The 141,066-nt window shown below is 57.4% G+C and overlaps 2 protein-coding genes and 1 long non-coding RNA gene across 9 annotated transcripts in view; 1 reads left to right on the top strand and 2 right to left on the bottom strand.

Annotated features, from left to right (window-relative positions):
• Nucleotides 1-28,471: 28,471 nt before the first annotated feature.
• Nucleotides 28,472-105,876, bottom strand: KCNK9 (potassium two pore domain channel subfamily K member 9). Of its 2 annotated transcripts, none has more exons than XM_082720696.1 (2): nucleotides 105,111-105,876; nucleotides 28,472-33,286 (listed from the first exon to the last, which is right to left on the bottom strand). In XM_082720696.1, the coding sequence occupies exons 1-2, from the start codon at nucleotides 105,787-105,789 to the stop codon at nucleotides 32,445-32,447; spliced, it is 1,521 nt and encodes a 506-aa protein (XP_082576822.1). In that variant the 5' UTR covers nucleotides 105,790-105,876; the 3' UTR covers nucleotides 28,472-32,444. The 2 variants fall into 2 exon arrangements, with proteins under 2 accessions (XP_082576822.1, XP_082576823.1); XM_082720697.1 differs by lacking the exon at nucleotides 105,111-105,876 and adding an exon at nucleotides 85,175-85,590.
• On the top strand, nucleotides 105,249-113,151 carry LOC309859681. 5 transcript variants are annotated; one of them, XR_014308808.1, is made up of 3 exons: nucleotides 105,249-105,339; nucleotides 108,641-109,091; nucleotides 109,569-113,151. It is a non-coding gene; the product is annotated as an uncharacterized lncRNA (long non-coding RNA). The 5 variants fall into 5 exon arrangements; XR_014308809.1 differs by having other exon boundaries at nucleotides 108,641-109,957; nucleotides 111,478-113,151; XR_014308810.1 differs by having other exon boundaries at nucleotides 108,641-109,957; nucleotides 111,456-113,151.
• A 21,361-nt stretch (nucleotides 113,152-134,512) lies between these two features.
• The window catches only part of TRAPPC9 (trafficking protein particle complex subunit 9), a 491,769-nt gene continuing 485,215 nt past the window's right edge, over nucleotides 134,513-141,066 (bottom strand). For both annotated transcript variants that reach the window (XM_082720692.1, XM_082720693.1), the window contains 2 exons: nucleotides 135,883-136,103; nucleotides 134,513-135,280 (listed from right to left, as the gene is read on the bottom strand). In XM_082720692.1, coding sequence (XP_082576818.1) covers nucleotides 135,113-135,280; nucleotides 135,883-136,103 — 389 coding nt within the window. In that variant the 3' untranslated portion in view covers nucleotides 134,513-135,112. The remainder of the gene's footprint in view (nucleotides 135,281-135,882; nucleotides 136,104-141,066) is intronic.

Here is a 141,066-nt window from a genome sequence, read left to right as displayed (position 1 = left end):
AACATGGGGGCTTAAGTGGGTAGGAGAAGAATCAATGAAACAAGATGGGATTGGGAGGGAGACAAACCATAAGTGACTCTTAATCTCACAAAACAAACTGAGGGTTGCTGGGGGGAGGGGGTTTGGGAGAAGGGGGTGGGATTATGGACATTGGGGAGGGTATGTGCTTTGGTGAGTGCTGTGAAGTGTGTAAACCTGGTGATTCACAGACCTGTACCCCTGGGGATAAAAATATATGTTTATAAAGAATAAAAAATTAAAAAAAAAAAGATTCACTTTGAGTAAAAGTGGGGAGACACTAAGGAAAAATGTTTGCCTTGGTGGAAAATGGAAGGCTGTACTACAGCGCTCTCTCTGAGTTGGATTCTGACTTCATGGGATCTGTTTGACAGCTCTAAGTGGCCAACTGATAAAATCACAAAGTAATTCCTGCTGTGAAATGCAAACGAACCCCCACCCTCCCCTAAAAAATGCCACTTCCACAACCTGTGCCTGTTCATTGTAATATTTCTGATCTATAAATGGGTGTGTTCTTTGAATTCTTCTGGAACTGGTCATAACCCCCCCCCCCCATTTTTCTCATTATTAAAATATTTAATGTTTCATCCTTACATCTGTATGAGTGTCAGGACCTCCATTTTCCGGAAATTGTACTGACACCGTTGTCCTGTCCTGACTTGTGTACTTGGGAAGTCTCCCCTAGGATGAAGGCTGCATTTCAGTTCGGGTTGGGGAGGACTACCTGGTCTGGGACTGTTGCTGGTGAAATGGGCTCCCACCTGGAGGAGCACACTTGAGGCCTCCTAGAGCACACTGTATATGAAAACGAGCTCTGTCTGGGTTAAAGATATAAATGCACAAATGTGAAAATGCAGAGATTTAAGCATAACAGTAATAATGAATAATGAATGTGCTAGGAGAACATTTAGGAAAAGTTCTAATAAGGGTGGTGTGCTGGAGATCTTCCAAAGCAGGACAGGAAAGTGAGCCACCTGCCTACTAAGGATGCTTACTTTCTACTTTCCCATGGGTTACAGAAGACTCTTGCTCATGGGTATTAAAAGGACGAACATTCCCCCAGGCTACTACTTTTGTTTTAACTTTCAAATGCTTATTGTTACTCAAAATTTTTAACTCTTGAGTCAAATTGTTCTTACCATACAGGTTCTGGGTTTCCTGTCTTGCTAGGGAAGGTCTCTACCATAGTAAATGATTGTTTTCCCTATCCATACATAGACAGAGCTCTCTCTATAGCTAATGAACAGAAAGACCGAAGCACGCATGGAGACTTTTTCTAGGGCTTACGGGCGGCTTAATTCTCTCTTGGGTTCTGTTTATCCTCAATAAGCAAGCACTAGGTGTTCATTGTAGAAAAACTGCAAAAGAAATCTAAGAATTTTAAATGCCTTATTTCTAGAAGGTTGCATAAGAAACCAGCTGAACTGACTGCCTTTGTGGCTGGAGCCTGGGTTGGTGGGGGAACAGGCGTGGAAGGAAAACTTCTCCCTGAATTCTCTTTTGTAGCTTTTTGAATGTTGGATCATGTGAATGAATTGTTCATGGAAGGAATTACATGTGATTCGTCCTGTCCCAAGAGCAGGCCCCTCCCCCCCAGTGTGTTAGGCACCCAAGTTGCCTGCTCCTGTCTCCCCCAGCAGCAGCCCCATACTACCAGGTCCCTAACACAGCCCACCCCACAGCATTGCAAGCAAGTCTGTGTGGCTCGTGTGCCCAGGAATGTGGGCGTCAAAGGCTTCTATGCAAACAATGATTCATGGAACACTACATCAAAAAATAATGACATACTGTATGATGACTAGTATAATAAAAAATTAAAAATATATTTAATTAAAAAAGTAAAAAAAAAAAAAAGCGGGGCATGGGCTTTGGCATCAGCCTGACCTCACTCTGAATCTGTGCCCTAGGTCCTTAGCAGAAGGCACCATGAGAGATTGTGGACTCTGAGAAACAATCTGAGGGTTTTGGAGGGGAGGGGGGTGGGGGATGGGTTAGCTTGGTGGTGGGTATTACCCACGGATTGCATGGAGCACTGGGTGTGGTGCATAAACAATGAATTCTGGAACACTGAAAAAATTTTTAAAAATAAATAAAAAACTAAAAAAAGAAGAAGAAGAAGAATTAAATTGCTTACCCTCTTTGCATGGTTTTCTCCTCTCCAGAGCGCAGGCAGTTCCAGACTCAGAAGCTTGTGGAGGTTAAGATGTACGTAGATGCTCGGTAAATTATAGCTGTATGTAGACCCATTGCTCAGGAATCTTCCAGACATGGTGTCACAGTTTCGAAGTATTGACATTGTAGAACATTATGAGGGGGAGGGGTGGAAGAGACTGTGCTGTGCATTGCAGGAGGCACCGCGGCATCCCTGATCTCTTCCCACTAGATGCCAGTTAGCAGCCCCCTATCTCCTACCCTGGGAGCTACGCCCACCAAAAATGGTCAGATATCTCAACGGGGCTTCTCCGTCTCCCTTTTCTCCTCTCCCCTGCTTTTCTCCCTCTCTCAATCCCTCTCTCTCTCAAATCTTTTTTTTTTTTTTAATCCCCCAAGGGATGGCTGGGGGTACTCATGGACAATCCATCCCAGAAAGAGCCAGAGTAGACACTCCACCCCAGGAAGACTGAGCTCCCTGGGGATAGGGAGCACTGAGCATCCAAGTACCCTTAAGGCCTCCTACAGTGAGTGGAAGAGACTACTGGGGTCAGTGACTGGCCGAGCATGGTCTGTGCTCAGTGGGCATAAGACCTGCTACCATGTCTCAACTCAAGAGAAGCTGTGGATGATACCATGTAGACCATACATTCAAGTACAACCTGTCAGAGCAGAAGAAAGTCCCATGTCTCTCCAGGGGCTGTCTTCTGACTTTGGAATTTTCCAGGAGCCCTGGACAGGGCAGGGGTGGAGGGAGGTTTACTCTGGCAAGGGGTCTAGCAGAAAGGGAGCTGCAGGATGCATTCCATCCTCAGCATCTTACTGAAAATCCATCCCAGCTTTTGTCTTTCTGATGCCCAAGTTGGTCTGGGTTTCTGCCAAACCACGTGGGAGTAAGGGTGATATTTATTATTGTGGAGACAGTGCATGGTAAGACACAGAAAAAGGTCCTTACACACAGGACATTTGCCATTGGAGAAGAATAGAGGGACCACGGATCCCTTGAGGCCTTCTCCAACCCAGGCCCCGCTTCATTGCCTTTGCAGGTCTATAAAAATACCTTTTTTCGGCTATTATTTCCAGGACCTCCATGAATGCTCTCTTGAACTTGGGATTGGTTTGCCTGAGAGGAACGACCACCAGCGTAAACGAGGATCATCAGTCAGGCGGTACCCCTCACCCCCCGCTAACCTCGCCCTCCTTGAATGGTCCTTAAGCCTTTGCCCTGTGCTGTCCCAGTCCCGACAGAGTGAACATGCAGGGCTTTGGGAAGCCTTACCCACACCCCCCAACCCTCCCCTGAGGCATAGTCAGGGAAGGAGGATTGAGGCTGTCTCCTGAGCCATGGAGATGCCGCCCTGGCTCTCCCTTCAAGGAGGAACTTGAGAGCCAGCTACAAAGAGTGTTGTTCCCCAGCAGCCCCCAGGTGTCAGTGCTTTTAGGATCCATTTCTCTTTTGGTCTGAGGCTGCACTCTTCCCAGGCAGCCAGCAGCCCATGACTAAGCAAGGGAGGTACTATGGCCTGGTTGTGTCTGTCCAACACTGATTCTCCAATAGCCATCTTTGTCCCAAGTCTCCTTCCTGAGTGAACCAACACTTGATCAGATCTACTCATGATCTTAAGGTTTTCCTTATCCAAACCTGCTTCCTTGTCCCCAAAATAAACCTGTCCCCCAAATACACCTCCTGAAATCCTATTTTTGTCTCATGGTCCGTTTCCTGCAGGTCTTTGCCAAACCGTCCCTCAGCCCACGGCATCTTGGATTCATCTGAGGAAGATGCTGTCCCTGCAGGCCCAGTGCCCCAGCCTGGACACAGAGGGGCTGGTCTTGCTGAGCTCTAGGCTTTGAGTTTGGTCATCCCTGGGCCTGGCCCCACCAGGAGACCTTACTCAGAAAGCTTTACTCACCATGTGCTGACAAAATACCACTGACTTCCATACTCCAAGATGACTTTGGCACTCAGCACAAACCACGCCTGCTGTTTTCTTTCTGCCACATTTTTAAGGTCCCTTGCATGTCTTAGCCCTTCCTCTACATATCTCTGTGGTCTTGATTCCCATCAGCTTTTATCAGTATGGATTTGTGAGAGACTCAGAGTGCCCCAATATTCATCTCCCCACGTGGACAAAGAAGGAGTAAAAATAAGATCTTCTGAGGCCTAGAGAAGAGACGGGACAAGGACAAGTCACACAGCCGGCTGTGGGAGGAAGACAAGGCAGTAGATGTGTGTTCTGAGGATCTTTCACCTGAGACCTTCTGTCCCTCCTAAAGATGGTGTATTACACAGAAAATCTGATTTCTTTCTTCCATAATTCTCCAGTAAAACTGCAAAAAAAGGTACTTTTTTAAGCTCTAAATTCAGACAAACAGGAGGAGGAGTGGACAACCACGAGTCTCCGGAAGCAGCCAGGATGGTAGTACTTCCTTCTGTAAGGAGGCTGGATGCTACTGGACAGTGGGCAAAGCCAGGAACCAGCCAGATGCACACCACAGAATCCACAGAAGACTCTGAGATCAGTGGCATCAGGTACATCTAGAGGTGGAGGTGGAAATAGGGGCTCAAATATGGAGGATTCAGTGACTGCTATTTAGAAGCAGCGCTGGAAAACCTCTCTGGCCCCTTATGGCCTCCCTCCCCTCTCCCTGGCAGAAGACAGGAGGTTTATTTGCTGGAGCGAGTGAGTCAAACAGAATCTCTAGCCTAGAGGACACCTGAACACATAGGGACAGAAGTACTGTTAGAAAACCAGGGCATGAGTGGTCTTATGCACATGGAATGCAAGCTGTTTCTGCCCATTTCCCTTCTCTGCTCCCAAGTACCAGCAGCCTAACCTTCAACCCCAGACAGGAGCTGGGAGAGTACACTCTAGGAGCTCTGACCAGCCTCAGGGATCCCTCAATAAAGGGGCCCTGCTAGATCTGCCCACACTGAAGGTCACAGTCAACATCCCACCCTGTGCTTAGAGATCCCAGCAGCTCATCATTCTCAGCTCTTAAACATTAGCAGACAACCAGAGGCTACCAGAAATCTGAGGGCAACTCTAACAAAAAGCAGAGGCCAAAACAAATAAGCCAGAAAAAGACAACATTGAAATCACTGAGCCAAAGGAGGAAGAAATAAGGGGAAAATTAATATTTTCAAAGATACTGTATTCATGACATGAAACAAGATGCTATTTTTTAAGGAAAAATGTTAGAAAGCAAAGATAAACTTTTGGAATTTGAAAAAATTCAGACATGGACGATCTCCATGTCTGGAGCTTTAAGATGGTTTTCAAGGAAATTTCCAGGAAATAAGCAAAGAACAAAAGAGATGCATAATAGATGAGTTACTCAAACTGTAAAAGACCATCCCAGAAAATAGAAAATGTGAACAACAAGAGTCCCAGAAAGGGAAGCCAGGAAAAAAAAATATTTTAAATAAGTTTTTAAAAATGTTTTCCCAGAAATGAAGGACATGCTTTCTAGACGTACAGGGTTTTCCAAGTCCCCTGCACACACCTATCCCTACACATCATCGTGAGACTATAGAACAACAGATAAAGCAGAAATTATACATTTCAAGAGGAAAACAAACCCACATACACAGAATTCAATGCTAAAACTTCTTTAGAATTCCTAATAGCAACATTGAAGAGAGCAACAACTTTAAGAATTCCAGGAAAATAATTTCCAAATCAAAATTCTATTTCTATTCAACATATGAATCAAAATATGGTAAAGTCAAGACTGTTTTATACAGAGAATGAGGTCTCCAAAAACTTACCTCCCATGGAACAATTTTGCAGAAAGCTTCCACAGGATCTGCTCCAACAAAGCAATGGAGCACATAGTGGAAGTGGGATCAAGGACACCAGCCGTGACACATGTTAAACAAAGCTGAAGATCCAAATGACTACTGTGTCCCAAGCAGTCTGGATTGGATAAGGATGAGTCAGACAAAATCTCGAGCACAGTCCTTACAGGAGACCTACTTCCACTGTTAGGAAGATCCTGGGCTCGTTTTGTCTGAAAATATTTTTATTCTATATTGTCCCATAAGATTGTTAGTCTTGCTGGGTATAACTTTCTAAGTTGTATATAATTTTCCTTCAAAATCTTATAAAATACAGAGCAAGGATAGTTTAAATGTTATGGACACTCTTATGCAAATATTTGCAGACTCCTTCTTTCTAAACTAAAGCTATGGACAGGCTAACCCAGTGCTCTTCATTCTTAAAGTATTTGTGTCAACAGCTTTATTATAAAAACTTTATTGAAGGTTTTCTCATTAACTGAGGCGAATATTGTGGTCTCTAGTTTCAATGCTGTCTTAATTAAGATACAATCAAAGAAACCTAGGGCTTATAATGATCTATTTCTACCACAAGCAAACACTTAAGCTCTACAACAATTATTTTTGGTATGGTTTTTTGCAAACAAACACATTAACAGATTGGTGTCTATAAAGACATCTGAACTCCTGAAGATGTCAGGTACCCGAACAATGCTCGATGGATTCCTGACTGTCTACAGACTCAAAGTTTCTCTCCATTATTATATAGTCCCTGAACTGAAGATCTAAAACTCCCTACTGTCTTTCTGCCTCTCGACTGTTCTGCAGCCTTCTGTTATTGAGGATTATTTAAGCTTCCTGTGCTCCAGATTGGGGATGATTAAGAGTTCCCGCTTCGTCGAGTGGTGACAATTAAAGCAGATAATGTATATAAAGCACTTGGAACAGACCCGACACCTAGTTAGTGCCACAGACATTTTTGCTGTGCAGGTTCAGGGATGGATGATGGAAGAGCAAGAGAAACTGGTTTTCCATAAAGGGTGATTCCCCAAATACCTATTTTCTCTTCCAACAGGAAGTCTGACTTGGTTCATTTATTTATCCATTTAAATCCACAAACATTTGTGCAGTGCCCACTGTGTTTTGGGCACTGTAAGGCTAAGCACAGAGACCTAGAGATGACAACTAGTCCTAGATTCTGCTCTTGGAGGATGGGGCATGTTGACCACTTATTTGGCTAATATCTTCTTACAAACATTCGTAAGTGCTATGAAAGAGAAGATCAGGGCATAACAGTACAAGAGGAAAACAGAATTTACACTGAGGGAGTGGGAGGGTTTGATTGAGGAAGCCCTGTGAGAGCTGAAGGATGGGTAGGGGGTGTCCAGAAGGGTGAATTCCATGTGGACCAAAGAGCAGGGTCCAGGTCCCATATCAGGAGCACACCAGGTGTCTAGGAGATGCCAAGAGAAGATGATGGCTGGAGAGCAGAGAACTAGGAGGAGCATACTGGAAGCTGGGCCAGACCTTACAGGGTTCACAGCAGGGGATTCGGATAATGGACTTCCTCTGCCAAAAACCTATTCACAGCTTCTCATTGGCTGAGGATAACAGTATCTTGGCAGTGGGGCATTCCATCAGCCAGAGAAGTATGCCCTCCATCTGACTCAAGGAGCTTCGATTTCATTCAGAGCAGACCATGATCACTCATCTCACAAATTCAGGAGAGCCAGTGATAGGTGAGACCAGAGTTTGACAGTCACCTCAAAGTCCACTTTTGGCCCCAGGGACTGAGCCCCTGGGAGAGGTTTACCCATGTGACCTTGTCCTCATGGCTGTGGTTCTACTAGAGGCATGGGGAGGAGGACAGGCACAGGGTGGGCCCTGGCCCTACTCCGTGCGCTGATTTGGTTCCGTGCCATCTACCCAGCTCATGAGGGACGCCTGGTACAGAGTGATACTCGAGGGGTTGTTTGTTGAGCCAGTGAAAGCAGGCACCAGATTTATTGTCAGGGCGGTGAAGGATGTCTAGGCAAAGGGAACAGTGTGTGCAAAGGCAGGACCATAGCCCCAATCCCTGCCTGGCCTCACTGATTAAATATAGGCTTTTGCTCACTCTTTCCTGCCAGGACTTGAAGAGGAGATGGCTTGTGAGTTGACATTGTCATTATTAACAATTAAGCATGCCTGGGGAAATACAAACCCTACTGGGAGGTACAGAGGAGGAACGTTTATCTATTTTAATTATTATTAAACACTCAGTAATTGTACTGGGCCCTAGGGGTGCAATCTGCCAGGCAATTAGACCCAGCCAGGCCTTCTGAGGGAGTCACTGGGGGCAGTGACGTTTCCAGGCTGCAAGTTCCCCAAAGTGAGGCAGGGGAAAGGGCCTGCCTCACTTCCTGCAGGGACAAGAGGCCCCCAGGCAAGAGGGTAAAGTTGCCCTCTCCTCGTCTGTGGAGTCTGGACCTGGTGACATATTTGGGCATCGTCTAGGGTGGGGAGGCCACTGAGGACCCCACCTGGCAAACCTAGGTGACATCACTCTGAGGTACCCCAGGAGCATAACTGCTGAGGCCTGGGGAGTGCCCAGAGGAGGGGCAGCCAGTGTAAAAACTAGGAAAGTGGCAGTCAAACTGGGATGACTGTTGCACTCCACTGTCTCGCACAACCTCAAGCGGGGCCAGACCTGACAATCCTCTCAAAGGCTCACAGCCTTCTACAGAGGCTGGAGAGGTCTCTGGTTTCCCACTACCTGCTCTCTGTCCCCTGATCCCACACATTTTGTCTTTCTGGGTGGGCTCCTGCCCACTTGGCCCCAACTCCTTCTGTCCATGGGGGCTCTAGCAGGAAACAGACTGAACAGTTGAATGGTTGCCCTGGACAGAGTCCAACGAAGGAACCGTTAATGGAGGTGGAGCAGGAAGGGATGGTGAGGCATGCACGGTCTGACTATGTGGCATCTTTTCCATTCTGGGGCCTGGGAGGGAGAGAAGAGGGGGAAGGGTGCTGCTGGAGACCAGACCCAGACGGACCACCACCATTCCATGGCCAGGCAGGACGTGGTCAAGGGAATGAATGGTATGAGTGAACGCATCAATGAGAGCACTTCTTCCCTCGCATCACCTGGACCTCCCCCTCTCCCACCCGTCCCACTGTCCTCGACGGAGAGCCTCCAGCCGATCACCTGGTTATAAAATAACATTTCCCCTGACTTCTGGACCCTGCAGGTTCCTGGAAGGCATGGAGTTCGGGAACTTGACGCGCTCTGGTCCTTAGCAGGTGACTTCTGATCTTCATGCGCCAGACGGGGTCACGGTGGGGATCGGAGGGGCTGAGCAGGTGCCTGGTACCTGGGGAGCCTTCCACAAGGACTGAGGTGGTCGCATGCCTGTCCTTATTGTTGGTATGGGGAGGAAATGAAAGTCTCCCATACACCACGTAGCAAGCTCCAAAAACCCCACTAGCCCCCTTCTACGGAGGAGCCACCTGCAGTGGTGTGTGTGTGTGTGTGTACCTGCTTACAGTCCCCAGTTACTCAGATAAACCTAACCCAGGTGTTGCTGGGAAGGGACTTTGCAGGTGTGATGAAAGACCATAATCAGGTGACTTCCCCAAGGAGGAAGTGGCACCACCCACGGGGCCGTGGACGGTGGCTTCCGCCTGTGATTGAGAGTCCCAGGCTGGAGGTTTTCCCTCTGGATTCTAGACTTGCTGAGCCGCAGTTGTGATCCCACAACTGTGTAAACCGACTCCTTGAAATGCATCTCTTCATGCAAATCCTCCTGGTTCTGCTCTGGTTGAGCATCAGAGCCTTTGAGAGGTCGAAGGACTCACCTGGGGCTCTCTGGGCAGGAGGCAGAGACCCTGGATTGAGACCCAGGACCACCTGCCCCCAGGCCCTATGCTTCCTATTTAACTGGGAAAGGTTGCAAGGCCAGGGATGAATGAGCCCTGGTTATGGCCCCTGTGTACCCCAGGGACTTCATACTTAGCTCCCCCATCACACCCAGCGCTGCAACGAATACTGTGCAGGCAGTGAACATTCATGTCAAGAATGAGAGGAGGAGCCACTCTGGCAAGACGGGGTTGGAAGGGAGAGCCCTGCAACCCCGGGGGAGAAGCCCAGGCCCTGTGCCCACTCAGAGAATCCCTCTGGGAAAATGCCCTCCCCCCACCTGCTCACACATTCTACAAGATGCCACCCACTCCCCTTCAGAAGCCATCTATTCCTGGTGCTGCACTGGGGCATTGCCATGGCAACAGGACAACGCAGGAGGCCGGGCAAGCAGGCTTGTTTCTCTGATGGTTCTGTGGGGACCTCATGGTAGGCAGAGCGGCTGTGCCAGTCAGTGCCATCTGCTCTGAGCTGGGACTCCAAGGCCTCCCTCTCTTCTCTCCCCTCCCTCCTCACTGGGCTCTGCCTCAACCCAGGCCTGGGACCCTCGGACCCCAAGACCCTGGCAGAGGGGGGTAGAAGCCCAGCCAGCAGAGAAGGGCTCTTCTCCACCGGCTGACAGAAGCAGAAACACAAGTCCACCCCAGCTCTGAAGCCAGGAGTGGAATGGCCCCACCGGTGCTGGGTGCAAAAATCCACCGGGTGCCCCTAAGCCACCTGCTGGGTGGACAGTGCTTCTTAGGGGAGAGGTCAGAGGCAAAGGCTGACCTCGCAGTTAGCAGACAGACAGCTAGACCTCTGGGGAGGGTGTGCAGGGCTCTCGTGCCTCTTCAGGGTAATGTGTGTCCCCTGTGTCTGCTGTCCTTACCCCCTCCCTCGGGACTCTCTAGCTGGCCCGGATGGCTCCTGTCCTCCCTGAAGTCTTCATTCAAGTTCACCCTTTCAGTGAGATCAGCCCTGAGTGCCACTTGCACAGGGTGCCACCTCCTGCTGGGCTCCAGGTCCCCTCACTCTGGCCCTCCCCTCCTCCGTTCCATGACCACACCTTCCAACGACGGCGTCATGACTCTGCGGATCATTATTTCTCATCTAGAGGCAGACAGAAGCTCCTTGAAGGCGTTTTTGTAGCTGAGACACACTTACAGCTCCCAGGCACTTGGAGTGCCTGCCTGGCATTGCAATAGGCTCCGGGTAGCTATTTCTTGAATGAATTAAATGAAAAAAAAATATGGCTCAAAACTGAGCTCACCTTACTACTCAATAAATACATGGTTTCATGTGTGAGGGACTAAGCCTGTGCTAAGCATACCTGCAGAATAGAATCGACCTTTAACGAATAATGTGATGTATCTGGGATTGAACACTTAGTTTGCACTAGTCTCTGATGTAGCTCTTCTCTGTGTGACTCTTGGCATGATCTATTTTAACTTATCTGGTATACAAAACCATGAAGGCTTCCATATATGGTTGTACCTGTTGAGCACTGCACAGCAAGCCGGACCAAGGTGGTGCATGGGAATGGGAAGAAGGCTGACCCTCACCCAGCTGGGCTTCTAGGGCCAGAGACTGTATCCATGCAAAAAGAAGGGTGACTTTGTCTTTAATGAAGGGGCCATCTGCTCATCAGATCCTCTGCCCACAGGGCCGCATCTCGGTTTAACAGACATGCTACGCCAGCCAGGGAAACGTTATTTCCATTTGCAGGTGACTACTGATGTGACCATTGGGAACCCCCAAGTCCTCCCCACCTGCTCTGCCGCCCCCTCCCCCACTCCCAGGCTCTTCGCCTCCGTCACACCAGAGGCTGGATGTCACTTTGCAGGAGACGTGTCCCCATGACCTGGACAGAGGGTCACACGTTAGGAACGAAATCTTGGAGGAGGGAAGAAGGGCGCAGGAAGGAGGCGGGCACCAAGAGGAAAACCTGAAGACGGGGTGAACGTGATTATTAACGGGAATAAGGGGGCCCTGGAAATGAAGGGTGAACAGCGCACAGAGGAGGCGGGCGACGGTGGTAATCCCTGCAAATCTGGAACGTGTTTTTCCTGGGGCAGAAATGTTCTCTGCCAGAGGCCACTCTGGCGACCCCCGTGGGCACCACAGTGCCAGCCACGGATGGGTAAGCACAAACCAAGTGTGGCCCGTCCGATGCTCTCTCCTAGAAGTGGAATGCAGATCCAGAGACTGGGAATAATTCCAGGAAGTTCCCCAGAGTGAGGGACCAGGTACCTGGGGTAGCTTGGGAGGCCGGGGGTCGCACTCATGGCACGGGACAGACCCAGGGGCTGTGGGTTCGATTTGCGTTGTACTTCTGTGTATGACATAAGACGGGTGCGTTTTTCGGTAATGCCGGCCATGCTTCAAGAACACTTAAATCAAAAAAAAAGAATCTTAGCTGTGTTTCTAGCAGAGGTTGAGTTGCTGTTGGATGGCCTGTGTCAGTCCGTCGGGTGTTTATCACAGGACACCAAAGCCTGGGGGGATTACCAGCCATACAAGTTTATTTTCATGCTTCCAGAGGCTGGAAGTCCAAGATCAAGAGCCCAATCCCCAGTTCACAGACAGCTGTCTTCTCACTAGTCCTCACACAACAGAACAGGCAAGACCTTTACAAAGTCACCTCAAGTTCATGCATGAGGGCTCCTCCCTCATGGCCTAATCACCTCCCAATGGCCTCGCCTCCTGATACCATCGCACAGGGGCTGGGTTTGAACATACAAATTTGGGGGAGACACATTGCACCCAGAGCAAACCATTAAAGATGCATGGACACAAGAGTTCCGCCTAGAGGGAGGGCCGTCCTCACTTATGAAGGGTGCCAGTTCCCGGGAAGCTTCCAGTGGGAAACCTGGCATCAGAAGTACCCAACACCGTGCATGCCAACAGGACCCATGAGGGCTCCCGTCCTAAGCGATTGCTTTCCTTTCCTAGAAAACCCAAGTTAGCTCTCCCAAGACCCTTGCTGGGGCAGAGCTGTGTGTCCAGCTCTCACAATGAGATGATCTGCTGATACTCCGGCCACTGAGGCTGAGTTGTCGGAGTGCAGCGGTTAGGGTCTACTGCGAGAGAGACCACATACTCACACCAGATGACTCCTTACTGGCCAAATCCAAATGGAAGTCACAGGTTTGTTTCCATGGACACAGAACAGCGTGAATAGAGGTGGAGACAGCTCTGGAGAGACAGCCTGAAGCCCCCCGGCTCAGCGTCTGACTTGCGATGCTAGAGCCTGCGTCACAGTGTCCTGCTGTCACGGCTTATTGAAAACCGATGACCTCATCAGCCAGGAGAAAGGGCAGGGGTGTGGCTGGCCTCAGGCCTGACTCAATTCAGGACTTAGACGCTCAGGCTTTGCAAGCTGAGCCCGGATGCTGGCGTCGTGCTCTGAGCCTCCCTGCCTCCAGAGGCCACGCGCCACAGCTGGGCAGGTCCCACTCTTCCCCACCAGCTCCTGTTTAGTAGGCAGAAAGGAGGGCTCTGACTGGCTGCTCCGGGTCACGTGTTTGTTCCTGGAGCAAGGACCCTGGTGGGCAGGGGACGGGGTGCTCTCTAACAGGCGCAGGGACGCCTGGGTGGCTCAGTTGGTCTCTCTCTCTCTCTCTCTAACAGGCGCAGCCGGGGTGATGAGCCAGACCTTGGCTGGGGGACAAGGTCTGTTTCCAGGGCGGGGATTTAGCCTGTTGCTGAGCACGGCTGTCCCACCCATGGGTTCCGGAACTTGAGAAGCCCACTGTGAGACTGACCTGAGCCGAACCGTGTTGACCTGACCTCCACAAGCCCTACTCAGTGGCAGACCCTGTGACGTTTTGCATCCTCTGGAATTAGTGTCAGCTTAGAGCCAAGGGCCAGGAATCCCCCCAAAGTCTGATAATCCCCGCTCCTGCAGTCACCCTGGTAAATGGCCCTACGTCCCTTCAGGGAAGGCTGGGAGGAAGATTAATAGTATCAGCTTTTGGCAGTGTGGCTCGATCTTTCCTCAAGGGGATCTGGCCTCCCTTTCCTTCAGCGGTTCTGCGTCACTAACCTGGCTCACGTCCGGACTATTACCGAAATAAGGGGCCAAAGGGGGCACCTGGCCAGTGAACGCTCCAGAAGCCACTCTGCACGGCAGACAGACAGCACCCAGCAGACAGACGGCCCAGGGAACGTGTCTGGAATGCGCACAGCCGAGCCGAGCTCAGACACGGAGAGCGGTGTCTCAGAACAGTGCCCAGCACACGGCTAGCGCTTCTTACGAGCATTTCGTACATTATCTCAGTGGGCATCTCGGTGCACAGGGAGCTGTAAAGAATTCCTCAAAAGAGCCCAGGTCTACACACTAGGAACCTGCAGCGTGGTGGGGGTAAGCAGCCTTTCCCCCGACACTGGGCATGGCGCAGGGAGGCCGACCCTGTCCCACCGGGGGTTCCCCCTGCAGGCGGGAGGGAAGGAGGGAAGCCTGCCCTCGGGGCTCTTTGGGTTTATCCATGCCTTTCTGGGTCTGGCCAGGGCTGAGTGGCCAGGGGCTGCCGGGACCATGGACTTGAGCTCCTTGGGCAGCACAACTACCAAGTGGATAGACCTTGAACTCAGCCGTGGGACTGTCCAGGCGTCCCTGAACCCGGGCCCCTGGGGCTGCCTTCTCTCCTCGGATGAATGACTCAGGTTCTCTGCTTCTCCACCAACACGGTCTGGATTTTCATCCAGAGCCAGGGTACCCTAGTCGCCTTCTGCTCCTGCTAGTGGTGGAAGGAAGTGGCTTCTCGACTTCTTCCTTTTCGGAGAGTCGCCAGCCCCTGAGGTAGCCCCTCCCAGCTGGAAGGCGGTGCTGGACGTGCCCAGGGGAACGCGTACAAAAAAGAAATGAGTCTCTGGAATGAGGATGGGCCTGGAGCGGGCGGCGCCTGACCCGGACCTGTAGAACCCAGAGTGGGAGTTTATTGCCTGCACCTGCACCTGTACCCCACCCCACCCTCCCGCCAAGGAACTGTGGGCCACTCACTAATTCAATGAATTTTTCTTCCAAACACAACCACGTGGAACCAGTGTCCTGAAAGACTTGGACCCGTGGGGAGAGTTGTGGGACCAGCTGTGACGACAACCCAGCGTCTTCATGATGAAAATGTATTTTTCCCCAGATCATGTCTCCCGTTGGCCACCCGGGAACTCTGTGTCCCACCTCCTCACCTCAGGAACCACACTCTTGAGACCTCTCTTGAGACCTGTCAGCAGAGCAGAAGGAAAGAAAGTTCTGGAAGTTCTCACACTGACAGTTAATGGTCCAGCCCTGAAGTGATCTGTGTCCCTTCCCAGTGCGTTGGCCAGAGCTGGTTCCAGGAATCCACTCACCCAGGGGCCCTGGAGGAGCGCCCACCCCCAATGTGAGCCTGGAGGGCAGGGGTCTGGAAGGAGTGTGTGCACGTACGTGTGGGGCCCGGATGCACATGAGCAGGTGTGCTGGGGGCAGGGTGTTCCTCAGACAGAGGTGCTCCGGAGTTGCTGGGGCACCAGGGTTCAAAAGTTCCTCCAGGACCACAAAGTGGGAGAAGTTGGGGCATGCTGGGCTGCAAATCTGGGAAAGGGACATAAAACCTAGCAAGGCGCATAAACTTTTGGGGGGGACGGATGGGGGAACAATGCTACAGAGCGAACATTCTGTGCAACACTTTGAGAAATGAAAAGCACTTAACAGATGATGAGGTGGAGCCCAGTGGGTTTTAGGGCAAGACGTGGGTGTGACACTCTAACGACGGATATGTGTCATCACATTTGTCCAAACCCATACAGTGTCCACCAATGAGAGCGAGTCTGCCATGAACTATGGGCTCCAGGCATTAATTGACGTTTCCAGGTAAACTCATTCCCTGTCATGAATGGCCCCCTGGGGGGGTGGTGCTTGTGGATACAGGAAAGGCTTGGGGAGGGGGTGTAAGCACATGCAGGACCTCTCCCTAACTTCCTCTCCATTTTGCTGAGAACCTCAAGCTTTTCTTAAAAAAAAAAAAATTTTTTTTTAAAGATGACACATGAAGAAATGTTCATCACTAGCCATCAGGGAGATTCAAATTAAAATCACATTGAGATAACACCTTACACCAGTCAGAATGGGCAAAATTAGCAAGACAGGAAACAACGTGTGTTGGAAAGGATGTGGAGAAAGGGGAGCCCTCTTACACTGTTGGTGGGAATGCAAGCTGGTGCAGCCTCGTTGGAGAACAGTGTGGAGATTCCTTAAGAAATGAAAAATAGAGCTTCCCTATGACCCTGCAATTACACTGCTGGGTATTTACCCCAAAGATACAGATGTAGTGAAAAGAAGGGCCATCTGTACCCCAAAGTCCATAGCAGCAATGGCCATGGTCACCACACTGTGGAGAGAGCCAAAATGCCCTTCAAGGGACAAATGGATAAGGAAGACGTGGTCCATATACACTATGGGGTATTATGCCTCCATCAGAAAGGATGAATACCCAACTTTTGTATCCATGGACAGGACTGGAGGAGATTATGCTGAGTGAAATAAGTCAAGCAGAGAGAGTCAATTACACGTGGTTTCTCTTACTTGTGTAGCATAAGGAATAACATGGAGGACATGGGGAGATGGAGAGGAGAAGGGAGTTGGGGAAAATTAGGAGTGGGAGATGAACCATGAGAGAGTGTGGACTCTGAGAAACAAACTGAGGGTTTTGCAGGGGAGTGGGGTGGGGGGTTGGGTAAGCCTGGTGGTGGGTATTAAGGAGGACACGTATTGCATGGAGCACTGGGTGTGGTGCGTGAACAATGAATTTTGGATCACTGAAAAAATAAAATTAATTTTTTTAAAAAGAATGACAAATATTAAGAAGGGAAGGATACAAGTGAGAAAGTATTGGAGCCCCCCCCCAAATAGAAAAAGCCCTTAGCACACAAGAGTCATTGCTCGAGTTTATTAAGTGGTGACTACTATGTTCTTAGTTAATAGTGTCTCCCTGTCCGCGTGCAGGTAAGGAAAGTATCCAAGGCCATGGAGATATTAAATGAAAGAGCTGACTTATCCAGGCTGCTTGAAGGAATTATTAATCATCATAAAATAAAGTTCCTGTTTCTACTCATTCTGGAGGACACAGAGGCGTCCACAGAGGCCACTCAATCTGAAACCCAGCCCCTGCACACAGGAACATCTACCCTGTGGCTTTTGATTATGGGATTTTTCATTTGTGGCAAGAGAGAAAAAACCTTCAGAATGTCCTGTTCTTTATGCTGTGGGCGCTGCCCCAGTCAGGAGTCACAGGACCTCTTTGTCACCTTGTTCTCCACCCCCCTGGAGTATAACTGCTTTTCCTTCGGGGTCCTCTTCAGAGACCCCCAAAGTGAATATTCTGTATATCTATATTTAACATCAGGCGATCATAAATGTGCCCTATAACTTGGTGAAAATCTAACAGTGTGATACAGTAATGAACAGAAAAATACATGAACTTAAGTATCATTTAAGTGGTCGTTATTTTTGTTAACAAATGCACCATGATAATTATAATGAGTGCTGATGAACAGAGTCCCTGAGTAGGCTCCAAGGTCCCTGGCACCTGTGAGAGCTACACCTGGATTGGAGCAAAGCCAGCGGCAAAATACCCTACTCCTGAGTGGCTGGGACCAAAGCAGGGGACACCTGAAGTGGGAGCTGGAACCCCAGTGTTGTCACTGCACCTCAAGTCCAAGCAGGGATGTAAAAGAGTCCTCCACTTCTTAACCACGACTCAAGAAACCTTCCTCAGCTGCCACTGCCCTGGGCATCCCTCTGAGCTGTGAAGGGATCGGCTGAAAGAGTAAAGATGGGAAAGGGGCCCTGCCCCTATTACAAACTGTCTTCAGGACACTGGCACGCACATGCATGTACATTGCACACACACACACACACGCACACACACATGCACACACACCCATCTCAGGAAGCACTAACCACCTCATTCACTGAGGGTAGGAAATGCCTCCCAGAGAGCTTTGCCCTGGGCCATGGGCTAAGAGGCCTGCCCTGGGTCCCCAGTCCATGCACTTGGAGCCACATGATCCCCACTACGAAGTCCTCTGATGGTTCCTTCCCTAGGCTGTCCCTCTGTGCACAGGCTGTCTCATGACCTACGATGGTCCCCATACCTGAGCCTCTGTTTGGATGTCTAAGCCGCTCCAGGTCATCCCTGGCCATGAGCTTGTCCTTCAGGAGGAGTGGAAGGAGAGAGGAAGGATGCGAGGGTTCGGGGGTTCGCCTGGCCCTGTGGAACATGGGTGGGGGCTCAGGTTCTGACCTTACTCAGGTGTTCTGCAAGTACTTCAGAGCAGATCCAGACGCTGTCCTAGGTGCTGAAGCACATCAGTGACTATCCCTGCCGGCTGGGCATTTTTAGTACGTGGGCTTACAGGGAAGGGATATATAGCAAACGTGCAAAATATGTACTGGAAGACGGCAGGTGGTGAGATGGCTGTGGGAAGAAAGCAAGCTGGAGCGCGGGGCCAGAAGAGGCATAACGGAGCAGAGAACAGAGGGGAGGTGAAGGGCGGAGGACGGGAGGATGACACGGTAATCCAGGTGCCACCTAGCACTGTGGACCAGGACTTTGGTGGTGGTGAGAAGGAGCCAGCTTCTGGACCAATGCTGAAGGAAGAGCCAGCAGGATTTTCTAGGGGATTGGACTTAGGGGGTGGGGGGGAAGAGGAGGGAAGGATAAGTGCAGAGTTCTTTGGCCTGAAGAGCCAGAAGGATGCAGTCGACCTACAGGAACATCACCAGAGAAGCAGGGACCTGAGAGGTCAGGAGGGGGCGGTCAGGAGCTCCTCTTTGCACACCTCCTGTCTGAGATGCTTCCTGAAATCTGCATGGCCACCGGAATGGGCGAGCAGGAATGCAGGCTGGGGTGTTTTACGACCGCTGTTGGATGGGAGGGAAGTAGGGACAAAGGAAGCAGGAAGAAGCCCCAGCAAACCATTTTCCTGTCCGAAACCACCCGTGTGCCAGCAGCTGCTTGGGTCCGCACTCAGTGGAGGCTTCAAACTGAGCCCCTGGGGGGGTGGGTAAGCTCCCCATCTCTAAAATGTCGGAGACACGTACAGCAGAACCGTCTGACAGGGGCTGCATCCCATCTTCTCAAGAGCCCTGTGAAAGCAGGATGTGGAGACCAGACATGAGCAAGTAGTCTGTGTGGGTACAGGATTTGGGAAAATTGCCCCCTGGCCCCTGCCCCACCTCCAGGGTGAAGGTTGCTGTGTCTGACCCTTACCTCTAACTGCTGGGTTCTGGCATTTCTTGGCCCTTGTTGGGGTAGAAGGTGTGGGTGGTGCAGAGAAAGGGAAAGAAAGCACCAGGTGAGGGTCAGGGGAGGCTAGTCTGGGTCGGGCTGGACTAGCAATCTCTCCAAACTGTCTCAAGAAGGATAAAATTCCTCCAAGCCATGAATACCTTCATCCCCTGCACTATTGAGAGAAGCTTGAACCTGCCTGACCACTGTCTGGCCCTGGCTCCCCCACCCCGACATTTTACACAGGAGATCCCTGAGGGTTTATCAACGGGGGTCTTTGCTGGCCCCCCAGCTCAATGATTTTCATTATTAAACAGGTGGGGTACCAAGAGGAGAACGATGTTTTGTGACCATGAAAACGCCCTGAAATTCAAATTTCAGTCTCCGTAAATGAAGTTGGATTGGACACGGTCCCGTTCACTCCTGTGTGCACCACCTCAGACCACTTCCCTGCCAGCCGGCGAAGTCGGGTTCTTGCATTAAGTGTAAACTACACACGAGTTGGCTCTTTGCAGAAAGTCTGCTGACCCCGACTTTGAAGACCCAGCTCCTGAAACAAGGTGTTTGGGGGACAGATCGTAGTGGTGTAAGCCACCGAGAACTCAGGTCCTCGCTGGGGTCTGTTTCCTGGATGCACCTCCAGCAAGCCCTGGAGGAAGCAAAACACCTGGGAGGGCAGCTGGGGTCCCGAGGACAAGTCCTTTTCCTACAAGACTGGCAGGAGGCAGCCTGGGTCTAAGGGTTCCCAGGATGTGCTCACCCCCGGAATCTTCTCTGAAATCTGAGAGTTGAGACAGAAGGGAGACCATGGTCTGGGGTCAAGGTGGGGCCCCCATCCCAGGGGCAGCAACACCCCCTGAGGTCGTGCTAAAAGCACAATCTCTCGGGGCCCCATCCCAGACCCCCACGGAGGGTGGGACCTGGCAATCACACAGTGAGTGTGATGCTCAAATCTGAGAGCCAAGCCCCCCACCCCCAGGAAGCTCTGACCCTGGCATTCCAGGTCAAGTTCCACGATGCCCATGACACTGGAACATGTGTGAAGCCAGGAAGCCCCTCACACCCGGGCAGCTGCCGCAGGTTGCCAGAAGCAAATTTTGCCTCCGCTCTAGAGCGAATCCTGGGTACCTGTTACCCGACCATTTTCCCTTCTCCCTTCCACGCTCACCCAGCAGGTGAAAAGGGCAAAGGGATTGTCTTGTGTTTTGAACTCAGGTTCCTCCACCAAAAAAGATCAACAAAAGCAGGCAAATCAGGTCTCTGTTCCATTGAGGTCTTTGTCAGGGCTTTTAGGGAAAAGGCTTCGGAGTGGGGAGGACCACGTGCAAACGGGCTGCCCCATTCAAGCCCTGTCCACCTCGGTCCAGAAAGCCATCAGAAGGTGGCTGATGGGGGGGCGGGGGGAGCTGTGTCAGGGTGCTCTGAACCTTTCTTAGTAAAGGAAGACCAAGACACATTTGCAAACGTGCCATAGAGATTTTAATGAAAAAATTAGAAAAGTGCATTATTTTACAACACTACAGTAAATGATTCTTTTTTTTTTTCTGTAAAGACATTGTAAAATATATACAGGGTTGCCTTAGTGCATTCGTTACAAAAGAAAGATGCAATCCCTTGCATAAATTACATATTTTACACGGGCTGGATGTCTACTTGGACTTGTAAACATTGGTGATACAGTTTTGTTTGTTTGTCATTCTTCAGTAAGCTGTGATAATAAATACCTCTGATTTCATCTGATGGTTGTCTCATTCTGTTAAACTTCAGAACGGCATGCTAAGGCCATTTGTGAAGGTGCCCTCCCCACAGGCGGAGAGGGCCGGAGAAGAGCAACAAAAGGGAAACACAAGAAAAGGAAACAGTAGGCTGCTTTGAATTTGGTACACTGTGGTCCGGTTGGAATCACTGGTTTTTGCCGAATCTGGTATGGCTTCCCAGCACAGGTCCGATGCCTGGACCGCAGGGAGACTTGAGGTCCAATCCCAAACACCCCCCAGGGTAGGAAGGGAGGTTCCAGCTGAGGGGCTTGGAGCCAACCATCCCATCTGCCCGCAATGTGGCCAAGCTTCTGGTGGAAACATCCGATTTCCAACACCCTCCCCTGGGGGCGCTCTGGAGGGCCTCCAACCACATCCGCGCCATCGGAACCAGACCCACGTCCTCTTACCACACAGACATGAAAATGTCCAGCAGTGCCCCCCCCAAATAACCCAGATACCCAGTCAGCGCACACACACACACGCACCCCAAATGAACACACGAGGATCCACATCTCCGTGCCCCCCCCCCATGGAGTGCCCCCCAGGGGGATACACCCATCGTTTCAATGCACGTGAGTGTGGAACTAATTCAAGCTTAACTATTCCGTGTGCGGGGTCACAAATGATGCTTTTTTTCTTGTTAAAGTTTTGAGGTACAAGGGCGCACAGTTGGCTGACATTAAAAATTGTACATCTTAGAGGGAGCATCTGCAATCTCCTGGCCTGCTGGGAACAGACTAGAAATTCTTCCTCCTCGTTAACCAGATCAGTGGTTTAAAACCTACTCCTCCCCCTTGAAGTCTCTGGCTGTCTGTTTAGTTGCAAAGCAGGCTCCCCGCTCTCCCCACCCCCACCCCCCCATCCACATTCACGAGCACAGGAGACAGCCTCGACCCTTCTGGTTGGGGAAAGCCAGTTTTCCTCCTCCAAATTTCCTCAGTTTCCCCTAAGCCAGTACATTATCTGCATTTCACAGGGATTTCTGATAAAGCAGAGAGTGGACCGAGATGACCTCTGGAGGTCGTTCCAGCCCCCAGTGTCCGTCACAGTGCTGTGTGTAGGCTGCATAAGCAAATGCATAATGAGCCTTTGTCGAGAGTGTTATTCTCCAAGGAGCCACGGAATTCTAGAGAAATCTTGGTAACTGGGGTTCTGCTTCCCTGGGTTCCCAACATCACATTTCCCCTTTCATTGGATTTTGATTTTTTCTACCCTAGGCCTAAAATTCCGCTCAAGAATCAAGTGATCGCTGAGGTATGTTCGGATCCCCACACCTGCTCCCCTGGCTCGGCTTCTGGACCTCGGGCACTTGGAGGCACGTGGTAGGTTGGAGGTTAGCCTTCTGAGGCTGGAGACCGTGATGGTTCAGCACAGGCCTCCTGGCCGGGGCTGGCTCCCAGCAGATGCCCCACGTGCTCTGCAAAGAGTAGCAGATCGCACCCCATGGGGGGCCCCAAGGAGCCCCTGGGCCCAACGCGGCTGCAGCTCACACCTAGGAACTGTTCCATCCTCTCAGGTTAAGGAACGGCAAGCCTTTCCACAAGGTTTGTTAGGGGTGGGTGGGGGAGGGGCAGTGGGCTTTGGGTTCCCGGAAGATCTCCCACCCAGACCATCACCAAGCACCTGGTCCACTGGGAGCTGAGAGGGGGGCCGCCAGGGAGAACCCGTCAACAGAGGGGCTGGAGTGAGTGGGTGGAGGCAGGATTCAGCAGGGTGAGGAGGTCTGCAGAGCTGCACCTGGAAAGTGTGCTGGTCCGCACGAGAGGGGAGATGGCCCAGGTCAGGGACCCCTCGTTGGGAGCACGTGGCCCTGCCTTTCCTCCAGACTTGATGCCACTGAAATATCAGCCAAGAGCCTCCCCCGCCCCCCACGGCCTTCATGTCCCCCTGCACCTCTCTGGGGGACGCCTGCTTCTCACCTGGCCATCTCGTCCTTCACAGAAGAGGGTAAGAGGTGACTCGCCCAAGGCCATGTGGCCTGATTCCAAAGGGGAAGGCAGGGCCCCAGGGCCACGTGCTAACCAAGACCCCTGAGGCCGCCCCGCACTCCCGGAGCTGAAGAGCTGGAAAAGGTGAAGCCGGGGCTCAGTTTCTCCGGCCGAGGCCCATGGCTCGATTTCACAAACCCAAGACCCGTTCTCTGGAGGCTCAAGGCTTCCGAGGACCTGATCTGGGACCTCTGGAGGGGCTGCCATTGGGGTCCAGAAGTGACAGGAAAACATGAAGAACGGAAGCCTCCCCAAGCAGAGTTCCCTCACCCATGGGCACGTCTTCCTCGCCCTCCTCCTGCCCCGATTCCTCTCGTGCTGGAACCCACAGTCAGCAGGCAGGGAGGTGACAGGAAGGCCATGTCCGTGTGTCCCATGAAGCTTCAGAAAGAACCTAGGCCGCATCTACAACACTGGGGTTTGCACCTGCAGGTCTTCTGGAACAATCCCCCCCTTCCAGACCCTTCCTTCCTTTGCTTTGGGGAAACACAAAGGCCCAGAGAGAGAGGACATGTCCACCGGGAGGACCTCCTGCAAACCACTCTCCGGTCTACCTCCCAGAGAGGGTGATCCCCCCAGGGGACACGGAGCAGACTACGGAAGGGGTTCAACTGGTGTTCCGCCCTCCCCCACGGCTGGGCTGTGTGCCAGAGACCCTGCGGCTGTTCTGGGAGTCACAGCGGGATTCACGCTGCATCCTGCCTGGGTCCGCCAGCCGGCCCTCCGCAGCAGAGAACTCACGCTGCAGGCCTGGGCCCTTCCCTCTGGGGCTGCTGTGCTAAGAACAGACACCAGAGGCCAAGGTTCTGCATGACTGATAAGAACAATCAAAGACTTGGTCAGAGCCCAGCTCTCCGCTCAGGCTTTCGTCCCTGGTGACCGGCACAGAGCCGGGCTTCTAAAGGAACTGGGAGAGTCAGCAAATACTCTTCCCGAGGGCCGGGAACTTTCTCTGGTCCCGTGAAGCCTCCGCGTTCACCTGGAACGGACCCGCTTCTGCCTCGTCCTGGGGCAGTCCCCCGCGTCCCTTTCTTGGGGTGAGCAGAGGACCCAGCCCTCCCTGAGAGCCTGAGCACTGAGCCTGGAGAAGAAGAGCCAGAAGTGTGCACTCGGGGCCATTTCCCCTTCCAGCGATGTCCCCTAGGTCTGGTAGCTCCACCCCTGCCCAGCGAAGTCAGTGCCGTGAGCCCTGGTGGCTCCGTCCCGGCGGAGCAAATACAGTTGACCTGAGTCAGGTGGGGCCTGCCACGAGGCCTCGTGCTGAGCCAGTGGCTTCTGTGGGTGGGGGACACAGCCTCCCGGGAAGCAAAGAGAACCGTGACGTAAGCGTGGGCTGAGCCTGCAGCACGCTGAGAGCAGAGGTAGATGGAGGGCGGGACCAGGGTTTCAGGCCGATCCCGGGGGGCCTCCCCGTCTCCTCGTAAGTGCGGTGAGCGCTGCGGACACCAGAGCCCAGTCCCCAGGGCCCGGGCTCGCTCTCATTAGAACGCGCACCTTGTGCCACCAGGGAGCCTTGCACAGTCGAGGAAACAAAGCGGAGACGCACCTGCGAGGAGCTGTTGGTTAATTACAGATCCACATCCTGGTCAAGGACGACGACAGCCCTGACCGGGAGAGCGTCCCCTGCCGCAGAGGGTGCTCGGTGAAAACGTCCAGACGCCGGCTGACCGCGGCCCCGCCCTCCGCAGGCTGGAGCTGGTGGCAAACCGAATAAGGCAGACTTGGGGGAGGGGGGGATGATATTTAGGACCTTAGCAAACCCCTTAGTCTAGAAAAAGAAGAAACTCGGGCCCAGAGAAGTGACGTGACTTGCCCTGGGTCACACAGCAGATCCCAAAGGCAAGGTCTGAATCCTGGCTCAGCCCACGTTCTCTAGGCCAGACTTCCTTCCCCGCAGCCGGTGCCCCTCAGCCTCCATTCCCCGGGGGGCTCAAGTCCAAACCAAAGTCCACACTGCATTGCCAGGGGAAGGGGGCTCCGTACCAGGACGCCACTTGCCCACACGTCCCGGCGCGTACCCTAGACACACTGGTAGGGAGAAAGGTCCGAAGAAGAGACCTGAGCCGCCAGCGCTCACCACGATAGCAGACACCCCTGCCTTCTGAAACCCCTACTTGAAGGACCCTGCCCTCAGCACCACAGCCACAAGCAGACAAAGAGCCGTTTGGCGAGTCCCCCCAAAGGCTTAAGTGAAAGGCCAAGCAGACGGTCTCCAGAAATGTTCCCCAAGCAAACTACAGCAAGTGCCCACGAGACTCAGAAAAACAAAACACAGACGTCCACTCCACCTAAACAGCAGGGCATCTGCCACAAGAGGATGCCCAAGCCGGGACATGAGCAGGGACAGGTCCCTCGTGGACGCCAGGTGTGAGAGGAAAGGGCCTTGACATAAAACTCTGTGGGCACCGGGGAGCCAGGGAAGGTTCCTGAGCATGAGAAAGGCTTGAACGACTTAGGATGTGACCAGCTCCAAAGGGCCTGGGCAGTGAGGCTGCCTCCTGCCTGTCCGCTGCGGCTCTGTGGCAGGGTTCCACAGAGCACTGGCTGTCATCTGTGCTCCCAGCATGTCCACACTCGGAGCCTTGGCCCAGGCTCTGCCTCTGCCTACACCAGCCCCGACTTGCTTCTTCAAGGTTCCGCTCAGAGATTTCCAGAAGCTCCTTCCTCCGCAAAGCCCGACCTGAGCTCCCCGGCCGGGCTCCGTCACTGCCTTTCCATTTTCATTTCAGGTCCAACGCCAGGAGCGACCCGTAGGAGCCCAGGAGCTGGCGTGCGAGAGAACCCCTGCATGGCGCCTGGCACGGACCAGGGGCCCAGTCAAGGTCACTCCTGCAGCTCCCACAGCTGCTCCGTGTCGTTTATGTCTCATCTCCACTCCAAAGCTAGGGAAACTGAGGCTCAGACGGGCAAAGTACCACCGCCTGTGAGTGCCGGACCTGAGCAGCTTCTGCCCCAAGGTCTGAGGCAGAAAGGGTCTGCCCTGGCCTCTGCCCCAGGGTCCCAGAGCCATGCTAGGCAGGTGCGCGGCCAAGGCCCGAGGTCCCTGTCACTCAGTGCGTGCGTCCCCCGCTGCTCACTCTCTACTAGCGGTTCTCCCGGGGCACTGACCCGGCTCCTGACATTGGTGTAACAGGGCCCCATCCCTGCTGTAAGGTGAGATGTCCCAAGCGTGCTTCTAGAGACTGAAGGTGTACTGACCACCCGCTCCCGGGAAATGGCCAGCTGCAGGCAGCTGGCAGCCCCTGCCACTCAGGCCGGCAGGTGCCACTGAATGGCCAAGCGCAGGTGACGGACCTTCAGCATGTGGCTGGGCATCGATTTCCAGGGATGGAGCCACTGTCCGCACGGAAGGTAAGATCTGCCTTGAGAACGGGGATGAACGGCCACTTAGGCAAGCGGCAGGAAATCTGATCTTCTTTACGCCCCTCTGTGGGCGCTGCTCAGCCCTGAGAGCTCTCAAGGCCAAGGCCGTCAGACTGGACTTCCCAGGATGTTCTTACGTAGCAGACAGAACAAGGGCGCCCACGGGAGGGGATCCTTGAGTGCAATAGGGGCCTCTGAAGGATGCGTAGGAGGCGCCCCTCCTCGCCACGGTGTCGGAGCACAGCAGGGAGGCCTCCCAGGTAGCAAGAACAGCCCAGGCAAAAGCTCAGAGAACCTCCGTGGCCCTATGTTCTTGATCAAACGAAAGGTTACTGAGCCACAGCAGGTGGACCGCTTTATGTTATCAACACTGAAAAATCCATGCTACAGAGCTTGCCAGTGCAAAGATCTCCAAGACAGAGGTCCCGATTACAGTCCTTAATGGCCGAGAGCTCCACAGCAGCCCGTCCGGCTTTGTGACATTGGTGCTAGGACAGGCTCGGTGATTGTTACTGCCCACCTGAGTGGCTTCTGGGTGCCCAGGGATCCTTTCAAGGATCCCACTGGGTCACACCTGCCAGCCGGCTTTGTGGCCAATGGAAGCCCATCTCTGGGCTGTCCACTTCTGGCCGGACCTCCCCCACAGGCGTTTAGGGTAAAGATCGCTGGCGTTCGCACTGCAGAGAGACCCATGTCAGGGTCAGAAGGAGCAGAGTGGTGTCCGGCTTGGGAAAAAGACCCCGCATCCAGGGACGCGTGGACGCCTCTCTAGACGCTTCCACTGGTTTCTCCAACAGGGGAGAGCAACATTCAATGTGACTTGTTCATCTCCAATGAGAGAGGTAATCACAGAGGTCTTGAGAGAGCCGAGCATATCAAAGGCATTCATCACGGCGACACGACCCAGCCATGTCACCGTCTTCCCAAAATTTCCTAAATAAGGAAAGCAGGAGACAGCAGCAGATCATGGGGCAGCCCCCAGGACAACAGGCCCAGGTTCCTCAGAAGGGCAACATCACGGAAGACAAAAATGGGGAGGAGGAAAAACGCCCTGGATTGGGATCAGCTGGGGCGACCGGACGGGCGGTGTGGGATGTGACCTTCTCTCTCGGGCTCACGAGAAAGCTCTGGGGGACGTTTTGGGGACAGTTGGGAAAATGTGAATGTGGGCTGTATTTTAGATAATAATATTGCACGAAGACTAAATATCCTAGGATACTAGGGGCACTGTCTCCAGGAGAACACTCTTGTTCCCACATCTTTTTTTTTGGAGGGGGGGTGAGCCACCTAAACATTACAGACCCCACTTCCTTCTCCACATATGTCGGGGTTGGGGTAGAAGAGGGTCGAGCGACTGTCCTAAGACACTGCAGGCTGGCGGGTCTGGGCGATGTGCATACCGCGGCCGCGCACACTCTTCTTTCAACTCTTCTTTGATCTGGAATTTTCCAAACAAAGTCGGTGGGAGAATCACATGGAAATAGATTTTCCCCCAAAACAGCACCGTCTACCAAGGTGTGGTCAAGAAAGAGCCACATCAAACAGCCTTACGCCCGGGGTTTGGGGGGCCTGGAATTCATGGGGCCTGGCTCGTGTGAGGGCATTCTGTTCTCAGAGAGGGGACAAGCGGTGGCACCGTCTCCCCAGCACCCTGTCGAACAACATGGTCTCTCGTATTCTTTTTGGTGTCCCAACCTTCCAATGTGCCCACTGACCAGAACCTCCAGGCCAAATGTCTTCATGGGTCACACTCATTCTGTGGGAGGTGGTCTGGGTTCAGGACCAACCGGCCCCATCCCATTGTGTTGCCAGACAGCAACAGAGGCCCGGGGAGGTGGCATGGCTTCTGCGGGCCCAGTGAAGCAGGAAGCGTGGGCTCTGCCCCAGCACCCCCCTTCCTCACCCGGGATGTATCCAGGGTCCCAGACAAGCCATGACGCTGGAAGAAACCGACGTTGGAGCCCCAGCAGCAGGTCCGCACAGGACAGGCCCCCAGTCTGACCCCCTCCCCCCACTTCAGGAGCGAACCCACACGCACAAGAGCGCTTGAGGGAATGTCATCTTATCACACAACCAGAAGGGACACATTCCGGCACAGGCCTCAGGCCTTAAACCTCCGTGGAAGCTAATTAGGCCCGATTGATTTTAGAAACCACAGAAAGAGACGGGGCCACAGACCTCAGGGGCAGGTGGCTCTCTCCTCTGACTGTCTTTTCTCTCCGACCTCCCTCTCCGGCTCCACGCAGAGACCACGCACGCCTCTACCCCGTGCCCTGCCGGGAATCAGAAATCCACGAGGCTTTCAGATCGAGGCGGGGCAGAGAAAAGGGACCTCCTAGATTTCTCTGCAGGCCTCTGAGTTACTGTCCAGACGTTCCCCCACTTAAGGCCCCGTGTGCAGGGAAGAAGTGCTACGCCAAATCCTGCAGTCACTCTCTCCTTCTTAGAGACGGGGCTGGAGCCCCTGCAAAGGCGGGCCTCTCCGGCAGCAGGGTGGGCCCTCTCTGGATTTCTGGACCGCAAATGACCTGCTGAGATCGTGCCCGAGGGCGGGTCAGTGACGTACAGCAGAGGCGTGAGGGTGCTCAGGGAGCCCCGGCGGCCCGTCGTGCTTAAGGGTCTGCTGCCTGGGTTTCAAGACCAGAGCGTTGTGGCTGAAGAAGAGACCTGATCCCAGGTCTGATGCTAAGCAGACATCTCAAAACCTGGACCGTGGGTTCACCTAGGTAAGTAAGAGTCTAACCGTCTCGCCGTACGACAGCCTCTTCCACCGGCGTGGGTGTGGTCAAGAGCCGAGCAGGGAGGTCTCCGGAGGAGCCCAGACCTGCGCCGCGCACGACCCGCCTTCCTCCTGTCTTTGGTGGAGTGCACGGACCGAGACCGCTCCGCTGGAAAGGCATTCAAGCAAGTCCGCAGCTCTTTAAGGACCCAAGAAGCACATTTCCTAGACCCAACCTCTAGAACTGGGCGGCCAGCCAGCGCTCTGCGATTCTGGGGGAACGTGGCCCTGCCTCCGCTCGTCCTGGAGGAAGCGGAAACCTGTCTCCAAACAGCCTCATGTGTCTTCTCCCCCTGGCTGAGCGGGCACTGCCGCCTGGAAGGGTGGGCCGAGAAGCCAGACTTAGGAAAGTCACCTGTGGCGGGAGGGAGGGACAGACTCGGCCCGAGGCGCAGAGGGACCTTTGAGGTATAAGCAACAGCAGTGACCCAGCAGCCGCGAAGACAGCAAGAGGAGAGATGTTCGGGGAGCCCAAGGGGCTGGCCAGCTGGTCTGAGCTGCTGGTTCCCCGTTCCGGGTCCTCAGTTTCCTCCTCTGAAGATGAGGGAGCACGGTGAGGTGCCCCAGACCAAGCAACCTGTTGGCTTTTGAAGATCCTCCTGCTGACTGGGCCGTCGCAGCCGGCCAAGCTCTCCGGATGGAGATGCTCCAGTCCCATTTTTTTCAGGAGGGAAGGTCCCTGGATGCCCCTGACTCGGTCCCCCACAAAAGCATCTCGCTGGTGGACAGGGAGGGCCCCTCAGCCAGAGCCCACCCCAGGCCATCTGAGAACAAGATGCACATTGAAAAGGAAGCAAACCAAGCTGCCCCACTGTGCCCTGAGTACTCCAAGCATGAACAAGGATATTTAACTTCAGAGAAGGGTGGAGGCCAGACCGAGTCCACCTTGCTTCCAATGCTTACGTTGATGGTCATCACTGAACAGAAAAATCTCCATCCTGCATCCCTTAAAGCTACACAGATCAGTCTGGTCTGTGGAAATACAGAAGATGGAATGTTTTCTCCGTTTCCCTGGGAAAGGACGATCTCCCTGCCGCCGGAAGCATTGAAACAGGACAAGACCACTTTAAACAGATATTTTTGTCAAGGAATCGGCTCTGAATGAAGGGCTGACCCCAGAGGCCTGGGGCTTCTGCCCGTGGACAGAGAGAAGCAGGTGCCTGCATCGGGGGGCAGCTTAGACCAGGACTGGCTCTGAGCAAATCTCTCAGCCTCTTGTACCTCACTTGCCCTTACAAATCAAAGGTGATCATACACCCCATTTGAGGACAAACCTTGCAAAGGTTTTCCCGAGCAACCCCACATGGCTTCCCAGCACTCTCCTCCAAAGCATGAGACATTCTGCAAAGATCCACTGCTTTCGTACTTACGACAACCCCGCAAAAAAAAAAAAAAGGAAAGAAAGAAAGAAAAGAAAAATTTCTTCCAAGGGGGGAAAAATGTCCTTCTCTGGACATATTTTAGAGCCTTAAAATGAAAAATATATATACTTAAAAATGAGTGACTCGAGACAACCTTGAAGGTTGAGAATGGCGGTTCGCAGACTCCCCCCGCCCCCCACTTCCACAGGCCCGGGGCCCACACACCTTACAGGGCCCTCCACTTTGGAGGAGTCTGGACGGCTGCGTTTCAGTCCAATGGCCCAAACGCTCATGGCCTGTGGCACTGGTGCCTTTTTCTTTCAGAAATCTTGACAGTCCCTTTCTAGGGAGCAGACCCTCCATTCTGGGAGATTCCCATGGGGGCTCCCACTGCTCCTTCTGGGCCAAAGCCAAAGCCTGTTTCTATCCAAGAGCCATTAATGTTCAGTTTATGAAAAAGGCATGGGAAGACGGGTGGCTTCTAGAAATGGCAGTGGGGGGGGGGTGTGTCAAGGGAAGTGAAAGTCACCTCTGTGAATTTAGTTGCAGATCTTTCCTGATTCCTGTCATCGATGAGGCCCCCGGGGTACCCTACTCTACAGCCTAGCCCTCCCCTAGGAGATTAACAGGCCTTCCCTTGGGGACGATGGGGAGGAATTCATCCACTTCTCAGGAAAACTGTCCCCTGAGACTGGCAAGTTCCCAGCAAGCCAAGACACCGCGCCTTTGCCTCTAAACACTTCCTGAGACCAGCACAGACTTGTCGTCCTTATTTACAAATCAAATGCGATTAGAGACTGTCTTTCCCGAAATACATATATATATATTTTTTTAAACAAGGAATGCCCTGTCAGTTTTTTTTTTAATTAAGAAAATAAGCCACATCCACCTGATACCCATTGTCATCCAAGCATCCCCAAGCATTCCAAACCAGAATTCTCACTTACACGGGTAGATGTCAAACCCCCCACCATGGCCGCCGCCTTCCTATAAACGAGAGGGAAGTAACAGAACATTCTGTGGCTCCAGCAATTTTCCAGTTTCCCCTGACACTCCCAGTTGCATGGTAAATCGTTGGGGCTGCAGGTGACAGAAATGCCTTGAATAAATTAATATTATTACTGGCTTTGGACTGCTCATTGCTAGTTTTGTTGTCTTGCGCGGATAATGCACACCAGTTGAACAAAGTGCATGCTTCTAAAAAATTTTTGAACTGGCAAGCGAAGAGGAGCCCCGTCTTCTTTCCCGCCCGTCCCCTTAAAAAGAAGTTTAATCTAATTTAGAACGTAGCATTTAAAAAATATGGTCATGACACGTCTGGGAGAAAGACCGCTCGTGGAACATGCTTGATTTGGCAGAATGATAAATCAAAAACCCCATGGGTTTGGTTTCCCCGTTTTGTTTGGAAGCCGCTGAAAGCAGGTTAGTAACAGAACTGAGTCACGGAGAAAGAAATCTGTGCATACCTAAACTTTCCGTTTTGTCACACAGAGCGCGCGCACACACGCACACACAGAAAGAAGCACACGGCGTGTGCACGCCCTCACTCACTCGTAGTCCGCGCACACACACACACACCCACAACCACCCACCGCTGGGGGACAGGACGCAGAGGACTTAGGTCGGACGGCACGTGGGTGGGCACTCGCGGGCTGGCAGCCTGGTGTGCAGCTTTGGGCTGGGTATCCTCTCGGCTCTGCCTGGTGGTGTTGGTGTCCCCCCTGTCCTGGGAAAGCCACCCCAGAGACGGGGCAGGCTGCGGAGAAGTGTAAGGCATACTTCGCTGGGAAGGAAGGAAGGTAATCCATGCTTCATGCTCAGACGCGAGTTTCAGAGGAGGACGGGTCTTTCTCTTCCCTTGGGCCAGCTCTGTCTCTCGCGGGGAGGTGGGGGAGCGGGTGGGGGGCAGCGGGGGAGGGGGAGTCCTGGGGGAGCGGGGCGGAACCACGGAGAAGGGCAGGAGAGAAAGTAACACAGAGAATGAGGACAACGGCAAAGGATACTGATAATAAACACGAAGGAACGGACGAGGTGGGCCGGTGGAGCTCGAGGTCAAGTCGGACGAGCGACCGCTTCTGCCTGCGCCGCCCGCCCCGCACCCTAAACGGACTTCCGCCGCCGCATCAGCCTGTGGTTGTCGGTAAAGCTATGTAACCCGGGGGAGATGGAGCTGATGGGGGAGGGGAAGAGGCTGTTTCTCAGTGTGCTTGGCGAGATCTCCTCGATCTTGTAGGAGATGGAGTGGAAGTAGTGGGGCGCGAGCTTGGCGCTGAAGGAGTTGTGCTGCGCGGCCGCGCGGCCGCCGTGGTCCTGCGGCCGGTAGCAGGTGCAGGAGCACACGGACGGCAGGTCCTGCGCGTCGGCCTTGCAGCGGGGCCGGCCGGGCCGCGCGTCCTCGGGGATGTGGATGACCATGCTGTTGCGCGTCCCGGCCAGCGACGCCCTCTCCTCGGCGTCCCGCCGCTCGTCCTCGCTGTTCATGGTCAAGAACCTGAGGACCACCAGGTTGAGGAAGGCCCCGATGACCGTCAGCCCCACCAGGATGTACATAAAGCTAAAGGCCACGTAGAGCGGCTTCTTCTGCAGGGCGCCCTTGGTCTGCAGGGCCACATAGTCCCCGAACCCGATGGTAGTCAGCGTGATGAAGCAGTAGTAGTAGGCGTGGAAGAAGCTCCACTCCTCGCACTGGGAGAAGGCGGCCGCCCCGATGCACAGCGTCCCCATGCAGGAGAAGAAGCCCACGGTCACCATGTTCTCCATGGACACCTCCGTGCTGCGCATGCCGCAGCACCGCTTGATGCGCTTCAGCAGGTAGCGCACAAAGGTGTTCATCCGCTCGCCCAGGCTCTGGAACATGACCAGCGTCAGCGGGATGCCCAGCACGGCGTAGAACATGCAGAAGGCCTTGCCCGCGTCGGTGCCGGGGGCTGCGTGCCCGTAACCTGAGGGGAGGGGGAGAGAAACGGAGAAGGAGTGAGGAGCGCTCCGGGAGGCGCGCGCTGCCATTGGACTTGGCATCTCCGCAGGGACAGCGCTTGGGCATGCGGGTGAGCTGGGAGGGAGGGAGGCTGGGGTGGGAAAGGGGCCGGGTGTTTCCATGGGGATGGCGTCGGGGACTGCCCGTATCCTGGGAAGAGAAGAACAAGGCAGTTTAGGGGTGGGAGGGGTGCTCTGGGGCATTTCATTTGGGGGCAGTTCAGATCAGAGGAGCGACACATTCCTCTCAGAGCAAAACTGAGGTTTTAAAAGGAAAAGCAGCATACTCACTAATAAGCTGCAAAAGTAGTGAGTCCGAGGGAGAAAATTAAATATGTCTACCGCAGATGGACATTACTGTTGCATACTAGGCTCTGTGTGGGGTCCTGGTCCTACAGGGCCTTATTCTGACCTCCTAACAACCCTACAAAGGAGGCATAATGGGTCTGACACCAACAAACTGAGTTAGTTACTTAATACTAGGATAACTTGAGTCCTCCAGAGCTGGGATTTGAACCCAGACTTTTCAAGCACCAAGAATGAGGCTTAGAATCAAGAGGAGTAACTACAGAGTATGTAATATAAACACCATGAGGGCAAAGACTTGTATCTGTTTTGTTCATTGCCGGATCCCCCACACCTGGAATAACATGTAGCTTGTAGATTATTTATTTAATAAATGAAGGAATACAGTTGCACCACTGTGCTTCTTAGGAAAGAGAGAGCAAGTAATCCTCTAAGAACCACACAGGTGTAAGTGCTTTTGAAATTCTTCATGAAACTTCAAAGCACATCACTTCATCAAACCCCTATGTCAACTGTGCAAAGTTGAGTCCGTATTCCTGCCCATTCAGAATGAGGATGGGGTGCTAGAAAGATGCAGTTACCCCCCAGGAATCCTTCAGCTACTTAGTAATAATATCAGAGCGAGGACAGGGTCTGTACAACATGGCTGGAAGAACGTGAGACTCAGAGTAAGCTCTAGTTCAAGTTCTGGGACTAATACTGCCCAGAAAGAGAAAGTAAGAAAGGAAGGAAGGAAGGAACTGGACCTCAAATCATAGGCAGTATTTGGACCAAGATGTTGGAGGAAGAACATGGCCTTCCAACATCTCAAATCCTGCCCCATCAAGAAAGGCTTCCCTGGCGTTACCCTAGGCCATATGCTCACAGGCTCCTAGTCCTTTAACCAGCTATACTATCTTGGACACCAGGCAACCTCTTCCAACCCTAATTTCTGTTACATGGGATAATACTTCCCAGGTGGGGTTGTGCAGATCTGCTGAGTCAGACGGCACCTAGTCCAGGGCCTGGTACTCAGTGAGCAAGGGGGTAGAGGTCTTGGGGTCTGGTTGGTCCCTACAGTCTCCCACAGGAAACTTCATCTGACTGCCCAAGGCCACACCTCTCTACCAAGTCTTTATCACTTATGGTCTGTCTGTCCCTCCCTGGCAGGAATCTGTGCCATGTCCTACCTGCCCCAGGGTCCATACTCTTACTAGAGAGAAGACATCATTTGTTTGCCTCCGAGATGCCTTCTCTTCATCTTCTCTGGTCCTCAATCCTCCTGAGCCATCACTGACCTCCAGCCCCTCAAAAACCCCATAATCCTTGCAAAAAAAAGGAAAAATGAAGTTGGAGTCAGGCCAGGAAGGATAGAAGAGGGAAAGAGAAAGGTAATGGGAGAGTGACTAATGCAGCAATAGAAGTCCAAGCTGACGAACAGAGAGCAATACAAATCATCATAAATTCTGAGAGCCTCAGACACCTTCAGGAGAGCATCAAAAGGCATCCCAGAAGGAAAAGAGAAAAGACCAAAGAAATTTGAACAGCCAAAATTAACCAAATTTGGTGAAAGACACAGATTTACAGATTCAAGAAGCCCAGTGAACTCCAAGTAGGATAAACACAAAAGCACACATCAGAGTCAAACTGTTGAAAACCAAGAGATCCTAAAGGCAGCCAGAGAGAAACAAAGTATCCCCTGGAGAACAATTCGAATACCTCTTCCTTCTAATCATAAACAATGGGGGCCAGGAAATGGTAGAATAACATCTTCAAGGAGCTTTTTAAAATAAATAAATAAATAAATAAAAAGACCGTGTCCCCGGAATTGTCCATCCACAGGAAATATCCTTTAAGAATGAAGTCAAAATACATTTTTACATTCAAGAAAACCCGCTACCAGTAGATCTGCACAGAATAATTACCAAAGAAGTTCTTCTTCCTAGAGGGAAGTGATGCCAGATGGAGGCTTAGGTCTTCAGGAAAGAAAGAAGCACATCTTGGTAAACAAGAGGGTTTATATTTATACAAAATGCAGGGGTGGGAATCCCACTGTATCTCCAGAGAGCTCACCTGCATGGCTCACACAAAAGCCAGATGGAGGGTGGAAACCGGCAGGTGGTTGGAAACTGACGAAGGTGGTAATATTAGCTCGCGGCTCCAGGTGGTAATATTACCTGGCGGCTCCAGATGTGATACATTTTCTAGAGGAAACCAACATGGCATTGACCAGGTCCAAACCTGCCCCGGGGGTGCCCAGACCCCACCCCTTCCTGCCAGCAGTGATGGTCAGAAGCAGTTTCCTTCCCATGGCTGGACAGTGGTATGTCTGTAAACCCCGTGTCCGGTCGCCTGCCATCTGTCTTTCTGCAGAATGAACGGACTCCATCATTCTGACGCCCCATGGTATATCTCACTGCTCCATTACAGTGGGGTCATGCCTTAGTAGGTGTGTGCGTGACAGAGTGTGGGAGGTGAACACCCCAAAGTTCCAGGCCTTCCACATGAATATATCTATGGCCCCATGGTTTGGGCCCTGGAGCATTCTCGCCACAATGGCAGACCATTTGCTAAGTGTGCAATGCTTCCCGGAAAGAGATAGCCAGGCGGGATGTCTTCAAGTTCCCCGTCCGGACGCACCCACCTCCTCCCTGCTCTCTGGTTTCCAGTTAGTTGGTCAGGAGGTCAGAGGAAGGGAGGAAGGTGAGGACCTTGGCGACAAGCCACCCCTGCCAGCAGGCTCACAGCTGCGGTCCACAGCTCAGTGACTGCTCCCGGACACACAGACAGCTCTGCGTCATCGCTCATCCAGAATGCCACACCCTCCTGGATTGCTTTCCCTCCGCCAGACCCACACTTTCCAGAAGAGTCTATAAATAGCCTGCTGAATTCTCAGATTGAGAGTGCTACTTCCTGCAAAGGCCCTAACGGATACACTCCATGTTACTGTACACTGGATCTGCTCACCGTCTCTGCTCGGATACAACGCAGCGGGCACTGCATGTGGACGGGTCTGCATCTATCACGTGTACACACAGAGTATGCCTAAATTGTGCGATACACAGACGTCGCGTCTATGGGTACTTCCCACAGAATATATACACATGCCTTTGGAACGTAACAGTATATGAGCAGGTAGAGGGACACCTGCACCGGGAACATACGGGCACACACACCATGTACATGACACCAGTACCTAAACCACATACACAATACAGCCACAGCGCACCGACCTTTGCGGACGGATGGCTTGCATGTAGTACATGTGTGTACGCACGCAGACAATACTCGAGGCACAGGGTGTGCACCCTGACGGTGAGCTGCAGGGAATGCTGGAACATACTTATCACCCACGAGCGTACATCCTGCCTACAAGGTACTGGGGTCAGAGGAGAGCTGCAAAATGTACCCACCCCAGACTCGGGGAGGACTGCCTCTCCTTCCCCAGAGGACAGCGGTACAGATCTCCAGTGTTCTCACAGAACCTGTGTGACAACTCAGTCCTGAAAAGATGAGGCTTTTCGTCTGCGACTGGCTGGGTGGACGCACTCTGGTCTCCCTGGGTTGGGAGCCATATTCATCTGCTCCAACGTTTTCCATTCAGACGTGTCTAGACCACTGACTGTGTCCCAGGCCCTGTGCTTGTCACGGGGGATCCACAAGGACTCCTTTCCCCCAAAATCTTCTCAAGGGCCTCCAGCCAGCCAGCCCATGATGAGGGCCCTCCCAGTGCCCAGGACGAGGGGGCCTTAGACGGAGGTTGAGGGCATGGGTGTCAAGGCCATGGAGGACCCCCAGGCGAACCTGCCTGTTCTTGATCATCTGTATCCCTAAACCCCACTTAGGACCAGTCCTGGGAGCCCAGAAGCTATAGCTACCTCCCCATTCCGGTCTTCCCACTAAGTCTCCAGGCCCCCCAGGCACCAGAACAAGTTCTTCCTCCACCTCCGAGCCCTACAGGGGCAACGTAACCTCAGGAATCCCACCTAGGACAAGACCGTTGGTCCTTCCACCACTGCAAATGAGTAACTCATCCTTTTGGCAAAGCAATGTCTAACCATGATTTCCACAGCGTTCAGAAGGCATGTACCGGGCACCGAAACCACATCATCCCCGACGGAGGCCTCTGGACCACTGCCGTGTGACCTCGGCAGCATCCCTCAACTCACAGGCTGGATGCGGGGGATGAGGCTGGGAAAGGGAGAGGAGAGCACCTTGTCGTCGCCCTGCGGGGGCTGGGGCCGTCCTTCCCCAGCCCTGGGCCTGCCAGTCCTGCAGGCGACCAGCACTGACCAGCACGAGCATCACCCCCAAGCCCCACCGGCTGGGCCACTGTGTGCAAAGCTCCCTGCACCCAGGGGACGCAGCAGCTCGCAGCGTCCATCCACACCAAGCTGTGTCCCCTGCCCCGCTTCCTGCTGGTTTTTCTGCATGTGCAGGGTCACAGACAGACTTGCTCACGGGCCTCAGTGCTGGCCCTGATAGGCTGCTTGGGTGGCCACAAGGGGCCAGGTCCCCGGGGATGGGGACCGCTGACCAGGATGGTGACTGCACGGACAGTCTGAAAAGCAGCCCTCAGTGCTGCACCCCAACACCATGCTCCCCAATATCCAGGACACGGGAGCTCAGACAAAGCACCCAGGAGTCTGTCTGAGGGGCTGCCCCATCATCCCACCTTCCCCAGCCTGCTTCCCTCACCCCTGAGCGCCGGGTGTCACCCCAGCTTCCCAAGCCCGGGCAGGCTCTGGCCCCCATCCTTCCCCCCAGCAGTGTCTGCGCAGGGCCGTAGGGCTGGCCGCGAGGGACTGGAGTGGCACTGGGTCAAGTGAAGGCCCCGCCCTAGAGATGCTCACAGGTTCCTGGCCCCGCACCGGAGCTGATAAGGACGCAGGTCTGAATCAAACTCAAGGGCCCATGGTGCCCTGAGGCAGCAGAGTCCTTGTTGGAGGGACCCCAGCTCCTGAGACCCGGCTTTGCTCCCCTGAGTGGTACATCCAGAGCTTGGAGCCCAGGAAGTGTGCAAGGCGGGACCAGGGCTTGAATGCCACCTACAGCCCTCCCCAGACCAGGCCCTGTGTGGGTTGCTGGAGAATCAGGAAGAGACCTGACCACCAGCTCCCAGGGAGGCAAAGCACAGTGTCCGAATCCTTTGCTTTGCCGGGTACATGCCAGAGGCCAGGGAAGAACAGAGGAGCACCCAGCTCGGCCTGGGACATCAGCTTGGGGTTACTGCCTCTAAGGAGCCTTTGGGGTTTTGATGGATGAACAGGAGTTTGCTCAGGCTGCCCACCCCGGCTAGAAATCGGACGTTTGGACATTGCTCCGTGCGTCAGGCCCCGTCTTGCTTTTACCAATCAGCCCCTCTCCCTGGGCCTGGACCCTCTCTGTCAGAAGGGGGCAGGGCCCAGAACCAGTCCTGAGCCCCAGGATCCTGCCCCCCCCCCACCAGGAGCGCTAAGAGCAGGGCAGGCAGAGCGGGAAGGTGGAGCTGGTGCGGGTGCTTATGGGGAAGAAGCTTTAGGAGAATTGAAAGAAGGCCCTGGGCCCTGTCCCCCAGGTTCCAGCACATGAACCCCCACTCCAGGACGGTGCCCATGAGCTAAGCCCAGGAGGGGCTGGGGCATTCTAAGAGCTGCAAGGTTATTCGTCATGAGGAGGCGTGAAGTCAGTGCTGGAGAAGGCCGGCCTCCCCATGCTCAGAGGGGCAAAGCGAGGCCCCGAGGCAGCCACGCCACCCCAACGCCACACAGCAGGCCAGCAACGGGCTTTTGAAACTTCACATCTGAAAAGGGCCAACGGACTATAAAACCAATAAACCCCTCTTTGAAAAGCTGTCTGTGGACTCTGCTCTGCCTCTGCCCCATCCCAAGATGCCTCAGTTTCCCCATTTGTGAAACAGAAGAGAGATGAGGCTGGAATGAGCAACGGGCTCTCGTCAGATCCCCAGGTCCCCGGCCTGCGAGCAGCTGTGTCCCCAAACTCCTGGAGGGACCCTCAACCCCTGGTGATGATACCTAGAGGTGGGCACTGAGCGGGGCCGGGGGCCAGGGTGGGGCCCGGGGCCCTCCAGGGCAGCCCCACCCCCAGACCGCACTGCTCTGACCCACAGACACGAAGCAACCCTGCATGAGGATCCCAGCTGAGGCCACCATGGGCCAGGCCGTTGGCAGGGGGCCCTCCCCTTCCTTCCTCCCACTGCATTCTGGCCAGATCGTGAGCTCTGAGGGCAGTACTGACCACGCCCGACGCACCTCTGAGATCCCGGAGTACGGCACAGGGGAGGCGTGCGGAACCAAGATGGAAGCATCACCGGCCAATGAATGGTTCCTGCCTTCCGGGCTCTGCCTGGGAAGTATGGCCAGTCCCGAGCCCACCACTGAGCCCAGGGTGCCTGGGATTGGGAGGGGCAGCTCTGTCCAAGACACTGTCTCATCCAGCTGGTTTCATGGCCCCATCAGTATACTTGGCCGGCCTCCCTGACCTGTCCTGGGAGAGGCTTGCTGAGAAGGCCCACGTCTCCTCACCGCAGCTGGGTGACAGATAAAACGAAGAGGCCCCAGCTTTCTAGAAGGGAGAGATACAGGGACGGAGCGTCAGAAAACTAAGCATTTCTATTGGGTCTGGGGCTCCCCAAAGAGCCAGCCATGGCTAGAAGGCAGCCCTCCCTTGCAAGAGACGCCTTGTGGTCTTGGCTGGCTCCTACGAGACTTTCCCGGAGTTGACAGCCACCAGGTAGGTATGAGAAGTTACCCAGCCCTTGCTCCTGCTCTGGGCAGTGTTTCACTAAAGATGCCGTGAGTGTCCGGCGGGCGCTCTGCACTGGGAAAAATAAGGAAGGCAGCTGGGCTCTGTGGGTCACGGACCAGCCTCGCTCCTGACACGCCAGTGCTCAAGAACTGTCTGTGGCTCCCTAGAGCTCCCTGGGAACCTGGGCCCATCAACAGCGAGCCTAAATGACCTCCCCAAGCTTAGCACGACACAGCTGGCCAAGCTTCCCTGATACGGACCACCCCTCCCTGAAGCCCGCCCTGATTCCCCGGCCAGAAGAGATCAACCTACCTCTGAATTCCCACTCCAGGACACCGCACTGAAGGGGACAAGACTGGCCCCCAGCATGAGGCTAGCTTAGGCTGGAAACCTGATTCTGCCCTTCAGGGGCCCTGGGTGGTCACCTCTCTCCTCAGGCACCCTCATTCTCTTTTGTCAAGTGCAGGGGCTGCTGGGCTGCTGCCTGAGTGACAGCAACCATCCCAGCCGGGGCTGAGTGAGGGTGGTCGTGGCCGTCAGCTCTGGCCCAGAGTCACCTGGGACAGGGACGGATCGCCCTGCGGAGGGAGGGAGGTGGCTCTACCCAGGCACTGGGCAGTGGGAACTCGCTGCTGGCAGAGAATGAAATATTTATAAAGGACACACAAGGTTTTTGTGCTGATAGGAATTAAAATAGGCGCATTTTCCATTAAAGAGTGACTCAGGGTGGCTCTGAGCAGGGAGGGGAGCTGCCCTCAGCCCCGTGTGCTTCCTGGCTGGCTCCCCACTTCAGAATGCAACAAGCAACCCACTCATCCTCCCTCCCACGGCCCTGGTCTTGCTCCGAACGAGCGCCACATGATTATTAAGACCCAGGTGTCTGCAAACACCAAAAAGGAACATGACTCATGGGGCCCATGGGGGACGGAGAGGTGGAGAGCGGGCAGGAAGGGTTCTTGAGAGTTCCTGGGGAGGGTCTGTAACTCCCAAGGTCTGTATCAGGCGCCATCTGCCACTTACTGACCATGACCTTGGGAAAGCCACCTCGACCCTCTAAGCCAGGGCTTTCTCTCTGGACTACGGAGTAAAGCAGTCCCTCCCTGATACTACAAAGCTTGTCCACGTTCATCAGAGAGGGATGCCCTTTGGTGCAGCTGCCCCAGGTGGGGTCACCCTTCTTGCAATGTAACAGAAACTGGGTCCCACCACATGACCTTGGACTTATGTGCAGGTCTCCCTTTCAAACCAAGAGGGGCCGATGCTTCTTGTGGGCTCTGACTGGGTCGCCAGCCAAGCCCTGAACCTGTAAACCTTTTGCACTTTCCTGACAGAGTAGGAGGGTGCTAGAGTGTGATGTCCGGAGCCACTGAAGTCATTTCAGCACCATGAGGACGAGCACAACCACAGAGAATTCCCTAACCTGAGGGATGGGGTGTATCCTTCCGCCCGAGTCTGCGCCCAGCCCAGAGTCAGCCCTACTTACAGTCGGTCTGTTCCCCAATAAGTCTTCGGGCTTCAGCCAGTGTTTTGATCATGACTGGTGAACTCTCACCTGCTCTACACTTTAGCACGACTGCACACAATGAAGAGGGGTTTTGTATGGACAACACAGCCCTCTGCCGCCCACACGCCCTGCACCTAAAGTGGCTTCTCTTACAAGCGCCTTGGGTCATCTGCAGGGAGATGGTGGGGAGGGGGTGAGCAAACCAGGGGGAGGGTGCACGGCCCAGGGGACAGCTCGGGCCTCTGAGAAGGAAGCTGCGCCCCAACCCGTCCACAGGGCAGAGGCCAGGGCGACTCAACTTCCTGACTTTTAAGGAGAAGCTGGAAATACCAATTTTTTTTTAATGTGGAATCTAATTGGTATCTAATTAGGCATTTTAAAACGTAGCACAGGCCAAACAAAATTAAACAAAATAAAACAGACCATCTGTCTGTCTAAAACCAAGGTCATGATGCTCCAGAAACGGGGGGAAAGGAGACAAGAACCAGAGGACAGAAGGCAGGAAAGGGGAGGCGGGAGGGCCAGTGAAGGTCAGTGAGCCCCACCACACGTCACTGCCCCCCCCCCTCCGTGGCCGTGAGCCCGCTGGGGCAGTGACCACCAGTCGGTCCACTTCGCACATGCACAGACTGAGGCAGCAAGAGGTGCCGTTGCCCATGGCGGCACCTCCCCACGTGGGCCGGGGCCAGCCCTGCCCCCACACAGACGGGAGAGCCACACCGAGGCGGGCACAGACCTGCCGGGTGGCCGCAGCCCCTCCTATAATGCCCTGTGGGGAGCTCCACTCCCGCACGCGGGGTCCCATTCCACAGATGAGAACACAGAGGCTCTTCACCCAGGGCCCTCGCTCTCCAGGTGCCAAGCCCTCAGCCCTTCTTGGAGCCATGAGGCAGCCCCTGAGACTTGCTTATTCACAGGTTTGGCACCCCGTGTTCTCTGCAGGAAAACCTGGCAGATGGGGGGTTTTCTTTAATGAAAGCACGGTTCCCTCGTAGGCTTTTAAAATTATTATTGATTTCCCAAATAGTTCCCTTTTGGTTTCCCTTCATTTTATGTCTTAAGGGGGGGAAGGGAACCTAAAAATTTATTTTTGAAAAACAGACAAGCTTATAAGGCGTGGGTTTCTGACAGGAGCTCCCGACCGGCCTTCCTCCTCCTCTGCGCTATGCGAGGGCGGGCAGAAGGGACGTGGGGTGCCCGGGGGGGGGGGGGGGGACACAGCCCGAGCTGGCCACGGGGAGCCCGTCACTCAGCACCGCTCCCTGGCGCCCACTCCCGCAGCTCAGCGGACACCGCGTCATCTCGCTGCTCTGTGGTCACCCCAGGAGCGCCTCTCAGACCGCGGACGCCCAGAAACCCCAGCCCAGGCTCTTCCTTCATGATGTGAGGACCCAGTCCAATGAAGTGTTATCATCCCAATTTATGAATGAGGAAGCAGCCTGGGCAGCCCCGTGTGTCTCCCTAAAACGTCCCTGCAAGGCGGGAATCGGGCAGCCGGGGGGCGGTGGGGACAGGTGGATGCAGGGGACACAGCTTCCGCCTGGAGGTGCCCACCTGGACGTCAGTAGGACACGAAGCTGGGCTTCGTGGTGGCTCGGCGGCCTTCTCTGCTCTCAGTGCAGAGAAATACATTCTTTAAAAATTATTTTTAGCAGTTCTGAGGTCTAGAGCCCACAGAGCTGAAAGCAAGCATTCAAATACTTGAGCCCCGCGTTCACAGCGGCGCTCCTCCCAGCGGCGCAGAGGGAGCGGCGACCCACATGTCCACCCAGGGGTGGACGAATGGTGTCCCTCCCTGCGACGGAGTATTGCTCGGCCCTGAGGAGGGAGGCTGACCCGACCAGGGAAGGACGTGCGTGAGCCCGGAAATGCTGCGCTAAGGGGAAGGCGCCAGACACGAAGGACGCACCCAGCCGGACTCCATCCCCGGCAGGGCCCAGAACAGGCAAATCCAGAGGCAGGAGGCAGACGAGGGGGGCCCGAGGCTGGGGGCGGGAGGGGGGTGGGGTACGGAGTGGACGCCTGCGGGGTCCAGAGTCCTCTCGGGGGAAGAGGAAATCGTCTGGGAACCAGGCGGAGGAGGTGGTTGTACCCGTCCGCGGATGTACGAAACGCCCCTGGACCGAAGGTGCTAACGAGTGAGCTTTGTTGTATGAATTTTCCTTCAATGAAAAGAGTAAAGAAGCCACTGTTTTTAAAGCAAAGCTCTTCCTTCTTTCTACCTGGGCATGAGGGAAGGGGGCGTGGCGGAGGTCTGGGGTCTGTGCGGTTCTGGGAGGCGGCGCCGAGCTGGCCACAGGGGCTCGGGGGGTGGCGGGTATGGAGGCCGCTCTGGGGAAGTCGAGGTTCTGGGCAGCATCGCCCTCCCCGTGGGTCTGCTCGGGAGGGGCGGGGTGGGGCACGCAGACTTAACACTGGCCCTCCGTCTGAGGACCGCTCCCCTGTCGGCACCCACGGTGTCTGGGCTCCCTTAACCAACCCCCGCTGGGTCCTGCGGACACGGGTGACAGACATCAGCCCTGAAGCAGCCACGGGGGACCTCGGCCAGCAGAAGGCCCCCGGCGCGCAGCTCGGGGAGCACGGGCTGCAGGGGCAGAGTCCGCGCCCAGTGGCACCCTCCGGCCCAGTGGTGAGGACCAGGCTGGGGGCAGCAGGTGGTGGCCCAGCCAGCACCCTCCAGACCACTTTGCCTCCGCCACGGGACAGGGAAGCGTGTGAGGGGCTGAGACTGGCTGGACGCCTCCGTCCGTCCCTCCGGCCATTCTCCCGTGTCCGCACAGTCAGCCTCCGGCGTCTGCTCCGCGGACAGCCGGCAGCCACCGAAGAGGCACGGGCGCCCTCTGGCGGGCGCTCTCGGGCCACAGGGACCCGGTCCTGCCGCAGCCGGGGTCTCCCTGGGCCCGTCCAGAGCCGGAGCAGCAGATGGAAGAGCCATTAATGCTTTCCCGAAGGGACACCGGTCCTGGGCTGAGTCTCTCATCAGAAGTCCCCACCCGTCCATGGCAGAGTGACAGTCCTAAGGAGGAGCCGCTGACCACAACCACCACGGCGGTGGACAGGCACTGGCTCGGCCAGGAACTGAGCTAAGTGCCTTAAAAACCCCCTCTCTGGGGGAGGGGCTGCCCTCTGCCGGTGACCGCTGTTACCCCCCACCCTACCCGGCTCCGGTGTGCAGAGGCCGCTGTTACTCCCCCGCTTAGGTGAGGAGAGGTCCCTATCTCCCCCGACCTGAGCTCCTGCCACAGGCCCCTGAAACCACAACGCAGCCCCAGTCCCACTGCAGGGACGATGGCACTGGCACCTTCCAGAACATGCTGGAAGCCTGCCTTTTCCTTCCTGCCTCTTGTGACCCTTCCCAGTGAAAGCTCCTCCCCACCCAGTACAAACCACCCCCTCAAAAAAAGAAACTAGAAGAAAATGTGGTAAAACAAGCCCACATTTAAAAAATGAAGTTCACGGGGAAAAGTATACAAAATGTAGCTGACTTTTGAAAGTCTGGGGCCGAATGAGAAAACATGAGATCAAGCAAGGCCTCACGCCCATTCGTTAAGTAACAACTGATACATCCTCTGTTTGACGGAGAGGGTCTCCCAGGGCTGATGTACGCTGGAGTGCACAAGAGGGCAGGACCGAGTGGAGCTCACACCGTTCACACCGGAAAGAACATTGGGGAGGAAGAGGCAAAGCCTGGAAAGCTGAATTGCCCTTGGCTCTAAGTGCAGGGGATCAAAGCGGGCGGCCACAGCCCCTTGTGCTGGCAGGTCCAGCACTCTGTTCAGACATTCCTGCCCTCCACCGGATGGAGACCTGCCCTCTCCAAGGGCCCTTCGTGCAAAGGCCACCTTCTCCGGGACGGGTCTCTCCTCCTCAGCTTGAATCCCAAAAGGACCTCGGGACACACAGGGCTCCAAGTGACACGGAATTACAGAGCCTGATGCCAAGACCCTCGTCCCTCATCTGTGAAATGGGCATGATTCAAGCCCCTGGAGCCACCAGGGCCTGGAGCAAAGACAAGGGTGCACGTCTAGAGCTGAACATCTGTGCCCCTGGGACACCTCCTGAGCTGACTGAAGGTAAGCGATGTTGCACATGCGTCTTTTCAAAGGAGGCTTCTTGGGCTCTAGTGTTCACAGGGACTGGACGGCCTGGGATCTCAGGACCGTGTGGGGCCTGAGCCAGGAGGGTTGAGGGCCTGGGACTCTGCCTCTCTAACTGGGTCCTTGGCGCAGGGCTGCTCCGTGGAGCTCCCGCCGTGCAGGAAGGGCCTGCAGAGACCAGGGCACCGCAGAGACCAGGGCACCGCAGAGCCGGAAGAACCGAACTCGTTCCCTGCTCAGCACCTGCGGGAGCCTGACGGCAGCAAACCCGCTTCCAGGGCCTCGAGAGTGGAGAGATGCTCATTTTGTCAAGAAGCAACAGACGCGGGTGGGTTCCAGCCCCGACGGCGGGCGCCACCCACATTCGTGACCTCTTCCTGCGCCTGCACACACAGCGGCCCACACTGTCCCCTGCACACGGACACGGCCGTATGACTCAGGGCTAGCGGCGGGGTTCCGGCCTGGCCCATCAGCAGCGGCCTCACGATTCTCTCCACCCCCCTTTCCTGTCTCTCCCCTTCCCTCTCTGTCCCCCCCTCTCCCCGCCCCTCCCTCCCAAAAGATGCAGAGGACTCAGGATCTCGGGAGGACAGAGCCTCTGGCTGGCAGGAGCTCCTGAATGACCACCGGGAACAGCGCCCTCCTGGCCCGCGGCAACTGCACGGAGAGGAAACACCCCATGTACCACGTTGAGCCCCCGAGACATGGGGATGCACCGCAGCACGGCTTACAGTAAGAAATTCGTAGATGTTCCCTTTCACCAGCTTAGAGGCCGAACCCCAAAAGCAGATCGGTGCAGACAGACACTGCCCACCAGACCCGAGGAGAACCCGGCCTTCGGTGCGGACACAGACAGCCCCCGGACAAGCCCTTGTGCATCCTGGCCTCCCTTCTGCCAGGTGGCCGGCACTGGGATGCTCCTGTCCATCCCACAGGGGAGAAAACTGGATCTCAGACCCTGTGCGTGCATAGACACGCACACGCAAAGACGTGCCCACCACCTGCGGCACATGCACACACCCATGCAGATAGGCGTGCATAGACGCACACATACACACATACACACACACCCCTCTGTGTCCCTGGGCACTTTGTTGAGAACAACAAAAAAAGGAGCAAGATAAAAACTGAAGAATGTTACATGCCCGCTTCCCCACTTGCCTCATTTTTAACAGTAAACACGCACTAAATGTGAGGGCACATGAAAACCTAGAACAATGTTTGGCGCGTAGCCTTTCTGTCTCAGTTTCCATGTTGGCAAATCAGGAATAATAATACTGCCAGCCCCTTGAAGTTGCGAGGATTAACTATTTCAGCCGAGTCGCCTGCCTAAGCAAGTACGACCCCATGGTGGACAAGCCTCCATCACCACAGAACCCCACGCCAAGTTCATCCGGAAAGTCTGCCTCCAGCACCTGTGAGAAACCTACGTGCACTCGCACAGACACACGCAGCCTGGACCTCCCTTACATAAGAGGAACCCAAGGTGTCCCCCAGTCTCAAGGCAGAGTGGAAAAACTTGGGCTCCAAGGCAGACCTGCTTGGCCCGACTCCTGTTCATCTGCCCGACTTCAGGACCAGGCTTCCACTGCTCTGTCCTAGAGACCAAGCACACAGCGTGCCTTCCCCCGAGGCTTCCTGGGAGTGGCTGACATACAGACACTAGTACCAAACATGGGCTTCCCTAAGGTCAAGGTCCTCTCCCAGGACGCCCTGGTGCTTTGATTTTGCCTTTCAGTTCTCAAGATGCCCTGTAAATGTTGTCCATGGGCTTGTCCCAGGTGCACACTATTCTTATTGCTCTGCCTTACGCCTCAGGACCTTTGCACATGCTGTGCTGCTGACCTTGAGCACCCCTCCTCTGCTCCACACCCTGCCTACAGGCTCATCCCCTTCCCCCTCAGCCTCGGGCTGGAATGGCTCAGTAGAGGGGACCCACGGTGCTGAGTCAAAGCACTCCTGCTTCTTGGCTCCCTTTGGCTGGTGGTTTCAAGCTCAAATGGCTTTGGGAACCAAGAAAATGCTATTCACGAGGAAGTGGGACTTGTCTGAGAGGTCAGACGGAGGTAGCGAGCCACCAGGGCGCTCCAGCAGGGTGGCATGGGAAAAAGGCATGGGGGCGTCTGACTTTCCCCTTCTCTGAAAGGCCAGCATCCCAGTGCATCTGACAAGAGGAACTGACCGTGTTTGCAAAGGCCCTCCCATACAGCTAAGTCCTCATCATCTCAGAAAGAGGCACTTGTGTCTGTGGGCCAGTGGCTGCCCTGGCCCTCCCTGGAGCCCCCATTCCCTACGGGGCCTGCCCGTCACAGGGACTACGAGTCCACTGTCACCAGCCGTCTCTTGAGAAGCCCCACACCCTTCTGTTCCCTCTAAAGGGCGCTTTATAAAAGCTGCCTGGGTTATCTGCATGGGGGAGCCTGTCTACCCCCCTCAGACCAGTAGGGACACCTCAAGAGCCGGCTCCAACCCCAGCTTGTTTCTGGAGCCTGGGGGCCATGCCTGGCACACAGGGGGTGGCAGCTCGCCAAAGGGCAGGACCAGGAAGGTCCCTTGTGAGGTCTGTCTCCCTGGCACCGTTTCGCACGGGATGGAAAGTTTGAGTAAACGGCATCCTTGAGCAGGGGGAGCAGTAGGTAGTTTGTAAATAAATAGGTTCACTAGGCAGGCCAGGCCCACTTGGGACTCCTCAGTGAGGGGCCCCTCTCCCGGTGTGTATAAGACCTGTGTTTTGCCAGAAACCTCCAAGGACTTTGTGCAAGGGGCACTGCCAAGGACATAGGCGTGATCTGCCTATCCAGACCGAGTGGCCAGGGGCTGCCCTGCTGGTCTCCAGGTCAGTCACCGCCTGCATCGTTCCTCTGCCGCATGCAGACCCCGGAAGCCGGGGTGGGCAGAGTCACGCACGCGGGACCCCGCATGGAGCACTCTAGACCCCGTGCTGTCCACCGCCCTACGTGTCCCCAGCATCCCGAACAGAGTGGAGCTACAGTGTAAATTCGTGCAAAGAGAGACTCAGTGAAAACAAAACCACCAGAAGCATACCAACGTCAGCCAGGTGCCGGGTGCTCCCAAACCCCAAAGCGTGCACAGTGGGTACAACCACTACAAATGCATTTTAAACCAGGAAACTGAGGCTTGGGGGTTCAGCCAAGGTCACTCGGCTGACCAGCTGGCAAAGTGGAGACTCGAATCCAGACCCCTGCCTGCCCCAAACTCTTTTCCCTTGAGCGACCTGCTGCCAGAGCAAGGTCAGGTTGTCCACATATGAAAGAGCAATGCTCTGGGTCCCAGGGGAGGAGGGAAGCTAGCCGCGGGGTGTGGGGGCTGGGGAGGGAAGGAGGCTGGGCAGGAAGAGGCAGCTGGGAGGTGCTGAAGGGGGTAAGAGGTGGGCTGACGTCAGGGTGTCCGCCCGCGTCCATAGGAACAGACTGTCGCCGTCCGGGACGGGGACCTCTCTCTCCATCCCATCTCAGAGGATGAAAGCATTGTGTCATTTCTCCCTTCCCCGCGCCCGGCACAGGGGGCACCTTGTTTAATTCCTTCCTTCTTTCCACAGCGGACTACCAAACACCTAGCGTGTGTCGGGCACCATGCCAGCCGCCCGGGAGCCTGTGACCGCAGTGGCCACGGGGACGGGGACCACGGGAATGACCACAGCGTAAGGACGAGCACGAGGACAACACTCTACGTGGAGCCCCATTCTGAAGCCTCTAAGTCAGCTGCCGGGCTCGCAGAGGCACAATCCTCACGAGGGTGTGAGGAGAGAATTCTGGGGTGTGCCGCCGAGATCCCCAGGTCCCAGAGAAGCTGTGCTGACTCCCGGTGACACCTGCCGAGCCCCGCCCCACGCCCAGCCCCAGCCTGAGAAAGGGACCCGGCCCCGCACAGAAGCGCCTGCCCAGACACCTCCGTGCACACTGCGGGAAGCGTTTACAAACAGAAGCTGGCCTCAATCATCTCCCCAGAGCCATGGAGCCCTTTTAATTAAAGCAGCTGCCCAGCTGTCTGCGGATGAGGGATGGCCCTGGACCGTGAGAGTGGCCGGCATCTGTCTCGTTAGTGGCCCGGAGTCCTGGAACTGCCTGTGCAGGCCAGGGGGACAGCGTCGGCCCAGGAGGCCACACAGAGAGAGCCGCCCCAGCCTGGGGGCCAGGCTGTCCCTGCTAAACCCTGGGGATAATGAGGGCCTGGCTCAGTTTCTGTGGCTGTGGCCAGTGGGGGGCCCCACGGAGCCTCTGGAGCGCACAGATGCTGGCCACCCAGAGGCTCTGCTGGAGAAGGTGGCCTTGAGGGACAGGCTTGGGGAGAGCACTGGGCTAGGGTGACAGAGGTCGCCTCTGGGTCTCCACGTCCCCTCTGTCCCTTGGGAGTAAGATGGGTCAGGCCACCCAGGGTGGCCATAAGGGCTACAAGGAGGAACCTGGCCAAGCTCCTGAACTGTGACAAAGGAGCCACTGTGACGGCCACAGTCACGCGGACACCGGAAGTAGCACCAGATGCCCGTCGGCTCTGAGCTTCTTCCCCAGAGCACCACGAGTGGCCAGAAAGGACATCACAGACCTGTAGCACACAGTAGGTCCTCAGCAAATGTTAACAGAAACTTAATCTCCTCTGCCACCCTCCCCGCCCCACCCCCCAAACCTGTCCCCAGAGCACAGTCCTCCCAGGACAGTCTGCTGTAAGATCCAGGTCCGTGTGGGAGTGGGAAGCCATCGTCACCGACCGGATGGGGCGGACGTTCAGGGAGCCCTGCCCCGACGGCCTCGCTGGACTCCCCATTCTCATCACGGTTGCCTGGCTGAACCCGGGTCTCCTCCAGTGTCCCAGGGAAAGCCGCTGCCACATCCCCAGCAGCCCAGCAAGATGGGCGTCGCGTATGATGCACATAGCCAGCCCCAGGCACACGCGTGTCCCAACAGTGGGAGAGAGTCACAAGCCAGACCCAGGCTACCCCCACATCTCTCTGCGAATCCCAAAGCTCTTCCTTTAGAGGAGCTCATCACACGGCACTCCCTGGCTCACTTCTCGAAGCATGGCCACAAACTATTCACAGGAACCCCGGGGTGCTGACCAAAATGCAGATTCCTGGCCCAGACCTCCAGAACGGGGACCCAGGGAGCGAGCCTGGCATCAGCATTATGGAACCACCCAGACCATGGTCTGGGAGCCACAGCCCAGACATGAGCAGAGCCCTGGGCTTGATGGTCCTTTCTGGGCCTGGTGTGAGACAGAAGAGTGGACGGGCCCCCAGGGCCCCGGCAGGATGTACGGGAGTCCACGGGGTTCCCTGAGCAAAAGCCCACCAAAGAAAGTTTCCTTCTACTAGCCCCACAGGGAGAAAATCATTCCTGACCAGAGCATCGCCCTTGATACCCTTCCTGAAAAAAGCCAAGGGGACAGTTGCTTGGGTGGACTCTCTCCTGAATCTGTCACCACCAATATCCATCACTGTCCAGTGTCCATCACTGTCCGGCACTGACCACCACCAGTGAAGGGTGCAGACTGGCAGCTCCAAGGGGGACACTTTGTGTTCATAGTGACCCTGTCATAACTATTAGAGAAGACCCAGGTTCTCGCACCACCTCCTCCGTGTCTTGGCTGCGCCACCTTGGGCCAGTCACCTAACCTTGCAGAGATCAAAAACAGAAACGCCAAACCAGAAATGGAAAAGTCCCCAGAGATCTAATCCTTCTTAACTTCTCTCCTAGGCTTACAACTACCCTTTATTTTATTTCCTACTTCTTAGCTTCTCCCATTTTGTAACTGGCTAATCATGGGAATAATACTTGCTCGCTGTGGCCAATCACCAAGTTTTCTAAAACTGCTACGGACACAGGAACAAATTACCCACAATCCCACCACTTCAAAAGGCAGCCCTGTGAGCATCTGGTCGTGTTTCCTCCAAGTCCTTCCGCTGAACACACCTTCCAGGGCTGAGAGCAAACAACACAAAAGCAGTTGTGTTGCCTTCTTTTCTCTACTTACAAGAAAATAGGAGGGGCGCCTGCGTGGCTTAGTCCAGAAAGCATCTGCTTTAGGCTCAGGTCATGATCTCTGGGTCCTGGGATCAAGCCCCACATTGGGCTCCTGCTCAGCGGGCGCTCTTCTGCTTCTCCCTCTCCTTGCCCCCTTGAGCTCTTTCTCACTCTCTCTTAAATAAATTCTTAAAAAAAAAAAAAAGCCAAGAAAATATGTGGGCCATTATATTGCCGGCAAAAATTCTTCATCAACATCGTATTTAATTCCTCATAAGCTTCAAGTAGACATGCCATAATTTCTTCACCTAAATATTCTAAATAGGGACTCCAGCAGTCTCCAGTTTGTGTCTGTTGCTAATAATCATCTGTTTTAGCCAAAAGCACACCACTTCTGGCCCTGGGTATTTTATTCTTACCACATAAAAAGACCAGAAACCAATGAAATGCCAGCCTTGGGCTGAGCACTGTGAAAAATTAAAAAATAGAAGTCATTCATCCTCCCCTTTCCTAAGGGAAGGGTCTAAAAAGAACCTTCTTCCCCCAGCTGCTAGAGATGATTGCTCCCATGCTCCTGGATGAAGAGACATGCTTCAGAGGTCACGTGGGTCCCAGCTACTGATGATGAACCCAAGCCGTAATGGGCTTTCTGAGGTCATAGAACCTCACTGCTGGGCAGACAACTTCCAGAATGGCAGAGTAAGGACCCCAGAAAATCTGCTCCTCCAAACAATGAGAACGCTCCCAGAAGTGTCAAAATCAGCTGTTTTGAAATCTGGAAATTAACTGCAGACTTGCAATAATCCAAGAACTGTTTATTCAAAAAAAAAAAAAAAAAAGACTAAATTTCAGTAAGAAAGGAAAGCTTCATGATGTTTTAACTTAGGTTATTCCCTTCTCCCTGTCCCCAGCCCCATGGAAGCATTAACCAACAGCCCAGCAGTCATGCTAACTCTGGAAAACAGCATCCAGCAGCTGCAGGAGAGGGCAGAGTAGGTTTGGAGCTTTCCCCTCCCCCAAACGGCCATTATTTGGCCTGTCTGGCAGCTCCCTGAAGAGTTCTATTCCTGTGGCTTGTCTTTATTTGATCTGACTCACAGCTTGCTCAGTGACAAACCATAACCTCAGGGCATTTGTTGAAAACAATCACAAGCCATTTTTTTAATGTTGCGGTTGCCCAATGGGCACTACCAGGTGGAGCTAACAAGAGGCGACCATAAAACTAGAGAGGAAAAAACTGGGAAATAGGAGACTGTGAAACACCTAGATATACCCCTGGGAATCTAAAAGGCCCCACATGTACACAGGACTGTGTACAGTCCCAGGAAACACTTGGGATGGCCCAGTCTCACTCCTGGGTGACCTTGAGACTGTACCAGCGGAAAGCAGAGGCTAAGATGGGACTCTATACCTCCTGCCAGAGCACTGTGTACCCCAAAACACACATAGATTCTCTTGGCAAAGACCGGGAGACTTACTGGCTCAAGGATTTAAGGAAATCTCTATCCAGTGATTAGCTGACGGCAAAGCGACCCAAGCAGAGACATCACAGCCATGTGCGATGAAGAATACAGACTCTACAGAAGTCATCCAAGAACATCACAAGGCAAGCAGACATAGGCAGCAGCAATAAGAACATTCAACCCTGGAGTGGAGGGAGAATTTCATTTCCGGAGCCGCCATACAACATCATTCTAAATACCTAGTTTTGAACAGGAAATTCTAAGAGGCACAAAGACACAGGAAAGTATGGTCCATCCACAGCCAGTAGAAACTCCCCCGGAGGAATCCAGAGATGAGTAAAGATATGACATCGGCTGTTGCAAATATGTTCAAAGAATAAAAGAAACCACATCTACCGACTTACAGGCGAGTATGAGAATGATGTCTCACTAAATGGTAACAAGTGAATACAGCCATAATAATAAAGCAGTGTTGAAAGGCTTATAACATATAGAGATGTAATTTGTAGGATAATAATAGTACAGAAGAGAGGGGAAGCAGTGCTCACAGGGCATTCAGCACAGCACTGGAATTAAGTTGGTATCAATCCAAACTATACTTTTGAAAGCTAAGATGTTAAATTATAAGCCCCAAGGCAACTACTAAAAAAATAATTTCAAAAAACCCCATATAATAGTAAAAGAAACAACAAAGGAATCAAAATTCTATACTTGAAAATAGCTATTTAAAAACAAAATGCAAGAATGGAGAAATCAAGGCACCAAAAAAAAATAAAAAGACAGAGAGAGAACAAACAGCAAGATGGCAGAGCTAAATCCTACCTTATTGGTAACTGAATAGCAACCGATGACATACTACGATGCAACAGGCAGGATTGGCAGAACGCACAAAAAGATGACCGGACGACATGCCGTCTATGAAAGACACACTTCAGATGGAAAGACATGCCAGGTTTAAAGCAAAAAAGACGGACGGAAAAGAAATATCAGGCAAACCATCCAAAAGAGCTTGAGGAGCTATTTTGCTATCAGACAGAACAGAGTCAGACAAAAATTTCTACCAGAGCCCGAGAAGGAGGTTTTATAACGGTCAAAGCTTCAATCTATCATCAAGGCATCAGGATAGTAACGCACCTAACAGCAGAGCCCAGAATTCGTGACCTGAACTTCACCGCGGCAATGACTGGTTAGATTCCGCCCCCCACCCCACCCCACCCCGTCACTGCCCTCAGTGCTGCCCTGTGAGTCCCGCCTGTCCCCTCGGCCGTTCAGGTCCTCTGGAGAAGAGCCCATAACCCCCGCCACCCTTTCAGTCATCAGACCTCCGCAAAGCCCAAGCGTCCTCTCGAACTCGGGTTGGGTCTTATCTCCTCCTCTGACCCGAGGATGAAACGGGGCCAGGGTGCGAATGGGGAGGGTGAGGGACGTGAGAGGACCCCAGTCGGGCTGGGGTACCTCCTGCCCATTCCCCACAGGCCTGCCTCATATGGCATCAGGGACAGACCCCAAAAAGGAGCAGAGTCCTCTCCTTGTCCGCCTGATGCTCCCTCTTTGCCAATTCTGCCCCGGAGCGGCCAAGGGCGGGCACTGCTGTGGACATGTGCCTGGGTTCTCAGGTGGCTTTCAGAGGAGGTGGTCCCCAACGCACCCCCCTCCTGGCCCTGGGGTTCCCTCAGCCCAGGCAGCAGCCACTCCCCCTCTGCAGGGTCAGCTGGATCCAAGAGAGCCTCGTGCTCCCTAGGACAGGGACGCCCAGCCGTAACTCCTGGGCATCCACTGCCAGGTTAACTGTACCGAATGGAAGCAGCGTTGTCCACACGGAGGCCTGCAGCTCGCAGGCCCAGTCCGGTGCCATGTGAATTCAATAAATGGGAGGCGCACAGAGAGGATCTGAGCTTTGGAGCCTGGAAGCCAACTGTGCTCCCTTAGGCAAGTTCCTTCACCTCTCTGAGCTCTGCTTTCCTCCATATAAAACATAGGGTGCTGGCGTTCGCTGAGCGCTTACTCGCTGCCAAGTGATGCCAAGGGGCTAGGCCCAGTGACTCTCACCATGGTCCCCTCAGCAGCTGCTGGCTTGAGCCCACTTTGCAGAAGTGTAAGTGGAGGCACAGAGAAGGTGAAGGGCCCACATGCACGTGACCATTTTGCACATGTGTCCGACACAGCGCCTGGCGTCTCGTAGGTGACCAAGAAATGCTAGTGCTCTCTCTTCTCTGCCCACAAGTGCCAGCGGACCCCAAGGCCCACCCGCTGAATTGATGCCCCGAGCCAAGCAAGCAGGCGAAAGAGGACAACGAATCACAAGACCGTTTGCCCGGCGCCGGCCAGGGGCTCCTTCTGCACCACTCTGCGGGGCTGGAATCTGGGCCTCGTTGTGTGGCTTGTTTTAGCCGAAGGGACCGTAGCCGACGTGAGGAAGGGAAGGCGGGAAGGCCCTTTAGGTTTGGGGCTCAGCCCCGCTGCCCGCCTTCCAGGCCTGGCCTCTCCGCACAACGAGACCCCAGCCCTACGGAGGGAGACTCCACGGAGCAGAGAGTGGCCAGCCCAGCTGAGACCCCAAACCTACTAGCCCCCAGCCCGGCTGCCAGGACTGCCCAGCTGGGCCCCAGACATCGGCTCCTGAGAATAGCGTCCAAACCTGAGAGAGAAGGTGAGGACCCCAGATCTGCGCCATCAGCACACAGAGACCATCGGGGGCAACCAGACCTGGGCCGGGGCCGAGCCGCTGTCCCGAGTCTGGCCTGGTCAGTCTGCTCACCTCTAGTGAACCCACGAACACACACCTCCCACCGCCTGATCCCCGTCTCTCCCCTGGGCTTCTGAGCAAGGCTCAGATCACGGGGCTCCTAGGCTCAGGGCTCCTTCCAGCCCCAGAAGAGTCAGACTCTTCCAGAAGGGTCCACGGGCACCACATCACCATGCCCATGTTGTGGTGGACCTAAACAATGCTGTGGTCAGCTCAGCCACAGAGTACCCTCCCCAGGTGTGCCAGCGGTCAAGCTGGTGACTGGAACCCTAGTCTGTCCCCTGACCCACCTCCTTAACTGTCCTCAGCCCGCCGTAAAAAATGCCCCCACTCCCGCCACACTGCACTGTTCCATTCACAGAACAAGCCACATTGCCGACGGCCGCCAGGACAGGGTGCACTCGTCCTTCCTCAGCCCGTGACTCCACGCTCCCCTCCCCGAGACAGTGGCCGGCTTGTCCCCCTGAGCTCCTGCAGACCCTGTACCGGCCGGCGTCGCGGCCCTTTGCCCGGAGCTCTGCGTGTAGGACTGAGGCCCCGGGAACTCGGAGCCTAAAGCCCTAAAGCCTAAAGCCCTAGCTGGCACTGAGCAGCTCCTTCCCTCACGCACGCGCAACTGCAGGGGGCCAGCGGCAGCTGTCACAGCAGCAGCCACAGAAACCAGACGTACCTCTGCCGCGTTCACGTCTGGGGACCCCGGAACATGTGACGGACTCCCAGTCACTGGAGCGCACGGCCGCTCCTCTGACTGAACGCATGGGTCAGGAATCACATGTCGCCCTGGGTCGCCGTTTGTAAAAATGACCTTCCTACCTGGGGCCGGAGCAACCTGTCTCTGGCAGGGGATTGAGCGAGAGCGGGGGAGTCCACCTGCCCAGGGCCCGGCACCAGGCAGGGGCTCCGTCCCTCCCGCTGGGTCAGGTGACCCTGTGACCCATAGGTTTCCGGGTGGCAGAGGAACAGTGGAACAGTGCCCGCTGGGCCCTCCGCAGGGTCCCCTGGATGCACAGGGCCCTCAGGGAGCTTCCCTCCCCACCCCTGCCCCCTGTCGGCCAGCTAGCCTGCCCACCCCGTCAGCACTGGCACAGACCGCAGAGCTGCAGCTCCTTACGGGGCGGGGGAGGGGAGTGAAGGGGGCGGGGGGACGCCGGGCCCGGCTCTGGGATCCTCTGTTCCCCTCGGCCGTGTCGTGCATTAACTGGGGTCTCTCCACACCCATCCCCGCCAAACCGCTATGTGCCCAGAGCACGGGGCACAACCACGAGCGAGCTCAGGGGGCACTAGGGCCCTTGGGAGAGAAACTCCTTTCTCTTGGCAGCAACACCCTCCTCTCCAGGACATTCTAGAATGGGGGTGGGATTGGGGGGTGAGCACGGCTGTGCTGGCCCACTGCCCCTCCTCGTTCTGTCTTCAAATGAGGACCTGGCCAGGGGACCCTGCTGCCGAGTGGGTAGGTAGGTGGGCGGGAGGTAGTTAGCCCTGAGCCAGAGCCCATGACGGAGGGACATTGCAGAGATAGGGTGCTGGGGTGAGAATAAAGAAGATTCTAGAACGTGGACCGAGAACCCCAGCCATAGTTTGGTTTCCAAATTGGTTCATACGAAGCCCACTTTTCAAGCCCCCTCTCCATCAACACGGACAGCTCCCCGGCCTCCTCCCTGCCATGCCATTCCCCCAAAGGAACAAACATGCCACTCCAAATGCCACCCCGTGCATGCGGGGGCCTCCAGTTGGCTGGTTCCTGGCCCTGGGGAGGGTTTAATCCAGCCCAGACACCAAGACGCATCTGTCTGGCAGGGGAGCAGGTTTGAGGGTCAGACAGCCCAAGTACATGACCTGTGCCCTGGGGTCGGAGAGGGGACAGCTGTGCTCCATCCCCCTGCTCAAACACACCCAAGGACCAGCCCTTCCCAGGCCTGCCAAAGAGGCCCAGACCCTGGGTCTGGTCATCGAGGCCTCTCCTCACCTGCCCTGAACCCAGCGAGACCCCCGTGCCCCCTGCCGTCCCCATGCCCTCGGCCCCAGCCTCCTGCCTCCCACGTGTACTGTGAACCAACCAGCCAAGGCCACAGGTTTTCTCATTTGTCGCGTGGAGGATGCTAATGCCCCCTCGTTCTATCCTGTCTTTCCATACGGCTCCCCCTTACAGGAAGCCTCCGTCCTGCTCCAACGGGAAGCACTCGAGAGGGTGAGAAAGCAGCGTCCGTCTCTCACCCATTCATATGCTTGCTGAAAACACTATGTGCAGGTGCCCTGGGAGCCCCGGGAGCCCACAGCTAAGAGTTTGGGGCTGGTCAGTGGGAAGCCAGTGCCCCGCACTGGAAGCCAGGTTCAAGGCGGCCCTGCTCAGTCCCTAGACTGTGGGAGCAGACATGGAGGAGAGGCAGGGAGCCAGCAGAGGTGTCCCTTGCCCAGACCCCCAGACCCTCCAGAGAGGGCTCCCTGGAGGAGACGGCAAACCCATCTCCCATCAGGACTTGGCTGCAGCTACACCAAGTCCCAGGCGCGGCGGCCCACATAGGACCATCTGGGCTTCTAAGGCAAGCCCCGGAAAGGCCAGGGCGGGAAGCAGAGGCACTCGTGAGGGCTCCCTGACACCAACTCTGGCCTCCTCTGGTAACTATTACTCACATAAAGGAATCCAGCCTTAAGACTCTTATTCTGCAGGGCCGGGGCTGTGCAAAGCCTTTTGCAGATGAGGAATATTGGCACTGAGCTGTGGGCGCTGGTGCTGCCCCTGTCCCCAGGTCAGGCCTGACCTCCACCCCCAGCTCTCAGGTGTCACAGCTGACAGTCAGGCCCAGGCAGCGGGAGGGCTGACCGGAGCCCAGGACCGACTGGGTGCCACAGGGCGTCCCAGCCGCTGGCGCCTAGAGCCCGTCTGAGGACAGATCTCCCCTTCCAGAGCGGCCCCCTCTCTTGCTGTTCTGTTATTCTGTTCCATTCCATTATTCTATTTCATTTTTTAATATTCTAGCTGTGACCCACTAACTCGATTTCATGACCCACTAATGGATCATAGCCCACGGTTTAGACAACATTCCTGGGCAGGGATCTGCAGCCAGAGGCGGATCGGGGAGGGCCTGGGAGTGAGTGAGTGGGCTTGGACCATACACGTGGGTCCTGAGGCTTCGACGCGACATTCCTGTAAGGTGAGCATCGCTGCCCCCCATGCAGGGCTGAGGAAAGCAAAGCTCGAGAGGCCTGCTCTGCAGCCCCAGTGGCACGGGGGGTGGCAGCCAAACCCACCTGAGTGCGCAGCAGGAGGAAGGAAGGCTGGCATCGGGTCCGAACACCAGGACGCTTCCCTCCCTGCGCTGCGCGTACTTCAGTCACCTCAGAATTAAGATGGGAACCACGGACCACTGCCCCCTTGGCAAGGACTCCCACCAGAGCATCCCTGGAGGGTGCCTGCGAGGCCCTGGGCATGGATGTTGGGGGAAGACTCATGCCGTGCTACTCTGGTGACCTCACACACCCTCTCTGGGTCCCCGTGGTACCACCTACAAGAAGAGGCTGGATTCTTTAACCTTCCAAAGGCCGGCGCTCATCCACCTCAAGGATTCAGTTCAAAAAGCCAGAAGTGCCTACCCCCAGCATGGACAAGACAGGGACCTTCAAGGAGCAGGCTGGGAGGCTGGGCGGCGGCCAGGCCACGCAGGAGAAGAACTGGGACCCTCCGCAGCCCTGGGTTTCCCGCTGCTGATCAAGGCCTGAACCGCTGCTGGCTGGGAGTATGGGAAGCTCGCCACCTCTGGAATCACAGAGCTCGACGTGAGGCCCCGAGTCGGTGTTCGGTTAGAAGCCCTTGCACTGCTTCCCTGCCCATCCCCCACACTCCCAGCACCTGGGACCCGCCGCCAGCCCAGCACACCTGTGTCTCGGGGTCCGCCGTAGCCGGAAGGTCCCTCACATCACGTGGGGCCAATGAGTCAGGCTTCTTGGGCACCTACCTGCTGAAGTCCCCCAGAGGTAGACGGGAGGGGTCGGTCCATCGTCAGTGCCCGGGGCCTCCCAGCGGCTCACACCTGCTCTCCAGCCCCCACCCCCAAGGCAGCCAGAGGGGTCCCCCGAACCTCAGACCTGCCCCTGTGGAGACCCCTAACACTCCCCTCCTCAGGTTGGAACCACCCCTGGGGTTCGAGGCCTGGGTCTAGGGAACGGGGGAGCCCCTCAGGAAAAGCCATGAGCAGGCTGCTTCTGCCTCTGACAGCTCCGCATGGGGCATCTGCGTCCGCCGACACGCCGCGCCCCGACCCACGGGCTCCACGCGCCCGCCCAGCCCTGCGCCAGCCCCCGCAGATGGACGGCCCTGGTTCAGCGTGCAACGCCCGAGACCAACAACAACTGACATTTTGCCAAATTCGTCAGTTTCTGAATCCCTCCCGGCCTCCTGTGGAGAAGACAGGGGGACGCAGGCAGACGGACGGACGACAGGTCAACGGCTGCTGAACTTCTGTTAGTAAGAACCACGGGGACTCCAGCGCCAGGTCAACGAGGAGGGAGGTCTCTAGCGGCCAGCCAGGGGGCTCTGTGTTGGCCCGGGCGGTATTGTTCATGAATGACCCAGATTTGGATCCAGAAGAAGCCTCCCCAGAACAGTGAGGGGCGGCCCAGCCGTAAACACTGGTGTCCTCGAAGACGGAGCTGTGTCTGCGTCCAGGCGGGCCCGACACGCGAGAGTCGCAGGTGCTCCGGGTTCATTTGCTCACAGATGGGCTGAACGACCAGGCCAATGAACGGTAGGCGCCTGGCCGCTCTGACCGTCTTTCCAGCCTTTTAGAATCTTAAACAGGATAAGACTGATAATGATAAACACAAAGTCTTAGAAACGGGTGTAAGTCTACGCCTGAACACTAACTGGTACGGCTTAACTCACACGGTAACGGGTGCGGCTGCCCCAGCAGAGATGACTTCCTGCGTGTCTCACGGCTCTCGCAGGGGCTGCTGGCCAGTGGGCCGACCCTGAGCAGCAGCCCCAGCACAGCCACGCCACAGCCTCGGCCCCTCTCCCCGCGTGTGCGAGGTTCAAGGGCACGAGCAGAGGGCTGTGAGCGCCACACAGCGGAACGGTCCCGGGATGGGGCCTAGGAAGGTCCAGGCCCCCCCATACCACTGGCCTCCGACAAGCTGTGGGAGGCTTAAGGGAGAAGCTGATCGGGGCCCTTCATCTGCATTCAGACATTTAATACGCATTTAAAGAGCATGTTTAGACGCTTTGGGGAAGGCAAAAGGAAGGAGAAAATGAACAGCAAACCCAGTAAGAAAGTGCACTATACAGTGGGATGAGAGCGTGCTTAGTTCATGTTCTGCTGCAACCCCCACCCCCATGACTAAGGGGCAGCCGTGCAAAGGCCCTGAGACAGAGGCACGCCAACCCGTAGGAGGACAGCAATGGACAGGGTGACTGGGGCCACTGGAGAGGGGGAGGAGGCAAGGCCATCACAGGGATGGGTGGGGGCCTGCACAGCACCGGAGGGTCGCTGGCTCTTACTCTGAGAGAGACAGGGAGCTTCTGGAGGAAGCCTCTAGAGCGTCCCACAATGACCTGCCCCGACTCTCCCTTGAAAGGACACGCGCAGGTCCCCAGGGTCGCCTGCCCCCTCTGCAGGGAGGGGAGCTCACACGCTTGTGCGGCCACTGCGAGAGCCAGGCCGTCCCTCAGCTCGTCAAACACGGAGCTTCTGCAGGAGCCAGCGGTCCCTCTCCTCCACGCACACCCAGAGGGCCTGCGAAGCGGACGCAGACACGTCCCCGTGTACCTATGGTCGCGGCAGCAACAGGTGGCTCCAGCCCCCGTGTCCGTGGACGGAAGCAGAGCGCGGCCATCCCCGGCGGGGTATGGTTCCACCCCAGACAGGAAGGAAGGTCTGCGACGGGCTACGGCACGCGGGGACCATGAACACATGACTCTGAGTGAGGAAACCGCACAGTGTCTGGTTCCGTTTCTGCGCGGTGTCCATGAGGCCGATCTCCGGAGACAGAGAGCAGTGATGCGTGGCAGCCAGGTCCGGAGGGCGGGGGCGGGGCACGAGGCTTTGTGGGTGCAGGGTCTCCGTGGAGGGTGATGAAACCCGAAGGAGACAGGCCATGGCCGCGTAACACAGGACGCACAGAAGGCCGAGTGGCGGTAAAGTTACTCATTTTCGGATATGCATCTGACCTGCAGCCCGGCCTACCCCAGTGATCCACCCTGAAGGCCGTGCTGGCCGCCCATGTGAGAGGTGCCTGCCTCCCACCCCTGACGCAGCGGGCGGCCGCTAGCTCAGCACACCAATTCGGGAGCTGGTTGTCGCCAACGGCTGACTGCTGCCAACGCCGACTGCAAACCCCGGCGGGCCCAGCCCAGCCCTGAGCAGCTGTGTCTCAGCCTTGAGCCCAGAGGCACAAACCAGGGTAAGGATCTTCCCAGCCTGCAGACTGGGAGGGACTGGCCCGTGCCTGCCAGGAGGCCACCGCCGGCCTGTGGTGCCCTTGGAGGGTCTCTGACCGCGGGGCCGGCCGCAACGCGTACGCACGGGCACGTGCGACTGCCTGCCACTCCAGCTTGGGAGCTGGCCCAGGAGGTCACTGTCCTTCCGGATTCCAGTCTCCACCTCCCATGTACCCTGTGGCAGGAGGTCACGACTAAGAAGGGGAAAGAAGCCACTGGGGGCCAAAAGAATTCGGTCCACTGATTTTCATAATCCCCTCCTGTGAACGTCCTCCCCAAAATAGCCAAAGGAAGCAGAGCTAATATTGCCCCTCCAAGAAGTGTTCTGTGCCCTCCCCAACACCGCAGTCCCCCTCCCACACCTTCAGCCTGAGCTGGGGCCACGCGGCTCCTGTCCACTGAAGATCGATGTGCTGCCCTTACATGATCCTTTCTCACTCCAGCTCAGCCGGTGGAAACGGCAGGATTTTCCAGTAGACACGATCTGGAAAGTTGGCCCTGGTAGCACCCTAGAAGTGTGCATTTAATTACGCAGACACTGAAGCCCGGGGCACGGAGGCAGCTCGGGGAGCTCTGGCCCTTTGATTGGGGGATGGGCAGCAAGTGGATATTGTGGGTGGACAGCAAGGATGGACTTTACAGAAACAAAGAGTGGCTAGGTTGGGCCACAGTCACTCCCAAGTGAGTCCCACGAGCCTGCCATCCCTCACTGGGCTCCCCACTGTCCCACCCAGGACAGCCCCAGCCCGGCAGATGGCCTTTCCATGGCCTGGCCCATGACGCCTGATCCTTCTGCACTATGCAGGCAGGGGCATGCCCCCACTCTAGCGCCTTCCGTGGCTCCCCAGCAGCTGCAAGATAAATGCGATCTGGTTCTAGGGCTTCCAATCCCAGCGCTACCACCTCTTACCTGTATAACTTGGGGGTAATGACTTAATCTCTCGTCTCAATCTGTCATTAAGAGAAGACTTAACCGAGCAGCCAGCATGCTCTAAGTCTGGAGACAGAGCAGAGAACTACGTAGCTCCCCCAGCAAGCGGTAAGAACACTCCCCCACCGGAATGGAGACCCCATAGGAACTGAGTGGGAACTCTACATCCACCAAGGAAAGAGGAAGGGGTAAGTAGCGGCTGCCAGGAAAGGGTCCTCTTTTCTCATCTCCTGAAAGGCAGGGAGAGGGTAAGCCAGGTAGACACCTGGGGGAAGAGCGTTCCAGGGAGAGGGAGTAGCATGTGCAAAGGTCCGGTGGCAGGAGCAGCCTACCCATAGTAGAAGATCAAATGGGGCCTGTGTCCACAGGAAGAGCCTGGCTCCAAACTCCTGAGCAGCTCCTCGTTTCAACCAGAATAACCACCAAAGGAGCGAATCTGTTTGATTTTCGATTTATCATTCTGGTTGCTGTCTGCGTAGACCTTGGGGGCGAACATGGGGCATCTTCACACTAGTAAGCCTGAGTGCACGCACGTCACCAACTCTACGGGATTACTAGTATGACTAGTAATTTCCCCACCCAGCCAAGCCTGCATCACGTCTCCGGCTGAACACAGACAGCCTGGCCCACACAACAGTTTAGTAAGCGTTAATGATTATGGACAGAGCACTCAAGCTGGAGGGCAGGCCCGCAGAGGCAGGGGTTCGCTTAGGATAGAGGAAGGGACCGAGCCGAGCTAGCTCTGGGTGGCTGGTCCTCCTCTTCCCTGTCCATCTTGCTCCCTGTCCTCACCCCCGACACCCCACGGTCAGAGACACAGGTGTCTGGTCCACCTCTAAGAACGGCAGCAGCCCCCTGCGCACCCCCAACCCTTGGTCCTAGAGGGGACGGCCAACCACAACCCCACCCAGCCCCTCGCTGGGGTCTTTCCCTGGCATTGTGCACGAGGACGCCGGCTCTTTGCTGTGGAGTCACTGGTCGGGGCCGATGCTCTGGCCTGGGCCCAGGAAGGAGCCCACCTGCCCCCCACGTCCTCCTGCTCTAACCCCTCTGTGTTCAGTGTGGGGGCTTCCTCTGACACTCGGAGGACGGCGTTGCTGCCCGCCCAGGCTGCTCCCAGGGCAGGATTCTGGAGCCAGGAGCTGGAGGTTGATTAAATGGTTATTTGTTTTGCCTTCCAAGTCAGAGGGGGGAATATGGACCCTAGAGAGCATTCGGGAGAAGAGTGCTACGTGATGATTAGTTAATATTTTATGGGCCCATAAATACACTAAGTGCCATGTAGCCAAACACGGTCAGTCCCTGCTGCCAGGAGCCCAGCTGGCAGGTGGCACACTCGGGCCACGGCTGATATCCAGGTTCCTCGCTGGCAGCCGCTGAGGGTCCCTCTGAGACACAGGGTCCAGGCAGGGGCTCCTGGGCCAGGCCACTGCTCACCTTTGCTCTGTGATTGGAACTCAGCACCCAGGGAGCTGCCCACAGCCCAAGAACTCAGCCGCTGTGCCCTGGGGGCCACCAGGAGCCCCTTCTCTGCCCCACCCACGCTCAGTCTCTGCACAGTTTTCCGCGTGGACCCGACGGGGCCCGGCACAGCCCAGCTGCCCAGGGTTCGCAGCCTGAAGGGACCCACAGTAATCACGAAAGCCACCAGCCCCCTGGGCCGCTGATTCCATCCCAGGTTTTCAAGGGACAGAGACCACTCTTTTGAGAAGTATTTTATTCTAAGAGTTTGCAAATTCATGGCCGAGAAGGAAAGATGCGATGAACCGCGTTTTACACACGTTTGGCTTTCTCGTAATAAAAAGAGCACCTGGAATGTTCTAAGTCTTTGTGCCATACTTACTTCGGATCGAAGGCCGGTCCCCCACCCAGAGCTTCTGCGCACTCTAGCCACCGGCCTGCCCCTACAGGGGACCCTCCTCCCAACGTCAGGACTCATCAGTCCAGTGGCCCACATTCAGAACACCCGCAGAGACCCCTCTTCCTCTTCTCTCCAGATATTTCTGGAGTGTCACCATATTTACACACTTGTTTAACAGATACTCAAAAATCTCAAATCAGACGACACAGGGGAAGTGCTTTCAAAACCAGTAAATCGCTCTACAAACACGAGGTGGTATTACCAGCTCAAGAAGCGCCTGTCCTCCGAGCCCTCCGGAGGCCCCCGGGCTCTCTCCCCCGGCCAGCTCTCCTCAGCTCCTGGGCGGCACCCCCCCAAAAGCTTCTGCTCCAGGCTACCAGGGACCTCGCCTCTCTCGTCCAGGAGCAGAAGGGGTCATGTTCCTTTCACCCTGGGGGCGGGGAGTAGCAGAGGCCCAGAGTGGATGAGCTACTGTGGGGATGCCACACAGCAAGTCAGTGCCCAGGGCAGGACGCTGAGCCTTAAAGCCTTGTCCACTCAATTCCCTCAAGAACAGAGCTTTCCAGCTTAATACTCTTGGGGAGGAAAAGGGTAAGTCTTTGTTGAAGAAAAAGAAAACTCCAGATAAAACCAAGCATCGCTGAAGAATAACAGAGCTTTATCTCAATTTTCTGCTCGCACAGCCAGGAAGGCCCTGGGGAGTATTTCTAACGCTCACTCGTAAAACACAAGCCATCAGGCCCCGTGGGTGCTATGTCCCGCCGCCCCGACCCCCTTCACCTGGGGACAGCTCTGCCTGGTCAGCGAGAGGGAGCTTTGGAACAGGAAGCCGGTCTCAGAGCAGCCCCCACATGGCCAGCGCCTGCCAGGATCCCCGTGGATTCTACCCAGGGGGCAGGTGGCCGGACAGGCCCTCTCCAGCACTCAGGGCCGAGCGCTGTCTGACCCCACCGACCCCCATGCCCTTTCAGGGCCTCCTCCCTACCCCCACACCCCTAGGCTCTTCCCTCAGCTAAGGCAACGGCCCTGGAGACGTGGGCTGGACAGACACCCGGACTCTCCTTTGTCCCAGCTGAGCGATCACATCCTCCAGGAGTCTCTCATTTTGGTCCCCGTGTGGTTCCCTCACACTGCGCCTCGCTCCGCTCTTTCCAAAGCCCTGGGGATACTGGAAGGTCTGGGAAGACAAGCATTAAACGCCACATTCCTTGTTGAATCATGGCCTCAAAAGGGAAGGCGAGCGTCTTGTTTTCCATTCTATCCTGGGGCCTCGTATAGCACCAAGCACGGATCTGTGGAGCACCTACGGGGGCCCCTGCAAAAGGATGGATGGACAGGTGGATGGACGGATGGACGGACGGATGGACAGACAGGTGGATGGACGGATGGACGGACAAGTGGACGGACGGATGGATGGACGGATGGACAGATGGATGGACGGACGGGTGGACAGACAGGTGGATGGACGGATGGACGGATGGATGGACGGACAGGTGGACGGATGGACGGATGGACGGACGGATGGACAGACAGGTGGATGGACGGATGGACGGATGGATGGACGGACAGGTGGACGGATGGACGGACGGATGGATGGACGGATGGACGGATGGATGGACAGATGGACGGACGGATGGACAGACAGGTGGACGGACGGATGGACGGACGGATGGATGGACGGACGGATGGAAAATCGTGTAGATGAATCGAGTAATGAGAGGATGGGTGGGTGGATGATGGACGGTTGATGGCTCGGGGAACAGATGGTCCAAATGGACAAACGGACGATGGTGGCTGGGGACAGAGGGGTGGGTGGACGAACAAGCAGGAGGACGGCTGTTGGAAACGGACAGGTCAGTGGGTGGATGGGTGGACACACGGGCAGATGGCAGGGCTGGAAATAAAAGTCTGGTGTATCAGGATCCGAGTTCCCTGCCTTCCCAACCCTCCCCCCCACTCCCCCTTCCCAGACATGGCTCGGCTACAAGCTGACAGTGACAAGTGACAGGGGCTGCAGACCCAGGTGGCCTCCGGTTGTCAGGAAGCCTGACAGTCGGTCTCACAGAGAACCGCATCCCTCCTTGTCGTCCCCGAGCCCCGCTCGGCTCCCTCGGTGTCCGAGAGCGGAGAGGGGAGGCAGGCCTCTACCACCGCTTGTAATCACGAGGAGCAAACACAACAAAACACTCCTTCCCCGGCTCGTTCCCAAAATAGCCTCTCTCGCCACCCAGACACGCTGGCTGGCTGGCTCTCCCTCATTCAGACCTGACTAGGCAGATTTTCTAGAGCCCTGAGCTGGGGGGAGGGAGGGAGGCTGGGAGAGGCTGAGACTTCCACGGGGTCCGGGACCAGAATGACCCGGGCAGCACCACCCGGCGGGGCAGCTAGGAGCAGAGCCGGGCCAAGCCCCGTGCCAGGGGCTTGCTGATCCTCAACTACCCAGTGCACCCTACAGGGAAGGCATCGCTACCCCATTTCACGTACAAGTAAACCGAGTCCCAGACATGGGGAGTGAAGCCTTCAGGCCACATAAGCAGCTCTTCCCACGACCCTGGGCCTCCTCATCCTGGGCTCTGCCAACCAGTGTCAGGGGGAGAAAGCTGGTCCTGAGCAGTCAGGGAGGCTTCCTGAGGGAGAAGGCAGGATTCAAGAGAGCCGCCCTGCCTAGAGCCAACGGTCGTTGCCGGAGGGCCGTGAGCTTCTGCTCCCTCGCCCGCGCAGAGGGAGCCGCGCCCGGGAGGCCCGGTGCGGTGCTGGAACCCAAGAGGAGCGGCGCCTCTAACAGGTGCTGAGCCAAAACACTTGGGGGCACAGGGCCTGACCCTTCTCATGGGCAGAGCCAGGGAGGTTGGGCTGAGCCCGGATGGGCGCAGGCTGAGTCCCCCGGTGCCAGGGAACAGACCTGAGCTGAGAGGAACACAGGAAGAAGGCAGAACCAGCGGCCTGAGGCGGGAGCCCGGGGCAGCCCAGCCCAGGACACGACAGCTCTGCCCCCCGCCCCCGCCTCTGTCCAGATAGCACAGCACCGGATTCCCTGCGGACCTTGGGCCACGCGCTTCCCCCTGCTGCCCAGGCCCTGCCCATCCTCCCGGCGGCCTCCCTTCTCCCCCAGAATGCCAGCAGGAACCCTCCAGACACATGAGCCCGCTCAGACGGCCACTCCTCCAAGACCCTGTCCACAGCCCCTCACCAGCTCCCTGCAAACGGCTGACCACTTTCTCTTCTAGGTCAAATTTCGGCAGGGCTCAAGAGCACGCGATGCTGGGTATTCTGCCGCAAACACTTGCTGAACGACCGTGGTCATCTCCAGGACCCGTCACTGATACGAGCCCCCAACACCTGTCCCCCGACACAGGCCACACCCCCTCACATCCTCCCTTCCCCACCCCCAAGGGCCAGACCAGACGTGGCCACAGCAAGCTTCCCCACAGATCACACTGTGCCCCAGCACCCCCATCCTCCCTGCATGCCCCCCACCCCCACCCCAGCACAACCTGAGCTCCCAGCCATGTCCTCCCACAGACCCCGGCCCCCAGGGTGCCCCCATACCCACCACAGCATGTTCTGTCTTCCACCTGCACGGGCCTCCCAGCTGGGTCCTGCCTGTCCCCTGGGGCTCAGCTCCCCTCTGGCGGCCCCCAGGGTGCTGTCTTGTCTCCCCAGGGGGCACAGAGTGGTGGGAAGGCAGGTGCTGGCTTGAGCCGGGGCAGAACTCAGGCATCCTGGGGCCCCTAACTGGCCGTGTGACCTTGGGAGTGTTGCTAGACCTCTCTGAGCCTCACCTCTCTGGGTTCTGCCGGGAAAGGAGGGGCCACCTAGAGACTTTGGAACAGAGAGAATTCGACCTAGAGCCCTGGTCGCAGAGGTGACAAGGAAAGCCAAGGCAGTCCCGAGCGGGGCACGCAGAAGCTGCCGCCTCCCTGGGCCAGCTGAGGTGTCAGGACAAGATCAGGTCCCTTGGCCGCATCGGGAGCCCTGGGACTGTCCCCCGGGAGCTGGAGCCCCCAGAGGCCCCCAGCAGCTGGCAGGGAGGGTGGGTGTGGTGCGCATGTGCGGGTTATCGGGCCCATGGACGCGGACAGGAGCGAGCCGCTTCAGGGAACCCTTTGTGTTTTGTCTTCGTCCCTGGGCTACGAGAGCGCTCGGTCTGCTCTATCCGCAGCCGTCAGCGCCGTCCGGTGTGCTGGCTGGGACGTGGCCCGGGGCCAGGATCCCTCTGCAGAAGTCCCCTTCCGCACAGTGAAGCAGCCTCCGCCTGTCTGGAACATGAGGGTGCTGACGAAGCGGGGGAAGCTCTACGAAGCGCGGACCACCCAACGCAGGCCGCACACCTGCAGCGATAACCGCTCACGGGAAGCCGGGGCTCCACGCCCTCCTCCGCCGCACAAATCAGAAACGCCGGTAATACCCGTGTGCCGGATCCACCCTTCCTCCGGTCAACGAACCCTTACTGACGTTCAGAACCACACATTGCCTCGTCCTCAAGGGGCTCACTGAGCCCACGAAACAGCCACCCCCCACACGGGCTGTTTTGAGAACTCAGACCCGTCTGTGACTGTTCCCACAGTCCAGGTGGGAAACTGAGGCACAGAGACATCGTCTGCCCAGGGAGGGCTCAGCGACTGTCGGTAGAGGAGCCCAGCGTCAGAGTCCTGACGGCTGCCCCCTCCCCGCTCCCAGGGAGCACCATCAAGCCCCGCTCCCAACTCCAGCTCCTCACGGGCACCCGCACCTGTCCTGCAACTTCGGTAAAACGGTAAAATGAAACAAAAATGTGCAATTCTGGATACTTTCCTGGAGCAGAGCCAGGACTCAAACAGTTATGGTGGGTTCGGAGCTCCAGCTCCCCAACTATCTCCAGGCCTCGAGTGGCACCGTCGGGCCCCATGCGTGCAGGCCACAAACATGGAATGAGCGCCTACTGTTTGCCGGCCCCGTTTTAGCCACCAAAGAGGACCCTGAATGGGGGGCATGTATCTCCGCGACTTCGTTTGTGGGACGGAATAAGGCGGGCCGGGGCACAGGTACATAACACAGGATTGGAAAAGGGCTAGGACTGCATGGCCAGGTGGGCCTGGAGCCGACGGTGGCAGGAAGTGAAGACAGATCTTAGAAACAAGCATGTCGGCTAGAGGGAGACACTGTCCCGGGCGGCGTTCATGGAACGGCAAGCAGACGGGCCCCGCCTTCCTGCTTCCCGGGCTGGACATGAAGGGGAGACAGCCCAGGCCTACAGGGGGGCTCTCAAGGTTTTCGTACTACCTCTTACTTTGTGGGGAAACTGAGGCTCCGAGTGGAAATCTGGCCCAGCTCCCGCTCCCAAGGAAGAATGAGGCCCGGACCCCGCGACCCCCAAGGGAGAGCCACCGCCCAAGAACACCAAGTCCACCTACTCCTGCCCTCCAGAGCATCCCCCATTGCCATGGCAACTGCCTTAAAGGGCCCTGCTGCCCCGCGCGAGGTGGTGAGGTGGACAGCGTTGGGAGTGTCTGGGCTGCGCTCGAAGCTGCTCAGAGCCTGAGAGTGTGGAGCCAGGCAGATGCTGTGCCTGCCCCTCCAGCACCCCCCCAGGGCCTGGCACATGCTCAAAGGCCCACCTCAAGAGCCACGGCTTCGGTTCAGGACCTCGGAGCTGTCCATGCCCGGGGGCCTGTCTCCTGGCCGCCTCTGCCCCGCCACTGCCTCCTCCGCCCCTCCTCCTCCTCCTCCTCCAGCCAGCCCTGGCCTCCCTGAGTCCCTTTGCTCCTGAGGTCCCACATGTCCGGCCAGCCTCCAGGCCTGGCCTCCCGCCCACACGCCCACTCTGCTGGGGCACGGATGCCCAGGAGGGCAGCACGGAGCCAGAGGCAAGTGGGGAGGCCAGTGGCCCTACCCTCCCTGTGGGGGGCTCAGGAAGTGAAGTTATGGGAGGGCTGGGGGGCAGGGGGTGTCTTGCAGGAGGCACAGGTGTGGCCGCAGGACAGGACACGGGCAGGGATGGCAGGACGGAAGGGTAGGGGCTCACTAAGCCCGTCGCACCGAGCTTCCGGGCAGCCGGCCCTGCTCTCCGCCAGCTGTTACGGCTCCTAAGGCAGGTGAGTGCAAACAGATGAGAGTTCTGGCCATCAGCCTCCGCGAACATCCCCCACAGGGCAGGTCTCCAACCAGCCTCTGGCCCTCCTGGGGTGTGGTGGGAGTGGAGAAGCCTGGGGACAAACCTCAGGCCAGGAGTAGCACCAACGTGAGTGGGGTGACCCCTTCCGTGTGTAGGAGCTCACAAGGGAGCTCCCCTGCCCCTGCCTGTCACCAGGGCAGCGCCCCACCCCCACAAAGGACCCCTCCCCAGGTCTTTGGTAGTCCTACCTGAAAGGTTTGGGGGGACACTTGCTTCCCAAAATGAGGATGGACAGATACCCTTGACATGAGGCAATCAGGCTGACATCTACTGACTGCACTGGTTTCTTGGAGCTTCTCTAACAAAGGGCCGTGAACTTGGTAGCTGAAGACAACGCAGCTTTATTCTCTTACACTTCCAGAGCGCAGAAGCCCAACGGGGTCTCACCCAGCTAAGATCGGCATTTCGGGGAATCTCACTCCTCCCGGGAGCTCCTGCCCTCTGCTGCCCCGCCCCCCTCCACCTTCAGAGCCAGAGGGAAGCCTGTCCACATCCCCCAGCACCCCCCACCCTCTTCCACCCTCTCCCATCTCTGACTCTGGCCCTCAGCCCTGCTCTTTCAAGGACCCCGTGACTCCACCTGGCCCCGCAAGAACCCAGCACGCGCTCCCTGTCTTCAGGTCAGCTGATCAGCAACCCTAATCCCATCTGCCCCTTCATTTTCTCTTGTGGGGCAAGAGCACCTACTCCCGGGCTGTGGGCTTCCTGGGTGGGGGGGCATTACTCCGCTTAGCAGGTGAGCGACTGCCAGGTTCCCACCTGCCCGGAGCACTGCACAGGGGGTCCCCATGGAGCTTAGCTCCCTGCCCCCACAAAGGGGGGGGGTGTCATTACCCAAAAGATCTGCCTCAAAACAGCCGGGCCATGGTGATGTACAGCCTGGGGGCCTTGTCAGGTCTGGAGAACACCAAGTCTCCACGTGTCTACCCAGAGGCCAGGGGAGGCCCCAGGCTGCATGAGAGACGCTCAGCTTAAACCACTCCATGGGGGCTCAGACCACCAACGCCCCCGTTCACTCCCCTGGCACCATACCTGGGACGCAGAAAGTGCTCATTCATTTACCAAGTGCCCCCAGGGGGGCACTCAAAAAAGCTCGGGCTTTCGAGGGAGAATTCAGGACCCACCTGGGACCCAAGGCGTCGTCCCGGGTCAACCAAGCACCTCGATTGAGCAGGGAATCAGAGTAACCACCTGATGGATAAAGGTGCAAACCTGTTTTTACCCTGCTCCGGCGGGGGACCAGAGGCCCGTTCCTGAGATTCCTGAGCGTCAGTTTCCCTCCCTGCACTGCTGCCCGGCACAGGTGAAATCACGCACGATGCTTTTGCTGGGGGCTAAGCCCCACGGTACTCAGTGCTGCGCTGGGCCTTTCCATCCATCAACTGCTAAAGAAATAGGCACACGTGAGCCCCAACCTTTCAGCTTGTAGCCGGTTTAACTGGGTCCGGCTCTCTCCACGAGCTCTACGGACAGCACGTTCATCCCGTTTCACAGATTCGGAAGCTGACGCCGGAGAGGGTCCAATCGTTAGTCACCCAGCTCTTGAGGCTAGTGGGGGCACAGCCAGGACTCACACCCTGCCGCCGCCGAGCCTGCTCCCAGCCACCGCAGCATGGCACACCGCGGGTGCCCGTGTACCTGCCAAGTGGAGAGCCATACCTGGAAAGACCCCGATCCGCATCTTTAACTGGCAGCTCAGCACCTCTTCAGAGACCTGTGACCTATGGCCTTGTCCTGGCCCTGGAGGGCCGGGTCTCGTCCTAGAGCAAAGGCGCCACTCTGTCCTCCGCAGCCCTGTCCTCTGCAACAACGTGGTCACGTCTGAGGCCACGCCCATCAGGGGCACCACCACCCCCCGGTCGGTACCAGCGTGCCCCGCGGCAGAGGGACCCCGAGTGCCTGGGTCACAGTGTGGCCAAGGCCACGCGGCCTCCAAGCTGCCCAAGTGGGGACAGGAGTCGGGCTGCCGTCCCCGCATTTGTGAAACGAGGCAGCACGCGAATCTGTGTACAAGCAACTCTGTACTGCGAGAGAACACAGCGCGGGGCTCCGCACCCAGATGGTCCCAGCGCGGCAGGCGCAGTGAGAGCAGGACGTGCGGGAACGACGAGCTCACGCTCGAGAGAGAAGCGCCCGTGCGCTCAACGGCACCCAGCCACGCCCTGAAACGTCTCCGCGTGGCTTGTCCACACACGGTCGCCGCTCACGGCTGGTTAAAAGCTTCCCACGGGCCAGGCACTCCGTACCTCCCCCCACAGGGAGAGACCCTCACACCTGTCACCATCACAGGTGAGGGGGCTCAGCCGGGGTTCCGCCACGTAGCCCCAGGCTGGCTCCTCTCCCCGGGGCCCCAGACCTCCACCGGCAGACGCGGGGTCTGAGACCAGAAGGCCGGCTCGACCTCGGCTCCTGGAACTGAGGTGCGCCGGCCGGGGCCCCACAGGATGTCTCTCATCCCTGTATCCTGGTAAGAACCCGTGAGCCCAGGGCCCCCAAGCACACCCCACAGATGGAGGAAAGCTGCGGCCTCACGAGGCTAAAGGGAGTCATCCAAGGCCCTGTGATAAGTATGAGCTCATCTGGGGTTCAAAGCCGCCTGAGTGCAAGGTCAAGACAGGACCTCCAGGAGAGCCTGGCCCTCGGGACCGGCCCCTGACCGTGTCGGCTGACTCAGATAATACGCACACACACGCCCCACTCGTAGGGGGTCTCTTCCCAGGGCTGCTGCTGTTTCCCGGGGCCTGGGGAAGGTGCGAGAGGCGGCTGGGGCCAGAACGCTCGGCGCGGCAGGGTCCCTGCAGCCCACCAGCCCGAGCCTAGGCCCAAGCCTGAGCACCAGAGACCCACAGGCCCCAGCAGCAGGTAGAGAATCGATTTAACAAAACCGGGATCCTCACCTTTTTCTGATGGTGGGGAGCAGAGAGGGGAGGGGAGTGGGGGGAGGTCGGGGAGCGGAAGCAGCCTCAGGAGGAGCCGGGCCCAGCTCCTGCTCCATGAACTCTTGCAGTTTCACACGCGCACAGGGGCTGGCCGACCGGCCCTGGCCCGAAGGCCCCGACAGCCGCCGTCCAGCTGGGCCTTCCCAGGAGCAGCAGAGAACACACAGCCCAGGGGAGCTGGAACCTGGCCAACTCCCGGACCCCGGCGCCTGCCCGCACCCTCCCCATGCTGCCCTGCTCCTGTCGGGGAAACGGGGGGCCCACGGGAGCAGGCAGTCTCCTAGCACCCACGAGGCCACACCTCCACAGCTCAATGAACACAGACCACGGCGTCCAGCCGCCCCACCCCTCCGGAGTGGCCAGAGAGGGCAGTGGCATCCCAGGACCCCAAGGGGAGCTGGGTGGGCAGAAGAGCGGGCTCAGGCCTCGAGGGCCCAGGCGCCCTGAGCAGGACCTCGTACAACTTCCGGGGCCCCGGGGCCACAGCGCCCAGAGGGACAGCCACATGCGCGCTTCTGCTCCCTTCTTTGTGGGAATCGCCGGGCGAACCGTGCCTTTGCCGGCCCAGCCCTCCACAGCCCACCTTCCCCTCCTCAGGGGGCTGCCCAGAAACCCTGGACCCACCAAGTCCCTTAGACTCCTGGGGCCTCGGACCCCCCACCTCAGCAACACCCATCACTCAAGCAGGTGCCTGTTTTCTCTCCTCCCCGAATGCTGTGCAGGAGCGCCAGGCGGCCCCCGGCCGACAGAGGAGGGCACTGCCTCACCCCCTTGTCCACACCCTCCCCCATCTGTCACCCCTGCAGGCCACTTCCCACTCCAACACAGCGCATGGAGTGAAACGGTCCACTCCCAGGTGGGTTCTGCTGCCGTGGGCCAGGGTCCCCGGCGGGCTGTGGAGTGGAAGGAGCGAACACGTTTCCACCCTCGAGGCTGGCCTGGGACGCCGCCCACCTAGCAGCCCCCTGTGCCCTTCCTTAGAAAGGCCAGCGGCTGACACCACGGCCCGGCCCCCGGACATGGCCCTTGCAAGGCAGACACACAGTCACCCCCTTGTACAGATGAGAACACTGAGGCTCAGCGTCACATTAACCCGTGGCCCTTGGCGTCTGGCACAAATGCCTGGAAGCGAAGGAGCCTCGGCAACGGCCAGGAGGAGGGAAGCGCAGCCCCCTCCATCGGCTGCTCCCCGGGCCGGCCGTGCTGGGGACCCCTGGCACGGGCACCCCCCGCACAGCCCAGGCAGCTCCTCCAGCCCCGAAACCCTTCGGACGAAGACGGAAGACGGGATGGAATGTGGTCGCACACGTGACACCGAGCTGCCGTCTAGGGGCGCACCGAGGGCGTGTGGACAGGTGCGCCAGGGAAGGCGCCCGGCACGGTCGTCACGGCACACCTCAGGGCCACCAAACCTGACGCCCTCCAGGCCTCCAGCTCAGAAGGGTTCCTCACGGCCTGTGAAGATCCACGGCACACACAGACCGTTCCGACGGCCCTGCAGAGCTGCGGCGCTCTATTTATGTCGTGAAAGCGGTTCTGGAGACACGGGAGGGAAAACACCAACGGTACAGGGATGGCAGGGGTAGAACGAGCCGTTTTTATAGAACAAACACGCCGGAGAAGCAGGCGGCAGCTGTATGCGTGTCTGGTAAGTGTGGACGGGCCACATCTGGAGTCTGAACCACAGCTGCGGGGGGAGGGAGCAGGTCTTCCTCCGAACGCTTCTTACTGGTCTGACAAGGACCACGTAGGATCGGTGCCACTGAGGTTTTGGTTTTTAGGGTGAAAACCATCCCTGTGGGGGCAAGTGCAGGCAGCCTGACCTCCCCACCTCCAGCCTTCTCGGAAACGTCCCCACCCTGGGGCCGCGGCGGGGCCCAGAGCCCGCCCACGACAACCACCTGTGGCGGCATCACCCTCACTCCCACTGCCACAGAGCCACAGGGAGCCGGAGTGTTAGGGGCCCTGCTCAGCTCGGCCTCTAGATCTCGCTCATCGCCTGGGCCCCTTTCGCACAGCCACATCCGTTCTGAGAACACCATCGGTAAAGAGAAGGAAGCGCACAGCGAAAGCCAGCTCGCAGGGGCGCAGGCACGGGCCCTGCCATTCTCTTCCTGGAGCAGAGGCGGCAAAGCTAACCCCTTCGCAGAGGGTTCCCAGACCCCAGTGTCCTGGCCCCAGAGACAGACACCCCATGTTCAGCGCCTCTGTCCCTCCCTTTCCTGGCTGATGCCTCCCAGGTGATGCTGCCCCAGACCCCCAGGGGCACCGCCCTCACTTCTTTGCTCTGTGGCCCCAGCAGCAGGACCCTGGAGACTGCCGGGGGAGGTGAGAGATGCCCCCAGAAGCTCTGACGGGCAGGAGGCTTGTGGCTCTGTCCCTGCACAGTGGCGCTGAGCCCACCCCTAGGGCCACGTGCTTACATTCCTTCTCTGTTCCCAAGTGTGTGATTAGTCACAGCCCCCTTGTGCTAGGCCCGCAGTGGGCACGGCAGGAACCACACTGGCCCGGACCCTATGGGGTCCACAGTCCGGTGGGACAGGCAGACGGCAAGTGTATGAGCACACTCCGTTCACGCTCTGATGAATGCCGTGAAGGGGACACTGGGGGCCAAGAGCGGGGAGACGGGCATCAGGCCGGGTAGGAGTGGGAGCCAATGCCAACAGCAGCCACTCGTCGTGGGACCTGCCAAGGCTCAGTGGCCAGCCCCCATCCCCAAGCATTTATTTAATTCCCAGGAGCCCAGGAGGTGCTCCCGGGTTCCTCTGTCGCAGCGGGCACAGCCCCGCCCACTGACGTCAGCAGCTGATCGGAGGCAGAAGCTGGGGGCAGGACACTGTGTCAGCCCCTCCGCACCCGGCAGTGGCCCGGTGGGGAGCCCAGGCTTTCAAGGGGGTCACTGCAAGGCCCCTGTCACCTCCTACTTTTTGCTCAGTGCTCTGGGCAATGCCACATCCAGGAACTACAATGGCCAAACCTCAGTGGCTAGTCGAAATCCACTCACTTGGGCAAACGTAGAAAAACCAACAGCCAACACCAGGCAGTATTAAAAATCACACTACAAAACGGTCTCAAAATAGATCCCAATACACAATTCCCATGGCAACGGCCCCACGCCTGAGGACCGTCTCCGGGGAGTGTGGAGCAGAGGGGACATGGGGCAGGGTGGGCCCCGGTTCTCCAGGACATGGCCTGGAGCAGGACGGAGGGGGTCCAACCCCCCTTCAGGGCCCATGCCTTCTCCAAGGGACCGTGTGGGGAAGGACTTGAGGGTCCAGCAACATCCTAGAATGTATGGGCCGGGGGGCCATGGGGAGAAGCAGCCCAGACCCTCTCAGACTCCTCACCAGGCCTGTCTTCCCAGAGTCATGGGGCAGGAGGCGAGGTGCCAGGCCTTCCAGAGCAGGGGAGCTGGGGAGTAGGCAGCCCGGGCAGCTGGGGAATCCAGGAGCAGGACGAGCCAAAGGCAGAGATGTCGACGCGTTCAAGCCGCGCTCCACGGACAGCGCCCCCACCCGCCCCACTTTAGAACAGGGTGTGGGGACAGAGAATGACAGGGAGGGCGCTCCGGGACCTTGGGTCCAGCGACCTGATTCCCCTCTGAGTGGCCAAACCAACACCCAGAAAACTGGCTCCAAACCATGCCCGGCGGTGACGGGAGGAGACCGGCCGGTGCTTCGAGCTGGGGGAACGGGGGGCGCAGAGGGGCAGGAGGGAGGCCTGAAGAGCTCGGGCCTCTCTCGGGGGTGACGCGCAGGTGCGAACACCGGCCGGGGCGGGGGCATTGCATGATCTGTGAAAATGCTAACACCCGTGGACCGCACACTTGGGAAGGAGCTGGAGGACACACGAACTACTTCCCAACGAAGCCGGACAAAGAGGAAGCCCTGGCCGGGCCTGTGCCAGCAGTCACGACGGGACACCCCACCCTAGCAGCACCAGGCAGGGGACAGGGGAGCAGTGGGGACCCCGTGCATTCCACCTATCACCTCTGCAGTCAGCGTGTCCGTTAAAGGTCCTGACGGGCTGACCTGGTACCACCAGCCCATTTCACAGATGGGGACAATCAGGTTCGGAAAGCTTCAAGAGCTCGCCAGGGTTGCACAAGTGGCAAACACCAGCCTGGAAAGAGGACGCGTATATACGTATGTGAGCAAAGTGTCAGTGATAAGTATTTCGGAGACCGGTTAAGTGCCTTGGCAAGTTGCAAAAATGCCACCCAAGACATGGCCTGGCCTCCCTTTGATGGGGGGGGGGGGCAGGGGGGAGCCTCAGTGCCCAACAGAGAGGAAAGAACTCACCCCAGCATCACACTGAGCACACACCTACCCCCTGGGCCAGCCCTCCACCAAGGCTAGGCTCGGGGCCCTTTCCTCCCAGAGCCAGACCCAGCTGCTCCCACCCAAGGAGCTCTGCCGCCCAGCAGCTCTGGGCTTGCCCCTCTCTCTGGGCTCGTTGGGCTTGAGACCACCGCAGCAGGCCAGAGAGACAGAAGCCCCCAGTCCAAATGCCACAGCCGGCCCTTCTAGGGGCTGCTCTGCACTGAATGTTTGTGTCACCCCAAAATTCATACTGAATCTGGAAACCTAACCCCAATGGGAGGGCATTTGGAGGTAATGTGGTGTAGATTCGATCCCGAGGGCAGGGCCCCGTAACAGGAATAGTGAGTGTCCTTAGGGGAAGGAAGAAAGCAGAGCGCGCTCTGACAGCAGAAGGTGGCCGCCTACAAGCCAGGAACGGGGCCCCCACCCAGCCACGGCCCTGGTAGCAAACGTCCCAGCCTCCAGAGCTGTGAGAAATAAATCTGTGTTCTCTAAGCCACCGATCTGTGGCATTTTATTACGGCCACCTGAACTGACCAAGACAGGGTACGGGCCAGACTGATGGCGGGGTCCCCAGTACCATCTGTTTCTGAGGGAGGGGCCTAGCATGCCCAGTTCACAGAGGAGGAACCTGAGGTTCTTTCTCATACCTGGGGACATAGCAACAGACGGAGGAGCCAGGACTGGGAGCCCCAGACCCCACAAGCCTGGCTCTGCCCAGAACACCTGGGCCAGCCTCACCTGGCCAGACAGCCCCCGCCTTCTGCCCGGGCTCCGCCTCAGGCCCTCCCTCCGCCTCGGCTGAAGTCTCTATTGGAACGAACAGCACCAATGCCGCCGGGGTCACCCCGAGCTCAAACTCCCGTTGGCCCTGAGCAACGGCAGCAAACCGGGGCTCCGGCCCCAGGCAGAGCCGGCCGAGGCCGGCACGTGCGGCCCGTGCTTCTTGGGAAGCCGCTCCCGAGGGCCGCGTCCCCTGGCAGGGCAGCCCAGGGACACGGCAGTTCCTCTCCCTAGAGCTTCCCCCACACTGGGTCCCCGCCCCCGACGTCCTCACAGCCTTGCTGGAATAAAGCCGTGTGGGGTTCTAGAAATAGCACTGGCCGTCGAGTCAGACACACCAGGATTCAAATCCGGGCCCCACGCTATTTGGCTGTGTGAGCTGCAGGAAAATTACTTCATCTCCCGGAGCCCGGCTGTCCACCAGCCCCGAAAGAGCAGAGGTGGAAGGACTGAGTGAGGTAAGCTTGCCCCTGGGAAGGCCCTGCCAGGGGGCACAGGCGGTCCCTGAACTGGAAACAAAGGCCACTCAGGGTCTCAAGGATGGGGGGCCCGGGGAGGATAGTAAGGAGACATCGTAAAGCCTCCCGCACTCTCCTCCACGCCTCCCATCCCCCGGGCATCTTGTGCCCCCAAAATGAGCTGGGCCCGCTCAGCCCTTGCCCAGGCTGACCACTCCCCACTTCCAGGCACCTTCCACAGCCTGAGCCAAACTAAGCTTCTCCCAGAAGCCTCTGCAGCAGACCCCGCTGGGCTCGCCAAACCTTGCAAACCTCGGCTCCCTCCTGGGCTCGCAGCTAGCCTACGTGTGCCAGACTCCTTTGCAGTGAGGCAGGACCACGTGACCGCGTGCCAAGCCCTGGGACGGGGGGGCGAGACACAGCACTTCCAGATCCGTCCCGTGAACAAGCCCTGCCCATGCCTCCAGACTCTTTCCCCACCAGTTAGCTGAACAGAGGGACCACGGAGGACCAGAGGACAGCAGAGCCACAAGCTGAACGGAGCCTGGGGCCCTGCGGGACCTAGTGGAGCCGAGCCTCTAGCCCGCATTCTCGAGAGCAAAATAAACTTGGACTGTGCCAAGGCACTGACCTCGGGGGTCGTTGGTCACAGCAGCGAGAGCACGCGGATGAGTGCACGTCCCTGACCGCTCGCCCGCCTCCTAGCCCTTGGTGTCCCGACCAGCATCAGCCAGGCCTCGTCTCTCTCCGCCCTGTTCTGTGAGCCGTCTGAGAACCAAGACCTACAACTCCTCCTTTCTGTTCCTAGCCGGGGCTGTGCACTCATCACTCGTGCCCGACGAATGCGTGGAGATTCCTCAGAGCTGGGCCACCAGACCGCGAGGTGTGTCCCCAGTGCGTCTCCAGCCTTCACTCGCCCCAATTCCGTGACAGCGAGCGATGAGCACATATCAGCCACGTGCCAGGCGCCGTGCTCGGCTCCTCCCAAGGATGGGTTCACTTTTCCCTTCACCAAAGGAGGCACGCATCTCCACAGCCCAAGGAGGGCAGGCCACGAAGGCAGGAGAAGGCCCAGGCTGTGGGGCTCAGGGACACACACGCTTCCCTGGGAAGCCATCCAGCATGGGCTTGTCCCCAGGCAGCCCCGCTTCCTGCTGAGGACACATATTCAGGCCATCATGGTCTGGCCCAGGTGTCAACTGTCTGCAGAGTCATCTTTTTTTTTTTTTTCTAAGATTATTTATTTATTTATTTGACAGACAGAGATCACAAGGAGGCAGAGAGACAGGCAGAGAGAGGGGAGGAAGCAGGCTCCCCGCTGAACAGAGAGCCCGATGCGGGGCTCGATCCCAGGACCCTGAGATCATGACCTGAGACGAAGGCAGAGGCTTTAACCCAATGAGCCACCCAGGCGCCCCCGCAGAGCCGTCTTCACGAGCTGCTCAGCCCCAGCTCAGTTGAGAGCCAGTCCCGGGAACTCAGGGCAAGGAAAGGAAGTGGGAACCGGTGCTACCCCCCAAACCAGACGGGTGTGAGTCCCACCAAGAAGTGAACAGTGGACACTCAGGTCTGGGTTTCCCCGTCCAGGAGCTCCAGCGGGGGTTGAGGGTACGGACCCCAGCCTGGGGGCTTGGAGACCAAACCAGACTTCCAGGGCCTGCCGTCTGCACACAAGATGCCTCATAGACACTGTGGTCCGCTGCAAGACGGGCACCCTGTCAGCTGAGGTGCTCGCCAACGTCCGAACACCGTGTTGCTAGAACGCAAGAGCTCTCTGTGGCGGCTGGTAAACACTGTCCCCTGCTTGTCACCACGCAGCCGCCCGGCCCTCACATCTGCCAGCCAGGTAGATGGCGGCCCCCGCGTCCTGCCGCAGCTGTGCCTTGCCCCACGTCACATGATTCCGCGGTCACCTCTGGGTGCACAAAGCCTCCGGCAGCCGATGGGAAAACTGAGGCCGAGACACAGAGTCACACCAAGGAGAAGGGGGCCTGCCTGATCCCAAGGCCTGTGGCTCTTTCCACAACGCTTGTCCTGTGGGCTGGGCTGACCCCGAATGTCAAGACGTGCTCTTCACCGGCCCGCCGCGGCTGCTGTCCTGTGCAAACCCCAAAAAGCAGCTCAAGGCCAAGTGAGAGAATGATTTCTCGAATGACCAAGCACGCTGGAAGGTGACAGTGGGCTGGACCCCTTCACAAAGGAGAAGAGAACACCAGGGGCTCCCAAGCCTCTGTGGTGGGGGCAGGACCGGCAGCCCAGCCCCCCAGGGCCCACACCAATCACCCCACGCCCCCCGCGCCTGCACACCGCTGGCCTCCGAAGCGCCGCCTGCCTTCCCCAGCACCTCAGGGTCAGGGGAAGCTCTGGAATCAAGACCCCACCCATGGCATGGGTCACCCCCCTTCAGGGTAAAAGGCTCCAGGATGACTCAGAGAGGTCTTTCCTGGTCCTCCGGCCCTTTGCCCTCAGGTTCAGGCGTTGAACCCACCCTGCTCTGTGGACCAAGAGCACCGAGGTCACTGTCCCTCAGGGACCACTGCCCTGTGTTTACCTGCACTCTCACAACACCCTTCTCCAGGTCACTTCAAAGGGCATCCGGACCTCTGCTCGGGGCCACCCTCTCTGTCCTTGCTGCCAGGTCTGCAGCCAGACGCAGGGACGTCCCGGCTCTGCTGGGCGGAGGCTCCTGGGAACCCGGTCCTCGGGCACCTGGGCCGTCCCCAGGGCTGAGGTTCTGAGGCCAGGCCCCTGGCTCTGCTGTGTGGCCAGGTCTGATGGCTGCAGACTCTGCTCCCTTTGAGGGCCTGAGGCTGGGGGCTGCTGGCCAGGGCCCAACAAGCTGGCCCCTGCCCTCACATGGCCAGGCTGGGCCATCGCCGGGCCCTTGCCAACATACAGGCTCCCACTTTCCGACCAAGGGCCTTGCTCTCGGACATGACAACGAGTGGCCTCTCCCCGCAGAGTTCACGTGGGCCGAAAAGCTGCACCGTCCCTCCCCAGGCCAGCGATACCCAGTGCTGACATCCACGTGCTGGCCGAGACCAGGCAGCCACTACCAAGGGCCCAGAAGAGTACCCTGACGGGTTTGCAGGTTTGGTTTTAAAGCACATTTCAGAGTGATAAGCATCTGATCAGGGGCTGCATGTAGATCGTCCCCCAGATACCGCACCCCTCTTCCTCACTACAGGAACCCTAGTTTTGTTTGAATGTCCATGAGCCCACCTAGAAATACGAGGGGTGGTCACGGAACCCTGATCTGGCCAGTGACAGTGGCCATCCCTGGTGGCAGGGTAAGGGACGGCCAAAAAGAGCCGCTTACTAAAGATGTGGGCAGAGAAGGCAGAGGGGCTGGGACCCTGATGACCGCCCGAGAACCTGTCCTAGCCAGGCCTGCTAACCTAACCTTCTGGGGAAAATCCCAAACTGTTAGACCCACTGGGGTCAGATTTTTCTTACATCAACATAATCTTTACTGACGCAGGTAGTAAACCGTCAATCCAGAACAGTGGGTCTAGGTGTGGACATCCCGGGTGACCCTGAGGGGTGAGCTGCAAACCAGCAGCTGTCCCTGAGACCCTACCGCATGCCACCCTGGGGGTCCCACTTTGCAGAGCACATGCTGCTCAGAGAGGTCAGTGAGCTCACTCAAGGCCACACAGCCTGTGAGAACAAAGGCAGGGATTCGAACCAGGTCTTTTCAGAGATTCGGGGGTTCCCCCTCCTAGCAGGGGAGAAGTCAGGAAGGGGAGCAGCGGCACGGCCTGGGCAGAGCAGGAGCACGTGCATCCGCTCATGAATGAAGAGGCCCTTACGAAGCCCTAGTCCATGTCACGGACTGAGTGAGGACACGGGCACAAGAAGGAAGCCAGGATGACGGCCCACGACCGGGGGCCCGCGCCTCTGTTCTGACCCCGCAGCCTGCACTTAGCCGGGGGCTCTTTCTCAACTTGTACCCCGCCCGGCGTCCCAGGTGCGGCGAGCCAGGCCCATGGGCCAGACTCCATGCCATCATCACGCCATGGTGACCCCGCCCCTGAGCCACCTGGCCCCACCCTGTGCCTGTGGGGACTTGGGAGTTGTCCCTGCGGCCAGCCGGTGCTGGCACCTTCTCTTCCTGCTGGCACAGCCTCCGCCCAGCGCGAGCCAAGTGTGGGCTCCTGGCTCCGCCTTGGCCGGCAGCAGCAGCAGAAGTGGGGGGACCGGAAGTCCCGGGCCTGGTCCTTGGGGTGGGGTGTGGGGGTGCACGGGGCGCAGGGAAGGACCCAGCTCCAGGAAGGAGCCTTCACCGGGGCCACAGAGACCGGCAGCCCTACCCCAATCTTCTGATGCTTCCTGAGGCATCACAGTGAGGGCCACAGTGAGGGCCACTCCCCGGAAGGAGCAGGGGGCCACGCCTGAGGCCAGCGGGGTCCTGCCCACCTCCAGAGGGGCCGAGGCTGGCCAGCACCCACCAGGGGCCCCTTGAGGGACAGCCCAGGGCAGGAAGTGGGGCGGGAGGTGAGCGGACGGGGCCAAGGCCGCGCTGCCTGGTGACTTCAGGCTCCCGGTCCGCCTTCCTGCCTCTCACAGCCACCACCCTGCGGAGACCGCATCTGTGCTCCCGGGAAGGAGGGCTGAAGGATGTGGTCCCTGCCACTGTCCCCACCTCCCCGCCGGGCCCCGCACCGCCTCTCCCCTGCAGCCAGGGCTCCCCCTCAGGGACAACCTGCCCCGCATCCCAGCCGCTGTGGGTTACGGAGGGAGGACGCGTCCTGGGCGAAGGGAGCACCCACCGCGTGCTAGCCCCGCCATCCGTGCTCCCTCTAGGCACCCCCGCCAGCCCTCTGAGGCTGCGACTCCGGCGAGCCCCAGGCCACAGCAGACACAGCGAGGACACGGGTTCCCTGCCGCATCTGGGGCCACCCTGCGGAGGATGGCAGAGCCCGCCGGTCTCAGTCTCTGGCTCCAGAGCTGAGGTCCAGCCCAGGGCACCCCCAGCCTCACCCCTGCCTTCACTAGGGCTCAGGGCACACCGAAGCCCAATCAGAACTCAGCCCCATCGCCGGTTCCCCCTTCCTCCGCCCATCCCACACCTGCAGACCCTCCGGCAAGTGCGTCCCCGGACACGCGCCTCACATCTGCACGTCGCGCGACCTCCTCGTGTCTGCACACACCTTGGTTCACCACATGCCGGGTGCCAGGCCCCGAACCCTCGCCGAGTCTGCTATACCCAGCCCACCAGCGGACACCGCGCTGGGCAGACCAGGCGAGGTTTCCCAGCTGGAGAGAGGCGGACCAGGCCGGACGTGCCCCAAGCAGAGTGTGCGCCCGCAGCGGCTCTGACCCCGGGGCACGCTCCCCCTCGAATGGGCCGCTCCACACGGGCGCACCGAGCGGAAGGACCCGCGCAGTGGCCTGCGAAGATGCCCGGCAGAGGGACCAACCCGCGCACAGTGAGGAGGCAGGAGCACAGATCTCCCTGAAGGAGCCGGCTCCAGGCGAAGGCGAGAGGCGGACGGCACAGAGGGAGTCTGCGCATCTCAGAAGTCCGCTCTTGACCATGCAGACTGCCCGGAGCCCCTGCGGGGGTTAGGAGCTGGGACCGGGGCTGCCCGCTGGAGGAGGCTCGCCATGGGGACGGCCCAGCAGCGCGAAGGCTAGGCGCTCCCTCTGCCAGAAAGGGGGAGAGTCCAGAATCTTACCCAGCAGGGCTGCCAGGGGGTCAGCCCCAGCTCAAGGGGTGGGGACTGACCACCGAGAGTGGACAGGCCGGCGGCCTGGAGTCCGGAGTGAGGACCTGTGCCGGGAGCATCCCTGGGGAGCAGTACTGAGCTCACCAGCAGGTGGTCCGGCCTGGAGCGCGGAGAGCGGGTATGCACCAGCTGAGCGGGGTGTGCACCAGCTGGAAGAGGGGCCCTGCCCCCAGTGGGAAGAGGGCTCCCTTCCCGAGCTCCTGGCAGCCCCACAGACACCACGCCAGGCCCTGCAGGTACCCGGGGGTTTGGCAGAAAAGCAGCAAAGTCAGAGGCAGCTCCGAGTGAGCAGAGAGGCCAAGGGGTACAGGGAGAAGCCTGATCCCACAGAAAGCGAGACTGCCCCCCCACAACCCACCGCGCCATGCGAACACCTGCCACTCAGCTGTTGTTTTTCAAGAATTTGCTTTTCTGAAAGGCGTGGAGAATATTCTAGAACAATTAAATATAGCTTCTGTGGAAGCTGTTCCATTTACATGCCTATGTGCATTCGACAAACATCCTCTGAGGGTCTGCTCTGGGCCAGAGGCTGGTGGACAAGTGCCTCGGCCACAGTGGGGTGAAGACAGCCCTTCCAGGCTCAGAACGGGCTGAGCCGCACACAGGGTGACAGGTGTCAAGCAGGCAGGGGGCCTTGGGGCTGCAGGACACACAGGTAGGGCTCCTAACCAGCCAGAGAGGGCTTCATGGAGGAAGGGGCATTAGTGCTTGGTGACTCGGTCTGCAGGGCACAGGGGTCACGCAGCACAGGGCTGAGTCGCAGGCAAGAGCTCAGACTTCGAGGGCCCTGAGAAGACATGCCACCTGCTGTAGGCTGCTGGGAGCCATCACTGGCTTTTCAGCAAGGGAGTGACTCGATCTGATTTGATGGCCGGTGGCCAGGGCAATGCACATCAGCACAGGCCTTGAGCCATCTCAGAAATGCATGCCCGGGGAGAAGGCCAGCAGGGAACATGGTCTCAGTGCCGTGTTGCGTAACGCCCGGTGGCCCCCGCCAGCCAGCCCTTTAACAACAAATGCTTAGGTCATCCCCAGAGGAAGCCAAAAATTAGAGGGTTCCTCTCCATGCCCAGAAAGGACCCAGGCTGGGCTGGAAAACAAAACCCTAAGGAAAAAACCCAGAACACCTCGAATGGCCAGGTCTCCCGGGTGTGGCGGGGGAGGGTGGGTTTCAGCCAGGGGCACTGGGGGCTGGGGCAGGGGTCTCCGACTGGGCTCTTCTAAAACACATGACGGCAAGGTCCTGGCTGGTGGCCAACAGCCCCCTGACAGGAAAGAAGGAGAGAAAACGGTCCCAGGATCCTGAACACCCCCTCCTTGCAAGGTCGCCCCTGGGCCCGGGAAGAAATGCTTCTGACATGGAGAACGACGTCCCGCCAGTGACCGAGTCCCCCGGCAGAGGGCGGAGAGCCGGAGTCTGGAAACCAGGCAGCTCCTTCCCGCTCAGCCCTACAGCCCTGCCCTTCTCACTCGGGGGAGTGGGGTCTCCCTGTGAAAGCCTTTCCCATTTCGGCCCCATCTTCTCTGCTGATTCCTCCAACAAGGGATTCTTGAGGAACCCCAGGATGCCAGATAAAGCCACTGAGACCCATGTGTGCAGCAGCAGGAGACCCAGAACCAACCCGGACTGCAGGCTCCCTTCCCACACAGGGGACAGCAGATCGCCCTGTGGGCTTGCCGCTGACCAGGAGGCACCAGGTCCCCTATCCCTATCAGGACGTGCAGCCACCGGCCGTGGCTGAGGGCGCAAGGGTTGGCCCTGCCACGGCGGTGTGTGGGCGCAGAATCTTGCAGAGCCACCGAACAGGAGGCCAGGAGGTCCCTTCCACCCAGGGTTCCAGGCTCCACTTGCCCTGGGGCCTGGAGGCAGGTGTGAGATGGGGCACGAGGCCTCACCCCGCTCGTGGTCCATGTGTGGCCCCGAGACCCACCCTGGCCGATGAGTAGAAGCAGAAGTTGCTGCGGGCCTCCAGGATACTGTGCTCAGAGAGCAGCCTCAGCGGTCACAGGCCTCTGCCCCTTGTCCCATCCTGATTCAACCGCTTGGAACAGAGACGATGCCACCAGCATGACCACAAAGGACAGAAGGAAGAGGGAGGAGGAAATCAAAGGAGCCTGGGCTCCCACGGCCCCAGAAAGCGGACCCCGGGGACCAGCACCGCCGCTCGCTGGACAGTCCAGCCAGACACCCCGGGCACTCACACCCTCCGGCGGCCTCCAGCCCGGCCGCGCCTCGGCAGGGCCCCTCTGGATGCCCCCAACCCCAGCGCCTCACTGGGCCAGCCCTCAGGGAAGGCACGAGAACACACTCTCCTGCAACTTTGTGTCCAGCGTCTGACAGGCTCTCCTTCTGTCCTTCTCCTCCAAAGCCCCAGACACATACGAGCTTCTCTCAGAGCCACGGTGAGGGTTACTGTGTACGAATCTCAGGCACACACACCAGATTTCTGACCTTGCTTTATACCTTATTTTTATGCTTTTTGTTATAAGCCATGCCTCAATCTTCCTGAAGAGCAAGTATCAAGTAGAAGTTAAAAACACAGACATCTATGCCACAAATGTTAATAAAAGCCATCAGGCATGGACGTAAGCTCAGGATAAGGAAGAATGTACAGTAAGAAGTATCAAAAACGATAAAGAAAGCTTGCTTTGTAAAGATTCTCCACCAAGAAGAAACAGCAAACACAAACCTTCCTATGTCTAAGCTTCGAAATCCACGAAACTAAAATTCCAGAAACACAAGGGGACGTGGGCAAACCCCAAAGGCCAAGTGCTGAAGGAGACACTGACAGACTGGAGCCCTCCGTAATGATGGTAATCAAGTAACCATAAACCTGGGCGCAGGGTGGACGCCAGTGGGGTCTGGCCGTGGAAGCGAGGGCACAGGAGACCCCGTGGAACTGTGATGGTGGGGGTGCCGTGAGGACCAGCCGGGAGCACAGGCACCACTCTGGGCATGAAGGGCCACAAAATAGTGATCGTTTAAAACCCTCTGTGTGCGTCATCCAACCTGCACCCAGGCTGACTTAGCCAGCGTTCGCTCATTTTCTACCCCTGAAAAGGATCTGAATAACATAATAAGCAAGTCTGATTTTTTTTTCGGTTTAGGGAGAACTGTATGCACACTGGGGAGATAGATGTTCTTTTCCAAAACCCATGGAACTTTACCAAAAGTAATCCTTTTATTCCAAGGGAGAAGTCCAATAAATTTTAAAATGTAGAAGCTGTACATCAGAAATGCATCCCCAGATAGTGAATGTCCGAAGACCGTGAGCTCTTTTAAATATGTGACCACAACAGCTCACTTCGACATCCTGACAAACTTGATGGCTGCGGCTATGGTCATTGCCACTACTATGTCCATTTTACAGGTGGCAAAAGCACAGAGAGGTTGCATTTCACACCCAAGGTCACACAGCTAGTAAATGGCCACGGCAGGTATAACAGCTAGGCAATCTGGCCACAAAGCTCACGTCTGTAATAGCTATGCTGACAAAAATGTACGCCCATCAAAGTGCACAAAATTAAAATAGCACACTTCAACTAATTCTTGGATTAAAGAAAAAAAATACACTCTCTGGTGAATTCTTTACAAATAAGTGCCCATAACAGATCGATGGGAGACAGCCACGGCAGCACAAAGAGGAACATGTGTAGCCTTTAATGCATTTACTTAAAAAAAAAAAAACGCAGCTTAGTAATGCTCGGTGCTTGAAGATGAGGAAAGAGAATCCTACCTCAAGAAGCTAAAATAGGTGTTTCACAATGCAGCCACAACAACGAGGAAGACAGACAAACCTAAGTAACAACTAAAAACAACAGCTGTTGGGGCGCCTGGGTGGATCAGTGGTTTGGGCTGCTGCCTTCGGCTCGGGTCATGATCTCAGGGTCCTGGGATCGAGCCCCATATCGGGCTCTCTGCTCCGCAGGAAGCCTGCTTCCCTCTCTCTCTCTCTCTTTCTCTCTCTCTCTGCCTGCCTCTCTGCCTACTTGTGATCTCTGTCTGTCAAATAAATAAATAAAATCTTTAAAAAATAAATAAATAAATAAATAAAAGCAACAGCTGTCTCTTTTAAAAGATCAATATATGTCGGCAACGAATTCCAAATATTTTCAGGCAATGTACGGGCCAAAGAAAGTTTGTGAGCAGGCCAGGACTGGCGTGGGACCCAAGGAAGTGCTGCATCCTCTTCTGCACAGCAAGCTGCTGGCAGCCGCCACCTCCCGGGAGTGGGGCCGAGAGGCTGGACCTGACCGGGCACCGCCACTCCTGCCCTGCTTTCTGTTCAAGTGTTTGGAGTTTTCACTGTGCATATTTTCAAATATATACTAAAGCAAGAAAACAGCGTAACAGACGCCCAGATACAAAGAGCTGAGATTCTGTAATTAGCTCAAGGCCAATCCTGTTCGACCCAAACCCAGGCACCCCAACTTCTCCTGCAATTCAGATTTTTTGAAGCCAATCCCAGACCCTGCATTCCATCTCTAAGTGTTTCTGTGTTTATCTCCAAAAGATAAGGACTTGTTTCTGATGGAGAACCATCATAAGACGATCACGCCAAAAACGTACCACAACCATGCGTGTGTGTGGATTACAGAAGTACTGCAAGCTACCTGCTTAAAAATCCAATGACAAACTGGTTTAAGAGAACCCCGGGAGGCTTCATGTATCCCAGCCCCAGATGTGCTGAAGGGGGCAGGACACCCCGAGTCCACACACGGGGACACTGAGGCTGGGACCAGGCACAGGGCTTGCATCAGGTCTCCTCATGACACAGCCTGCCCTGGCTCCACACTACCACCAACATACAAGCAGATTCTGAGAGTAACAACGGACTGGTTAACATGTTGAAGCCACAAAATCTCCATGACCGTCATGAGACAGGCTCCTACTCCTACACATGACACAGCACAGGACCAACCTCTGCTGAGCCACTCCTCCAGGGCAGGCCCTGGATGACATGCTTTCCTCTCCATTTTTATCACTTAATGTTCAGCCCAGGAGTGGGTGATGGGCTACGCTGCATCCCCCCAAATTCCTATGCTGAAGTCCTACTGCCCAGGATGTCAGAATGTGACCGCATTTGGAGATGGCTTTTTACAGAAGGGATCAAGGTAAACCGAGGTCATACGTGGGGGCCCCCTCCAAAGCGACTGATGTCCTTGTACGAGGAGGCGGGGAGGATGCAGGCGCGCACAGAGGGTCGACCACAGGAGGCCACAGGGAGAACACGCCATCTACCTGCCAGGGAGAATCGCCTCAGAAGGAACCCAAACTGCAGACACCTTGACCTCTGACTTCTGCAGTCCAGAGCTGGGAGACATCAAGTTTCTGTTGCATCAGCCCCCAGTGCATGGTGCTTTGTCACGACAGCCGAGCTGCCCCCCGCAGAGAGAGACGGTATGCCATCTACTTGACAGATGAGAAAGAGCACGTCAGCTTAGAGCTGTGACCCGGGCACCATTCGAACCCAGATTAGAGCCCTAAGCTGTGCTCTCTCCACCGTACCCGACAGCTGATTACAGACAGCAGGGAGGGGTTGGCCAGGGCTGTGGCGGGCTCACGGTCAGCTGGCAGGATAAGCAGACCGTACCTCCAACCCAGCCTCCTCGAGGGCAGGTGCACCAGCTGCCCTTGGACTCCTGTGACTTGCCGCAGCCAAAGCCATGTGGGTGAAATGACAGTCACAGGGGGCGTGGCCGGAAGGACCGCACCTGCTTTCCCTGCCCTCGTGTGCCTCTGCCGTCTGCCTGAGGAAAACGCACAGTGGCGGTGCACGGAGCTGTCCCAGTCAGCCTGCAGGCCAGCACTGACGAGGAGCACCCAGCTGAGCCAGACTGTGAGCAGTAACGAATGGCTGCTGTTTCAAGCCCCCCGCAGTGGTGGGTGATTTGTTACGCGTCACTAGCTAACTGATACAGAAGGTCGCCAGCAGCAGCATAAAACAATACTGTTACAAGCATAGACTCTGAGGTCACACTGCCTGGGGTCTCAGCCCTGCCCCCACCCCCGTGGAGCCGTGTGACCTCGGGCACATGGCTTAACCTCCCTGATCTTCCACATCCGCTTAAAATGGGAATGCGTGCAAGTGTCTAGCTGGTAAGGTTGCAGAGAGGGTGGGACTCATTGAGATGGTGTCTGTAAGGAACCAGAACCCTCTAGACACCCTGCGACTGATCATGATTGTTGAAGCAAGACAAGAGAGGTTTAACTTGCCCTGGGAAGCTCTGGTCGGCACAACCAGAACATGCAGTTGGGAGATCTTGGGCCTCTTGTTTGTTTGAACGTTGACGTCACATCTGCCTTTCCCTACTAATTTAGGGAAGTGGTGAGCTTCCTGTCGCTAGAAGGCTCAGCCATGGCCTCATCCTATCTGAAAAGGGCGGGACCAGATGGCCTCTGAGTCCTCGTCTCAGACAACAATCACCGAGGCTGACTTTCCCGTCCCCAGCCCGCGGTCTGGGAGCAGAAGGAAGGCAGGGGTGAGACAGCAAGAACGCAGGGTTTCAGGGCCCACGACCTGAGTTCAAGTCCCAACTCCACTGTGTCACCTTGGGCGAGTCCCTGGATCTCTGTGACCCTCATCAGCACAACGGGGTTAATACTCAACCCTACCTATGTCACGGTTGTGGTGTGGATGGAGATGGCAGAGAATGGGAACCTGCCTTGTAAAGCAGACGTCCCAGTGACAAGCAACAACCACAGAGCCAGCCACAGGGACGGACGGCACTCTGGGCACAGCAGTGGGAAAGCCTTCCATCTCTGAAGTCCTCCCTTTCACGGGGCCAGGTCGGGCCAGGGTGTACCAAGCATGCTACTGTGGTCCATTCTATCCCCACGGCAGGCATGACTAATCAATCACAGAAGGCACTCCTCCCCACTGGGGCAGAGGCTCAGGGTTCCAGTGACCACGCCAATAGGCCAGACCAGACTGACCACGCAGAACTTCCTGTCCCCAGGCCAGACCACAGTCCAGGGATGCATCTGCTCCTGCCTTGTTCCATGGTGTTCACAAGGCTGTAGGTTTCAGATCTACAAATGCGTCCACGGATGCCCTGGGACCCGCCATGTCTAGGACGAGGGCAGATTTTCCCAGTGGTGGACACCAGCCTTCCAGCCCTGTACAACCTGGTCCAGGCTACACAGAGAATACTAAGAAAACCTTCTGAAACAGTAAGAACATAAGTGCCCCTGACCTGGGGATCCCACCACCACCAAACCTTCAAGTAAGAACCCAGCAGAATCTACACACGCGTGTGCACGCGAGTGCACAGATGTTCGGGAAAGCACTACCTATAACAGCAAAAAATGAAAATAAAAAAGGTACATTCCATTGCTATAAACAGGGGAGTAAACAGACAATAGTACATTCCTTCAGAGGATGCAGAACTGTAAAAATAAATCTCCCTTAAGAAAGCAGAAACACAAGGCAAAGCTGGATGTAAACTTAGGAAAGAAAGGGCTCGGCATCCCCGACAGACACTGGGGGTGCCCACCAGCACCTCTCTCCACTCCTTCCTCACCATCAGAACCCCGGTGAGGTTTGAGAACAACATGCCCCTTTTCCAGACTTCCCTGTAGCTAAGATTGGTCATGAGACCCAGTCTTGGCCAATGAGGTGTGAGTAGAAACCTTGGGTGGGCCATCCAGGAAAGCTCTTTAGATAGAAGAAAGCCCACATGGTACATGCCTTTCTCATTTGTTCTTTGGCTTCTTGCTCCCAGGAGGATGCTGGAGGTGATGCTGGTGGTGACGCAGCCATCTTGGAAACATGAGGCATTGGCCTGAGCACAAAAGCCAAGCTGAGGTGGCTGAGCAGAACGTCAGTAGGAGGTGGAGTCTCTGAGGACACCACAGAGCCACCTACCAGCCCATCTACCTGGCCCAGACACCTCAACTGAGGAAGATGAGACTGTTGTCCGGTCAAGTCACCATTAATTGGGTTTTCTGCTGCAGGCAGCTGAACACAATCTCTAACACATTCATTCTGATAAAGTGAACAAAACAGTGGGCACGTGTGGGCAACAACGAACATGTGAACATGAAACACTAAAGCCATTTTGTACTTGACCACAGACCCACAGGAGAGTTCTGGGCCTTCCCCACTCTATAAAATATGTTCTGCCATTGCTTACTAGTGTTCAGTGACGTGGGAGCTTTTCTGTGAATCAACCCACACCAGCATGCACTCTGCCACAGTCTGCGTCCCTCTGGCCTGCACACTGTCCCTAATCAGTGAGAGACCCATTCTGACCACTGCCAGGGCTCCTCAGTACTCAGGGCACACAGTCTGTGAGCTTCCAGAAACGGCCCCCTTGCTGGGAGCCCCGTCATAACAACCAGACCCTGCAGGAACATCTCCCCGGCCCCCCGTGGTATCCTGGAGCCCGGTCGTCTCCTGGGCCCCACACAAGACCTGTGGCCCAAAGCCCAGGACGGCCCATGTCAGCAGCACAATTTTTACACCAAATCTAAGAGACATAAAGTCCAAGACCACCCGGCAAGCCACGGGGCCCAGAGCTGTCTCCAGACAGACCGAGGGCCATATAACCCAGTTGCAACAGGGGCCACGGTGCCCCACCACAATGCCGCCTTCAGCTTCCGCTTGAGGGGTGGAAGCCAGGGGTCCACCAGGGGTGCTCCCCAACACCTGCGTGACTCCCCCCAGTTCCATCTGGGTGACTCACCCCCACCCCCAAATGACTCACCCCAATCCCACCTGGGTAACTTCCCCAAACTTTACCTGAGCGACTCCCCCCATGCCCCTGTGTGACTCACCACAGTCCCACCTGCATGACTCACCCCTACCCGAGTGACTCACCCCTACCCGAGTGACACTCACCGCAGTCCCCGAGTGGCTCCCCCCACCCCACAGGAGCAGCTCACCTCAGCCCCTCCGGAGGCTCTCCCTGCCCGTCTCCGTCCCTTGACAAACCCCACACCTGGACTGGCCTCTCCTGCGTGGCCTCCTCTGAGCAGAGGGAAGGAGCTCCGTTTCCGGCGCGCACGTGTGAATGAGACACACGGTTCACGTGATCATACACGCACACGCACGCACACACACATGCACACACGGATGCGCAGACACACTCGCACACACGCCCCTCGGCCCCCACCCCCCACGATCGGCGGGAGGCAGCTTCTCCTCCGATCCCACGGAGAGGCTCAGTGAAGAGAAGTCCCCAGGCGGGGGGCCACGCGGCCCCGTCGGAGACAATTCTGCCTGTCACAGTTGGCTGAGGGCGTCACCGGGAGCGAGTCGGCGGAGGCAGGGATGCGGCCGAACATCCGACAGTCCCCGGGAGCCCTGACTGCCGAGGAGTCCCCAGCCCCAAAGTGAGCAGTGGGCGGGGTGAAGGCCGCCTTCGCCCAAAGTCACCTGGGGGGAGGGGTCAGAGCCCAGTGCGCGACAGGCCGGAGCTGGGCCCTGTGCACAGTTCCGTGCCCTCTGCTGCGCTCACGCCAGCATCCTCTTTGGGGTCCCCAAGAAGTCACGGTCTCTGGCCCACAGAGGTAGGGACACAGCCAGAGCAGTGCGTGACGGGAGCTCCGAGAGTGACCGGCAGAGTCACCTCACCCAGCTCCTCCTGGGCTCGAAGATGCAGGCCGGGCAGCAGGAGGGACAGGTGCACAAACACAGGGGACTCTGGGGGCCCAGGGCACGACCACGGCAGGGCTGCAGCCACCGCCTCCATGGGGACGGCTCCCCTGCTGGCTGCGGGCCCCCAGGCTCTGCCCCTCCTCCCGGCAGGCCTCGCCCACCCCTGGAACTCACAGCACCCCAGATACATGCCTACACTCCACACGTCTGACAAATGGTCGACAGGATCCAAAGACCCCACCGCCACCAGCTGCACACGCTCACCACCGTTCCAGGGCCCTGACTCGCTGTCTTCTTCCCGACATTTCATCGGACAGTCCATCAACCAACCCTTTTGAGGACCAAGTGGCTTCAGGTGCACAGAGCCAGCACAGCCCAAGCACTCACTGTCACCTTCTGACGGGTGTGCAGGGGACAGACACGAGGACAGTGTCAGCGCCTTGAGAGCACCGGGCCAGGCTGCGTGGAGGGGAGAGCCCGGGCCGCCGCCCAGGGACAGTCAAAGGCCATTTCGCAGACAGTCGTCTCTTCCCACCGGGCGCCCAGCTTTCTCACGTGGGTCTGTCACTAGTGGTGGTGCTGGAGACCAACATCACACATCGAAGTCTGAGGAGTGGGACACTCCCCATGTGGCAAGACGGGCCCCTAACTTGCCGTGTTCTGTTAAAACCAAGAGCTCGAGTTCAAAAGGCTGAGGCCGCCTCCGACCTACACCTGCCCAGGGGCCCCCCAGGCACGTAACCGAGTGGGACGATGGTGCCCTGAGCCACTCAGCCCTAAGGCGTCCTGCCGTCAGGGGCCAGGGGTGTGGCTCAGGGTCTAGCAGGCCCGCCCCAAACACCTTCTGGGGACCCCGAGCCCAGTCCCGCCCTGGGGGCTTAGGAGTCTACCCGGGATGCTTTGGCAGACACAAAACTAGGGCAGCGTGAGCGAGGTGTCCCGGGACGGCGAGGTGTCCCAGGACGGCGGGCTGCAGTGGGCTGGGGGCAGAGCGACAAGTCCTCTGTCCAAGCCGGGGAAGGACAGCCGGGGTAGGGCAAGGCACAGCTGGAGAGCGGGCAGCAGGCGAGAGCTCTGGGCTGGGCAGACACGGCAGGAAGTGGGGGACTGGAAGGGGCTTGGCCTGAGGACCGGGCTCTGAGCCGAGAGGGACAGGCTACCAGCAGGGAAGCCGGGAGCCATGGGCTTTCCCAAAGCGGGTCGTGGCGGCAGACATCCCAGGAAGCCACACTTTCTCAACAGGGACAGGCTGGGGATTGAACCGCTGGGCTTGCACACCGTGGCCCCGAAAGCCCACGAGCCTGGCCCCCCGCGCTGATGACCTCCTTCTGCAGCTGGCGAGACCCCTCGTGAGGGCCAGCGTCACGATGTCATCCATCCGACGGCTAAAGACGGATGTCCCCAGGGGCATGGGCCGCACCTGACAACTTCCCCGCTTCACGCACATGACAGCTTAGCATCCACCTGGATGTCCTCCTAAGGACCCAAAGCCCCAAGTGCAGGTCAGGCCTTTCCCAGGTGTGTGCTCAGGGTTCACAGCAACACACGCCAAGTTCTGTGGCTCCGCTTCACAGAGGAGGGAGCTGAGGCCCAATGGACATGACCAGGACTGGGGCCACAGGATCTCCCTGTTCCCCGAGCCCCTCTGGGCTCAGTCCCAGGAAGCACGTGGGGTCACCTGGACGGGGAGGCTGCGGCCACAGGTGCGGCACAGACCCGCCTCCCCCAGCCTCAGAATGCCAGGCCCAGCATCCCCCCTGCCACACCAAAGGTGTGCCCACCTCCACCACCGCCCCTGGTCACACTGCCCCCTCCTCCAGTCTGACCCCACCCTTCACCAGGGCCCCCCGCTGGTTCCTCGCAGGGCCCGGCCCACGAGGAGGGCGAGGACAGTTCAGGGCCGGCCCGTGCAAGTGGCTATCCCCCGGGGCAGGTCTCCTCACTGCGGGAGGTGCGGCTGACCCCCGAAAACCCAGGCAAGAGCAGGGGTGGGGCAGCGGCCCCCAGCCTGGAAAGACGGTCCCGGGAACGCTCGGCACTGACTGCTGCCCACGATGTGCTGCCCGGCCAGGCCAACACTCTCGGGCTCGCTCCAGAATTTTCTTCTCTCTCCCCACCGCTGCCCACTCTCCCACCAACCATCCCCTCTTCTCTGCGTCCGCAGTGCAGGATTCTACTTTTTTATTCAGAGATGGACATCAGAGACTGTACCTGGGTTCACACCAGCACAAGGACGGAGAGCCTGCCGCTGAGGAGGACAGAGAAGTCTGCACCAACTAGAAGCTCCGGCCCCGTCAGCCCAGGGAGGGGCTGCCCAGGAAGGCGACCGTGAGCACGCCTGGCGGGGGCATGAAAAGAAGGTCCTCCACCTTGACAATGGCAGGGGGGGTGGTCTGCTCTCCCTGGCGGTCCGACCAGACCTGGAGAGCACACACACAGACCCAAGTGGCTCAGAGGAGAAGGACCAGGCTTATGGAGGGGTGACCGGGAGAAACTCAGGGGCTTAGGACCACCTCCGAGACCCTGAAATCGGTTAGGGACAGAAGGCAGACCAAGCTTTGATCACCCCTTCTTCGGAGGCCTGTAAGCTTACAGGTTGGGTGCCCTTAGCTGGAAAGGGAGCACCTTCTACAGGCAGAGATCCCAGGGCTGGGACAGGCAGGAAAAGGGGTCTTCGAGCAAAATCCCTTGATGAAATGAACACCAAGCCCCCGGCCCCCAAAGCTGGCATGGAGGAGAACATCCGCTGGGTGAAGCGGACCCTCATCTGAACTGCACTGCTGCCCGTGCGACTCTCCGCAGTGCGGGCTGCCCCTCCCTATCAGCCAGGCCCCCCCGGTGCCCTTGCCCCCAAATTCCTGGGGCTCTGGCAAGGCTGGTGGAAACAGAGGGCAGGGCTGCATGTGCTCTAGCTCAGAGGGGCAGGTCCCTGGGGCCGGTGGCCTGTCTCTCCGGGCTCCCTGTGCGCGTCCTACCCTGGACTACCTCAACACACCCTCCCCCACTCACCTGCGCCTCCACATGCACGGGCTGAGCCCCCTCTCCTCTTTTGGGCCTGGCCTCCCAACTCCCAGTATCTGGATGCAGATTTTCTCACCCCTCTTCACGTGACCATGAAACTGGTCACCCCTTTGAAAGAACACCCCCCTGACAGGCACACACCCCTTCTCCACATGGTGCCCCACCACATCAGAACCGCACGCAATACCCTCGTCTTTCATCTACATACACACCACTGCCTTACATGCAAGGTAATGAGCTCCTTGTCGCTTGAGACATTCAAAAAGCAGCTGACTGGCGAGGGATGCTCTGGGCTGTTGGTAATCCTATGTCTTGACCTGAGTGCTGGTGACAAGGACATGGCTTGTCTGTGAGCATTACTGAGCAATACAGCGTCAGTCGGCATCAGGGCAATACAGATCAGAACCACAGTGAGACACTACCTCACACCAGTCAGGTCGGCTGAAACGGACAAATCAGGAACGACAGACGCTGGCGAGGACACGGAGAAAGGGGAACCTCCGGCACGGCCGGGGGGAATGCGAGCGGGTGCGGCCTCTCTGGAAAACAGCCTGGAGTTAAATGGAGTTACCCTACAACCAAGGTATTTATCCAAAGGATATGAAAATACTGATTCAAAGAGTCACTTGTATCCCAATATTTAGAGCAGCCGTGTCCACAACAGCCACACTGTGGACAGAGCCCAGATGCCCATCGACAGAGGAATGGAGAAACAAGATCGCCATATATATCGCCATGCATGTAGAAGGGAATATTACTCGGCCATCAAAAAGAATGAAACCTTGTCATTGGCAGCCACGTGGATGGGACTAGAGGGTAGGACGCTAAGCGAAATAAGTCCATCAGAAAAAGACACACGGCGTATGATTTCACCCATACGTGAAATTTAAGAAACAAAACAGATGAACATGGGGAAGGGAGGGAAAAAAACCAAAAACAGGGAGGCGAACCGTAGGAGACGCTAGAGTTGGAGAACAAGTGAGGGTTGCTGGAGGGGCCGGAGGATGGGGAGCCAGGGAGACCGAGGGACGGGCGAGAAGGAGGCGCGTGAGGAAGCGAGCTCCAGGCACGACATGCATCTGGTGAATCACTAGATCCTACCCTGAAATTAAAAAAAAAAAATTAAAAAAGAATTACTGAGCAATACACTTGTCATTTAAGTGTATTTTTCTGTGCGAACATTATAATTTAATAAATATTTCTTAAAGATTTTCATGTATTTGTTCGAAAGGGGGGGAGTGCGTGTGCAGAGGGCGAGGTAGGGGGCAAGGGAGGGTCCCAAGCAGACACCCCCTTAGCCCAGAGCCCGACCTGGGGCTCACCCTGATGACCCCGAGATCATAACCTGAGCCGAAACCGAGAGTCGCACGCTTAACCCACTGAGCCACGCAGATGCCCCTCGATAAGCATTTTTAAAAATCGAAAGTGCCTGGGATTGGCTGAGAGCTTCTGAGGAGGGACATGGGCCGGCAGGCCCCGGAGATCCAGCGTCAAAGCTCTGGCACTGACGGAGATGCTGGTGGGGGCCCTGCGCCCACTCGCGGCCGCACGCCTCCTCCCCCCGCCCAGACCGGCCGGAGCGGGAGAGGGGCAAACCCGCGTGACGCAGGAGTGAGCAGGCCCGGACGGAGCACGCGGGGAGGCTCGGAGCCGTCAATGAGGGACTGAGCGAGAGGGTGAGTGTCGCAAGGACGGCGGTACGCACGCAAGGGTGCGCAGAGCAGGGACGCACGGATGCCTGGAGGACCCAGGGAGTCAGGGCAGGGGAACGGGTGGCGGGAGGTGTGAGCCCAGGGGCCTGGGGAGGAGGAGGGGAGCCACTCTTGAGGCCTGCTTCCCCCTGCTGCTGCTCTGCCCCCGGACGAGCTGTGGGGGCGACGCAGGGAAGAGCAGGTCCTGGCAGCGAGAGCTGGAACCCTGGTCTCTGACACCTCCCTGCTCCGAGCCCTCCCTAGGAGCCTGCATACACTTCCGCCGTCTCATGTCCCCCGGAGTCAGAAGGGACCTCAGGTCTCTGCCTCCGCCACAACTATAAATAGGCAGTGTTTACTGGAGGGCCAGTGCCACCTCGAGCGAGGCCGGGTCCAGGCAGGGCCTGGGGGAGGAGGAGGAGGAGGAGGAGCCACAGCCTTGCAGGGCTCCTGCCCATGGACGGTGGCCACACAGGAAAGGACAAGGGAGCGCCACCCCTCGGGTCCAGGCCCCCCGTGTGCCAGCGCAGGCCCTTCACCGGGGTCTCGCCCCGCAGATCTCCTGAGCGGTGCAGTGACAGGGAGAGGCAGAAAGGTGCAAACGGAATGTTCCACAGGCCGACCCTGGGCTCCCGGGACAGGGCCACGGCAGGAGCCCACGGGGTATCACGGAGTTCACGGCCCTCTGCCTCCCTGTGCTGCTGAATCTGCACCTCAGTGTTCTCATCCAGCAAGTGCGGCAATGGTCCTGGCGGGCTGTAGGGGAGACGAGCTCACGCGTGCGTGCGCTGCTGCCTGCCGCACCGGCTGCTCTGGCCCTCAGGGCCTGCGTCCACTTCGCATCCCCTCGCCGGATGCCCACCTTGGGCCGGGTCTGCAGGCGCGGGGGGCATGGGGGTCCAGACACAGTTCTCCTGGGGTCCCCTTCCCCGTGCTGACAGAGGGGGAGGCGCAGGAGCAGGGGCGCAGCTCAGGGAGGCAGCAGGTGGCAGAGGGGAAGGCCAAGCCTCCCTGGAGGGTGAGGACCTGCCCGGAGCACGCAAAGGGCCCTCCCCGGGGGGAGCACTCCCGCTGGGCATCCCGCACCCAGGGGATGAACATCCCGCGCAGACGGGTGAACTGGGCTCCGCGCTCCCTACTCCTCACGCTGGAGCACGACCAGCAGTCTGGGTTTCCTCTCCTGCCTCAAGGCCAGGCCTTATCTTGTCATCTGGCCTGTCCCCAGAGTCTCAGAGGCAACGCGGACAAGGCAAGGGCAGGCGCACAGCGAGAGCGTAAACTCTGCACTGGAAACTACACCCAGGAGTGCCAGAAAACACCGCGACCCGCTCTCCACCACGGGGAAGCCCCATTCAGGTTCCACATGCCAGTGAGAACCTGGAGATGCCCCTCGGGGCTCCCACTCGCTGCCGGCAGGGGACCTTAAGCAAGGAACGGACTGGAGCCCCAGAACTTATTCCCAGAGTCTGCCCCACTCCCAGCCCGCAGACCCTGCCTCCTGAGCCAGTCACCCCGGCGCCCCAGGGCCACCGGCCCGGCTTTGGATGCTCCCCAAGGACCCGGAGAGACACTGCTCCTCCAAACTGTAGCCAAAACCAAAACCCCCCATCTCCTTCCCCACCTCCATCCCCTACTCAGACCAGTGTCCTTGGTCCTCTGGGCCCTGCAGATGGGATGTGAATTTGAGTGGGGCTTCTCCATCTTTCATGGTCCTCAAGGGGCCGACAACCGAGGTCACAGACGTTAGAGTCAACACAGACGCATCACGGAGGTCCCTTCTGCAGTCAGAGGAGCGCTGGCCTTGGGGCAGCTGGGGCCCAGGGCACCTCCTCTAGGAAGGTTACTGGTTTGCCCCTGGGGCAGAGCGGTCCTTTCGGACTTTGCCCTGGGCAGGGGGATTCCAGCCAGGCCCTGGGCCTGGGGGCAGCGACTTCCAACCATCCCGCGAAGCAGATTAGGGTATGGCGTTGTGTGTGTGTGTGTTGGGGGGGGTCTCCCAGCTTCAACGGGGGCTGCAGCCCCGCAGGTGGCTTCAAACGCCCCTAATGTCAGAAGCCACAGGTTCAGAGGAGCAGCGCCTGGAAGCCACGGCCGGCTGTGCGGAGCCTGCCCTTTCTGCGCCCGCTGGACCTGTGTCCCCCCCCCCGCCCACAGTGCCTGACAGCCGGGGGGGGGGGCCCTGCGTGCTCTCCCTCGCGGGGAGGTGCGGCCACGGATCCAGTGCAAAGTGCTAATTATATCGTTTTTAAAATCCATTTCCGAGAGTGAGCTAATAACTGCATCCGAGAAGCGGAGTTCACTTACGGACCACGAGTGCCACCGGAGCCCGCCTGCCTCGCTGACTGGGCTCAAAGTTGCAGCGTGCTCAAGAAATCGCTCAAGGTTAGATTAAAAATAAGAACACCCGTGAAGATTCACCTGACTCATTAATATCCCTGTCCAATAGGAGACAGCTCCTCGGAGGGCCTGGCTTGGGGCTGGTTTTTGTTCTAGGCCTAGGAGGACCTTAATTTGCATTTATATTAAAAAAGAAGAAAACAAACAGAATTAGCTAGAAAGGTGCTTTGTTTCCTGTAAATCTGAGCTCTCCTGCTAAACACTTTCCTAAGGCAGCCGGCATGCACTTGGCCTCTGTAGGGGAGCGTGGATTCACACCTACTGCGCGCAGGGCGCCCTGCAGGCAGTGGTGAGCACCACAGGGCCCACCAGGCCTCAGCTTCTACCTGGCAGGTGAGCACTGTCCCCGGCTCCTTCCACAGGTGCGGAAAACGCACTGGGAAAAGAGAAATGACCCGTCTGGGTCCTCCAGGGTGACCAGACTTGGGCTGCAAGCCAGCTCCCTGGGCTCCAAGCTCAGGTCGGGGAAGCTAAGTAAAGGCAGCGTTTTCTTCCTTGTCCTTACACACGCATTCCAAGCTTTCTTTCCAGAAACCCGGGTGGAAACTCAAGGAAGGGAGGGAGAAGGACCCAGAGCCGTCAGGTGCCGCTCCGGTCCTGGACGGCAGGAGTCCCAGGCGCGCCCCGCTGAACTAACAGCCTCCATCTGGCCACACGGTCCTTGACTTTTCTCTTTGGAGCCTTGAGTGTTGGAAGCACGTGCCTGGAACTACCAATAAGGATTAATAAACACCCCCTGATGGGAACCTTGTCAGTCTCCCTAGTTCCTTTTTCAGGTAAATGGGAGCATCTTGAGGTTTGGTTTTCCCTCCAGTCCTCTCCTCGGTGTTGTAGCTCAGCACGTGAGACCAGCCACGGGTCTCAAGGGCTCATGTCAGTCCTGGGGCTGGTGTGCCCGCAGATGTCACCTGCTCTGGGGCTAGATCACTAAAGGCATGTTTAGGGAAGGATGGGTCTCTCCCCCGGGGCCGTCAGTGCTGGAGGCATATGTCTCGCCCTCGGGCTCACAGCCAGTGGGACCCTGTAGCCCCAGGATCACCGCCACATGCACCCGGACATTGTGACCACGGCTCGGGCTGCAAGTTGGAAGACAAGCATGAAGGCGAGGCCTGCCGGGCCCTTCCAGAGGCTGGAAGCACAGGTGGGGGAGGAAGGGCTTTTCTGCGTTTTGGCGGCGGGGGTTGGGGGGGGACAAGCGCGTGGGGCCGGCGGGCCCAAAGCTGGTTACGTAGACAACAGAAGAGTGGTTTCCTTCCGAAAACATAAAAACCTGCACCAATGAATTAAACATTTCAGACAAGATGACTCCCTACAAAGTCTTCTCCACCAAGAAGCCGAGACAGGCCGTCCTGTGTTGGCGCTTCCTGTTGCATATGGTACTGAGCAATCCTGCTTTTTCAGCAGGCAGAGCTTTCCAGACAAAGAAAAATAGCAAGGGGGAAATTAGAGAAGGAGGTCCAGAGGACTCAGGGCGCAGGAAGGAGAGAAGTGTGAGCAGGAGGAGGCCTCGTCTCACAGCGACGGGGCACAGGGAACCGGACTGGCCCAGAAAAGAGGCCACGGGAGCCAACACAGTGGCCCTGACAGGTCCACGGAGATGTCCCTGCAGAAGGAGGGTGCCACGGAGGGGGGGGTGAGCGGGGGGGGGGGGACAAGTTGCAAACCACGGAAACCACAGAGATGCCACCCTCCCTACTGCCACATCCACAGGGGCGAAGTGACCTGATCCAGTTCCCAAGGGTCTCAAAGTGTCACACCTGCAGGCTCTCCAAACCCCCTGACCTCAGTGGGGGCACTGCCCTAGGCAGCTCTCAGAGGCTTTGCTCGGTGGAAGTGCCCTGGGAGAGGGAGGCACCGGAGTCCCAGGGTGCACCAACCGGACTCCATCCCCAGACCAGGGCTGAACCTTCCCAATTTCCGGGCAGCAGGCACACTTGCCTTCCCCACCAGCACGGCCCGGCCCGGGGGTGGACAGGTTCTGCCCTCCTCCTGCCCTCCACTGCCCTCTCAGAGCCGTTCACCTGGCTGCCACCCCCACCCCAATCACCAGAGCACAAACTCTCCTCCCCACCCCCCACCCCCGGGGTCCTGGCACGACTAGGCTCCAGAATTCCAAGAGGAGCCAGGAGGGAGGAAGGCTGAAATCTGGGCTCAGACAAGACCAGCCTTGCGAGGGTCCCCCGCCGCCGCCGGAGTCCCTCTCCGTGCCGCGGAGCCAGGCCGGCCCTCTCCAAGTCCCGGAGAGGTAGTAAGTGTAAGGCTTGGAACCCCGCGCAGCCCAGCCCGCGCTGGGGCGGTGGGTGGGTGGGTGTCTGCTCTGGGGATTATTCTTAGCGCTCCACTCTCTTCGCAAAAGTGGCGCCTCCGCCCTCCAGGCTCCGGCACGCTCGCTCGGGGCTCGCACGCCCGGCCCAGACACCGGCGCGGAGCGCAGCTCCGGGTGGGGTCCGCGAGGGGAGAGGCTCGGAGGCGCAGGAGAGGCGGGGGCTCCGGAGAGAGGAGGGGGCGCGGCGGGAGCCCCCCCCCCGCGACAGGCTGCGTTTAACCCTCGGCGCCCCGCACCCAGCCCTGCGCCGCGCGCTCAGCCGCCTCCCCGGACTCCTCCCGGGGCGCGGGGAGCCCGGCGGCGGCGCGCCCAGCCCTTACCTATAGTGGTGATGACCGTGATGGCAAAGTAGAAGGAGCCGGCGAATTTCCACTGGACGCCGGCGCGGTGCGGCTCCGACTGCAGGATCACCAGCTCCAGCTGCCGGTAGTCCTCGGCGCTGATGTTGTACTTCCCCTTGATCCGGATCTCCTCGGCTTTGAGTTTCTCCTCCTCGCGCATCTCGTGGTCCGACTCCAGGGCGTCGAAGACGGCGGCGCCCACCAGCAGGTAGGTGAAGGTGCAGACGATGAGGGACAGAGTCCGCACGTTCTGCCTCTTCATGGCCGCCAGCAAGGAGCCGGCGCGGGGGGCATGTCCCGCAGGCTCGCAGCCGCGCGCGTCCCACTGCAGCGCCCGGCGGCCGCCGCCGCCTCCTCCGCCGCCGCCGCCGCCGCCTCCAAGTTGTAAGCGGCGGCGGCAGCAGCAGCAGCAGCAGCAGCAGCAGCAGCAGCGGGGAGGCGGGGGGCGGGGAGGCTGGGGGGGCCCCCCTCCGCCGGGGCCGCCACAGCCGCCGCCACCGCGAGGCGGCTGGCGGGGCAGGGGCGGCGCGGGCCCGGGCTCGGGCGAGAAGGCGGACAGGCACAGGAGGCTGCTCGAGCGCCGGGGCCAGGCGTCCGGGAGCCCCGACACCCTGCGCCAGACCCGGCCGAAGCAGCCCGCCCCACTGCGCAGGGCCATGCACGGCGGCCCCGCTGGGCACCGCGCGGGCCGCGCTGCCCTCCGCACCCCGCCCCCCGCTCCCGCCGGAAAAGCAGGGGCGGGAGCGGGAGCCGGAGCGCGGCCGGAGGGCGGCCGCCGGGGCCCGCGCCCCTCCGGGTCCGGCTCCCGGGCGGCGGCGCCCAGCTAGGAGCCCGCAGGTCTGCGCGCGCCTCGCGGGACCTCCTTCCCCTTCAGCCCTCCTCGCCCCCCCCTCGAGGGGGGGTGGAAAAGTTTGCGAAGTGGCGGCGTCTCCGGAGTCCCCAGCAGGCGGGGAGGGGGCCGAGCAGGTGCAGCGGGCGGGGCAAACCGATGCCCGAAGGTCCGAGCGCCCCGCGCCCACCCGGCCGCGCAAGGGCGCGGCGGGGTCCCCGCCGGGCGTCGGCCGGTCCGTGAAGTTTGCTCCGCTCAGCCCCCGAGGCGCGGGAGCGGGGCGCGGACCCAGGGCGGCAGGGCCCGCGGCAGAGCGGCCTCGGGGGCGGCCGGGGGACGGCGCGGCGGCGGTCGGCCAGCCCGCTCCTCCGGGGGCGGCGGGCGAGGCGGCGGCGGCGGCGGCGGCGGGAGGGGTCCCGCGGGCCTCGCGGAGCTGCGGGATGGGCGCGGGCGCATGAGCCGCGCCGGGGTCGGGGCCCTCCGGCGTCCGGGCGTCCGGGGAGGCGGCCGCTGCGCTGGTCTGTCAGGGGCGCTGCGTGCGTGCGCGCCGGAGGGAGCCGAGTGTGTGTGCGTGTGTCTGTGCGTATGTGTGTCCGTGTGTGCCCGTGTGTGTGTGCCTGTGTGTGTGTGTGTGTGTGTGTGTGTGTGTGCGCGCGCGCGCGCGCCCGCGCGCGCGCGTGGCACCTCGCTCCGGCGGGAGGGCCGCGGGGGGCGGGGGCCGGGCTACGCGGAGGCCAGGCCTCCCTCCCTCCCTTCTTCCCTCCCTCCCGCAGCCTCCCGGGCGCGCCACCTCCCGCCTGGTCCCCAGCCAGCTGGCGAGGCGGCCGCGGCGGCTCCGCTGCAGACCGAGCGCGGCGCACGCGGAGGGAGCCAGGGAGGGGCTGCCGGTGCCGCTGGGGAGGGGGCGGAGGCGGGCCGAGGCCTGGGTGTTGCCAGAGTGGGGGCGGGAGGAGGAGCCACCAGCAGGTTTCGGCGGGGGATGGGAGGATAAATGAGGCTGCTCGGGTCCTTGTCGCCCAGCTCCCCGAGAGCGCCTGCTGCCACGCGAGGCGGACAGTTTGGGAGAACCGAGCCTGGGGGCGGAGACGGGACTCAGCCGGAGAAGGCCGACCAGCAGCTCGAGGGAGAGGGGAGATCGGGGCGGGCGAGGCGGGGGGGGGGGTGGCGAGAGCACGAGGGGAGGGCGTGCCCCGGGGCCAGCCACCTGGCGCGGCCGCGTGTCCCTGCCGGGGCGCACCTCCTCATCGCGCGCTGGGGTCCCGAGGGCCGCCTCAGCCCCCGCGCGGGTCGCTGGACAGGTGGCCCAGCACCTGCTGATCCAGAGCCCTTATCCCGAGAGTGCTGAGCCTGGCACCGGCCGCACTCTTGGGGTCCGGGCCTCAGGGAAGGTTGCCGCATTCCCCCTTCCTGGTCCCCTCCCCGATGCTTTTCCCAGAAACATTCCTCGGTTCCCCGAGGCTGGGCGCCGGGTGTATCCCCAACATGATCCTGGCCCCTCCTCCTGCACATGGCGCCTCGCGATGGCCCCACTCCCGACCAGCCCAGGGAGGGAAGCCCAGGCTCCGGCAGGGGCGCAGCTATTCTTTGAGTCGGAAGACGGGCTTTATCCCCTTCCCACATCAGCCACCTTTGCCCGCTTCCCTCAGTCACCCTCAGGTCGTCGAGGAGTTTCCCTGGATCACCGACCCCCTTAACCCTCACCTGAGCGGTGGAGCTCCCAATGGGTAGGCTGAAGGTGCCGAGACCCAGGGTTCCCCTTCTCTGGGTCTGGCGACCTCCCTTGGACTCCAGCCAAGAAGAGGTGGCGACTTAGGGAAAGGGACGCCCCCCCCCCCCCCGCGGCTGACCAAGACAGCAGGAGTGGCTGAGGGCACCGCGGAGTAGGCCAGGGAATGGACCGAGCCTTGCGCAGCTCGCCGGCTCCGGAGCTCTGACCCCTCTGGGTCGCCCCCTCGGGCGCTGCTCCGGGCTCCCCATCCGCAGGCACTGGGGGCCAGGCGAGTCTGGGAACCCTATGCCTCACGGAGGCTCCCCTGCTGGGGCGCTCTCCACCCTGTTTCTGGGACTCGTGGGTGCTTGCGCCCCCGGCCCTACGGACAAGTGGGCCCGAGCTGGGGGCCACATCCGGGCTGTCGGGTTGACGTTGGGTCAGCCGGCGCCGTTAGGCACAGGGATCGGGAGGTCCCCCCAGGCAGGTGCTCCCCTGGAATTCACGTTGGAAACCGAGGCCCCTGCGCTAGGCGAATGCGCCTGGCCTCCCGGTGAGTCACCGTGAGCGGGCGACAAGGATTCCTGCAGCTGGTAATTAATCGCGCCCTTGTTCGGCCCACGACGGAACCCCAGTTGGGCCTCCTGCCGCCCTGCGCCACCCCTGAGTCACAACCGTCGGGCCTCGGCCGTCCGGAAGCCGCCCGCCCGCCCCGGCGCCGCCAGGGGGCACTGGACTCCGACCCACAGGTGTCCCCGCTCTGAGCCGACTCCGCAGGGGAGTCCGGGCGGTCCTGCCCGCGGGGGCGGGGAGGGGGCGGGCGCGCCGGCATGCTCCCCAGAGACAGACCCCAAGCTCTGTGGAGAGCCACTCTCTTTCGGCTTCCACACAGCCTTGCTGGAAAACGGCACCGTTTGTGAGCTCGTGGAAGGGACTTGGGAGAGTAACTCGCCCCAACCGCTTGTCTTGCAGATGGGAACACGGGCCCGGGGACAGCGGACAGTTACCATCCAGAAACCACTCCTGAGCCTCTGCCGGCTTCCGCCCAGCACCTCCTTCAACAGCTCCAGCTGCCTTCTGACCCCAAAGTCACAGCGCCTTGGATAGCCACAGCCCAACCTCTCCAAAAACAACACAAAACAAAAACCTTGGTTCTTCCTTTTCTCCCAAAATATGGCCTTTGGACTCAAAAGAAGCCCAGAGAGCCAGACTTCGGGGAGGGATCCTGAGGGCTGGAGGGGGACACACGCAGGCTCCCACACAGCCCTCTCTGCACCCCGCATCCCTCCCATGGTCTTGACCTACAGGTGGACGCGAGCTCCGTGAAGCAGAACCTGGCTCTGGCGAGTCTTCCCAGCACTGTGTCCCCAGTGCTCTCGCTCAGCTAGCAGTGTGGCTGGTTCCACTGACAGGCCACAAAGAGGTTAGAGCAGTGACCATGCCTCTGGGGAGCCCAAGCCTCTCTCTACTTCCACGGTTCTGGGAGCGCCAGCTCCAGCCCAGATAGGAGTGGATCTGGAGCTCCGCTGTGGCCAATGAGAGCCCAGGATTCCCCCTGGCCCCACAGATTGGCTGGGCGGGGCTCAGCTCCCAACCAATGAGGAGCTCCCTGGGAAAGCATCTCTAAGAGGAGCTAGAGCGAAGTGGGGGGGGGGGGCAGGAAGCACCTCCGCACCCAAGAAAGAGATGCCTGATTTGGGGCAGCAATGCATTCTCTGTGCGGCTTAGGCCACTCAGGGCTGACCAGTGCCGCTGGGGTCCTGTCTGTGCTCCTCCAGTGGTCTGTCACTGGGCCTCCCTGGACCTCAGTGTCGTCTTTAGTAAAAACAGTTGTCTTTGATCGGATACTAAAGAACATCATGGTTCATTACTCTCTCTCTCCTGCCTACTCGTTCGCTAGGTTCTCTACATGCGTTGGGCATATTCTTAGCCTCTAGGGGCTGAGGAGTATGACCCCATCTTATCCAGAGAAGCCACGCAGTGTTTTCTGGCCCCACTTGGTGAGCTGGAGTGGAATCGACTCTCAGCCCAGCCCTTCCGCAGCAGCACTCCGTGAACCCATCCTGCTGCTGGCCGAAGGCAGGGAGCTACAGTGTGCTGGCTGGGCTCCGGCGCTGGTGCCTGCGTGCCTCTGGGCATACTCACCAGTGCTGGCCCAGGACTGACGGCCGAGGCTTCCAGATCATCACATCTCTGTGGTGCTGCTCACGCCTTGACATGTTAACGCCCCCATCTTTGAAAAGAGGCAGAGGAGGCAGAACCGTTGCCCCCATTTTGCAGATGAGAAAGGTGAGGCAGTAAGCCCCTTGGGCCCCAGTCACAAATAGAGAGAAGAGAAAGCTGTGATGGGATCCTCCCCTTTCCCTGGGGGCCACTGCCAGCACTCTGGGTTCCTCCCTCCAGCCCTAGGGTTACCAGCCCTCACTAATGGCTCATGGGCCATGTCTGCACTTGAAGCCCCCAGCAGGGGCTAATGCCAGAGGGAAGAGCTCTGTAAGCAGCAGCCAGGTCCACCAGGTCTGCCAGGCTCTTTGGGATATGATAAGCATGTCCCCGGGGAAGTGTCTCTGGCCGCACTGGGGACGCTGGTTCAACAGGAAAATTCAGGATGTCTCAGAGCCCTCAGTCTGCCAGCAGGCACCATGGGCCCAGACAGGAGTGCTGTGAACAGCATTTCCCAGATTGGTTGGATCACGGAATCTGCCTCTGGGCACAGAGCTGACCTCAGAGCCAGGTCCCAAGCCACTCTTTGGGAACCACAGCCCCAGCCCGGGTTGCTGGGCATAGAGGGGCAGGAAGCCTGGATCCCACTTCTGGACGCACGCAGGCAAACCCTCCTCCGGCTCAGGTCCTGGCGGCCTGCAGTCAGGCCACCCCCCTCTCTCCTCTGCCCGCAACTACCTCTGAGCACGCGGGCTCTTGCGTTCCCTGCTGAAAACCCTCCACGAGCTCCTCGGCGCACCCTCGGTGTCGGCACCCTCAGCCCCTGCCCCCTTCCCCCGTCCTGCGGGGCAGCCTTCAGCACACGGTCCTCACAGCACCCAGCACCTCTGTGCCTTGTTCATGCTGTGCCCTCTGCCCGCGTACCTTTCCCTGTCCTCTTCGGGCTCTCAACTCCTCATCTTTCAAGATTCAGCTGCGGCAGCACGTCCTCCAGGAGCTTCCCCGGTCCCCAGGCTGGCCGAGGCTCCCGTGTCCCTGCACATACTCCTGTCCCATCTCCCCTGCCGGACTCAGCTCCTCGAGTGAGGGCTGGGCCTGCCTCGTCTCGGTCGAGCAGGGCCTGCCGCTTGGCAGGTAGCCAGCAGGTCCTCTGCTTGATGGCAATGAAAGGGCAGGGTCAGGTTCACTCACCCGCAGGTCTGAGGTCATCGCCCCACATGAGGTCTCTCTTAGGAAAGCAGGAAGACGTAGATGGGCAGAACAGAGAGGGAAGCGTGCTGTGCAGATGACAGATGTGGCTGCCGGCCAGGATCCTGTAGGTCCCCACACTTTAGGCTGTGACTCCGATGTCACTGGGGGTCCGGTGCAGAGAAGGAAGAGGAGAAAAAGCAAGAAAGACGGAGAGGGAGAGGGAGAGGTGCTGCGGGAGAGGCTCAGGAAGAGGAAGAAGTGGGGACGGGGTCTGCGGGGGGGGGGGTCAAGGGCCCCCAGGACTGGAACGAGTAGATGGGCGACCTTCCCTGGGCCTCGGCCCATGGCAGACATTGCTAATCGATCCCAGCCCTGTCTTTGGCCGAGAGGATCTTGAACACAGGCATATACACAGGGCTCATCCTGGGCCCAGCACTGACCTGTTTCCCTTCAAGGCCATCACCAGTCTGGCCTCCGCTGAGATGACAAAGAAGAGCCTGCACACAACGTGAGAGGACACGGGGAGCCATGGTCGGTTCTTGAGCAGGAGAATGGTGCCGTGATAGTGGTGTACTGCCCTCTGCTGTGCTGATCCTGGGTACGTGCTTCTTGAGCGCCTGCTGGATGCTGGGCCCGAGTTGGGTGTTGTGTCCTCATGACGGCTCTGCAAGACTGTCATCGTCATCCCCGCTCAGGACAGTCGTCCAAGCTTAGGACAGTAGCCATGGCGCCACTGCCCTTGGGGTGGGGGTGGGGTGGGAGTTAGGGCGCTGTGCCCTGGCCTCTCCAGGCACAGGCAACAAGGGGCCGGACCAGTAAGGTGGCAGGAAGGACAAGAAGGAAGAGACAGAGTGAGCCCAGTCCCTGGTACACAGCAGGTGTCAGAAGTTATTTTGTGGATTCCATGATTGAATCCAGCAGATGCCGAGATAAGTCCCAGGGTTCGGTGACACGTAGTGAGGGTCAGACTGGAGGCAGATGGGCTCCTAAGATACCAGAGGCAGAGCCAGTGATGGAGAAGGGAAACTGCCTTGGTCTGCCCACAGGGGTCCAGAACGTTATGTCAGGGGGCAGGGAAAGTGGTTCTGAGAGTGGACAGTCAGAGCCTGTGGCCCGGGGGTTGTCAGACCTCCAGCTTCCCCGGATACCTGTTGACAAGCGACCTGGGTACATGAGCTGCAAACTGGCCGCGGCTCCTCCCAGGGCGTCAAGCCCAGGTGGGCCCTTCCCGGCATTTCTTGGGTCTCAGAGACTTCAGCGAGGTGTCCCACTGTGGCCAGGAGGGCAGAGTCACCCGGGGAGTCCACACGCGACACTGCTGCAGGGACGGAAGGTGTGGGGAGTCGGGGCTCAGGAGGGCTCCGACCCGCTCCCGGAGCGAGGGGACGTTTAAGAGCAGGAACTTTATTTCACAGACGGCAAAGCAGCCAGTCCTCCCAGACTCAGGGGCACGTGGCGGACGAAGGAAGCACTGGGAGGCAAAGCCAGGCTAAGGTGCCCGTCTTTCAAGCCGAGGACATCTCCAAAGCTCCAGGCGCGCGTGCGCGCGCGCGCGCACACACACACACACACACACACACTTTATTAGAGGATGGGTGGTTAGTGGACTTCAGGTGTCTTAATGGGGCCCATCCCCACGTGGGCCTGGCCCACGAAGAGCTCCACCGCCTCCCCGGGGAGCCTAGGTGCTGCCAGGGTCAGTGCGGGAATCCCGGAGTCTTCCCAGCCTGCAGCTGCCGCGAGGGGCCCCCGGGGCCGCCAGAACCTGGGCCCCCGGGGAGGGTCTCCCGAACCGGGTCCTCCGCGGCAGGGTGCCCCAGGCAGCTGGCTGTTCTAAACCCGGGCTCAGCCGAGCCCCCAGGGCAGCAGGAGGGCCCAGCGCCCCGCCTCCGCCCCCGGGTCCCTGGGACTTGGCAGGACAGAGGCTCCGGGTGTTTGCTGACTGGATTAATGAAATGGATTCGGGAACAACAACCCCACATGGCCCGGAAATGGCCCTGGCGACCTCTCTCTTGGGCAGTTTCCCACCACCCAGTGCCTGGAATGATCTGATGTTCACAGGGAGGAGACGTGTGTGGAACCCAGCCCCCTGCCTCCTTAAAATAAATAACACAATAATAATACTAAATAAAGCAGAAGAAAAAATGAAAACCCTCTGCTCCTGAAAATAAATGAGAACAACGCTTCGTTGTGGCGCGGGTCCCACAGGACGTGGGGCAGCAGCTCGCTTCCCCGGGCTTCCAGAGCGGAACCTGAGCTCCACGGTGGGACGCGGCCTGCACTGGAGGGGGGGGGGGCGCCCGGAGGAGGGGCAGAGCCAGAGGCAGGTGGGGGACTCTGTCCACACCCAGTGGGACCAGGCTGCCTGCCCTCTGTCCCGGGGGCGTCTCTGGGGGTCGGGGACCTCGGTCGGTTGTACTCAGGCTGTGGGACGCGTCCGTGGGAGTCGGGCCACCGCGGTCCAAACCCGCAGGTGTTACCTTCTCAGGGGGTGACCTGGGGTGAGTGAGGTGTCCTCCTGGGGGAGGGGGTGAGCAAGAGAAGGGCCCCGGGGAGCGGTGGCTCCTGGCGGAGGCCGGCGCCCACCCAGTGGACCCCTGTCCGCGCCGCACGGCTGCCTGCAGCGCCCTGCCGGCCCGGGACCGAGTTCCGGCCCCGGGACCCTGCCACGCCGCCAGGCCCTCCGGCGGGAGCGGACTCGAGCCGCTCACCCGGGTGTGCGGTGCCTGCACGGACAGTTTCCCGATCCCCGTGGAAAGCGTCTCAGTGTTTTCTCTTCTCAGAAGCCTGGCGCTCGCCTCTGCTGTTTTCACCTTTGTGTGGCAGAAGGTATTTTTCAAACACAGCCGCGGTGGCTGCGGCTTCACAGAGCGATGCGGGTCCCCAGGCACACGGCCGCTATTTTGGGGCCCGGCAGGTGCACTGCTCGGATCATTGCAGGCCTACTTTCGGGGCGGAGGAAGCGGGCGGGGCCCTTCCGGCTCAGCCGGCCCCGCTCCACAACAGCGTCCTGGCCCCAGGCTGGGTCTGGGCATGGACCTCCCCGCCCAGCTCTCTGCTCTGTCCCCTGCTCTAGGCCTGGAGCTTCCTAAGGACAGGATCCCCTCGGAGTCCCCCGCACAGAGAGGGCTGACTAAACTTTCACTGGGTTGAACTAGTGCCAGGCGCTCTGGGTACAAGCTCCTGGGCGCCTCTGAGAAACTTTCTCTGCCTCTGACCTGCTCTCTACCCCCCAACGCCACCTGCCAGCCTGGGCTCTCTGTACCGGAGGGTGCGGGGCTCTGCCAGGTGGAGGGGAGACAGTGTGGTCTGGAGTCGGAGACCCAGCGGTCCCATGGGGCCCGTGATAGTCACGGTCAGCCTGACTGGGGGACCTCAGAGGGCTTCCCAGCAGGCGGACTTAGCCTTCCAGTCCCCAGGCCACGGAACAGGCTACTCCCAGCTCCCACAGCTGAACAGGGAGAAGGCTTCGTTGTATCTTGATGCGCACATAGTAGGCTCCAGTCTAGGACTTAAGTCTGTCCCTGCATCACCCAGGGCCGGAAGGAGTACTGGCAATTAGACCTCTTTCCTCCTTTGACAGATGACATGTGCATGACCCATCGTGGGCAGAGCTCGGACACCATCGACTTCCTGGGTCCCCCGAGCCTAGGGCAGTCTACACAGCTCAGCGATCCAGTCTTGTCTCCAGAGCCTTCTAGGGGGTGGGGGAGCCAACAGCAAGGCCCCTGCTGTCCGGGAGCATGTCCTACAGGGAGAGTGAACCACCACAAACCTGGGGAAGCAGCCGGGTGAAGCTGGAGGACGATGAGAAAACATGCGACAGCACCGTGTGGGGTGGGCAGAGGACACTTGGGTGTGGTGGTCAGGCATGTCCTCCCTGAGCAGACACCATTTGAACTGAGACACGGAATGACGTGCTGCTATTCAGGGGAGGGCATCTTGGCAGAGGAAACAGCTGATGCAAAGGCCCTGGGGTCAGTGGAAGGGGTTTGGCTTCTTTGGGGAAGAGCAAGAAAATGAGCATAGCTAGAATGTGGTCCCTGGGGGAAGGTGGCCCAGATGAGATCAGAGATGATGACTCCGAGGCCCCCAGCAGGATGGGAGACAGGGCCAGACCATGAGGATTCTCGCGGGCTGTGGAAGCGACTCAGAAGCCTCACATGCACTGTGTGGACAGAACGGAGCCATGTTAACTCCCCACTGGGTGGGGGGGGGGGGGCATCATCAGCACAGGGTCCCCGGGCCTGGGGAGCTCTCTGACCTGGAGGAGGAAAGGACCTCAGGAAAAGGACGGCCAATTAACGCAATCATGAGTCCAGCTCTGATGACGCTGAAGGCGGCAGACTGGGGCTGGGGAGCCCAGCTGCGTCCCCCGCCCGTCAGAGGCCACTGCCGAGCCTCTCTTGCTCACAGGGCACTGGGAGTGTCTGGGGGTAAGCGGAGGGAGGGAGCGCAGTCACTGCAGGGTCCGGTGCTGTCGGGCCTCCGGCACGTGAGGGCAGACACACAGTGGTTCCTGCAGCACAGGGAAGCGTCCCAGCTCTCAACATCCCTGCCCCTGCCCCTGTGCTGACGCCCTCATCTCGTCAACGGTGCGGGTTGAATCACTATTTTTTCAAAATCATTCTGTCCCTTTTATTTATTTATTTATTCTTTTTTTAAAGATTTTATTTATTTATTTGACAGAGAGAGACACCGTGAAAGAAGGAACACAGCAGAGGGAATGCGAGAGGGAGAGGCAGGTTCCCTGCAGAGCAGGGAGCCCGATTCAAGCTCAATCCCAGGACCCTGGGACCATGATCCAAGCCAAAGACGGACGCTTAACGACTGAGCCACCCAGGAGCCCTATTTATTCTTTTTTCTTTTTTTCTAAGATTTCATTTATTTATTTATTTATTTATTTATTTGTCATAGGCAGAGAGAGAGAGAGAGAGCACGAGCAGGGGGAAGGGGCAGAGGTAGAAGCAGGGTCCCCTCTGAGCAGGGATCCCAATGGGGGACTCGATCCCAGGACCCTGGGATCAGGACCTGAGCTGAAGGCAAACCCTGAACTGACGGAGCCACCCAGGTGCCCCTTTATTTATTTACTTATTCTTGATCATGGATAATACTTGTTGCACAAACTCTAAAAAGTAGAAATAGAAAATAGAATAAAACCAAAGAAGACCAAATCCCCAAATCCTAAGGATTTCCCCGGCAGGGACGTCAGCAGCATCTCGGCACTGAGGCCTGGGAAACACGGACAGCTGCCCCCCGAGGCTGCTGCCCGTCGAAGGGAGTGGGTGGGGCCGGAGGCAGCGGTACGACCAGCACTGCGTGCGCTCTGACCCCTGGGCCCTTCCCTTGACAAATGGGCGGAGCGAAGGCTCCTGGCCGGTCCGTGCGAGGGTGATGGGCGCCGTCTTGGAACTTACGCAGAGCTAGTGCAAAACACGTGAGCTTTGGAGTCCGATGGCCCCGGACTGGAATCCTGGCTTCACCATCTCCCGGCTGTCTGCCCTCGGATCTCTCCCTTCCGTGAGTCTGTTGCCCCGTCCGTGAGATGGGGACACGGCACAAGCTGAGGTCTTCTTTGCAGGGTGCCCGGCCCAGGTGAGCCCTGGAGGACGTGGGGCTGGTTGTGTCTCTGTCTCTCCTCTTGAACATCCCTCGCTCATAAGCTATTGCTTCTTCTTCAAGCACAGGGGCACGAGGGCTCCCACACGACCGTCCTGGGGGCTTCGGAACCATGCGGGGGGCAGGCAGCAGCAGGAGACCCAGGCAGCGAACAGAAGGAGAGAGGGGAGGAGGAGGCCACGCGGAAAGAGAGCCCGGGGGAGGTCAGCGAGAAGGTGGGGGGCGATGGCCGGGTGGGTCCCGGGGAGCCCTCCTTGGTGTCCACCCCAGAGCCTGTCTCTCCTAGCTTCGACCCTAGAGTCTGAGATGATCGGGAACAGAACAGAGCTAGATTTGTTCGTTCTTTCTGGACACAAAGTTCCACGGAGCATCTGCTGGGCCAGTTCCTGGTCCGGGCCCTGGAGGTTGCCAAGGTGAGGTCCGGGCCTTCCCATGTCACAGACCGAGGCGGCGCTGGGCCCCTGCCGGCATCCCTGGGTCATCGCCAGCACCACTGTCGCCGGCTCAGCCCCGAACGCGTCCACCCTCTTCCGTTCTCGTGCGGCCCACGCTCGGCCCCCCTGACCTGCAGCGTGTCCAGCGGGTGCGTCTCTCAGCTGTCACGGGGAGCACGCGGGAGAGGGTCCCGGCCAGGGCCTGGGGTCAGGCCTCTCGTCACCTCCAGTCTGTTGCCGCTTCTGGGCAGGGTGCTGGATCTTTGGCCTCCTGTCCCTCCTTCCTTCCCTCTTTCCTCTTTCCCTCGGGGTCAGCTCTGCCTGGGGCTGACTCTCTCTGATGTCTCCCCATTTCTGCTCACAGGCGTCCTGCCCAGGAACAACCGTCCTGTGTGTTCAAGTGCATCTCGGCATCTGCTTCTTGGCAGGGGGCGGGGGGACTTCAGACGAGCACAGGGGCATCCGCAGTCATATCTGAGCCCCCAGAGAGCTGACAAAGGAAAATGAGAGCATCTAAGGGGACTCGGAGCCAGACAGGAAGGAGGGGTTATACCCCAGGAGAGAGCGTGCCCCTGTCCGAGCCGTCTCTGGACCGATCTGGACGGGACGGATCACACAGCGTGGGATGGACTGGATGTTTCTGTCTCCCCCAATTCCGTGTTGAAGCCCTAAGCAGCCCCTGCCAGGTGTGATGGTATTGGGAGGTGGGACCTTTGGGAAGTAATCAGATTTAGACGAGCCCAGGAGGGCAGGGCCCCACAATGGGGCCACACCTCGTGAAGAGACGAAGGGACCAGAGTCACTCTCTCCCTGACATGTGAGGACACCACTGCTGGGGACAGAACCCTCCAGGAACTGAATCTGCTGGCCTCCTGATCGCGGACGTCCAGCCTCCCCAGCTGTGAGAGTACATGTCTGTGGCTTAAGTGCCCCAGTCCGGGGAATTTTGTACCAGCTTGAGTTGACTAAAACATAGCTGTGCCAAGAAATTTTTTTTAATTAAAAAATCAGTGGCTTGTTTCTAGCTCAGGTGAGTCGACAGGTAACCGCTCACTGAGGTCCCTCGGAGACCCCGGCCGACAGACGTTCTCCCCGGCCAGGGGCCTCCCAGATCCCCAACAGGGATGGGATTCCGACAGACCTTGCCGTGGTCCCAAAAAACTCTGCCCAGAAATGCCCCACATCATTTCTGAACATGTTTTGTTGACCGAGGCGTGCCACATGGCCAAGCCTGGGCGTTCAGGCCAACCTCATGCCCAGAAAAGACCTTTGCCCGAGAACCCTGCCCAGACCGGTGTTCACTGACGCTCGCAAAAGGAAGGCGTCTGAGAGCGCTTCCTGAGTCCGTGTTCATCCCTCATGCAAGGAAAAGACTCAACAAAGACTGGAACCCAAAAGAAAGTGAGAAAGTGCAGAGCCCACAAAATGAAGAAACAGGAAAAGGGAAAGACACGGTGGTGAGCAGTGGACGGTGACATGTGGGTCCCTTAGATCAACACGAATAAGGGTAGCCCCATCTTGGACTGTGTCGTCCAAGTGCTTAATGAGGGTTCCTGGAATAGAAGGTCCCTACTGGGAGCAAAAACCCTAACGGCAGTCTATTTATAAAAGTCCCAGCTCAGCAACCTCTGCAAGTTATGGGCGGGGGAAAGAATAAACTTTCCGAGGATCTCATCTTTGACGGGGACAGGAGAGGAAGAAAATAAAAGAATTCTAGAAGTGTCATCTTATTGGACCGAGGACAAGTAATTAGGGGAAAAATAGAACATCTGATTGTGTGAAATAGCTGTCGTCTTATATTTAGCTACTGGTAGAGAAATCTGTGTCTGGTTGTACAATCAGGGAAGAGAAGGTGGCCACCGGGGCAAGGGAAGGGGTCTCAGTGTCTGCTCAGGCCACCGTGACGAGATACCAAGATTGGGGGGTGTGAACAACAGACAGTTCTGGAGGTTGGAAGTTCATGATCAAGGGGCTGGCGAGGTAGAGCTCACACGGACTTGGGTTTTGTCCCTTGGCTTGCAGATGCCCGCCATCTTGCTGTGTGCTCATGGACCTCTTCTTTGCGCAGGCGCTGAGGGGAGGCAAGGGGGAGAGAGCACTCTGCGTCTCTTCTTACCAGGAAACTGACCCTGTCTGATCGGGGCCCCGTCCTCAAGACTTCAGTTAAACTTAGTTGTGCTCTCAGGGACCCGCTCCAAATGCAGCCACAGTAAGTAGTTGGGCTTCTACGCAGGAGTTTCGAGGGGGCACAAAGTTCAGTGCAGAGCAGAACAGAAGGCATATGTAGGGACTTGCAAATTAATAAGGGGAAAAACGGGAGGAACAGGAGCTTGATCAAAGCATCAAAAATGAGAAACAGTGTTGCAGAAGAAATAACCAACAGACTACCGTAAAATTACATAAAGTGCAAGAGTTATTTCTTGACTAGAAAGGACTGAAGGCTCCCAGTAAAAGAAAGGCACTGTCACACCGGACTCAACAAAGAACCGAGGGAAGGAACCGAGTCAGTCACGCGTGGTTTATTAGACGTACACCTGAAACGAAAGCATACGTTAAATGGTTTAAATGAATTGTTGGGAAAATATTTGCAAGGATAAAGAAAATTAAAATAAAGTAGGACTGGCAGATGTTAATCTCAAAAAAGTTAAAAATAGTTATATGTGATACGGTAGAATATTATACAATAACGTGATATATATAGCCATGAGCCTATATCAGAAAAAAAGGTATAAAGCGGAGTATACATAGCAAAGCCCATTAGGAACAGGCTCTTGGAGTGAGAGATACTGGCACATCTCTATTAGAAATGGACAAAAGTGTTGGAAATTAAGGAGAAGTCTAACGTATTGTATGGCCCCTGATTAGATCCTAGTCTGAACAAATTAGATTTTAAAAAGTCATTTGAGGAACAATTAGGGAAATTTGAGTGTAGATGGAATTTTAGAAGGTCAGAGAACATCACTATAATTTTCTCATGTGCAGGAATGGTGCCATGATTATTTGGAGAAGACTCGGTCTTTATTAAAGAGGCAAATTCAGCTATCCAGGGGTGTAATGCCATGAAACCCATACTTTAAACACCCCAGTGCAAATATGGCAAATAAAACAAATATGGTAGAATGCACAGTTATTCAATAGTGATGGGTATATAGTCTATATTTGTCTCTCTGTTTTCCTGTACACGTGGAATTTAAAAATGACAAACTAATAACACCAGATAAATAAATGCAAATATATATGATATAGAATTATATATGTATAATATTGCATAATTATATAATTATTATATATTCTATAATTAATATATGCTATGTTAAAATTATGTATAATGTTAATGAGATATAAATCATATATATGGACACATGTTCTCAAATAGTGAATGCATTTTCATACATTGCCAAAGGCCACTAATAAAAACCAGTATGTATTTTTTTTAAAAACCAGTATATAATAGGCCACCAAGAAAATTTTACCTAACTTAAGAACATACGAACAGTTTTTTACCTCATGCTCTGGTTATATCCAATACAAGTAGAAGTAAGTGATCAAAAGGGACTGGAAAACACTTTACTTGCAGATTTAAAACGTTCCTATAGAACTCTTGGATCAAAGAGCAAGTTGAAGGAAAAATCACACACTATCTGGAAAGCAAAGACAAAGACACGTCACACTAAAGCAGACAAGTGGCAGAAACCAAGCTGAGACGCACACAGCCCGAGACGTCTTCACTAGAACCGGAAGTCTGAAACAGCAACATGTTTCGAAACCAGGAAAAGAAACAACAAACTAAACAACAAAGAGGCAATTCATACGGATAAGAACCGAAATTGACGAAATAGGAAACATTTTTAAATAGTGGAAAGACTATGTAAATGCGAAAGCTTGTTCTTTGAAATGGCTAATGAAATTTTTCTGAAAGCACTCGTGAGTCCAATAATGGAGAATAAAGAGAGAAAGTGAAGTTGGGCCAGATTGGGAAGGAGCCGGCAGACAGACCAGGGTGACTACAGGTACAGGGAGATCAAAATAATTACGAGAGAATATTTTATGCAACTCTGTGATAACAAATTGAAAACCTTCGGGAAATGGGTGATTTCCTGGTAAAAGTAAATTACTAAAATCAGTCCAAGAAAAAAATGGGAAATTCTAATAGACCAATTACCATATAAGAGATTAGAAGGTGACTGGCAGTCTATCAGTAAAAACGCAGCTGGGCTGGGCTGGGCTCACAGCTGAGTGGTATCTAATTTCTGAAGAACTAATAATTTCAATGCTGTTTAAACTATCTCAGGCCATATAAAAAGATAGAAGGGAAAATCCCTTACCCATTCCATGCATCTAGAATAACTTCAAATCAAATAATACAAAATAAGGGGAACTAAAGGCCAATGGCCTTTTAAGAGTACAGGTAAAAATTTCTAAATAAAACACCAGCAGATAGAATCTAGCGATTAGTAGGAAGTAGAGTATGTTACCCTTCAGGTTTCTTTTGGAAATCAGATGTATAGTTGAGGACCCTTCGCACCAGTGACATGTTGTAGGCATCTGGTTCCCTCTTCTCCGAGCACCTCTTGGTGTGACAGAGTAAAGTAAATAGGACTGGACAAAACTAAGAGAAGTAAGACATTGTTAGCAGATGCCAAGATTTTATATGGAAATTTATGGGGCTTATTTCCGAAACAGACTCTGAAGAGTAGTGTTGTTTCACCATAAAATCAGTTCCTTTCTGATTTGAAATCTACCGAGGGGGAAAGGCTAAGGGAATTTTCTTGTGTTTAAGTGAGCACCGGTGCACACGAGACTGCATGACTGAGTGTGTGATACATCTAATAGCGTTGAATGCTCCAAGCAGTGCTGTGGGGCGGGGACTGACGGACATGGAAGCCTGGACGGCTGCAGTGACTTGCAGAGCACTCGGAGGGCATCTGGACCGAACTCCTGCTGGACTGACTGCTAAGCCCAAGGTCTCAGTGGCATACATGGAAGTCACATGTGGTTGTCCCCTCAGTGACTTTCTGGTTCGCGGAGGAGTCCTTTTCCCCAGTCCTTTTCTCCAAAGCCAGGGGCAGCGGAGCAAACACTGGATAAGGCACCAGGAGGCCTGGGTTGCATTTAAGGCGTGGCCACCAACTGGGTGGTCGGCTGAGTCTTGACTTGGAAGACCTTCCTTCTGCCGCTCCGCGCAGGGCCCGCGGTTGGTCGCTGTCCACAGTGCTGAAGGCACTCCTGTCCTACGGCTCCGGCTTCACCCGTTTTCAGGGAGCTGGCCTGGGCGGTTGCCAGGAACATACGGCGATTAATCAGCAGGTTAGAAATGGGAAACTAAATTCTAAAGGTGGAAGAAGGGAAGAATTCTTTATTGGTTTGCTGAATCGGTGCCAAAGGATCTTCCTTTTTTTTTTTAACCGAAAGCCATGTCTTTGACAATTCTCGTCACGCAGGCCTGAATTGAACATCTCAATTTTTGGAGAGAGGCATATAGTTAAGTGTCCACTGCCCAGGTGAAGAAATGGAACATACCTGATCCCCCACCCCCCGTTTGCCCCTCTCAAACTTCATCCTTCTTCCTTATCCAGACAGAATCTATACTAAATTTTGTGTCAATTATTCACTTGTCTTTTTTTTTTTTAACAATTTATGTATGTTTCCTCAATAAATACAGGGTTTTACTTGCTTTGGGGACGTCGTGTAATTAGAATAAGAATGCGCGTGTTCTTCGGTTGCTCTCTTCCTTCCATCAACACGTTGTCGAAGTGTCTCTCTGCTGCTGCGTACTCACCATCGCACATGTCCCGCCGTCCAAACAGGCCACAACATACTGACACATTCCATTCTTAATGTGACATATGGATCTATGTCCCTCTTTCTTATTACGAACAAACCCACTATAAACATTCTGGCACATGGCTCATGTTGAACAAGCCACTGAATATTCATTAATATGGGCACCTGCTAGCGGCATCATTGGGTCATCTGGTATGACCAGTCCAGCTTTACTGGGAGTGGTAGAGACTTCTGGTGCCCACTCTATCCCATTCTGCCCTCCTCCCTAGCGGAGATGTGCCCCAGCTGCCGTCAGGTGGGGCCATATAACTTGTTCTTCTCAATGGGTTGTGAGCATAAGTGACTTATATTACGTCCAGGTTGAAAAATCTCATTACGGTGTCAGACCTCCTCATACTTCTCCCAGTTTGTGACATGTCTTTCCACTTTATGAACAAAAGTTCTTAATGTTAATATAGTAACATTTATCACTCTTATGGCTTGTAATATTCGTGGCTTATTTAGGATATCCATCTCTACCCTAACATCATAAAGATATCTATAATGTCTTATTTTATCCCTGGCCTTTCACATTTAGGTCTTAACCTGCAACAGATTCTTGTGTATGGTTTGTAGTAGGGTCTGATGTCTCTCGCTGTGGCTACTCAGTTCTCCCAGCACAATTAAAGGAAAAGTCTGTCTCTTTCTAGTGGTATGTGGTAGCAACATTTCACACATCATGTGTCCGTATGTGCATAGGTTTCTGGGCTTTCCGTTCATCCATTTTTCTTTTCTGCAGTCTCTATTTATTTTGTATCATAATACATTTTGCCGTATTCTTCAAAAGTATGTTGGTTATTACTGGGCCTTTGCATTTCTAAATAAATTTCAAAATCAACTTGCTAAGTTTCACCAAAAAATGTTGTGAAGATTTTTATTGGGCTTATGTTGGTCCTATAAATCAATTTAATGAGAATTTATATCTTTATGAGCCAGAGGGTTCCACATTTATTTAGATCTTCTAATAAATTTCTTTTCTCCATAATGGTCTTGCACATAAAAGAAATGATTTACTCTTTTTATTTTTATCTCTTATCTTTTTAAAAAAATTATTTTCCTGTTGCTCCTGTAGCAGGTTACTACAAACGTAGTGCTTGAAACAAAACTAATTTATTATCTTATAGTCTGGAGGTCAGAATTCAAAACTGAGTCTCAGTGGGCAAAAAGCAAGCTATTGGAGGACTGTGTCCTTTGTGAAGGCTCTCGGGCAGAATCTGTTTCCTTGCTTCTAAGACTGAGGCACCTCTTGGCTCTTGGCTCCTTCCTCCATCTTCAGTGACGGGAACATCAGGCTAAATTCTTCTCAAGACACCAGCTCTCTGGTTGTCTTTCGTGTCCCTCTTCCCCTTTTAAGGATCCTTCTGAATACATCGGGCCCACCTGGATATTTCAAGATAATCTCCCTATTTTCAGGTTGAGTGATTAGAGACTTTAATTTGATCTGTACCCATGACTCCTCTTTGTCATATAACCCAATATATTCACATAATTCTGGGAAGTAGGACATGGACATCATGGAAGGCCACTATCCTGCCTGCCATAGATTCTCTATATATTGTTGTAGTTCTACCAATGGTAAATTTGATCACTTCATTTTCTAGATGTTTGTTGCTATGGTACAAAAATGCTGTGGATTTTTCTATATTGACTTCATATCTGACATCTTTGCTAAGCACTTATTAATTCTAATAAATCTGAATATCCTTTAGGATTTTTTGTGTGACCAATGATACAATGTGCCGATGGTGGCAGTTTTGTTTCCTTTCTAGTCTTTATGCCCCTTACTCCGTTCTTTTGTTCACATGACTGTGCCGACACGGACCACTTACACAGTGTCGAACATAAGTGGCAATAACGGGCATCCTTGTTTTGTTTCTGACCACAGGGTGCGTGCAATACTTCAACATTAGGAGTAAGGCTTGCTGTATGTATAGCTTTTTTAGGTATCCTTTTATCAGGTTAGGGAAACTCTCTTCTAGACCTAAATTGCTAAGAGGTTTTGGAAGGGCTTGGGGTTTGGTTTTTTTTTTTAAGTCATGAAAGAATGTTAACGTTTATCAAACATTTTTCCCACATCTATACAAATGATCGTATGATTTTCCTTCTTTCATTTAATGTGGTGAATTCATAATATCTTCACCAATGCAAAACCAACCTTGCATTCTCTGGTAGATGCAACTTGGTCATAATATGCTTATCTTCTTCATATTATCACTAATCTGCTTGCTAACATTCAGATTTCAATTTTTGCATCCGCGCTGATGTGTGATTGAGGCTGAAATGTTCTTTTCTCATGCTGTCTTTGTCAGATTTGGGTATCAAGGTTATACAAGCCTCATAAAAAATATATGCGTGTTTTTCCTCTTTCCCCACATTCAGAAATATTTTGTGTATCTTTGGAATGTTTTGTTCCTTGAACTAGAATTTATTGGTAAAAACCATCTGGGCCTGGATTTTCATTTTGGGACAGTTTTTTAAGCTACGAATTTGCTTTCTTAATGGCTTTAGGATTATTCAGCCTAATTATTATTATCATAAATTTCAATTCTTATTACATTTCTCTACAAAATGTATATTTCATTTATGTTTTCAAGTTCATTGGTATGAAGCTTTTCATAATGTAATATCCTATTTTTGTCTGAAGTATCTGATGTCTCCTCTTATTTGTAAGGTGGTTATTTGTGCCTTTTTAAAAAATTAATCTAGCCAGGGATTTCTCAATTTTATTAGCCTTTTCAAGAAACAACATTTGGGGGGCACCTGGGTGGCTCAGTGCGTTAAGGTCTCTGCCTTTGGCTCAGGTCATGATCCCAGGGTCCTGGGATTGAATCCTGCATCGGGCTCTCTGCTCAGTGGAGAGCCTGCTTCCTCCTCTCTCTCTGCCTGCCTCTCTGCCTACTTGTGATCTCTCTCTGTCAAATAAATAAATAAAATCTTTAAAAAAAAAGAAGCAACATTTGGCTTTTTGTTATTATGTGTTTCTTCTTTTATTAATTTATGATCTTATCTTTTTTGTCTTTTTTTTTTGTCTTTATCTTCTTTGATCTTTTCCACCATCATTTTCAGCTCCTAGGAATGGTGCTTAGTTCATTAAGTCGTACACTTCCCTCTTTAGAATACAAGCACTAAGTTTATAAAACATCCCTAGGTTATCTCCATCACAGAACTTTTGGTATATACTTTCATTATTGTTCAACTTAATACTTCTTACTTTTCTGTGTAATTCCTTCTTTCAGCTCTGAGATAACTGTAAGTATCCTAATTTCCAAATACATGAGACTTTTATGATCATCTTTTGGTAATTGATTTCTAAGTTAAGTATATTGGGTTCGGAGAATGTATTAATGTGATAACAGTCCTTCAACTGTATACTGGGCCATAAAGCAAATTTTGACACACATGCTTGATAAAAAAGGTTTCTCTATATCTGTTGAGTGAAGTGTTCTACATAAATCTATTAAATAAAGTCTATTGATTGAATTTTTCAAATTTTCTACATTTAACACTTTGTTTTCTTGATCTTTCCGTTACAGACAGATGTTCGTATAGAACAACAACTTTTTGTTGTTCTATCACATTTTGCTTTATGTATTTGAGGCTATATTATTGGTTGCATTTAGAGTTATTATAGCTTCCTGGTGAGTTATCACTTTTATCATCATGATGTCATTGTCTTTATCTCTAGAAGTAATTTATTTTTGGCTTTAAATTTTCTTTTATTGGTATTTTTCTAGTACTTCTCTTCCTTTTCCTTTTTGTGTAGCCTTTTATCTGGGGTATAGTTGTACTTTATTTCTGTAACTTACTTTATAATCACTTCTGTTACCTAACTGCTGTGTGTCTCATTTTTCCCAACGGTAATATGAGGATACTATCATTGTTGTGGTTTTGTGGTGCCACTTTCGTTTCTTTCTTGGGCCCTTTTTCGTTCCCTTTTTGCCTCCTTTTGGACTGAATAGTTGTGCTTTCTAAATTCCTTTTAGAGTGTCCTGCTTAGAAATTGCCCATAGTATTTCTCGTTTTCCCAAAGGTTACCCCAGAATTTCCATGTTTAAAATACCAAAGCTTAAATCTAAGTTAAGCAGTATATTTACCCTCATCCTAAATCCTTGAAATTGAAGTTAAAACACCTTAGAACACTTTGATTGTGATCATCCCCTTCCCAACATTTGTGTATTATTTTGCTGTATATGTTAATTCTATTATGAGTGAACTCCACACCCACGATTATTATTCACACAGTAGATGCTGACTTAGATATACTCATGTTTGGGCCACTTCATCTATTGTTTCTTTATGGCATCTCTGACTTTGTTCTGGTGTCAATTTCTGCTTGGAGTTCATTCTTCAGAGCTCCCTTTAATGAGGTTTTGGTGCTGGAAAGCCCTATTTTTTTTAATATGAAAATATTATTTCACCCATTGAAAAGTATCTGTGCTACTTCGCACATTCTCAGGTATTATTCCACTGACTTCTGAACTTTGATTTTGCTAATGAGAAGTCCGCTATCAGGTAAATTGCTTTTTTTTTTTTTTAAAGGTAATTTGTCTTGTCTTTGTGGCTCCTGTTAAATTATCCCTTGGCGTCTGGTCTTTGAAGTTGTATTACGATGTGCCTATTGTGTATTTTAAATGTTATGCTCCTTGGATTTTGTTGAGATTCTTCAATATGTGGAATTTTTGTCTTCCTCATTTTGAGTTCTCAGTCATGATCTCTTTGAATACTGCCTTTTCTCTACTTTCTTTACTGCCTTCTCCAGAAACTCTGATTAGACATATGTGAGAGCTTCTCTCTCTGCTTTCTTAGGTCTCCGTGTTTTGTTCCGTCTCTTTCATGCTTTCTGGTCCTTGTGGCTGCCTGTTTTCTGTTTTTGTTTTTTTTTTAAGATTTTATTTATTTATTTGACAGAGATCACAAGCAGGCAGAGAGGCAGGCAGAGAGAGAGAGAGGAAGGGAAGTAGGCTCCCCGCTGAGCAGAGAGCCCGATGCGGGGCTTGATCCCAGGACCCTGGGATCATGACCTGAGCAGAAGGCAGCGGCTTAACCCACTGAGCCACCCAGGCGCCCCTGTGGCTCCATGTTTTATAATGTGCTCAGCTCTTTCATTCACCTGTTCTCCTCTGAGCTGGGTTTAATCTGCTCTTCAACCTATTCATCAAGCATTTCGTTTTAATTCTATTTTTCAGTTATAGGAGCTCCATTTGACTATTTTATGATGCTTTCAATCTTTATTCATTTTAATCTTTTTTTACTTTTCATAACATATTAAACATACTTATTTTATAGTCTCTGTGTGATAAAACCAATCATTGATTTCTTTCATCAAGCCTAAGTTTTATTTCTTCTGGCTCTCATACCTGATGCTACAATTCCTTTTGTACATGACAACTTTAACACTGACTTATTCTTTTTCCTCGTAGGAACCCTTGGGAATTTGTGGGACAAACATGAATTCCTTCAGAAAGGATGTGTTTACTCGTGTAAGGTGCCGGGTATGGGGTAGCAGCGGTGCTAGCTATGTAGGACAACTTTCAAACTTAGCAATGACTTGAGGTTTGAGGAAGGCATTTAGGGAGTGAGACTTGGAACTGCCGATTCGTGGGAGGGCCAGTCTGGGTGGGAATCGATGGGTAACAGAGCTCCACGACTGGAATGACTCGGCCATGTGAAGGCCAGCAAGCAGCACCCCTGCCTCCCAGGGCTCCCTGGCTCCCACGGACCCCACGACAAAGCTCTGACTTCTTACAGTGGGGGGCATTCTGACGGTGGGAGGGGCGGGGGGCATGGGAGCACAGGCTCTGGCTGGGCCACTTTTCAGGGTGCCTGGTTGTCTCTGACGTCCCCTCCTCCAAAAACACATCGTCTCCTGCCCTTCAAGGTTCCTCTCTTCAGTATCTTCCCCGGCAACTGCTGTGAAGTTTTGGTTTGTTGATGGACACTGAAAACGCAGAGAAAGTCAAAGAAGAGTGACAGTTGCCAGTGTGCGCGCCGGTGGGGCGCCGGCACTGTCTGTTCTTCGGAGTCACTCTCCTGGGCCTCAGTCTCGCCTCTCTCATGTCCGTCTTCATATCCCCACCGTCTCTCCCCGTCCCTCTCACATCTTGTCCTTTAACACCATCATCTCTGTCTCTGTCACACCTCTGTCTCCCCCCCATATCCTCGTGAAGCGTGTGCAAGGGGACTAAAGTGCCCCAACCCGCACCCCATTCCGAAAGTCTCTTCCAACCCCAAAGGAGGCCACGATTCTAAGGGAGGCACGTAGCCCTTCCACCTCTGAAATATGTTTTTCTAGAGCGTTTTTGATGCACAGAAGTCATGGTTCGTGGGTGGGCGGTGGACCGTCTGCCTGGCGGGGGGGGAGCGCAGACATCGGCGTCAGCCACCAGGGCCACGCCGCCTGCGCAGGGACCTCCTGGCGCAGCTGGCCTCGTCCCAGCAGGAGCACGGGACCCGTGCAGCCCCACTAATGGTCATTTAGGTTGTTGCGAATTTCTGTTCAACAAGGGCTGCTGCAGGGAGACACGCCTCGCCTGCTGTGGGCTCGAGCGAGCACTTTGTCCTGGTTCCTCTCTCCCGACTTCCCGTCTGCCCCGCTCCATTGGGGCGCGTGGGTCCTTGGGAGCCCGCAGCCCAGTCCACTCAGGATACTACAGAGCGCAGATGCATGGCCTGGGGTCTACTTGTCTTGAGGGCCCCGATGACCCAGGCCCAGCATCATGCCCAAACTTCCCCTTCCCCCTCCTGTGGCCTCTTTACTGACTATGTGTGTGTGGGGTGGGGGAGGGAGTTAGATAAATACAGACCAAAGAGCATCCCCTCTGATTTTGCTCGACATTCTTCATGCGGGGCCGTGTGGGGTCCCGCCTGCTGCAGAGGCCCCCGGACGACACAGCGCATCCGGGAGGCCGGAGACCCTTGGAAGAGCCCCACGTCTTCTGGGCCTGTGGGCGATGGATTAGGAGGCTGAAATGGGGTAGATCCCACTTTGCAGAGCAGGACACTGGGGCCAAGGGAGGTGACGGGGCATCGCCAAGGCCACACATGTCACGGGGGCAGGGCTGAGAGGGCTGGTGAGTGGCTGTGCTCATTCTTTCATTCAACAAATGTCTGCTGGGCACCCAGCCCCGCCCCCACTGTTCCAGCATCTTTAGATGCAACCTTCAACCCCCCACTGAAGGAGGCATTGTCACCGCCATGGTACAGGAGAGAGAGCCAGGCTCAGAGAAGTGGAGTGGCCAGCCCGTGGTCACACAGCAAGGAGACGCTGGAGCTTTGTTTGAGCTCCGGGCTTCATGCTCGGCCCATTCTGCACCGCATGGCCCCCAGGCTGGGGCTGGCTCACAGCCGATTCCCACCCAGGGCCCCCCACCTGCCAGCCACTCCCCAGGGGCTCGCATTCCCGCAGAGGACGGAACACACGACACAAGTGAGCAGAGTTCACTCCAGACGGGGCCACTTCCTCCGCCGAGAGGAGGTTGTCGGGACAGGCCCCTCAGGGGAGGCGATGTGGGGCTGAGAGTAAGGGGCAAGGGGCCCCGGGAGGCCCGTGGGCAGAGCGGCCATCCGGGAAGAGAGGACAGTTGGGCCCCAAGGCCAAACAGGCGTGGGGACTGAGAAGAAAATGCCGGGCGGCTGGAGCACAGGCTGTGCGCTGCGGGGCGGGCTGCGGGGCCACGAGGAGCAGCGGGCAGTGGCCGACAGCCCCGGGCCCCGGGCCCACCAGGCTCCAGCCTTAAACACCCCCCGCCACAGCCCCCCTGCTCTCCCTCCTGGGCCATCTGGTTCCAGACTCCCGTCTCCTGGCCTGGCCTCTCTGCTGGGCTCCAGCGGCTCCTCTCCGGGAGCACCTCACCTGCCCCGGGGCCCCCACATGCCTCCTGGGCAGTCCCTGCCCCCCTCAGGCCCTGAGGCCATGCACTTTCTGTCACACTAAGTGTGCGCCCGCATCTGCCCGCTGCTCTGGGCCGGGCCTCCCGGGACGCGCTGTTCCTTCTGCGCCCTGTTCCTGCATCTTCTCCCCGGTGAACCGAGGCAAGGTCAGGGTCATGTCCCCCGTCTGACCCCAAGCAGAGCCCAACCCCTTCCTCCACGCCCCCCCACCACGGTCATCCATCACCTTTTCCTGGGTCCTGGCCCAGCAGAGCACAGGCCCTGTGAGTCCCCCGTCGCTGAGAGGAGTGGTCTGGTCTCTGCTCCAGTGCTCAGCTCTCCGCACTGCTAGGATCCCTTCCTCCTGCCCCCGCATCCCCAGGCCACCTCCTCTAGGAAGTCCTCCTTGATCCTCCTGCCCCACAGACCCAGCCAACCAGCCCTTTAGTTTCCCCAGGGGCCTCCACCGTGACCGTGGGCTCCGCGGCTTGGCTCCCACTGATGGGCCCACGCGCCGGCCCACGGGCCCACCTACAGGCCCCACGGCCCTCACAGCGGGCCGGCTGGGGCAGGTGCCACTCTCCCGGCTGGCAACGCGGCCTCCAGTGGAACCCAGTCAAGCCCGGTAGGCTCCTGGGCTCCTTCCTCGGACTGGGCCCGAGGCCAGGCCCTTCTTTACCTCCTGTTTGCCTGGCCCGGGGCAAGCGGCCCCCAGCGTCAGCAGTGGCAGCCGGGGCATTGTTTCGTGTCCTTCTGGAAGCGTCTCTGGACACGAGCTGAGGATGAACAGCCTCACGTGGCCCCTACCTGTCAGGGTGACTCACCTGGAACAGATGCACGGAACGGACACCACAGACGGGACCTCCTGCTGCCTGGGGACACAAGGCACAGACTGTGGCCAAGGGGCCGACTGGCCATTGAGTAAGCACCTGCCTCAGCTCCTGAGAGCCCAGACGCCCCAGGCGATGAGCCGAGGAAGCGGCCGGGCCAGCACTGGTCCCCGGACGCGGCCCCCGCAGCGGGCTTGCCCACCCGGTCTCGGTGGATGCGCGTCCAGGAAGGGGGATGGGGCAGGCCTGGCCCTGTCCGGAGGAGCCTCGGACAGAGGGTCTCGCGGCCCTGGTAGCAGTCTTCTGTGCCTGAGCAAAGGGCTCTGCTGTCCCTCCTGCTCGGAGTCCCAGCCCTCCCAGCCCCGGCCATGGTGGGCCCCCTGGGCTCGCTTCCCCTACGGAGCCGCGAGCTTCGGGCGGCTGACAAAGAGCACCAGGGTACCACACACCACCCCCGGCGCCCACCCTGATTGCACCGGGGGAGGCCGCAGGCGGCGGCCCGGAGAGCGGATCCCGGGTCAGAGGCCTGTTCCCTTCCTAGCTTAGTGAGGGAACCTGTCCTCTGCTCACAATACCTGCAGATGCCAAGTGTGGGGTCTCCCCCACCGGCCAGTTCCCCACCTGGATCCTGGCTGGTGTCCTGCAGGTCAACTCGGTTCTGAGAAGAACTACCTGGAGTTAGGTGAAGGGCTCAGTCCCACAAAACTGCCCCTGCGGAAGACACGCTTCGAAAGTCGCGGACACCTGTACCTCTAGCCCACCAGCTGTAACTGGGGGTCCCGTTCTCAGGTTTGATGGTCTGTGAGGACGGCTTGCCGAACTCGGGAAAATGCTACTTGCGCTCACCAGCTGATTACAAAGGTTGTTACAAAGGATGCAGGTGAACAGCCCAGGGAAGAGGTGCACAGGGGAGTTCTGGAAGGGTCTGTCTCCCGGACCTGGGGAGACCACCCTCTAGGCCGTGGGTGTGTTCAGCTCTCTGAACCCCGTGGTTCAGGAATTTTGCAGAGACGCCCACCACAGCGGTACGACTAACTAGCCACTAACTCAACCTTCGGCCCCTTTCTCCCCACCACCCCCGGATGATGGGGGCAGGGCTGAGAGTTCCAAGCATCTGGTCGTTCTGGGTCTTCCTGGCGACCACCTCTCGTTAGAACACAAGACGCCGCTATCGCCCAGGAAATCCCAGCGACGCAGGGGCTCCGTGTCGGGAAGTGTGGACGCAGATCGAATGTCTATTTTTACTGCAGGACACTCAGCCTGTCTCAGAAATGGCTTTGGGCAAGCCTCCACACCCATCTGCCCCGACAAGAACCCCCTAGACCGCCCCATGGCCCCCGGGACCACCGAGGCCAGCATCTGCTCCCTCCCAGGACCCTAGGGCCTGGCTGGCAGGCAGGATCGCGTGCTCCCACCTCCGGACCGGGGGACCGAGGCAGCTGTTCTCTCACTGTGATGCTCCCTTGCTTGCTTGTTCCCTTGCCTCTGGTCCCCCACGCCCCTGGGGGGTCCCCCCTCCTCCCAGACATGCTGCTTGGGCTCAGAATTGCATCTCCGGGTTCGTTAGGGGGCACTGAGACCAAGACCTTCCCAGGATGGCCTCTGCCAAGACGCTCCATGCTCTCCTCCCTCCTGGCCCGGGGCCGGGCCGGGCCAGGGAAGGCTGCTCAGGGCAGGGCACTGGGAGGAGCACAGCCTGTGAGCCCAGCCTGAGGGAGCCGGGGACGCTAGGCCACCACAGCCCCCACAGAAGCTCGGTGCCACCCAAAAATGGTGCCCCTCCCTGGGGCGGCCCAGCCTTGCCAGGCGAGGCTAGACTCCCACCCTGCTCACCCTCCCAGCCGGAGCCTCTGCAAAACCCCAGGGGGCAGCTTGGCCCTGGGGCCTGGACACGCATCCTCAGAAGAGGGACGGGTGGGAGCAGGCAGCCCCTCCCGACGTCCCCTGGGGGACACAGGCTGGAGCAGCGGGGTGGACGCTGCCGGATTCTGGTCCCGCCCCACTGTCCCCTACTCTGTGCTCCAGGCACTTGGAGACCCTGCTTCCCTCCCTGCTAGGAGGGAGGTGGTGCCCCTGGGCCCAGAGCAGTTGGGGAACACACGGCAGGAGCTGAGTGTCCCAGCCACGCCTGGCACTGGGAGGTGCTGCCCCCCGTGGACACCTGCGGCCACTTGCGAGGTGGGGCCAGGAAAGTTCTCCCCTGCCTGGAGCCCACAGGTCTCATGGAGATCACCCAGGCCCCACTACAGCCTGATGACAGACCGTGAGAGCAAGTCACTGCCGCCCCTGCTGCCCAGGCAGCCTTGTGGAAACGGGAAGGCCCCAGGTCCTGACCCAGGAGTGACGTGTGCCGGACACACGGATGCTGTGGGGACCGATGCCCACGGGAAGGGCAGCCGCTGCCGCAGGGACCAGCGGGCAGGTGGCCCTGAAGGGAGCAGGGAGGAGGAGGCCGGGGTGGGGGGGGCGGCCTCAGGGGTTGAGGGCTGTGGCTGCGACAGGGACCGCCCCAGCAGGTCAGGGGTGCCCAGCCCAACCTGTGCCCGCTGTCATGCCCAAAGTCTCCCCATGTTTGTGGGGATGGAAAAGAGCAGCAGATGATTCGTGGACCTCATGAGAGAAAACAGGAGCCCAAGATGGCCAGAGCCGTCATAGGGGCTGAGGCCCACAGTGGGGCTCGAGTCAGGGCTCCGATCGCAGCCGGGGAGCCAGGCCGGAAAAGCGCAGGCACGGGGTGGGGGGCTGTGGGGTCAAAGGGATGGACGCAGGCCCGACCCTGCAGGTGCCGGCCGTGTGTGTCCCGGGGCTTCTGTGTGCCGGCCTGCATGCATGGGAAGCCCTGCCCGAGCCGGGGCTGACGGGGTGGGTGGGCGGGCCCCGGGCCACGCCGGCAAACAGATGCAGGGACGCGGGCGGACCGCAGAGAAGCAAGGCGGGCCCTTTATTGGAGAACTTGTCACAGACACACGGACACATGCAGCCCCCGGCAACCCCAGCCTGGCCCAGAAACAGCCCCGGGCCTGCAGCAGCTGGCGCGGCCCGAGGTCTGCCTGCCGGGGAAACGGTGGACCCGCCCGGCATCGACCAGCACCGCCCCTCCGGCTGGGGCCGCCTCGGCGCCCTCGGGAGAGCCAGCCCTGCGCGGGGGGACGGTGCGTGGGGGAGCCCAAGGTCTGAGGGGGCTCAGGGGAGGCTCCCAGGCCCCACCAGGCCGTGGCCCCCCTCATGCTTGCCTTTCCTCTCTCCTGGCTGGGCCGCGATTCCCCGGGCACAGGGACAGTCCAGGGACCGGGTGGGGGGCGGGGCTGGGGAGGGCTGGGCTGGGTGGGTGCTGCCCGCTGGGGTCCGGTTAGTATCAAGCGGCAGTAGGGGGCCCTGCTGGCCAGTCCGGGAGGGGTGAGGCTGCCGCGTCTGGGGTGCTCACAGGAGAAAGGGGAGGAAGGGTGGGTTCGAGGGCTGGGGCCGCATGGTGGGAAGGTGGGGGCCAGGCCGGGCCCCTGGGGCTGCCCTGGGGCTCAGGCTGGTGCCTCCAGGGCGCGCACGTGCACGCTGGGCAGGCAGAACCAGGAGGGCGGCAGCTCCTTGCTCGCGCTGTCCTGGTGGAAACGGATGTGGAGGAAGAAGTCGCCCGTGTAGAGGAAGAGGAGGGCTCCCAGGCAGGACGACTGGCCTGCGGGCTGCACCTGTGGGAGGAGGGACAGATGTCAGCCGGAGCAGACCAGCCCCAAAGCCCCCAGGAGACCCATGGGCCTGCCTGGACACAGGGGCAACAGGGGAGGGGAGGCCCCCCCAGGGCTTCCCTGCTGTGCCTCCCCAAGCAGGTGGCTGCCCTCTCTGAGCCGTCGCTCCCAGCATCGGAAGGAGCACAGCACGTCCCTCCCCGGGCCACGTCGGGGTTGAGGCAGGCCGGGGCGTGGCTGGGATGAGAGGTCGTTTCTGCGGGTGATCGGGGCTTGGCTGAGGGCTGTGCTGTGCGGGCATCACCACGGGCCACGCCACGGCAGGCCAGGAGCACGGACTGAGGGCACCGGGGCGGGGCCGGCAGCAGGTCTGGCACCATCCTTGGCCACCTGCAGCCGCTGCATCTCCTTAGCAAGCTTCTAGGCTGGTCCCACCGTCCCGGGTCCCAGCCAGGACCTGTGATGTCCTGTGGCAACTTGGGTGAATGAGGGTCAGCACAGACAAGCCTGGGCTCACCCACCGCTGAGCCCTGCACCTGGGGGGGCCTGGGGACAAAGGGACAGTGACCACAGGGGCTGCACGGATCTCGCAGACTGCCACGCACCGCGTCCAGGTGGAGGGTGCCAGAGCCCACGAAGGAGACGGCGCCGTGCAGGTCGTAGTTGCGCGCCCCATTCTGGTGGTCCTGGAAGGGCGCCACAGTGAGCGCAAAGGGCCCCACGCTGCGCGGGCTCCGGTTGGTCAGCCGCACCTCCAGACGCACGGGGTCGCCCACTCGGCAGGCCGCGGCCTCACAGTCACAGGGCTGTCCGTCCACCAGCACATCTGCAAAGGACAGGACACGGAACTGTCAAGGTCACTGCCCCGCTGGCCTTGCACCCCTGTCTGTCTGTCTCCCGTTCATTGTCCCGTTCACTCCCTCCTCCTTCCCACACCAAGGCAGCCGCCCCGTCTGTGCAGGCTGGGTGCTGGGCACAGACGTGTGGCCCAGTCCCTGCTGTGCTGCTGTGCAGGCTGGAGAAGACAGGTGTAGACACCAGAGCTGTTCCCCGGAGGGTCTGTGCCATGCCGGAGGGGCCTGGGGTCAGCTGGGGTCTCCCATGCTCCTGTCCGAGAGGGCTGGCTGTGGCCACAGCCCACGGCGGAGAGAAAAGCCAGGAAAGAGACTCAGAACCAGAAGGCAAGAAGGTGGCAGGGGCTGTCGTGGTGTGCCTGGGACCTGGCTGGGCCTCTGCCACACACACTTGCACAGTGGCCCGCCCAGAGTCCCTGGGGAAGGCTGGGCCCTCCCTGGGGCACCAGAGAGGTGACAGGATGCTAGCTGGGGAGAGGTCTGGAACTTGAGGAGCAGAGCGGGGATGGGGGGAGGAGGGCTGGGGGAGATGGGGGTGGGGGTCGGTGGACTGGAAGGTGCTGTGCCCGGACCCCCACTCCCCTCAACCTCCCAGGATGTCTCTGCAGGATGGTGGAAGGGGAGGTCTGGGGGACCCACTTGGAGGCCTGGGTAGGATTTGAGAATGAGATGCACCCTTGGGAGAGGCAGACGAGGGGAAGCTGACTTGGAGGAGAGGCAGACAGTGGAGCCCAGAGCTGAAAGAGCAGGAGGCAGCAGCCCCGCCGCCCTGCCCGGCCCGCCAGCCTCTGTAGGGGGCCAAGCCCAGCCAACACCTGGCCTGCAGACCGGGGGGGGGGGGTGCCAGTGCCCGTCACAGTCCGCAGTCCCCTTCTCATGGCGGCTCTACCACCAACATGGCCAGGCAGGAGGCCTCCAGCTCATGGACCCGACCGTGGAGGTCAGGGAAGGGGGCCCACGGCCACGTTGTGACTTTGCGTCACCTGCTGCTAGCTGTGAGGCTGCAAGGGGCTGACGTGAGCCCCGCCAGCCTGCCTCGGCTGCCCTCTAGGTGTTGTGTCCACAGGCGGACCAGGGGACACCTCCTCCTGCCTGGCAGACGCTTCCACCAGGAGACGGCAGGGAAGACCCTCCCACCCGGCCACTGGGGGCGCCCTGGAGCCCGTGGGAGGAGGCTGATTCCTCACTGGGGTCCTGGAGGCACAGGATTGGAGGAAAGTTGGGGGTGGCCTGCCTTGGTGGGGCAAGGAAAACCCTCCCTGCAGGGACGTGCTCTCTTGGGGCGGGACGGGGGCTTGCTCTCTCCAGCTGACCTTGTGCAGCCAGGTCAGGGACGGGAGTCAGAGTGTATGTGTGTGTGTGTGTGTGTGTGCACATGCACGCACAAGAGAGATGGTGTGAGAGTGCGTACACGGGCGATGTGTGTGTGTGTGTGACTGCGTGAGACAGGGAGTGTGGGTGAGCATGTGTGTAAGTGGGAGTGTGTGGTGTGCATGTGTGAGAACACGTGTGTGTGATTGAGAGCATGTGTAGGGTATACGTGTGTGGGAGCAGGAGCATGCATGCATGTAGATGGGGTGGGGGGGCACGCCGGGAACTGCGGGCGGGCAGAGGCCCGAGGAGGCACCTGGGGACGGCTCTGGATGCCGCTGGGCGGGGGGTGGGGAGGGGCTGCGGGTCCAGAACCACCCGGCACGTGTGCCCCCAAGTCCATTCTTCCAGGAAAGCCTGAGATCAAGTCTCTCCCCACCAGATTTCGTTTCTTTAAAATCACAAGCTTTTATAACACGTTATATAGAAAGTTTGGAAAGTTCATTGAGATAAAGCTAATTTTCTAAGTGCCCCCCGCTGGCCAGCCCTTCCCCCAGCCAACGTTTGGCATCTTGGCGACGACTCTCCCTTCGCGTCCCCCACACCCTCCACCCTGTGCGTTCACTGCCGTGGCCTGGCGGCTGGCGCTCTGGGACCACGAGAACAGAAGCACGGTCCACACGCGCACATTTTAGCAAGAATGTTTGCAAAGACGGCAGAGGATCCCGTTAAAGGAACAAACGGTAATTTACCACCTGAGCCCCAGGAGGTCGTGCGCACTGTTTCCGTATTTAAATAACCCCAGCGTGCGGGTTTTTACTCCGAGCTCCGTCTACATTCCTCCCTTGCGTCCCACGGACACGGTGGCACGAACGGAACCCCTGGCACAGAGTAAGAGCGTTTCTGAGAGGGTCTGCTTCCAGGGCCGCCTGCCCCTCGCCGCATCTCCACCTTCCCAGGAGGGAATACTCCCCGGCTGCCCCGCATCACCTCCCCTGGGCTCCTACCCCCGCCCACGGGCTGTGTGGACGCTGGGCCACCACAGGGTAACAGCCATCCACTCCAGCGTCCTCTGCCGACCCTCACCCCCTGCCAGCGCCTGCAGCCGAGGTCACAGGACCCCAGAAATGCATCTCCGTCCCGCGCTACAAGCAGGCTGCGGCCATAGGGGCGCAACGGGGTGCTTCCCTCCTGGCCCGGACGGGGGCCCTCCACCAAGCGCAGGCACGGGCTGGCGGGCACAGTGGGCCTCGGTCACGTCTGCTGAACAGTGAACACGACCAGGCACCGTCTAAGCCTCTTGAGTCAGACGGGAGAATGAAGGGAGCAGGTGTCAGGGCGCCTCGGCTGCTGGTTCCATTACGGGAAAGATACGATTATGTGCAAATCAGCGAAGGGTGGCTGGCTCATTACGTCTCCGCTCATTTTTCTCCTTGCAGAGAACTGTGCATTACTTGCTTGCTCGGGCAGCTGAGGACTGGCCTCTGGCTCGCAGCGGAGTGGCTCCCAGCCCACCTGTTGGTTAACCCTTCCCTGGCCCCCAGGTCCCGGGCAAGGGGGAGGGAGACAGGGCTGTGTGCGCGGCGACGGGCAGTCATCTTCCCCGGGCTCTCTCTTGAAGGACCAGGGATCTGTGGCCTTGAGGCCAGGCCAGGGCGGAAGGGGTGGGGGACACGCCCCCAGCTAAGCAGGGGGGTCCCATGATCCTACCTCAGAGGCCTGGGGTAGGGCTAGAGGACCAGAGAGAGGGCATGGGACGCAACCAGGCCTTCCCTGCCCTGGTCTGAGGGGAGCGCTCCCTCGGGCCCCCAGACCGCTGGCTCTTCCTTGGAGCTGTGACGGCTTGCCCCCCAGGGGAAGAAGAGGGGCGGCTCTCTAGAGTGGCAGAACCAACCCCACCTGCCACCTGCCGTGTCTTCACGCACAGGGTGACAACTGTCCCAGGTCAGCCTGGCACGAGGGCTGGAAGTCCTGCATGCAGGAAGGCCCGGGTCCCAGGCAAACGGGACAGCGGGGCTTGCCGCCCCAGGACGCGGCGCCCAGAACGACCGCCCACCACACGGGAGCATTTCTGTGCTCAGAAAGCAGCCGCTTCCTCCCTTTCTGCAGGCCAACATCTCAGATCAGGTCCAAGGGCCCAGAACGCCCCACATCACTCCTCTCCCAGCCAAGTGGAGCGCGGGTCTGCTGTTCCCTGCGCGAACCACGGCGGGCTCCCTGAAGCGAGGAGAATGCCGCGGGGGTCTCCCCTGGGACCCGCAGGGTGCTGGCTCAGAAATCGGGGGCAGACGTGCCTCCGGGTGCCGGGGCTGCTGGAGGGGCTAGCTGTGCTCGAGGTGGGGGGGTCGGCACCCCCTGCTGGAACCAATTCCCTTCTCTGGTTCTGGACCGGACCAGCCGTGGCCCATCCTGGGCAGAGGGCCCTGGGGAGGGGCGGGGAGCAGCAGGAGCTGGGAATGAAGAATTAAACTCTTCTCAGAGGCGAGCTGTTTGGGAGTCATTCCTGCTGTGCCTGAGGGAGGACAGCCTCCCCTTAACTGCTTCCCGGTTGGAGTCCCGTCCGAGGCGGCCTCCTGCCCTCTACATGGGGAAGGTGGGTGCCTTGTCCACGTGCCCACAGCAAGACCGGGACCCCAAGAGTGGTGGTGGATGAGGTCCCACAGCTGCCAGGGAGCTGTGCACAGGGGACCTCCTCCTGGGGGCTGCTCAGGAGTGCAGAGCAGGACACAGAGCTCAGACTCTGGAGGGTCAAACCTTTCCCCTGGAACCTTCCAGAACCCTGAGTCTGCTTTACTGCCACAGAAGACGCTGAGGTAGACAGACCAATGCCCCCTAAAGGATGTCTGTGTCCTCACCCCGGAACCTGTGGGACATGTCCCCTCCCTTGACAAAAGGGACTCGGCAGCTGTGATGAGGGGAGGGTGTCCTGGAGTAGCCGGTTGAAAGGGAGGAGGCGACGGCGTCTCAGAGGCCCCGCCTCACAGCTGAAGGTCACACCGAAGTCACTCCTGCTTGGCGCCCACGCCCAGTCCATGGGCACCCCGGGGTCAGCAGTCAGCATTCCCGCCTCCAGCTGAGCAGGGGCCAGCTTCCTAGCAGACCTCCCTACGCCACGCTTCCTGACCTGCCCTTGCCATCCAGCAGTCACAGGGATGGTGTAAACATGCCACTCAACTGGGTTACTTCCTTGCTTGCTGCTCACCGGGCTACGGCTTCTCTTTCACTCAGAACAAAAGGGAGGTTCGATCAGATTTTGGCCACTGAGCCTGGCTTCCAGGGCCCTGCGCAGCCCCAGTCGGGCTCCCCCGATCACACAGGCTGCTGTTTCCCCCCACTTCTTGCTCTAACCACGTGACCTCCCTCCTGTCCCTCTAGCCTGCGCCTGCCCAGTGCATACCTGCCCCAGGGCCTTTGCTCCTGCTATTCTTGCCACCTTGGCCCTCTCCTCTGAGAGGCCTTTTCTGACCACCCAGGGAAGATCCCGCCTACCCCGTTACTCTTTCACACCCTGTTTTCTCCCGGCTTTTGACATCGTATCTCTTGTTTACCCAACTGCTTAGCTACCAGCTGTGTTCCTTCACCCTGGATGCTCCAGAACTGGCACTTGCCTGGGTCCCCAACACC

Source organism: Mustela nivalis, assembly GCF_964662115.1.
Source record: "Mustela nivalis genome assembly, chromosome: 2".
In the NCBI taxonomy this organism is placed as follows: domain Eukaryota; kingdom Metazoa; phylum Chordata; class Mammalia; order Carnivora; family Mustelidae; genus Mustela; species Mustela nivalis.
Note: the sequence above shows the minus strand (reverse complement) of the source record. Positions and strands in the feature narration are given on the sequence as shown.

What these genes read in the sequence shown, in the direction of transcription:
- KCNK9 (XM_082720696.1), bottom strand. Translation starts at nt 105,789, where the DNA reads ATGGCCCTGCGCAGTGGGGCGGGCTGCTTCGGCCGGGTCTGGCGCAGG. An exon ending in CACGGTCATCACCACTATAG is followed by an intron (nt 33,287 to 105,110) that starts GTAAGGGCTGGG and finishes CCCTCCCCTCAG; the next exon opens with GTTACGGGCACGCAGCCCCC.